This window comes from Petaurus breviceps, unplaced genomic scaffold (assembly GCF_028583685.1).
Source record: "Petaurus breviceps papuanus isolate PSGF00001 unplaced genomic scaffold, PetGlider_PUasm1.0 84, whole genome shotgun sequence".
NCBI classification, from domain to species: domain Eukaryota; kingdom Metazoa; phylum Chordata; class Mammalia; order Diprotodontia; family Petauridae; genus Petaurus; species Petaurus breviceps.
In genome coordinates, this window is record NW_027186645.1 from 15062858 (window position 1) to 15192508 (window position 129651).

General features: G+C 35.6%; 1 protein-coding gene across 1 annotated transcript; it reads right to left on the reverse strand.

Moving 5' to 3' along the window:
- Window positions 1–3417: 3417 nt before the first annotated feature.
- Window positions 3418–108920, reverse strand: ASZ1 (ankyrin repeat, SAM and basic leucine zipper domain containing 1). The gene is made up of 12 exons (XM_069106961.1): window positions 108697–108920; window positions 100228–100350; window positions 88786–88897; window positions 52929–53040; window positions 52365–52499; window positions 50405–50529; window positions 48465–48540; window positions 47704–47760; window positions 46192–46304; window positions 11401–11506; window positions 10115–10228; window positions 3418–3818 (listed from the first exon to the last, which is right to left on the reverse strand). Exons 1-12 carry the CDS (start codon window positions 108791–108793, stop codon window positions 3666–3668), a joined length of 1323 nt encoding a protein of 440 aa, XP_068963062.1. The 5' UTR covers window positions 108794–108920; the 3' UTR covers window positions 3418–3665.
- Window positions 108921–129651: the final 20731 nt, after the last annotated feature.

Genomic DNA, 129651 nt, shown 5'->3' on the forward strand with positions numbered 1-129651 from the left:
TGGATTGTATGAATTCTGATCCCTTGTTCAGGTGTTAATGAACTCTCTGCAGCACAGTCTCCTATTTCTCAGGTCACAGGAGCTTCCTGGAACTTTTATATTGTCTTAAGTCATCCTGTGCTAAGGAGCTCAAGTAATTTATACTCAAAATAATTTATCTAGTTCTGTGACTCTTATCTTCTTGAGTTATTTTTCTTATTAAATTCAAATTTAAATAATATTACACAAATTACTGAATTGAAATCTGACAAAATCTGAGGGCATGGAAAACCACACATTTTGCCAAATTACATAAAGTAATTTAATTATTAATTTAAAATATATTTCAGGTTGTCCACTCTATACATGATAATTGTAAGGCCATATGAATTGCCAACTCGAAGGCAAGCATTTAATGTCCAAGCCCTTCCGTCATAAGAACCCTTCTCATTTTTTTAACCTCTTTTGTTTAAAAGTTCCCTATCAGCTAGACATACCTTTTTTGCCTCTGGACAGTTTTCTTTGATAAAGTCTCCACAGTTCAAAATATTCTTGGAAATTCTGTCCTCTAATTGACTAATCACCCTCCTATCACCAGCTTCTAAGCCAACTTTCCCTTCCAGTGATCCATTTGAGGAAGGGACTAGTGTTATTAGGCTGCTTTGGGGTGGATACATAACAAAGCATGCTAGAAAGAACAATCCAGGATTAAGGTGGGGGGGAGGGGAAGATGCAAGAAGATGATGACAGGGATTAAGGGTTTTGAGAAAGTCAAAAGAGAAAACTTTTTATGTACTGAGAAAGACTTAAAAAGGAAAAAATTGTTTATGGTTAGAAATTATTAATTTTTGAGAAAATATTAGTTTCTAATAGATGTAACTTATTAAGGAAGTCAGTCACTAGTGATGAAAAAGGAAGCTAAGAGGTGTGTCAGGTAAGCTTTTTAAGTGGCTCAGAACACACAAGCTGTCCTATTTCTAGTGATAGTGGCATGGTAATATTTTTCGCAAGCTGCTGAACTATTTTTTTTATCAAGACACTTATTAAAAGCCAAAGTACATATGATGCTATAAGCCCTCCACCTTATAGATAAGGTAGTTCAGAAAGTACATCAACATTTCTCTAATCAAAGATAACAAGCAAAGACTTAAAAGTATGTATTATTGAATACTGTCAAAAAAACATTAGGTTTTATTTCTTTCAAGTACATAAAACTAACTTAAACTAGACTGATAAAATTCACTAAAATCTCTGCATTGGATAGGGCTTAAAGGGCCATGTTCTAATAAACTTATAACAACTGATATGTAGTAAATAATTTTTAAGCTTGTAGATGCTTTGAAATGAAATGAGACTTTTTTCTTAAGTGTTTTAATCAGATCAGATAATCACAGAGCCAGAAGGGAGGCAGTAGCTAGTGTAATTATTGTCTTATCTAATTTAACATAGATATTTGAGAAAAGACTTCACAATCACTTCAGAAGCATTATTATCCTGAAGTTTTCTTAACATTATTAATTTATCTTGGCCTATGAATAAATAATACATTAAAGAAAAATTAAATTTCAGCTCAATCCCTGTTCTATATTGATATTGAATGTAGCATTAGATGTGTCAGTAAGATTTTACTCTAATTTTTGTTGATGCTTAAAATACACAAGTGTTTCTTATTTACTGGGATAATTATGTTCCTGAAATGTTTTTAAGCAGAGATTAAGCATCTTAAGTAGAGATCCTTATCTAAAACTGCCTTATGGTGAATACATTTTTGTAAAGCAAATTACCACAGTTCTTGCTTATCTTAAAACAGAACTGCAGTTTTATTTTTCTTTGTTTTAAATTATAAACATAAGCACTATTGGTGTGTGTGAGAAACCTAATAAACTTAACTATTTGCATTTCTCCAAGTAGTTTTCTGATCTTTGTTAATATCCACACATTTTCAAATAGTTGTAATAATTAAGTTCATGCTATTTTAGTTTAATTTTTTTAAACCATAAGAAGAATGTAGGTAGTAAAAGAGATATCTATAAGACAGATCTATTGTATCTTATGGATACTGAAAAAGGAAAATTATTCTGAGTAATAGGAAAACTTGTTTTTTATTAATCCTCTTATACTTATTCTTAAAATTGAAAAAAAAAACTATACCCTGTATCTGTGTACACTTAAGATTAAGTAATATCCCCTTAAGTAATAGGACTGTCGTAGAGAAAAGAACTATGGATATGGAACCAGAGAACCTGGATTTTCTTTGGCTCTGCTACAAAGCCCAACTGTGATACCTTGGGCATGTCATTTAATGCTTCTGTGGATCAGATTTTTCCTCTGAAAAAATGAGGGAGTAGTATTAAATGATCTAAAAGGCTTCTCCCAGCTCTAAATCCTATCTGCAATTAATGAATGATGACGTTTTTAGTCTAAATTTTGTTTTTCTATCTTAAGTCCAATCTATTTTCCAAGCCATTGAAGTCTATTTCAGTTTAAGAGGAAGATGTACTTAATTTTGCTAAAGAGCAAATGAGAAACTGTTAAAAGCTCATCTCAGACGCTGATTCATGGTGTGATCATTTGCTTTCACATGGTTGAACACGTTCTCAGAAATAGAATGATTAATCTGGCTCTATTGTTTCTGTAGAACTGACAGACAGAAATCACTACTCATCATATCTTCTCACACTCTTATTCCTTGCTACAATTTCTTCCCCTCTCTTGTTTACCTTTCAAGCAGTTGCAGATCAACCACATCTGCTGTAAGCATGGCACTCAGCCAAGGAAAGAAAATTAACTCCTATATTCACTGTTAAGTTAGTCCTTTTCTTTTTCCTTTTTGTTTGCCCATATCTCCTCTCCCTATCTCTAGTCTTGAATAGGAAGGAAACCAAAATGGATACTGTATTACTTTTCAACAAACTGAAATATAGTAATTTCTCTTGAAAACAAGAGAAATATAATAGTAACACCTTAAAAAAAACCTTATTAAGCATAAAATCAGCTAATCAAATTTACACTTTGGCAAAAATTACTATTTTACTAGCTATTACTTAATTACCTAATTTTAAAAAACTTTTATATTTTCCTGTGTTTCATTTCATAATTCTAAAAATATTACATTTGGCTAGTACTTTTGCTAACACTGGTTATAGCACTTCAAAACCATTATATTTTGCAAATTTTACAAATGGGAACATTTTGTGTTAAGGCCCAATATAAAATTCCAAAGCAAAGTATTACAAATGGAAAGACAAATTATAGACTAAGAGAAAGCACTTTTATATTTCTCTGAGATATATCAACATAAACACCTTAGAGAATATTTTCCAAATTACAGGGAAAAAATGTATTCCACATGGGCTTAGTCTTTCATTGCTGTGCAACACACACACATTAATATGCCAGATCAAAGACCAACTAGGTAAAACTTTATTTGAAGGTAATCAGTAGTTATATAAGATATTCAAATGAATATTTTTTTTTAAATTGCAGAATTACCTTTTATATCTTGATCAAAATTAACAAATTAGATTTATAAATCTGACAGAAAAAAAATCTGTAAAGAAACATGAGCAACCTTGTTTCCAAAATGTTTCTAGAAAGCATTTGAGAATACAGAACAACATAAATGGTAGTTTTCAACTCTCTTCCAAAGGCTTGACTACACACATTGCTCAAAATAAGAATCAACATCAGCTTTTCTGGAAAGTTAGCTTGAAAATGAAGAGCAGAAACCCAAATCCACATACTGTAAATGTTGCCCTCTTCAAAAATCTGCTATTCCAGGTAGAATATGCTTCCATAGGCAGCACACGACAGGGATCATTTTTCCGGTCATTTTGCAACTAATATTTGATATGAGAAAAGAAACAGAAATTGGTGGACTAAAATACAGAAATTTTTAAAACAAGACATTTGATATTAGATACCCCAAGGTTGAGTACAGCTTATCTACCTCAAAGGCTTCTTCAAAAGGTGCTGTTGTTTTTTGTTTCTTATTTGACTAAAAGTGGCAAGTCTTCTACATAAATACAAATAACAAGGAAAGCTTTGCTACTATTAATTAAGGAAGACTTCAAATGAAGATAAATTCCTTTAAAAACCTTCTAAAATGACTAACTTTTAATAATATCCCATTATAAAAATGCATCAGTATTACATTAGAGACAAATAATTGTATACATAAATGTATCCTAAGGTATGGCTTGAAAAAGTTACCTATTAGAAATGCTGATAGACACTATTTTGTTCTTATTATTTCCTTGAATTAAAATGTCAATGATATACAGAACAATATATAATCATAAAATATTCCTACAGAAAATTTGTACTCTGAAATTTATCCCAGAGTTATTGAAATTATATATCTAAGCCCTGTAATGGCTGCTTTAACACCTCTTTGGAAAAAATTTATTTTGCCCAACTTTGACAAACCCCCTCAAACAAATTCCATCTTGAGGATCCCACATTAACAAACAAAATATAAAATTAAAGATCTTTAAAAGACAAAAAATATTCAGGCATTTTTATAGAGTGATATTTCCTGGAAACATCCTGTGCTGGATTGGTGCTATAAATACTTTCAACTTAGCAGAAATAACTAGTTCTAAAATCTACAATGTAAATATTTAAGGAAAGAAGTCTGCAAAATTAATTTTAAGCTACGGTTGAATAAAGGACTTCAATGCCAATCTCATTAATACTATATTCTTAGCTTAACTTCCACATGGCTTCATTCAGTAACAGATTCCTTTTTGACACTGATGCTCCATTTACTGAATCCTGGGATGGTCATTCCTTTTACTAACCAATTACTTAAAATGACCCTTTCTGACAAGAGCTTGTCATTGTGTTGGTTTGAAAGTGAGTGATGTGGTGTTAAAGTTTAGCCTTGACCTCTCCCCTACCCTCTTTCTTTGTCCTCTGTACACTTATCTCTGATAACTCATGCCTTCCTGAAAAAAAGTATTCACTAGTCATTATTAGTATCTTTTGCACTATAACAGGAACAGTGGAACAGTCCACCAAATCAAAATTCATCATGACTACTTGTTTTGAGAAAGGGACAGATATGCTTCTAGGCAATGACCCAAGAGATTGGCTCTTTAATTTACTTTAAATGTTTTTACCCCCCTGGTATCATACAAATCCACAATATATGTGCTCATTTCATGAACATAAATGTATTAAAATCAGACTTTATGAAAAAAAAAAATAGGACCCTGACCAAACCAGGGCAAGCAGAATATTTCTAAGAGTGACTCAGAATTTTAATTAAAGGCCCTGATTATTTAATTTAAATTTAATTAAAAATTAAAGGCCCTGATTGTATTATAATTGCTGTGTTTTAGAGTCTTAGTTTCTTAAGTAATGGTTCAAAATGCTTTTCATCTACTAATCACATTCTCCTCACTCCAAAGAGTCAAAATCCTCCAAGAGGGAAAAAAAATCGGCTTTCATTTCATTTGGAGGGGCTGCTGCCAAATAAATTAGGAGCTCTACAATTTTGATCTTTTCATGGCAATTACTTGAAGTCGATATTACAGAAAAGGAAGTACGGAGTATATGAACTTAAAGAGATTTAAGAATCAAAAGATGGTGGTTACATACACATATGGTCTCTGAGGCCCCTTCCACCTTTAGTTCTATGATCTATATATAGTTTACAATTAAAAAATGACACCACTAATCAGGTGTTTAGTGGTTTACATGAACAGGTTCTACTAATCACTCTAAATTTTTTTTAGACCCCAAGTATGAAAAATAGAGCTTTAAAATAATTGCAACTCTAGAAGCTATTCTCCTTTGCTTCTATGTACCTGACGTGGTGTGACTAGTTCTATAAATCTTGATTTATGGTGACATCAAGCTTAAGCTCTGTCCATGAATAAATGGAAGATATTTCCTCTCTTAAGGTGTTCCCTGTCTCTGCTTCCTAGGAAAGTAAAGTTTTTGTATGGAATTTGTAGCATATGGATCTACTAGTCTTTTTTTTTTTTTGAGAAGAGTTGTTTTGCACAAAATTTATTGGCATTTACTTACATAGAGAAGTTATTAATATGCATGCTTATAGGGTCCTACTTCCAAATCTTTCTCAAGTACTGAGGTAAACTTGAGTTTTCAAAATCTATGTCAGTGCAGTGCTTGCTTTATCAGGTTTTACTATGCTGGAAAACTTTTGGTAAGGTCTTGAGAACAGATTAATAAGAGATAAATATCTAATTTGGAGGACAGGCCTACCCCAAGTTTGGATAAGCTTATTATAACGAATCCATAAAATTCAGGAATTAGAGAAAAATACAAAGTAGCCTTCAGTTTTATATGGGAACTCTTTTACTTCTGCTATGAAGATAAAAAAGTGATAGGAAAGTAGACAATGGGTTCTATGAATCATGATTTCTGAATCTTTTATAGATACTAACTGCTGCTGGTACTATAAATGTGAGATATTTGTCCAATGAAAAAGGAGGACCTCAATCACAGCAATATTTAGATACTTGCTAAGAATACCACCTAATTCTCCAGGTTTTGTGAAGACAAAATGAGATAACATATTTTAAATCCTCTGTAAACATTAAAATGGTCTACAAATGCTAGCCATTATTAAGATTAGTGCTATAAATTAAATAAGAGAAAGTTAGAGCTAATTAGAAAATAGATTGTGATCCCTCAAAGAGGAAAAAAAAGGAGTCAGTGGAATTGGTTGTTTCTAAAAGCAGAAAGAAGCATCATTTTGTGGGATAGTTAGATGTTTTATTCTGCAGTGCTCAAGATGAATATTTATGAAACAGACAAACTTTGTCACCCCAAACCATCATGAAGAGAACTAACTTATGGGGAAAAGCTTGTAGGTGATGAGGAGGTAGAGAAATTCTATGAAGGTTATAATAAGACAATCTAAATTAAATTGACATGTACTTTAATGCTTGGTGATGTAAATGCAAAGGTGAGCATAGGGTATGACAGTGAAAATTATATTGGAAAATATGCAGAAAGAAATGAGAGGCTAGAAATTTGTACACTATGCAACAGCTTCTTGCCTCTAATAATGAATACTGTCTTAATAAATAAACTCTAATAAAAACAAAAAAACTCTAATAAAGAATACTGTCTAAATCAGGCATAATGAACACCAAATAATACTTCCCCCAAATTAAAGTAATTGCATTCTAATACACAAGAAATGACTGGTTACAGATGTAGGAGTAATTTTTACATCATCTGTCTATGCATAGTCTGATTCTGACATTGTTCTATGCAAACAATAAGTTAACATAAAATTTAAAAAAGAATTAAAAATAAGTAGATATGGCATTCAATTCAGGCAACTCCAATCTAACCTATTTTTTTTTTTAAATCAACAGATATTGTCATTTCCCAAAGAAGCTTAAAGTATATAAAGCAATTGCTCCAGAAAGGAGATCAAAAAAGATTAGAACCCAACTCAATGTGACCTTCTTGCCAGGAGAAGAAAGATAGAAGACATGGGTAATACTAGTGTAGAATATAAACTTGTTTGTCAAAATCTTATGGAGCATGGTGGAAGATAATGAGCAGAGTCATCTTATAAAACAGAAACAGTCAAAGGAAAAACAAGTTTATAGGAAGCTTGTTAAGAGACTCAAAAAGCAGAATCAATTTGAGTACATTTAAGGATGAAATTAGAAGGGCAAGAAACTGATGAAAAATTTAAAATATCTGTAAAGATTCTTAAAACAAACCCTTTATTAGCAATACAATGGTTCCATTATATTTGAACTCAACTTAAAAGACTTGGATTTCAAGTATAAGAAAAGAGATATGGCACTGAGGGAAAAAATAAAAGATAAGATGGGTAGCTGGATTAACAAATGTATAAAAAGAAATCTGTGCTAGCGGTGATCCAAATAAGTTTATGAAATCAATTCTCAAGACATAGGAAAGAAGCTTTAAAAATCTCCAAATAACCAAAAAAGAGTGACCAAGAATATATCAATAACCACCAACACACAGGCCTAGTTCTCCCTCTCTATAATACCTAGGAGGGTTCTGAGGACCAACTGATGATAGTGTGGGAAGATAATGGGCAAACTTTTGCAAACAATATTCCAAAGCAGAACATAATTACACTCACATGCCTGACAGGTGAAGTGAGTATGATTCTATTGTGCTCATTATTTGTTCACTATAAAAATGCATTTGATTTGGTAGAGCAAAATGCCACTTTACCAACAAAATATCTCTCATACATGTCATCTGTTGTTACTTCTTTTAATTAATCTCGATAAAGTGGTATTTTGCTCTACTAAATTGAATCTGTTTTTATGGTTAACAAAGAATAAGCATAATAGAATCGTGTATTCATTTCATTTTTGTCAATTGTTTGAGAGTAGCTCTGATGTTAAATATAAAATTCCTCAAAAGAAGTAACAGCAGAGGTAAATTTGATGATCACCTGTTTACCAAAGATGGTATAAAATAAACAGATAGATTCTCCCAAAGATGGCTGCCCACTTTCACAAATAATATACAATTCTCAGTTCAAGTAGAAGAGAGGTTTTCTATAGATGGTGAGTTCCATCAGATGCTCCAGTTTTCAGGACATTATACTGTATAGATTAAGCTCCAGAAAATTATAGCCTTCTAAATGAGATTACTTATTATTCAAAAAAAAAAATCTCACAATCATATAGGAAAAAAAAGAAATGGACGAATGTGAGTGAATGTTTCCTAAACTATGATAGGTAAACAGATACACAACTCATAGTCCATAAGTACATATATCTTATGCCAACAATGTGGTTATGAACTAGTCCCAGAACTGAACAGGAAAAAGAAAAAGGGCTGTGTTGTGTTTGGAAAACTGGACAGTGCTTTTAATGACCTCGAGCTGCTGCTCCCTGAAATGGAGGCTCATAACATCAAAATTCTCCCTGTGATGGTGTATGGCAATCATGGAGGAACAATCTCAGAAGAATTCATGATGAGGGTCACCCAAAGGGCAAACTAGAGGGAATGAGGATGAAACATACTATTGTTGAGGAGTTGGGGAAATACGGAAGTGAAATACAGGATGCCCTCAGAGAGATCTATGACTTGAAAATGAGGTGAACTAATTATGTAACAAGTGCAAGAGATAATCTAAGGAAAGCCTTTCTATACCTTTCCTATATCAAAAGATCTAGACAAAGGTTCTTTAACTAGTGAATGGATTGTAAAGAATTTATAGGATGACAAGAACAAGAGTCACAAAAAAGGAGATGGTGTGAATGGATTTAAATATTCCTTATAAGAGGAAGTAACTACATGAATGAGATGACATATGCATCGAGGTATTACTATGTATCATTATTTTGCTCCCTAAGTTGCACTTTGGAATTTCTCTACCACACAGCAGAAACATTTTCCTGAATGCTTAAATTCACTGAAAATTCACTTAAAAGCACTGAAATTCACACATTAGAAGTAACTTTCATCCAGCAGCCTTTCTCTCTGACTGGATGGATCCTATCATATACTTCATTTAAGGAAGGTGCCAGGGCCTCATTCCTTTCCAGGATGCACCCTAGATTTTCTCCACTACGCCTCTGCATTTGGTACCTTATTTCCCTCTCTGTTTTGCTTCCTCTTATGGGGTTGGCTTCCCCCATTAGAATGGAAGGTCCTTCAAGGAAAATTGTCTTTCTGCTTGCGTTTTTATCCCTGGGGCTTAGCACAGCACCTGGCACACAGTAAGCACTTTAATAAAGGCTTGCTGACTGACTGATTTGGGTTGACTGCAAACTAAGAAGTGATAAAGTGTTTTGGAGTTGCTGTGGGTTAGCAAATACTTTAGGGCAATTAACTTTTTGGAACCTATATTAAAAGTTACCTTAGATTATTTTTGTCTTATATGAAATAAAGGTATATTTTACTTTATTCAACAAATGTACTCCTAAAATGTTTATGTGTATCAAATTTATATAAGAATCATTAAAAAGTTGATGGTTTATCCTTATAATGAGCTAAGGGAAAAATTCTTTAATGATACAGATTGTCATTTACTCAATTTGTTCTTTTCCAAAAAACTAAATTTTCATATATCCATTTTTCTTAAAGCAAAAAACACATACACTTGTACTCGGGGCAATCTAAACTGTCATTTTACAAAGCAAATACATACCTTCTGGATTAAGTCTTTTAGTTTACAGACTTCTTCACCCAGATCTTCAACACTACAAACCAAATTTTCACAAACCGATGTATACCTTTGGGAGGATCCCCATTCTAGTACTATCTGTTAAGATGGCCAAAATGTATATTTTAGAGAATGGAAAACAATTGCTGCCAACTATACACGTATAAATAAACACATTTCTTAAAATAAACAATACATATTTTAGGAGTAAGGATGAACTAGCCCTGTGATTTCACTGATATAGGGAACTGCCGGATGAAGACTCTCCATAAGTATTGGCCAGTACCTTCTTTGCAACTTAATCTTAGAGAGCTGTCTAGGACAGACTACCAAACTCTGCAAAACAGTGCTATCTGAATCAGATTAAAATGTAACTGGGAAATGCTTTACAAAATAAATAAAAATACAACAAAACATAGATAATGTTATTTTCTGGTTTTCTAAGTCAATATATAGCCTTTAGGGATACAGCATATTTGAGTTTGACACTATTGGTCTAGAACACTGAGAGGACAGGTGACTAGTCCAGTGTCACAAAGACAGTTATTTTGTTCATAACGAACAGTGACAATGAAACTTTCAAGCATAGAAAATGAAATTAACTTTCAAATACACAATTAAAGTAGCTTTTAGAATTTAATATGTTCATATTATGTGTAGGCATATAAAGCACATCTATATAGAGATGCATATTTTCATCAAACCATCTTATGAAAACAAAAAAATAACTAATTTTTTACATGTAGTTATGTAAAAAATATTTATTACATAAATATCCTAGAGAAGCCACATTTTAAATTGCAAACAAAAACTGATGGAACCAATGAATAGACAAACTATAAGATATTCACTGTCACAGGTTTCCACTAAATGGTTTCCTATTTTAAAATTGTGATAATTTCTAAATATAGTTTTTTTTTCAAAATTTCTAATGAAAGATTGTTTGTAATACTAAACTCAATGTTTTGTTTCAACTTTCACTTGGACTTTGTTTTAAACAATTAAATTCTCAATCAGGAAAAAAAAGTTTTACTCAATCATTTTGTTTAAAATTTAGTCTAGGTAATTATCTTTTTTAAAAGTTGGAACATATGGGTATTTTAAGTTGGTTAGTAGGAACAGAATATGAAATTTTAGCAGGTTACTGAGCATATCTCATATAATAGGGATATACATAACTTCATCAAATCACTGTTTTTTCATTTATAATTAAGTTATTTTAAATAATGTTGACCATTTGTTTTCATTTAATGAAATCTATTGCTGATTACCTTATGAAAATTTACTGGTAACTGGTTAATTATGTTCTGCACTGCTGTAGATAAATGACTACACTGTTTGTTTAATTTCAGCAGAAAATTGAGAAACTCATCACCACTAAAGGGGAAAAAGAGAGAACAAAATAAAAATTACTTGAAAAACTAAGTTGTTTTATTTGTCAGTTCAACAATTTGATTCAATACATTATTACTGCCATTGTGTGGGAATAACAAATAATAAGATGACTTCCTCTGTAAAACATAATAGGGGAATACTGACATATGCAAAAATAACTATAATACAAAACAAAACAATAAATATTGTTATTAAAGATACAGAATAAGAAATGGTGACAATATTACCTTATGGCAAGAGGGCTTCAAGAAAAAGGGGACATATGATTGGGGCTTTCAAGGACAGGTTCAATTTGAATAGCTGGAGGTGAAAAGAGATTACAATCCAGGCACAAGGACAACACAAGTAAAGTTATAAGAACTGGAAAATGGGAAAGGGGAATAATGAATGCGAAGCCTAGGAGATATACACCACGCACACACACATACATGAGATATATTACAAAAGCTGGAGAGGCAGGGTGGTACCATATGCAGAGGCTAGAATGTCAGAAAGACCTTTGTATTTTATTTGAAAGACAGCAAGAATCATTCAAGAACTTTGGACAAAGCAGTGATATGACAGACTTATGGAAAATTAGATTAATCTAGCAGTGAAATGAGCAGGTTGTAATGAGAACCTGTGCCTGTGTAATAACAGAGAGAACACCAAAAATAAACAAGAATATTGATGAAGTAGAATTGATAGTAGTCACTTATATGGAGAAACTGAGAGAAAAGGAAGACTCAGAAATAAGACCAAGAATTTAAACATGGGAGATTGGGTGATCGGAATGACACTTACAGAAATGTATATATTAGAAAGTGAAAGATTTTGGGAGAAATATAAAAAAGTGAGCTATTGATATGCTGGATATGAAATTATGGAAAGTATTCAAGATGGAGCTGTCAAGTAGTTGGTAAAAAGGGCCTGCATTTTGGGAGGTCAAGGCCAAAAACAGATATATATGATTGTTATGGGCAGAGTTAAAATTGAAGTCATGGAAGTGACTGTGGTTAAAGGAAAAAATAAAAAGGACTAGGAACCTTGGGGATTCTCAATTTAACAGGTTGGGAAGGAAAGCCAACATAAGAGTCAATAAAGAATCAGTTAAAGGAAAATTAAGAGATTAATGTGGAAAGTCAAGGAAGGAGAGATTATCCAGGAAGAAGGGGTGGTCAATAGCATCAAATATTATAGAGAGGTCATTAAAGATGAGGGCTGAGGAAGGGTCATTGTTCTTGATCATAAACATGTAACTGGTGACCTCTGAAACGTATAGTTTTAAAAACTTTTAGTTATACTAAAACTACAAGAGTGAGAATGGAAGACAGGTTACAGGGATTAAAGAAATGAAACTATCAGGTATAAAATACTTTTTATAAGTCTGGCTGGCCCTGAATGGGAAAAGAAAGCTACATATATAGGTACCTAGATATAACAGAAAAAATCAAGGAGAGATTTTAGAGGACTGGGAATATCTGATAGTATTTACAGTTATATTGAAAGGAGCCAGTGATGACAAAGTAGTTCAACATGTATGAGAGAGTAAAGAGATAACTGATTGTTGGGGTAAAGTTATATGGGAGGTGGGAATGAGATAAAGAAAACAAAAAGAGAATATTAGCCTTAGTAAGGAGAAGAGCTACCTTTTCCTTAGACAGGAGGAAAGGAAAAATCAGTAACGAAGTTTTAAGGAAGAGTACAGGAAACCTGAAGAAATCCTGTTGGAGGCTTCAATCTTCTCAGTTTAGTAGCAAGCTAAGTCATTTGTTTGTTTTGGGGAGTGGAAGTTTAGAGAGACTGAGAGGCTTGAGAAAAGGGAAAAGTCTGGAATAGTTTGTGTGAAAAATGAGCTGGGTGGGGTGGAGTCTAGATGGCATCAGAGAAGCAGGAAGACTCCCTGCACTCCCCCCATAACCAACTCAAATACCTATCAAAATGACTCTAAACAAATTTTAGGGCTACAGAACCCACAAAGTGACAGAAACAAACCTACCGCTGAAGACAGTCCAGCAGACCAGCAGGAAGGGTCGATCGCAGCACGCTGGGAGCAGAGCCCTGGCCCATATGAGTCTGTGGTTTTAGTCCCCGGGCTGCCACGACCAGCCATGACTGGAGCTGACATCTGGAGAGTAGATCACCAGCAGCTGTGGCGGTTTCCAGAATTATCAACCCATAGATGCCAAAGACGAAGTGAGAGGTCAGTGTAGACTTTATGGGAACAGGGAGTTCGGGAGTGAGGTCCAAACTTTGACCCTGGGGGGAGAAGTGGCTGAGGTGCCAACCTGTGCAGCCGCCCACCTTGTTGCTGCTTTAGAGCAGGAATCTTGGCCTGCAGACTGTAGGGGGACCAAGCAACCAGTCTCAGGGGTAATCGCATTTGCTTTAAACTGCTTGGATTTGGATCGCTATCTAGGGTGGAGGACCTAGGGGTGCATGACCAGTTTGCCAGAGCCTGTGGAGGCTTCTGAGAAGGCACCCAACTAATAGCTCTGGCAGCTGAGAAAATCCCAGCAATTTAGAACAAAGCTCTCCTCTCTGGAAGCAGAGTTCTACTGTGGCAAAAAGCTCAAAAGTCAAGTAACTGAATGGCAACATGAGAAAGCAAAGGAAGCAAAGCAATCTGACTTTGGACTCCTTTTTTGGGGACAAAAAGGATCAAAGCATGGAATAGGAGGAAGACAACAAAGTCAGAACTCCTATACCAAAAGCTTCCAAGAAAAATATGAACTGGTTACAAGGCCATAGAGGAGCTTAAGAAGGATTTTGAAAACCAAATAAGAGAAATGGAGGAAAAATTGGGAAGAGAAATGAGAATGATGCAAGAAAATAATGAAATGAGAGTCAACAACCTGACTGAAGAAAATACTTTTAAAAATAGACTAACTCAAATGGCAAAAGAGACTCAAAAAGCCAATGAGGAGAAGAACGCCTTAAAAAATTGAATTTGCCAGATGGAAAAAAAATCTCAAAAGCTCACTGAAGAGAATAATTCCTTCAGAATTAGATTGAAGCAAATGGAAGCTAGTGACTTTATGAGAAATCAAGATACTATTAAACAGATCCAAACAAATGAAAAAATAGAAGGCAATATGAAATATCTCATTGAAAAAAGCACTGACCTGGAAAATAGATCCAGGAGAGATAATTTAAAAATTATCAGACTACCGGAAAGCCATGATCAAAAAAAGAACCTAGAAATCATCCTTCAAGAAATTCTCAAGGAAAATTGCTCTGTTTTAGAACCAGAGGGCAAAATAGAGGTTGAAAGAATCCACTGATCACCTCCTGACAAAGATCCCCAAAAGAAAACTCTTTGAATATTACAGCCAGGTTCCAGAGTTCCCAGATCAAGGAGAAAATGTTACAAGCAGTCAAGAAGAAACAATTTGAATATTGTGGAAATACAATCAGGATAACACAGGATCTGGCAGCTTCTACACTGAGGGATCGAAGGTCTTGGAATAGGATATTCTGGAAGTCAAAGGAGGTGGGATTAAAACCAAGAATCACCTAGTCAGAAAAACTGAGTATCATATTTCAGGGGAAAATATGGTAATTCAATGGAACAGAGGACTTTCAAGCATTCTTGATGAAAAAAAAAAACAGCTGAATAGAAAATTTGACATTCTGATACAAGAAGCAAGAGAAGCATGAGAAGGTAAACAGGGAAAAGAAATCATAAAGAACTTATCAAAGTCATCAGTTACAAAGTTACATTCTTACATGGAAAAACAATAATTGTTACTTATAAAACTCTCAGTATCAAAATAATTGAAGGGAATATAAAGGTATACACACATATATACATATATATGTATACATACATACATATGTCTATATAGGAGGGTATATGGGTATATGAATACTGAATGTGTCTATCTATGTGTACAGGTACACATAGACAGAGGGCACAGGACCAGTTGAATAGGAAGGAATGATACTTAAAAGCTGAAATTGAGAGGTGAGAGAAGAATATGATGAGAGGAGATGGGGAGAATCAAAATGAGGTAAATTATCTCACATAGAAGAGACAAGGGAAAACTGTTACAATGAAGGGGAAGAACAGGAAGGCAAAAGGGAATGGGCTAACCTTATTCTCATTGAATTTGGCTTAGAAAGGGAATGACATATACACTAAATTGGGTATCTCGCCCTACAGGAGAGTAGGGGGGAAAGGGATAAGATGGGGGATGATGGAGGGGAGGGCAGGTTGGGGGGGAGGGAAGTTGGAAGCACACACTTTAGAAAAGGGTCAGGGTCAAAGCAGAGAACAGAACAAATGGGGCACAGGATAGGATGGAGGGAAATATATTCATTCTTATAAAATATACCCACGATGGAAACATTTTGTGTAGCTACACATGTACAACCTATATTGAATTACTTACCTTCCCAGTAAGGGTGGGTGATGAGGTAGGAAGGGAAAGAATCTGGAATCCAAAGTTTTAAAATCAAATATTTAATATATATATATATATGTATACACACATATATACACATATACATATATAATAATAATAATTATTATTTTTACATGCAACTGGGAAATAAGATATACAGGCACTGGTGTATGGAGATCCATCTTGCCCTACTGGAAGGTTGGAGGGGGGTAGAGGAGGATATAGGAGAGAGCACATTGGGGGAGGGGGTATATAGCGGGATTGCTGTTTTGAGGTGGTGGGTAGGGGGAAGATGGGGAGAAAATTGGAACTCGAAATGTTGTGGAAATGAATGATATAAACTAAAAATAAACACAAAATTTAACTAATAAAGAAAAATGACCTGGGGAATTAATATAGTAGCCAAGAACTCTGTGTGTGTGTGTGTGTGTGTGTGTGTGTGTGTGTGTGTGTATAGTATAATAGTATAGAATGGCCTTGAGCAGCAGATAATACGATATAGCTAAGGTATTATGTAGCATAAATTTATAGTTAAGTTAAAGTGTGATTTCACAACTTTTTTGGGGAAAACTCAATACCCTGGGAGCAGAACAGGAACAAGTACATTGTGGATGCTACTGAGGGGATACATCTCTTACACATTTTGCATTCTAGTCAAACTATATGACACATAACACTAAAATTGCAAATAAGATTGATTACTGGGTAAACAGTGGCACTACTGATAGAAACAGTGAAGTTAGAAGTGGCATTATTTCGGGGGCAAATTTTGCAAGTTTGATTTTGGACATGGTGAAAATGAGTTACCAGAAGGATATACAGAAAGACAGGGTCATCCAGGTGGTCAAGAGATGGGTATGGAAATGAGAAAAAAGCTCAGGTTGAAGATAATAGATTTGGGAATCATTTTCAGAAAGTGATAGTTGAAGCTATGGGAATGAAGAAAATTGCCAAAGGGGAGAGTCAAGAGAGAAGGAATCATGGGGAACAACTACATTTAAGGAGTTGAGAAAGGTCACTGAAAGAGTCATAGAAGCAATGATTAGAGATGTATAGTAGGAAACAAGGAGAAGGTACTGGCAAATGAAGGAAATGAGGAATTTGGTCACAAAAAATGAGTACCCCATAAGCATCAAAAATTCTTGTGGAAAAGTCGGAAAACATCACTATAAAACAGATGAGAGAATTGATGTTTTTTGAGAAAAAAATTTCAGAGTTCAGTGAGAACAATAAAAGTTAGATAATAGCTCCTAGCTAACATTTATAGCACTTGCTATTTGCCAGGCACTGTGTTAAAAGCACTTTACAATTATTATTTTATTTAATTCTCACAATTACCCTTGGAGGTAGTCACTATCATTACCCTCATGTTACAGATGAAAGTGAGGCAAACAGAGGTTAAGTAACTTGCCCAGGGTGAGACCAGCTTTGAATTCAGTTATTCCTAACTCTAGGCCCTGTACCAGTTAGCTGCCCTAGATCCTACAGGAAGGTAGGTTGTGTAAATAAGTAATAAGGAAGATGATGCAATTAGGTCTGATAACATTTCCTTTTCTTTTCCTTCCTTTTTTTAGGCAATTATAGTTAAGTGACTTGTCTGGGATCACACAGCTAATAAGTGTCTGAGGTCACATTTGAGTTTAAGTCCTCCAGATTCCAGGGCCAGTGATTTATCTACTTGCCACCTAGCTGCCCCATCTGATTATACTTTCAAGAGATCTGTTAGTGAAAGAGAGATGAAATGATAATTGAACAGGGTAGAAGGATTGAGAAAATGCCAGGCCTTAACTTTTTGCCATTTTTGCTTTTACCTCTGTCCCAATCCCACAATTCAAAACTCCATTTTGCTTACATGTAAAGAAAGAGGAAGAGAGGAAAGGTGGGGGGGGGGGGAGAGTGAGAGGAGGAGAGAGGGAAGGAGGGACAGAGAGAGGCAGAGAGAAAGAGTGTGTGTGTGTGTGTGTGTATGTGTGTGTGCAGCCTGATTAAAGTCTTAATCCAGTGCCTTATTATGTGTGGTTTGTAGCATGGAGGTAATGCTGCCTTTTTGAAGGCTATGCCAGCAGAGTGCAGTCAATAAATCAACAAATATTTATTAAGCATTTGCTTAATAAAGTCAGGCAGATACAAAACAAAATGGAACAGTTCCTACCCTCAGTGAGTCTATATTCTATGAAGGCAGACAATTTGTACCATAAGTATATACTGAGGAAATACAAAATAAATATAAAATGGATTAGGGAAGTTGAGAACTAGCCACTGGGGTATCAAAAAAAGCTTCCTGTAGAGTAGAACTTGAGTTGAGTTTTGAAAAAAGCAACAGATTTTCAAGGTAGAGCATAAGAGGTAATACATCTCAGGTATTGTTGGAGACAGCCGGTGCAAAGGCAAGGAGACAGTATATTTATGTGGGTCTTATATGAGAAACATGAAGGCCAGTTTACCCAGACCATAGAGTATAGAAAGGAAGAATATTGACTGAGATTATGGTCAGATTATAAAAGGGTTTTGTTCTTTTTTTCTTTGGAGGGGGGAAGGCAGGGAAATGGGGTTGAGTGACTTGCTCAAGGTCACACGGCTAGTGTTGTGTCTGAGGCTGGATTTGAACTCAGACCCTCCTGACTCCAGGGCCAGTGCTCAATTCACTGTGCCACCTAGCTGACCCAAAGGAGTTTTTTCAAAAGCCAAATAGAGGATTTTATATTTAATACTAGAAACAGTAGAGAATCACTGGAGTTTATTGAGTAGAGGAATGAAGTGGTCAAACCTGCTCTTGAGGAAAACCCCTTTGGCAGTTGTATTGAGGATGGATTGGAGTAGGAAGTGACTGAAGGCACAGTGGATGATGAGGACCTAATATGAGATAATGATTTATATAGTAGATAAGAGTGTTGCTTTTGGAGTTAGAAAGACAAGTTCAAATCACACTGACACTGTGTAATAATGGACAGATCACTTAGTATATCTAAACTGCAGTTTCCTCATCTGTTAAATGGGATTACTATATTAATAATAACTGGCATTCATAAAACACTTTAAAATCTGAAGAGCCATATAGCATACCTGGTTCACAGGGGTATTAAGTGTTTCATAGGAGACAATGTGTGCAAATGCTTTGTTAACTTTATTATTTTTTTGTCTATTTTTTTTTTAAAGCAATTGGGGTTAAGTAACTTGCCCAAGGTTACACAGCTAGTTATTTTGTGTGGGTATTAAGTATCTGAGGCCAGAACCGATCCTGGGTCCTCCTGACTCTGGGGCCAGTGCTCTTACTCACTGCGCCACCTAGCCGCCTCTTTGTCTATTTTTTTAAAATTAAATTTTATGTTTATTTTTAGTTCACATCATTCATTTCCACAAGATATTGCGTTACAAATTTTCTCCGTCTTTCCCTTACCCACCACCCCAAAACAGCGATTGCACTGTATATCCCCTCCCACAATCTGATCTTTCCTATATCCTCCCCCATCCCCGCTCAGACTTTCTGTTAGGGCAAGATGGATCTGTATACCTCAGTGCCTATATATCTTATTTCCCAGTTGCGTGAAAAAAATAATCTTTTTTAAACATTTGATTTTAAAACTTTGAATTCCAGATTCTTTCCCTTCCTCCCTCATCACCCACCCTTACTGGGAAGATAGGCAATTCAATATAGGTTGTACATGTGCAGCTTTGCAAAACATTTTCATAGTGGATATATTGTGAAAGACTGACTATATTTCCCTCCATCCTATCCCAACCCACACTTGTTCTGTTCTCTGCTTTGACCCTGTCTCTTTTCAAAAGTGTGTGCTTCTAACTATCCTACCCCCTTTCTATTATCTCCCCTCTTATCCCCTTCCCCCCTACTCTCTTGTAGGGTGAGATACCCTATTTAGTGTGTATGTCATTCCCTCCCTAAGCCAAATTCAATGAGAGTAAGGTTGACTCATACCCTTTTGCTTTCCTGTTCTTCCCCTCCATTGTAACCATTTCCCCTTGCCTCTTCTACATGAGATAATTTACCGCATTCTGTCTTTCCCTATCTCATCTCATTATATTTCTCTCTCACCTCTCAAATTCACCTTTTAAGTATCATCCCTTCCTATTCAATTGGTCCTGTGCCCTCTATGTATACCTGTACACATATATACATACACTCACATATGTATTCGTATGCCATATACCCTCCTCTATAGACATATATATGTATGTATACATACACACACATTTATATTCCCTTCAACTATTCTCATACTGAGAAAAGTTTTCATAAGTTACAATTATTGTATTCCATATAGGAATGTAGATGGTTCAACTTTGATAAGTTCCTTATGATTTCTTTTCCCTGTTTACCTTCTCATGCTTCACGTATCTGAATGTCAAATTTTCTATTCAACTCTTTTTTTTTCATCAATAATACTTGAATCAAGTCCTCTATTTCACTGAATGACCATATTTTCCCCTGAAACATGATACTCAGTTTTGCTGGGTAGGTGACTCTTGGTTTTAATCCCACCTCCTTTGACTTCCAGAACATCATATTCCAAGACCTTCAATCCCTCAATGTAGAAGCTGCCAGATCCTGTGTTATCCTGATTGTATTTCCACAATATTCAAATTGTTTTTTCTTGACTGCTTGTAACATTTTCTCCTTGATCTGGAAACTCAATTGGTCCTGTGCCCTCTATGTATACCTGTACACATATATACATACACTCACATATGTATTCATATGCCCATATACCCTCCTCTATAGACATATATATGTATGTATACACACACACATTTATATTCCCTTCAACTATTCTCATACTGAGAAAAGTTTTCATAAGTTACAATTATTGTATTCCATGTAGGAATGTAGATGGTTCAACTTTGATAAGTTGGAACCTGGCTGTAATATTCAAAGAGTTTTCTTTTGGGGATCTTTTTCAGGAGGTGATCAGTGGATTCTTTCAACCTCTACTTTGCCCTCTGGTTCTAAAGCATCAGAGCAATTTTCCTTGAGAATTTCTTGAAGGATGATTTCTAGGTTCTTTTTTTGATCATGGCTTTCAGGTAGTCCGATAATTTTTAAATGATCTCTCCTGGATCTATTTTCCAGGTCAGTGCTTTTTTCAATGAGATATTTCACATTGCCTTCTATTTTTTTCATTCTTTTGGATATGTTTAATAGTATTTTGATTTCTCATGAAGTCACTAGCTTCTACTTGCTCTAATCTAATTCTGAAGGAATTATTCTCTTCAGTGAGCTTTTGAGATTCTTTTTCCATCTGGCAAATTTAGCTTTTTAAGGCATTCTTCTCATTGGCTTTTTGGGTCTCTTTTGCCATTTGAGTTAGTCTATTTTTGAAGGTGTTATTTTCTTCAGTCAGGTTGCTGACTCTCTTTTCATTATTTTCTTGCATCATTCTCATTTCTCTTCCCAATTTTTCCTCCACTTATCTTATTTGGTTTTCAAAATCCTTCTTAAGCTCCTCTATGGCCTTGTAACCAGTTCATATTTTTCTTGGAAGCTTTTGGTATAGGAGTTCTGACTTTGTTCCTTTTTTCCCCCAAAATAGGAATCTAAGGTTTGACTGCTATGCTTGCTTTGCTTCCTTTGCTTGCTCATGTTGCCACTCAATTACTTGACTTTTGAGCTTTTTGCCACAGTAGAACTCTGCTTCCAGAGAGGAGAACTTTGTCCCAAATCACTGGGGTTATCTCAGCTGCCGGAGCTATTACGTGGGTGCCCTCTCTGAAGCTTCCACTGGCTCTGGCACCTAGTCACACACCCCAGGATCTCCACCCTAGAGAGTGATCCAGATCCAAGCAGGTTAAAGCAATTGTGATTACCCTTCAGTATGGTCACTCAGTCCCCCTATAATCTGCAGGCTAGGGGCTCTGAAGCAGCCATGCTGCAGTGGCCACTGTACCTCAGGCACTTTTCTCTTTGGGGGTAGAGGCTTGACTGTACTCCCGGACCCCCTGTTCCCAAAGTCCACACTGACTTCTTACTTTGTCTTTGGCATTTATGGACTGATAATTCTGGAAACCATCACAGCTGCTGGTGATCCACTCTCCTGAAGTCTCTCCAGCCGTGGCTGGTCAGGGCCACCTTGATGCTAAAACCATGGGCTCACGTGGGGCTGGGCTTGACCCTTCCTGCTGGACTGCCTTCACTGGCAGATTTGTTTCTCTGTATCACTTTGTGGGTTTTGTAGCTCTAAAGTTTGTTTAGTCATCTTTTATAGGTATTTGAAGTGGTTATGGGGGGAGTGCACAGAGTTTTCCTGTTTCTAAGCTGCCATCTTGGCCCTGCCCTTTGTTAATTTTAAATAGCCAGATAAACAAATGTAGTATGTCAATAAATCAAGAGAGCAGAACTGAGTGATAGATTTCACAATAATCAACAAAGGCATTATGATATGTATTATAAAATAAAATATGCACATATGTATATATACACACACATTGTATATACATGTGTCAATAAATTTACAGAAGTTAAATTTTTAGACACTTTGATATAACTCTCCTGTTATTTATAATATTAATACTGTATAAGTTTTCTTTTTCATTTCATTCAACTTACATTTCTGTTATATCAGACTTTAACTGTGCTGGCACATATTAGGCACACTACTGTTAGTTACGTTGGTCCTCAGTCAGATATGCCATCATTAGTCCATACCTAAAGCCTCCTACTTTGGTAAGACTAAAAGAACTTATAGTTGTCTGGCATTGTCTTTGATAACTTAAGAGTCATTTCTGTATCATGATGAAGCATAAGAAGAAGACTTTAAGTGGAAAAGCATACATGTATCTATATCTATACACACATGTATATGTGTATACATTATATATCTATGTATATGTATACACACACCACACACATATTTTTTAAACCACTGAATTTTTAGCTGCTAATACTTTGTAGCATTATACTGAATCACTGTACCTTTCTTTCCTTTATTAGAGGTCTAATACAGTCTAGAGTAGTTTGTATCATTAGTTACAAATCTATTAATTTTCCTTGTGTCTCTTCTTCTCATGGTTATCCTTGTTTGGGATTGCACTGAATAAACAGGGATCCTTTCAAATCAATCAATCAACAATCAAAAGCACTGGGGCAGCTAGGTGATGCAGCACCAGCCCTGAAGTCAGGAGGACCAAGTTCAACTCTGGGCTGACACTTGGCACACTTACTAGCCATGTGACTTTGGGCAAGTCACTTAACCCCAACTGTCCTCCAAAAAGCAAAAAACAAACAAAACAACAACAACAAAAAACAATCACAAGCATTTATTAACCACCTACTATGTTCCAGGTACTGTGCTAAGTTCTGGGGATACAAAGACAAAAGGAGAATCTCTGACTTTAAGGAGCTTGAATTTTATTGGGGGAAGCCAACACATATACAAGTACACACATTACATAAAGAAAGCAAATAAAGGCAACCTTGGGAATGAAGGCAATCACAAAAGGTTTCAGGTAGAACACAGTGGATGAAATGAGTTTTGAAAAAAACAAACCATTCTGAGAAGTGTATGTGAGGAGGGAAGGCATTCCAGGCACAGAAAATAGCTAATATAAAGACATGGAACTACATATATTTTATAGGTCTCTACTTGATTAACCAGGTCTTATCTTTTTGAAGAACAAAGTGAGTTCTTCCAAAGTGGGAAAGTTTTTTGAATTTTTTATTTTGGTAAATTTGAGGAATACTGATAGTAAGTACAATATTGAGTATTTTTCCTTGTGATACCTATGGATTTAATACAAAGTTAATATTCAATCATATGAGGATTCTACAGAAGATTCAATAGAATATTATAATTCTACTTTACAAAGCCAAAGACACTTAAAAATAAGAAAGCATTTACCCTCAACATATACATTTTAAGCCCTCAAATAAAAGAAGATGAGTATGATAGAATATAGTTTGACATTTACATATATATCCTCTACAAAATTATGTTGGAGTAGAATGGAGGTGATGATATAAGTTCTCAAAGGCTATGCCAATGGAGTTCAAGCTCTGACAGGCTTTGAGGGCAGTAATTGGCAAAAGATTATTTCTGTGTTCTAAAGACCAACCAAGCCAACTATGAAAAAGCAAGAAAAATACCAGGAGATTGTCAACTAGAGGATAAACTTTTTTGGGGGGTAGAGGGGTGGGACTGGGGTGAGTCACTGTAATTTGTAAAATTCATTACAATATAAAACAGTTCTAAGCCCTATCAGTTCACTTCTGAAGTGATTATGGAAGAAAACGGGGGTAAAATAATCACAACATTCTTACCTAAAAAATAATTTAATTGTTGAATTTCCATTTTGCAATCTTTCTACAATGACTATGGAAGAATAAAAATACTTAAAGCAGTAGAGTATGTTCATACTGGCATTTTCTACTTATTTCCACTAAAAGACAAAAAGAATATGGAACTAAATGAAAAGACAACTCAAAGGTGTTCCTGAGAGAGGTGAATAAAGGAAATACTGGAATTAGTTTTGCCGTACTATTGAAACTAACAACAGCAATATCATTTTATAGGATACTCCAAATCTCACCTTGCAAGACAAGCGTATCATCAACAATGAAAGCTTATGTGCCAACATCTTGCAGAAGATGAAGAAACAGAGAAATTGAGTAGATAGACAAAATCCTTTAAACTTAATGTTTTACTCAGTTACTTCAAAGTAAATGTTACTATGGAAAGAAAGGGTAAAAATTAAGTTGGAAAAAAGTTCTAGATAAAGAAATATCAGTACCAAAGATCTGAGACTAATCCAATGCATCATGAGTTCTTTATTCACATACAAATCACAATTCATGGAATTTATTATATCTTAATGCAGGAAATAAGCAGTTACTGACAAAGAAATAATTTTAGGATCAGCTGGAAGTAGACACTTGAAAAGGTCAAAATCAGATTTACAGATTTAGAATGAGAAAAGACCTTAGAAATCATCTAGTCAATTCCCCTAATTCTACAAATGTACTAGAATCCAGAGAGGTGATCTAATTTCCTCAAGGTCATGCAGCTGGCAAATGATATATTTCATATATAATAACATTTTTATTTAGTATTTAAGTAACACTTTATATGTTTTGTGTAAAATATATAAATGGCAGAGTTCCTCTGACTCCCAATTCAGCACTCTTCATTACATCATGTTTCTCAATACTAAATTAGAAGCAAGGATAAGGATGGGAAGCAATGTGAAATTAGAATGGCTAGAATCTTTTAAACAAGTCACTAAATATTAAAAAATGGTTAATAGATTAAAGATAATGTTTCTACCAACATTACTTAGATAATTTTTATCTGGGTACACAATGGCTCATCACACGTAGGAAGATAAAAGCCCAGAAACCACCTCTACTAGCAAAAACTAGATTTCCTTACCAAAGGTAACACTAATTTAGATAAGTTCATTTAGAAAATGTTACAAGAGGACCAAAAAAGTATAGAAGAAATATTGATTGACCAAGAGAAACATTGCCCCACCAACAAAGCAAATGTGGGGAATATTAATCTTTTTATCAGAGATTACCCTAAGACCCTGGCTAAGCCAAATCATCTTATGAACATTTGTACACAAAACTGGAAAGGTAACAAACATAGGTAAAAAGAAAAAAAAGTACCAGTATTTCTATGGCCTATTCTTATCAGTAACAAAAAAGCAAGACCACATTTAGATTCCAAAGTCTCTATACCCAATATACTATGTGATGAAATGCCATTATCCTTATGAAGATAAAGCTGGGATGAACAGCTGGGCCTTCCAAACACATATGGAAGAAATCTGTGTTGGAAATGACATAGTATCAAAGGCCTTCAGTGATTGATTTTTTGAGAAATTTCAAAGAGGGGAAGGCCCCAAAAGAATGGAAAGGATCACTGACAGTACTTAAAAAAATGTGAACAGAAAATAGCAACTACTGATCCAAAGGGCTTCCTCACGTAGGCAGCAAGGGTATCATTCATAAAAATGTAAAATGGGAAACAGGAAAGCTTTGGCAGATTATTTTCTGCAACACCACATTTTAAAATTCTTATTATCAATGAAGAAGTAAACAAAATACAAAATATTGCTGCCTCTATTGTTGGTTGAAAACACCTTAAGGGCTCATCTTAAACAAGGTGCCTTTTACACATATATGCTAAAATCACATAGGATTCTATGAAAGATGTGATTACAGAAGTAACTTTGTGCGAATATTGGCATCAAATTTGGCAAAAATAGACATCTGTGCTTATTACTGGCATTTGCCAGTGTCATTCTTCAACTACAGTGATGTTCTCTAAATAGTCCTATACACAGATGCCATTTTGTTTATCGGATTAAGCCATGAACACTACACAGTCTCCTCAATGAATCAACTGAAAGAGAATGGTCAGATCATCTATACTAGATAGATACTGTTTCAGGTATGAGGGACAGTTATTGCAAAGGCACAGAGAGAGAAATAAGATGGAATGCCACATATAAGCAAGAAGACTAGTACGGATAGAATACAGAACGTGTCAAGAAAAATAATTTGCAATAATAAGCATAAGGTAAGCTGCAACCAGATTGTGAAGGGATTTAAATGACAAATTTTCTACTTCATTATGGAGGGGACAGGGAGGAGATGGAGATTCTTGAAAGTGATACAGTCAAACCTTTACTTTTAGAATATCAATTTGGCAACTGTGTAAAATATGGATGAGAGAGGGGAGAGACTGGAGGCTAGAGGCTAACTAGGACATTATTTTAATAGTCTAGATGAGCAGTCATAAGGGCCTGGTAACAGCCTCACGAATATTGAGAAAGGAGATAGGAGAGCTATTGTAGAGGGTGAATCAACAAGACTAACCGGAAAAGTGATATGCAGTGAGGCAAAGACTAAAGTATTATTCTGAGTGACTGGAAAAGGAAGGTGGTTCTATTAACCAACATAGGTGGCTTTCAGGTGTGTATGAGAGGATAATGCATTCTATTTTGGCTATGCTGAGTCTGAGATGCTTTCCAGGACATCCAGTTCAAAATGTCCAAAAGGCAGATGATATACAACTGGAGCTTAGGAGAGATAACTAGGCCTGGACAAAGAGACTTAAGGTGTTATCTTTGTTTTTCCTCACAAGAAGCTTATTCTTTATTAGGGATATGCAGTGTGTACTTACATAAGTAAATAATAAGGTTTTGTTTTAGTTCGGACCTGAGGTTTATTTTGTGTAAGAAATTCCTGTTGAATCTTTTTTTTAAACTTAAATTCATTTATTTTTACTTTACAACATTCAGTTCCACAAGCTTTTGAGTTTCAAATTTTCTCCCCCTCACTTCTCCCCTCTCCCCAAGGCAGCATGCAATATGATACAGGCTCTACATATACATTCACATTAAACATATTTTCACATTAGTCTTGTTGCAAAGAAGAATTACAACCAATGGAATGAACCACAAGAAAGAACAAAACAAAACAAAAAAAGAGAGAGCAAATAGTATGCTTTAATCTGCATTAAGACTGTAATTCTTTCTCTGAATACAGATAGCATTTTCCATCATAAGCCTTTTGGAGCTGTCTCAGATCCTTGCACTGCTGAGAAGAACCAAGTATATGAAAGTTAGTCATAGCACAATGTGGCTATAACTGTGTAGGATGTTCTCCTGGTTCTGCTCCCCTTGCGCAGTATCAGTTCATATAAGTCTTTCCAGGTTTTTCTGAAGTCTGTCTGCTCTTCATTTCTTATAGTACAATAATATTCCATTCTCAATTGATAAGCATCCCATCAACTTCAATTCTTTGCCACCACAAAAAGAGCTGCTATATTTTTATACATGTGGGTCCTTTTTCCTATTTGTATGATCTTTTTGGGATACAGTCCTATGTATCTTTACAGAGATTATAATTGAACACACAGGAGTGGATGAGAAAGCCAAGAGAGAAATTGTAAAGAAGAGTGCCCAGGACACAACTTTGGGTTCACCAAAACTTTAAGGGCAGGACACAGATGACAATGTAAGTGGGGGTAGCCAGACAGGGAACCAATGTTATGAAAAATCCAAGTATTTGAGAGGGTCCAGGAAGGGGAAGGGGAGTGAACAGTGGCAAATGTTGCAGAGCAACTGAAGCTAAAGATTTGAGAAGGCGTAATTAGATTAAACAGTAACAGGCTAATTAGAAACCTTGAAGTGAATGAACAGACTTGATGGAGTTTGAAGCCAGACTGCAAGAGGATAAAAATTGAGTAAGAAGACAGGAAATAGAGGCTGGGGGAAGGGCTGGATAAGGAGGAGGAGAGTCAGAACAATACCTTGATGGATGGTAAGGTCAAATGAAGTTGTTTTTTTTTAAGGGTAGAAAAGACCTGGATATATATTTTAAGGTACCAGGGAAAGACCCAGGAAATAGGGAGAAATCAAAGATCAGAGAGTGAAATGGAAAAGCTATTGGGACAATCTTTTAAAAGAGACTGGTGGGGAGGGATGAGAGTAAAAGCACTAGAGAGGAGTTAAGATAAGGAAAAATAAAGTATTATAAATAATAATAACAGGATTTTGAGATAACAAGAGGGTAGAAGAGAGAGCTAACCCAGTGGCAACTGGACTCTATTTTTCTCAAATAAAATCTGAAAGCAATCATCTGTTGAGGAGCAAGAAGGCTCCAAGACAAAAAGGTTTGCAACAGCCTCCGTGAGTTGAGTATGTCATAAGGAAAAGTAAAAGGATTGCCTTGCTGCAATTAGAGCCCAGCCGAGAATAAATAACAAATTTGCAATTGGCTCTATCAATAATTTATAACTTTCAGCAGCATATGAATAACAGAGGAGGAATGGTAGAGGTAAACCACAGTTTATAGTTTGTCAAAGCACGAGTAACTTATTCCAGTGGGGCAAGGGATTCAAATGTAGAAGAGAGCAAAGAGTTTAACTGGTAGACCATACGGTCAAGGCATAAGGAAATAAAGTGAAGTGACCAGAGTAACAGAACTATGACCCGCTAGCTCCCTTGTCCTAGACATTATAATCCCCAAACATAGCTTAAGATGACATTAGATTTTTTTGGTTGCCATATTACACCATTGGCTTTAATTTAACAAACATTTATTAAGTACCTACTTTGTGCTAATAAGCAACATGCTGGTGCTAGAAATATGACGACAAAAGTAAAACAGCTGGTGCCTTCTGGAATATTTAATGAATTGACTAAATTTACTAAAAAAGATTTTTAAAATGACAGAATTTTAGTTTCCTTCTCATTCTGCTTCATTATCATTTTATTATACATAAGTACTAGATTTTTTTTTACAATGAAATAGTCATTTGACAATTAGAATAACTAACTTTTAAAAAATTAACATACCTATGGAAGCAGCAGAGAGTTCACTTCCAGGGGATAGCTGACTGCCACAGAAAGATGAAAAAGATGAGCTAAATCTCAAGCTAAATTGAACTTGTTATAATAACACTTCCAAAGCCATAACAGAATGCTCAAAAATTTTATAATGCACTTCAGAATTCTAAAAATGATTCTAAGACTAACGCAGAGTAGTAAATGCATTGTACAATGATGCTGTGTCCACTTGAGAAATTTCCATACCTGAAACACTACAATACTGAATACAACCATAAATTTAACTAGAAAAAATTATACTAAAATAATTGATTTAATTGTTCAAGTAACATCACTAGCAGTTTATAATCAGTTAAAATTTTCTCTGTTAGTTTTTATAAGAGAATGACTAATTTTCTTCCCTAAATGACTTTGAACAAGTGAGAAGTAAAACCTTCTCCATAACAGCATGTTAACATAACCTGTGACTTAATAACAAGGTCAAATTCTTGGAATATATATGTCTAAGTTTTATTTTAAAAAATCAAACACTTCCAGTAATCGAAACATTTAGGGTTCTTCACATTCTTGAACAATTGTTTTTTTAACAAAATTTATTTTATAGGAGAAGTTCCACAAATGACCACAAGGATTTAAGTTTTTTAAATTTTAAGCCAATTATTTGGCACTTGACATACTTATTCTGTAAAATGGGACAACAGCAAGGAAAATATAAACAAGAGAATCAGATTTAAAAATTCTTGCTTTGGAAGCATACTCATGCTTTCTCCTCTTAACGAAAATATTAAGAATTATTTCTTTAACCATAAGTTCTTCCAAACTTTATTGAAAAACCTTATCAGTACTTAATCAAACTTTTAAGAAAACAATGATCTGGGGGCAGCCAGGTAGCACAGAGAGTAAGAACGCTGGCCCCAGTGTTGGGATGACCTGGGGGATCGAATTCGGGCTCAGATTAGCACCACACCCAGAAATAACTGGCTGTGTAACCTTGAGCAAGTTACTTAACCCCAATTGCTTAAAAAAAAAAAAAAAGAAAACAATGATCTGTACTTCATTCTTTTTTCCTTTCCAAAGGCCTAACCCTTTTCAATGTTTAAAAAAGGTCCTTGAAGGACTAGGGTGGTAACTAGACTTAATGAGGCAAACACTTTAACCTAACCAGTCTATCTCTACCCTAAAATGAAAAAGGACAGGGGGAGAGAGGAGACTGCCTCAGGCCTAGGCAAAATATTAACCTTTACATATGAGTTTGCTCATCTATAAAATGGGGATAATAGTGGCACCTTGTCTCTCCAAACACTTCCTAACTTCCCCTGTTACTGTTGAGGGCACCACCATCCTCCCAGTCACCTAGGATTGCAACATAGGTGTCATTTTTGACTCCTCACTCTCTCAACCCCATATTCAATCTGTGTCAAGTCTTGTTGATTCTACCTTCAAAACATCTCTTAACATCTGCTTCTCATCTCTGACAGAGCCACCAAACTGGTTCAGGCCTTCATCATCCCATATCTCTACTACTGCAGCAACCTTCTGATTGGCCTCCCTAGCTTAAATCTTTCCCCATTCCAGTCCATCCTCCACTCAGCTGTGATCTACCTAAAGCACAAGTCTGACCATCCTCAGAGAGATGGAGTTTCAGATCATCTTACTTCTCTTCTTAGGAACCTGTATGTGTGCCAAGAAGGAATAGGTAGAACTGAACATGGAACAAATGATTAGCTTAATATTGGGAAAGGAGTAAGATAAGGCTGTATACTGTCACCTTATTTATTTAACTTCTATGCAGAGTACATCATGTGAAATGGAGAGTTATATGAATCAAAAGCTGGAATTAATGTTGCTGGGAGAAATAATCTCAGATATACAGACAATACCACTTTGATGGCAGAAAGTAAAGAGGAATTAAGAAGTCTCTTGATGAGAGTGAAAGAGGAGAACGTAAAAGCTGGTTTGAAGCTTAACATCAAAAAAAACTAAGATAATGGCAATTGGTTCCATAACTTCCTGGCAAAGAGGGGGAGAAGTAATGGAAGCTATGTCAGATTTTATATTCTTGGGCTCAAAAATGACTGTGCATGCTGACTGCAGCCATGAACTTAAAAGATGCTTGTTCCTTGGAAGGAAAGCTATGGCAAATCTGGACAGCATACTAAAATGTAGACACATCACCTTGCTGACAAAGGTCCACATAGTGAAAATTATGGGTTTTCCAGTACCAGTGTATGGTTGTGAGAGTTAGACTACAAAGAAAGCTGGGCACCACAGAGTCAATGCTTTTAATTGTGTTGCTGGAGAATTTTCAGAATTCTTTTGGAGAGCAAAGAGATTAAATCAGCCAATTAATTCTGACTATTCATTGGAAGGTCAAATAATGAAGCTGAAGCTTAAATACTTTGGCTATATAATGAGAAGACAGGACTCACTGGAAAAGACCCTGATATTGGGAGAGACTGAAGGCAAAAGTTAAAGTGGTTGGCAAAGGATGAGATGGATAAATGAATATTATGGATGAGGGAATGAGGAGGATAGATGGAGAGATGAACATAAACTTGGACAGACTTTGAGAGACAGTGAAGGATAGAAGGCCCTGGCATGTTACATTATAAGAGCTGGACAGGACCAAAAGACAAACAATAACAAACCACAATACCTTCTTAGTCAACAAACTCTAGTAGTTCTCCATTAATTTCAAAATAAAATGTAAAATCCAGTTGACTTTTAAATTCCTATGTATCTTTATGCTAACCGGGGCTGAAAAAAAATGACTGTTTTAGAGGAGGTGAGATTTTAGTTGAGACTCAAAGGAAGCTAGGGGAGCCAGGAGGCCCAGATGAGGAAGGACAACATTCTGGGCATGGGTCACAGTCACTGTAAAAGAACGAGGAGAGATCATTTAAAAATCATTCTAGGTTACAACAAAAAAAGGAATCTATACATCATGTTTAAAGAAATAATGAAGGAAACTGTCTAAACCTCTGAAAACTAGAGGACGCAGTGAAAAAAAAAAAACAACATAAAGAATCCACAAAGAATACCCCAAATAAAAATTTCCAGGTAAAACAGAGCCAAAACCAAAGCTTCAAATAAAAACAATCTATAATCAGCCAGAAGGATCTCAAATACAAAGAAGTCACATCAGATTAGCAACTACCATTATAAAAGAAAGAAGTGGCTGAAATATGCAATTTCAGAAGGAAAGTTATATACTATATGCTGACAACCAAGAATAACATACTTGGCAAAACTAAGCATAATTCTACAGGGAAAAATAGACATTTAATGAAATAAAGGACTGTTCTCAGCCCAGTTAATTTCCAGAGCTGCATAGAAACTCTGAAATACAAACACATAAATCAAGAGAAATATAAAAGGATAAAAGTAAATGAACTCTCATAAGAGGTTAAACAAGGTTCAAATGTTCTTTCAATTTCTATTTTGTCCTCTGGTTCTAGAATATCAGGGCAATTTTGATTGATAATTTCTTGAAAGATGGTGTCTAGGCTCTTTTTTTGATCATGGCTTTCAGATAGTCCAATAATTTTAAAATTATCTCTCCTGAATCTATTTTGCAGGTCAGTGGTTTTTCCAATGAGATATTTCACATTGCCTTCTATGTTTCCATTTGTTTGGATCTGTTTTATAGTATCTTGATTTCTCATAAAGTCATTAGATTCCAGTTGCTCCAATCTAATTTTGAAGGAGTTATTCTCTTCAGTGAGTTTTTGAAATTCCTTTTCCTTCTGGCAAATTCAGCTTTTTAAGGTATTCGTCTCCTCACTGGCTTTTTGGGCCTCTTTTGCCATTTGGGTTAGTCTATTTTTTAAAGTGTTATTTTCTTCAGTATTTTGGGGGGTCTCCTTTAGCAAGCTGTTGACTCACTTTTCATAATTTTCTTGCATCATTCTCATTTCTCTTCCCAATTTTTCCTCCACTTCTTTTATTTGATTTTCAAAATCCTTCTTGAGCTCCTCCATGGTCTGTAACCAATTCATATTTTTCTTGGGGGCTTTTGACGCAAGAGTTCTGATTTCATTGTCTTCCTCTCATTCCATGCTTTGATCCTTTTTTGTCCCCCCAAAATGAATCTATAGTCTGATTGCATTTCCTCTACTTTTTCATACTTCCAGTCAATTACTTGGCTTTTGAGCTCTTTGCCACTGTACCGTGTTTCCCCGATAATAAGACACTGTCTTATTAACTTTTTTGGACAGAAAAACACCAGAGGGCTTATTTTCAGGGGTGGGCTTATTTTAATGAACATTGACAGCAATGACATGTGACTCCTCTACAATTGCTTTCTTATACTCAACAGTATACTCTTATACTCTTCCTTATACTTCCTTATCCTCTTTCTTATACTCTTCCTTTTTGTACTCATGTCTGGGGGTCAAAACAGACAGAATAATAAAATTATGACCATCAGTCCTTCTTTTCACTCCATCATGCCCCCTGAGTTCTTCTTTTTTCCTCCATCATGCCCTTTTTATCCTCCATCATGCCCCTTCACTCCCGCTGACATACTGGGTTTTCATGTTGTCCTGCCTCAGCTCTCCTCCGCGGCACTGCTCTCAATGGCGCCAGCAAGCAAATCACTGGGGAAGAACAGGATGACGCGCTTACTGCTGCAGCTCTGATTGGATGCAGCTCGGAGTGCAGAGTGCGTTTCACCCGGGGGCGGGGATGGTGCATACAGAGGGTACCATAATGTAGCGTGTAGCGCAGGGGATCACCTTCACTACAGTAGCAATCTCAATAGGGCTTATTTTCGGGGGAGGGCTTATTTTAGAGGAATCTTACATAGTAAGGGGAGGGCTTATTTTCGGGATAGGTCTTATTATAGGGGAAACACGGTAGAACCCTGCTTCCAGAATGGAGAGAGCTTTGTCCCAAATCGCTGGGGTTTTTGCAGATGCTGGAGCTATTAGGAGAGTACCCTCTCTACAACTCCCACAAGCTCTGGCACACTGGCCACACAGCCCAGGACCACCACTCATGACCGTGATCCAGATCCAAGCAGGTTAAAGCAAGAGCAATTACCCTCTGAATGGTTGCCTGGTCTCCTACAAACTGCAGGCCAAGAGCTCTGGAGGCAGCCACACTCTGCAGCCACCACGGCTACACCACTTCTTGCCCAGAAGACAGGGGCGGGATCTTGCTCTTCCATCCACCCCTCTTCCAACAGAGTTCCACACTAACCTTTTACTTTGGCATTTATGGGTTGAGAAATCTGAAAACCACCACTGCTGCTGGTGATTCACTCTCCTGAAGTCTTCTCTGGTTGCCAGTGGTGGGGGTAGGGGGAGGGGGGCCCACTGTGGGGCCAGAACTGATGAGGTACTCTGGGAACCCCCTTGAGCTCTCTTTTGCCTGAGGCCATAAGCCTTTCATTGTGGCTCTGCCCAAATCTTTGTTACTGGGCCCTCCTTTGTCCAGCAACTTCCCACCCTTGCTACTCCCAAAATATCTATACCCAAATCTGTTACACCCTTGAACTGGCCTAGCCCACCACTGTCTATCTTCTCTAGGTAGCCTCCAGCAACTCCCTACCCTTAATCAGTCATTACTGGAGTCTGACCTCATCTGACTCCTCCTGAAGACCCTCCCTAAACTCCTCTTCTAGACCACCCCTGTATATCAGACTCATCTTGCCTCCATGAAAGGAGGAAGGCCAGAGAATGATCTAGCACAGACTCATTCTGTGTCAGATGACTGTGACCCGCTTGTCCAGCACAAGCGTCATATATACTGAGACTCCTTAAGATTCTACCCAAAATGGCGAATCTTTAATAAACTGCTTTTCTTTGGCAGAGAGAAGACTGGAGTCGCAGGACCTGGTGTGTTCCACTTGGGTCCTGTGGGACTGCGCTTGGCTCCCAGCCTGCTGCGATGGACCTTTCCTGCTGGCCTGCCTTCAGCGGCAGATTTGTTTCTCTCTGACCCTTTTTGGGTTCTGTAGCTCTAAAATTTGTTTAGAGTCATTTTTTACAGGTATTAGAAGTGGTTAGAGCCAAAGCCTACACCAAATTTGAGCTGCTACTCTGCCATCTTTGCTCCACCCAAGGATCAAATGTTTACAGTATAATATAGGGAGATAATATATTTATCCCCTCAGAACAGCATCATCATCAGGAGCCACGGAAGGAATTTACTAAGAAAAAAGGCTTGGAAGTGATTTTTTTGTTCTGAAGATCTTGCAAGAAGAAAGGAAGGAGAAAATAGAGGAGGGAAGAAGAAAGATGGGGTAAATTATCTCACGTAACTGGAGTGTACAAGTAGAACACTATACACAAGGAGGAAGGTGTGGGGGTTTGTGAGCAACACTTGAACATAACTAATCTAAATTGGTAAAAGGAGGGAAGAATTTACTCACAAGAATTGGTTACAGAAATACATTTCACTCAACAGTTAAACAAGAGTGAAAGGGGAGAAGGGACATAAGGGAATAAGGAGAGTAGATTGATGGAGGAATCAAACACTAAGCAAAACATAGTCTAACAATGGAGGGAGAATTATGAAGAGAGATTTAAAAGATAAGAAAGAAAAGATAAGAACCTGTGATTGGGCTCAGAGAGAGGGAGAGAGAAAAGGGGTGGAGGAACAGAAGCATATAGTATCAAACCTAGAGAACCATATATGAACAAAAATCTCTCATGATGACTTTATAAAAAAGAGGTGAAAAACAAATAAATGGATAAGTAAAAGAAACTAGGATGGATGGATTCCACCAGAAACATTATTATCCTGCAAGATCAGTCTTAGTACTCATACCTCATCAATATCCTCTATCCTTGGCACCCCTGTGATTGGAGGGAAGAACAGAGAGGTCCTGCTTAGACCTCCATTTAAGAAGGGTGCTTTGAACAGCCACCTCTTCATCTACCATCTGGCTGCACTCCTTTAGACTTCTCCATAATGACCCCAGCCTGCCACTTTACTTCCTTTCCCTACCTCCCTTTTTTGTGTATTGTCTTCCTTTATTAGATTTCAAGCTCCTTGAGGGCAGGGACTTGTCTTTCTTTTTTTATATTTGTATCCCCAGTGCTTAGCACAGTGCCTGGAACATTGATGTTTAATAAATGTTCACTGACTCACAGATCTTTATAAAAATTAAGCTTATATTATGCAGAAAAAAAACAATTTCTCAAAAATGTTGAAAAGTAGAAATTTTAAACACACCTCTTTCAGACCACAATGAAATATAAATTATATGAAATAAAGAATTGCTGAAAATGATTAAAAATTAATTGGAGACTTAACATAAATTAACATAATCCAAACAAATAGATGAATCAAAAAATAAACCACAGAAACAACAGATAACTATTTAAGATGAGGACAACAGTGAGGCAATGCAAAAAAAAAGACAAACATCCCCAAATTTTTGGGATGAAGTCATAATGGTCTTTGGGAGAAAATTTATATCTTTTAAACATTTTCATCAATAAGATAAGGGTATAGCAGTGAACTGATTATGGAACAAAACAATTTTGAAAACAAATTAAAAACCTCCAATTAAACATGAAAAAAAAATTCTGAAAAATCAAAGAGATCAACAAAGCTGGATGCAAAAAATTAAATTAATAAAGTTAAGAGTCTTTTTTGGTAAAATGAATAAAGCAAACAAACCATCAGTTAATTTAATTAAAAAAGAGAAAAGCCAAATTATTAAAAATGAAAAAGACTGATTTATAATAAATTAAGAAGTAAAGTAAATTAGAAACTACATGCTAATAAAACTGACACCCAAAATGGATGAAATATTTACAAAAATATAAAATGTCTACATTAACAGAACAACAAATAGAAGACTTAACTCAATCTCAGAGAAAGAAACAGAAAAATCTATAAATGCGTTCCTAAAGGAAAAAAAAGCCCAGGAAAAGAAGGATTTACAAGAGAATTCTATAAAACATTTAAGAAAATTAATTCCTATGCTTTAAAACTGAAAAAATAGGAAAACCAAGAGTCCTACCAAATTCCTCCTATGATATAAATAAGGGTTGATACCAAACCTGGGGAGAGTTAAAATAGAGGGGGAAGAAACTATAGATTAATTTGCCTAATAAATACTGATGTAAAATTTTAAATAAAATATTAGCAAGAAGACTACAACAACATATCAGAAAAATTATACATCATGACCAGATTGGATTTGTACCAGATATATGATACTGGTTCATTATTAGGAAAACAAGAAAAAGTATTGACCATAATTATTTTTAAAAATCATATGATTATATCAAGGTACAGAAAAATTTTTTAATAAGATATAGTACCCATTTCTGTTAAAAAAGTATCAGGAAGCATTAGAATAAATGGATTGTCCCTTTGTATAATTAATATCTCTCTAAAACCAAGAGTTAGTGTTCTATGTAAGGGAATAAACTGAAGGCCTGTTAGATAAAATTAAGGGTGAAGCAATGATGCCTACTATGACCATTACTATTAAAAAAAAGTGCTAGAAATGCTACCTATAGTATTAAGAGAAGAAAATGAAATCGAGGGAACAGAGACAAAAAAGAAACAAAATTATTGCTGCTTGCAGATGGTTTACTTTGAGAACATTTGATATTCAACTAAAAAGTTAACTTTTTAGAAATTAGAAACTTCAGCAAAACTGAAGGATGTGAAAAGAATAGTCAAATCATTAGCTTCTCTGCATATTACCAACAAAACAGTAGGAAGGATAGAAAATGAAATTACACTTAAAATAACAATTTGAGGAATCTAGCTGCTAAGATAAACAGATATGTGAATTTAACTACAAAATACTCTTTACACAAATGCAGATCTAAATAAATGGAGAAACATTAACTGCTCATAGGAAGGCTGAATCAATATAATAAAAGTAACAATACTACTTAAATTAATGTACTTTTAAAAAAAGAAAGGTTCTTGTTTATGTCAGTTGTTTTATTTTCTTGTTTTTCAGTCATGTCCAACTCTTCGTGACCCTATTTGGGGTTTTCTTAGCAAGGAAACTAGAGTGGTTTACCATTTTCTTCTCCAGGTCATTTTAAAGATAAGGAAATGGGGCAGCCAGGTAGCACAGTGAGTAAGAACACCAGCTCCAGTGTCGGGATGACCTGGGGATTTAATCCGGGCTCTGATACTCAGCACCACACCCAAAAATAACTGGCCATGTAACCTTGAGCAAGTTACTTAACCCCAATTGCTTTAAAAAGAAAAAAGATAAGGAAATGGAGATAAACAGTTAAATGACTTGCCCTGGTCACACTAGTAAATGTCTGAGGCTATATTCAAACTCAGGAAGATGAGCCTTCTAACTCCAAGCCCTACACTCTATTTATTAATTATGCCAAGTAACTGCTCAATTGTTTTATTTATATCAATAGAATTTCCCCTACTTTCCTTCCTACTCCTCCCTCTAGAGAGCCATCTCATTTAACAAATAATATTTTTCAAGATTAAGAGGAAAAAAAAGCATAAATGATTAATATATTTTAAAAATTTGAATGTGCAACATAACATGCTCATGGACTTTATACCTCTGCAAATGGAGTGGGGTAGGGAAATCTATAGCTCTGAGATATGCTTGTTCTTTGATATTTTGCAACACTCACTTCTGAATTATTTTGTGTGTGTGATTGCTCTTTCCATTTATGAGGCTGTAATCATGGTATATATTGGGCTCTTGGTTCTGCTTACTCATTCTATATTAGTTCACATAGATCTTTACATGATTCTTTGCATTCATCATTTCTAACAGCACAGTAATCTCCCATTACATCATATACCAAATGTAACCATTATCTGATCAATGGACATCTGTTTTCAAATCTTTACTATCACAAGTGCTACTTATAAACATTTTAGTGTGTATGGGGATTTTCTTATGAATGTCCTCCCTCACTGGGGTATTAAAAGCTAGTAATGAAAGCTCTAGATCCAAAGTTGTAAACATTATAGTAATTTAAAATAATTCCAAAAGGTTTTCAACAAAGATTTTGATTCACAGTTCTAATAACAATGCACTCTTAGTGTGCTTATCTTCCCATAAATCCTTTAACACTAACTGCTACTATCTATTATCTATGTGAGTTTGCAAGGTATGAAGTAAAATCTCAGGGTTGTTTTAATTTACATTTCTATAATTATTAATTATTTGGATGACTCCTTCATATAGTTGTTGGTACTTTTGTAATTCCCCCTTTGAGAACTGTTAGTTCATGTATTTGACCACTTATTTATTAGGAAATGGCTTCTGGTCTTATAAATATATTTATTTATTTAGATAACAAACCTGTATATGAGAAAATTTCTAAAAAGACTTAATGCCCATTCAGCCATTTCATTTTTTAATCCTACTTATATTACCTTTCTTAAGAAGCTTTTCTGAGTTTAATGTAATCAAAGCTATCTATTTTATTTTTTGTCATTGCTTCTAACATTGTTGGCTAAGAATTATTGTTGTTGTTTTTGTTCAGTCATTTCTTTATTTGAATTTATGATTACGTATAATCCCATTGGGGGTTTCCTGACCAAGATACTGGAGTGTCTTGCTATTTCCTTTTCTGGCTCATTTTATATATGAGGAGTTGAAGGGAAACAGAGTGATGTGACTTGCCCTGGGACACATAGCTAATAAGTGTCTAAAGTCAGATTTGAACTCAGGAAGAGCATTCATCCTGACTTCAGGCCTAGCACTATATCCACATTGTACTAAGCTGCCCTTTGGTTAAAAATACATCTATCTATATCTGTTTAAAGTATATGATCTGCCCCTCTCAAGTTTTTTTTATTTTATGGTTTTTGATTTTAAGGTCACATTCATTTACAATGTATTCTGGAATACAATTTAAGCTCTTGGTCTAGAGCTTAAATGTCTGCTGGACCAATTTGCGGGGGGGAGGGGGTTTCCAGCAGTTTTTAACAAATATGGAATTCTTTCCTTAGCAATTTATGTTTTCTAGTTTATTAAACACTGGGTTACTGAATACCAGTGTTTCCAATTTTCCCTTGTCTAGAATCATCCCTTCTTAAAACAATAACAAATGATGTGGGTGATTTTTGCTTTGTAATACAGTTTGAGGTCTAGAAGTGAGATGTCCCCTCCATTCCTATCTCTTTTCATTATTTTCCTTGATATTCCAGATTGCTTGCTTTTCCAAATGAATTATATTATCAAATTCTGTAAAGGTTACCTTTGATAATTTGATTGATAGAACATAAAAAATGTAAATTAACTCTGGCAGTAATAATTTTTATTTTATTGGCTTGGCACAGTCCAACCACAAGCACCAAGTAGTTCTCTAGATATTTAAGTTGTTCTTTGTTTAAGTAACAAAAGTACAAAAAGATTTTTACAGAGCCAGGAAAAAAATTAAAATGAAATTCATTCTGGAACAACAGTGGCCAAAAATCTTAATGGAAGTAATGGCAAAGTGTGGAATGGAAGGAAACCTGGCAGTACCAAATCTCAAACTATAGGTAAATTAATCTATACAAGTACTTAGTGTGCTTTGGTAGACTGATCCTCAAATATTTATGCACTTCAATTATTTGTAATGGGCTCCTTTTCTCTTGCTGTCTCTTATATTTTATTATTAATATTATTTAGAAATACTAATGATTTTTTAGTTTATTTTGTATCTAGCAACTTGGCTATTTGCTGATTCTCTAGGATTTTCAAAGTAAACAATTGTAGCAGTAGAAAATTCAGTTAAGTTTCTCTATTCAACCATAATTATGACTTTCACTTCTTTCTTTTCTCTTACTGCTTGTATTTCCAGAAGTATAGCAAATAATTGTGGGGAGAGAATTTGTTGGGCTTCTCTCATTTTTCCAACAATTTTTTCAATTCTAGTTTCTTTTTTAACTTTCTGATAGATGTCAAGAACTGAGACATTACAATCTCCTGCCATTATTGTATTGTTGGCTACGTCTTCTTGAAATTTATTATATTTTTGATGTTGGTTTCTTTTCTATGGTTCCTTTTGCCATAACAGTTTTTCCTTTTTTTTAAATCCCTTTTTATATTCTGAATATTTGTTTGTGCTTTGTCTGATTCTATGACAGCAACTCCAACCTTTCTGGATTAACCTGATGGAAAACAAATTTTATTCTACTCTTCATTTTTGTTCTACTTAGTCTTTATCTTTGAAGTCTATTTCTTGTAAGCAACAGATTTTACTATTCTATTTTCTTATTCAGTCTAATCACTCATTTTGATGAATTAAAAAAAATAGATGTCACCTTTAAATTATTCTGGGATTTTCTCCTTTCTTCCTCTCTAAAGACATACTTTTCCTCTAAGTCAACCATATTCCCACAGGTTCTCTTCCCCTAAACCTCAAGCTCCTGCCCCTTCTCTCCTTATTCCCATTTTGCAGTATCTATTCAGAGATGTCTGGACTTATTTAGCTAATTTGGGACCATATTCCCTTCTGTTACTAATACCTTCCTGTTGGTTTATCTGTTTATTCTCATGGTTACATGCTGAGTTTTCATCCTTCTAAAATATTTGTTAATTATTTTTTCTTATTTTCCCATATCAATCACTTTCTGACTTCTTCCTTTCTGAAGGTGATTACTCTAAGAGTAAAGCTATCTCAGACTCCTCCCATGTAGGGGAATTCATGGTTTAAGGAACTCATTCTCTATCCCAACTCGATTTGGGGGTGGGGAGAAAAAATTAGTTCCAGCTAGATGCTGATCACTCTGGCTTAATCAAGCTTCACACAGCCAAACAAACTGCCATTCAGCCACAATTCCCTCTATTTCTCAGTTTTCTAGCTCAGCTCTGTTGCAAAGCTACACTGCAATGCCAGTTAAAGTAAGTTTGTGCCTTTTTTCTTCTGAGGCACAAGGAAGAAAGGGGAAACAGGTGAGTTTTGCTGTAAGCCCTTGAGTCAGTTGGTGAAGCTCTCTCAAACAGCAGGAGCAAGGTATGAGTTTAAGGATTAGTCTTTTTTGCTGTTAGTTCATTAGGTTTTTACCTTGTTAAGATTTTTAATGTCTTAGACTATGAAGACAGCTAAAATTGTTTTTCTCTTGCTCATAATTCCTATTTTGATGAAGCTTGAGAGGTCATATGGATGAGAAAAAGTGTCTAGTTCTCCATCTCGTTGATTATGTGAGTTGAAAGTTTAAATTAATTTATTTATTCAGTGCTGTATCAAAGTACAAGAGGATTCCTTTACAAAGCTAGGAAAAAAATTAAATTAAATTCATTCAGGAACAACAACGGCCAAGAATCTTAAAGGAAGTAATGGCAAAATATGGGACGGAAGGAAACCTGGCAGTACCAAATATCAAACTATACTATAATTTAGTAATCCCTTAAAAATGAACTGATACTGGTTAAGAAAGAAAGAGGCTGATCAGTGGAACAGATTAGGTACACAATATACAGAAACAAATGAACACATTAACCTATGTTTGATAAACACAAAGATTTCATCAATTGAGAAAAAAACTATTTGACAAAGTCTACTGGGAAAATTCTAAAGCAGTCTAGCAGAAGCTACAGATCAACATCTCATACTTAATACCAAAATAGGCCAAAATGGTCACATGACTTAAGACACAAAGGGGGACATCATAAACAAATTAGAGGAATAAGTAAAAGAATTACTTATTAGAATTATGGATAAAGAATGGTAGTGAGGATCATAGAAGGCAAAATGGACAGATATGACTACATCAAATTTAAGCTTTCACATAAATAAAACCAATGCAGCTAAAATTAGAAGAAAAGCACTAAAATGGTTTAAAAAAATCTTTCTAGTAAGTTTCTCTGATAAAAGTTTTATTCTTAAGATATATAGGGAACTAATTCAAACTTCTAAGAATGGGAGACATTCTACAATCAAAGAATATTTGTAGGCAGTTTGCTGAGTTAGATATCCAAGCTATTAAGAGACACATGAAATAATGCTCTGTATCACTAATAATCAGATAAATGCAAATTAGAGCAACTCTAGGGATCCACCTTTTATTTATCAGTCTAGTAACTATGACAAAAAGGGAAAATGGCAAATGTTGGAGGGGCTATGAAAAAAATAGGTACATTAATGTACTGTTGGTATAACTGGAAGCTAGTCAAGCCATTCTGGAAAGTAATCTGGAACTATGACCTAATTATGAAACTGCACATACCTTTTGACGAAGCAATACTACTACTAGGTCTATATTAGAAAGAGATCAAAGAAAGAGGAAAAGGACCTCATGTACAAAAGTATTTGCAACAGCTATTTTTGTGATGGCAAAGAAATGTTAACTTAAGGAGGTACCCAACAATGGCAGAATGGCTGAAAAAGTTATGATCTCAATATAACTGGAATAATACTGTACTCTAAGAAATGGAGAAGAGTATGGTTTCAGAGAAAATTGAATGAACTGATACAGAGTGAAGTGAAAACTAGGAGAAAAAATTTATTGCAATAACAAGTGTTGGAAAGACAAACAACTTTGAAAGACTTAAGAACTCTGATCAACACAAAGACCAACCATGATTCTAGAGGATTCATGCTATCCACCTCCTGATAGAGAAGTGACTGAAGACTGAAACATGGCTAATGTGAGATTTAGTTTTGCTTGACTATGAACAGGGCAGGGAGGGGTGACAGAGAAATGATTTTTATTTATTGAAAAAAAAAAAGTAAAAATAAAATTAAACCTAGAAAGGTAAATTTGTTTGAACTAGATGGACCCTATGATGATGGAATGCTACCATTCTAATAGTGGGAAAACAAACAAGTATTCTTTCTGAACCTTAAAGTCTTCAAAGGGTATTAAGAGAGTTAAATAAGACAATGCAGCACTTGGGGGTATATTGTTTCAGTTATCAATTAGGGTTTTAATGTGGAAGGAGAAGAGGAAGAAAAAGTTAGAATATATTATTGTACAAAAGAGTAAGAAGGGAATGGAACTTGCTATCTCTTGTGACTGGGGTACATGTGAAGAAGAAAATATAAAATGGAAGAAGTGATGGCTAAGATGGCTTATCTGAAATGGGCAAAGTAAAGCTGAACACACAGAATTTGAGGTAGAAATATATTAAACTCAAGAGGGAAACAAGTAGGTATAAGGGATGGGTTTAAGAGGTAGGATAATACCCAGATGGCTATCACATTAAGCAAAATAAACTTCATAATCCTAAGGAGAGAATTAAAAGTAGAAAAAAAAGGAAAGTAAAAAAACCTGGAACCTAATGAGCTGGCCATGAATTGAGAAATGGTTGAATAAATAAATTATAGCATACAGATGTAATAGATTATAAAAAAATGGATTACATATTAGTTCACAGTAAGAAATAATAAAAAAACACTTGCAGAGAATCCTGAATAGTATGAACTAGTATTAAGTAAGTAGAATCAAGAGAATAATTTATACAAGAACAAGATTATAAAAAAAAATAACTTTAAAAGACATAAGGACTCTGATTGATGCTATTACCAAGTATGTCTCCAGAGGATAGGTTATCTACTTCCAGACAGAGAAGTGACAGATATGAGATACAGAAAAAGACATTTTTTGACATGATCACTGTATGAACTCAATTTGTTTGACTATGCTTATTTAACAGTTTTTCCCCTTCCCCTTTCTTTCAATTTTTAATGGGGGCATAAGCAATGCTGGGGGAGAGATGAGAGGCTGGTAGTGATTACAAAAAAAGGCAGCCATTGAAAAATTTAAAAATGCACAGAAGACAACAGAATGAAGTACAATCAAATAGAACAGTTCTGAAAGTAAAAAATGAAATTTATTATATACCTTTTAAAAGCAACAAAAAGTATGGAAAGGAAATTCATATACATACACATATACCACTTTTTTGTGTTCTTTGTATGCTTTTTTTGGATGCTGGAGTTAATAAGAAAAAACAACAACAGTAACACCAACAGGACTAATTCATGTAGATGAATCCCTGGTAAGGGATTCAAGTTCCTAAGACATAATGAGGGAACAGGAATAGATACCACTTTATATGGAAGCTATGTTCAGTCCTTGACTCCATTCCAGTTCTTAAATTTAATCATAATGAAATCAATTCTCTGAATTTTAGATGATCAGAGATAAGTAAAGAATAAATTTGTGGATCTAAATATTGCCATTGCTCAAGGGAAGTACTATTCATGAGCAGCATTAAATGAGTATTTTCCAGGGTGTACTGCTAGTACTGGTATATTCTGAATGTCATTTACTCATGAAACTCCCATTAGTGACTGAATAGGTTCCTAGCTAACAGCAAAGGAATTCTTTGCTGATACAAGTCTGAACCAAGATTAAGGCAGAAAAGTAGATGCTTTATTTTTATATGGTCTTAGGGTATTTATGGTCTACACAGCATTTCAATCACTTATATTTAGAACCTGACAGACTATAATTTTGAACATGAATTTTCTTGATATGTTGACTCTTACAAATTTTTGCTATAAAAATACTTGAATGAGAAAGAGTATTACATGAAGAGAAAGTCAGTGGCTTTAGGGCTGTCAATATTAAAGGAACATACATTGTTTTCTAACATTCCAAGCAAAGTCAAGTAAATGAGCATTTATTAATCAAAACAATGAACTTTGAAGATGAATCTTAGATTGATCAAAACAAACAGGAGCCAAACTAACTGAGCAATCATTTGTGTACTTGCCTCTAACAAGATGCCACAAGAAAATAAAGTAAGATAGAATATATTTGAATTTGTAAGACTATGTATTATTTCACTTGTTTACAGCATGCTTTTAAAAATAGATGTTAAAAAAACAAAATTCATAGAAACAGAGAATTTTAGAGTTAGAAGTCACATAATCTTACCTAATGCATGAATCTTCTCTACAAAATTCTTTGAAGAAAATTTTTTTACAATAGTATTTGCCTAGCAAAATTTTTAAGATTATTCAACAATCAGAATCATCAGCAGCAAATTAAAAATAACATTTAGTTTTGAAAAAAAAATACACCTCTGTTCTAATCAACAATTTGGCCAAAATACATTTATCTTACCTGATTTCCAAGTTTATCACTTCAGTCAATTCTCCAAATTTTATTTCCTCTACCTGTACTTCTTTAACAGCATCCAGTATTTTTTGTTGATCTCTGATATTAGTAATTCCATTCTAAATTTAAAAACAAATTTGAGATACAATGATTAGGAGAGTTATACACAAGATTTCCAAGAAAACAAGTTACTTGATGAATAACATTAAAATAAATAGGGGTAGTAATTGGACCTGTGGTCTCACTCACACAGGAAACTCCTGAATGAAGAAAATTCTTCTACTAATTCAGGTCAGTACCTTCTTTACAATATATGTTCTTGAAGAGTTGTCTAGAGCATTGATAGTTATTTGATTTGCCTTTCCTCCCTTAATTATCTCCGACTTACCATGTAGATAGCTTTATAGTCATTCTCATGTTGTCTCCTTGATTAGACTGTGAACTCCTTGAGGATAAGGAATGTCTTTTGCCTCTCTCTATCCTCATTCCTTAGCATGGTGCTTAGCACTTAGTAGGTGCTTAAATAAATACTTATTGACTATACTGACTTACATACAGCCATTATGTGTCAGAAGTAGAACTTAACTGAAGACTGGGGTCCATGTCCAGCTCTCTCTCTTTATTCATTGTAACATTGAAAAAATGAGTAAGTTTCTAATTTGAGATGAGTTAATTTTTAGTATCTAACTATATTTTCATCTTAGGAACTTATTTATTTTACTATATTTGTTATTATTTATTGACATAATTACTTATTTATATTGTGATATACAATCTAAAAATAGTAAGCAATACTGAGATTTCAATATACAAATATACTAAACATTACAATAGGATTTCATTAAAAAAAATAGAGGAGTCTGTGGTATGTTTGAATGATGACAGTCCTCCTCTCCTTAATCAGATTTCTTCTATTTTTCATTCAATCAGGTAACTAGAATTTGTTTACTACATGCCACACATTGTGCTAGAAGCTAGGGATATAGGAACACAAACAAAACTACAAAAACCTTAAATTATTCTCTTAAATGCAGTAACTTTTATAGGTTTCTTCTCTGTAAAACTTCACTAGGGTATTTAATCTTTGTATGTTTTACAAGTAGTAGTTGCTCATTAAAACCGCTAGATGGCAAGACAATCATACTGTTTTCTCAAAGATCCTATAGAGTCAATGCAGTCTGGGAGATATATTGAGAGTCAAACTCAATAATAGCCTACTGGTTTATAAATGGTTTTAGTATTTAGAATGCAAACACTATTTTACCCTGATTGAGACATCTTTCGAATCCAAATACAAAAACAAATTAACAGTAGAATTATGCCTTTTAATTTTTTGTTAAAGCAAATTATGATGCTAAGAAAGTATATGAAACTGGTGACTTAAAATGAAGGAAATGGTAAAAACTCTATCAATGACTGAAACCCTATTCTATAATTTACAATTAAAAATAATAATGTCAAAACAAATTATGGCAACACAAAAACAAAATACAATTCAATGTTGTCAGAAATACTAGCCTCCGTGAAGTCTTCCTTTCTCATGGTCAGAAGCTGCCGTAAGGTTATCTCTCTTTCCTGAGGAGAAAAAAAGTGTTAACTTGGTGGAAGGAAAAAAATTGTTTCCATTTATATTTTCCACCCCTCCTCAAGTAGGCAAAAGACCACTTTCTAAAATTTACATGAATTAAAATATAACAAATATACAATTTAAACATCATAGACTATAAAACTTAAAATAAACTGTTTTTTTAACTTTAGTTTCCTCCTTCAAAAATAAATAATCTTATTAAATTGTAGAGAAGTTTTATTTCAAGAATACAAATAATTTCTAATGTTATAGCAAACTAAAATGTCCTTTAATTTGTTTAACTCAGTATTTCTTTAGTTGATGAGGTTTCTAGATGAAGATTCAAGGTCAAGTGGAATAAAAATTTCCATATAAATATTTGAATTATATGAAAAAAATGAATTTACAGAATAGTGGAATACATGAAGAAAATGAATATTCTTTAGGAACTAATGTTTTTCTAAAAGGGAAAATAGCTGTGGAGTTAACTGTCATGTCAGGCAGTAGTAACTGCTAAAACTCTTGATATTATATGTGAGGAAGATGGTACTTAAAAGTTACTAAAGCAAACTTTCAGGTCCATTATAAAAAGAAAGAAAAGTTGCAAACACTAAAAAAACCCCAACATTATAAAATTCTTTGATATTGTAAGTCTTGCTAAATGTAATTTCAGATTAAAATACACTAAAAAATTTTACAAATGAAAACTTACTTTCAGTAATTCTGTTATATGCTCAAGTCCAAGTCCATGTAAAAATACTTCCAGAACCCCAAAAGCTGTATATGAACTGTTATTCATAACAATTTGAGAAGAGAGAAGAAAAGTACATAAACCAAATATTTATCAAATATAAGTTAAAGATATGTCTGTAGATATAAACAGGCACTGAATTACTAAAGCAAGTATCAAGACTTCTTAAGTGTGGAAGGTGTGAGGGGTATTAAAAATTGTGATGATCAAATATGGAACTCTGTGCCAATAACTTCCTAGTTTAGAACTACCTTTTCATATTGAGGTATAACATTATTGTTAGCTATTCATTCACCTGAATTCCTTAATTTAATTGTAATATCCATAAACTCTAGGGCATTTTTTTATTTGTAGAAATTTCTACCTTGTTAAAAAGGTGAAGAACTAGAAAATAAAGCACAATATTCCTTGAACATCATCTTGGACCTATGGTCAGGAAGGTCCAAGTTCAAATTCAGTCTCAGAGACTTCCTAGTTATTTTGAGCCTGGGCAAGTCACTTTACCTGTTTCAATTTCCTAAGCTGTAAAATGAGGATAACACATAGTCCCCAAGGTTGTTGTGAAGATCAAATGAGATAATACTGTAAAGCATTTTTCAAACTTTAAAGTAAGTGCTATATAATCAGTCAGTCAGTAAATATTTATTAAGAGTATACTATGGGTTAGGTAGGGCAGCTAGGTAATACAGTGGCTAGAGCTCTAGGTTTGGAGTCAGGAAGATCCAAATTTAACTGTGAGCCCAGACATTTACTAGCTATCTGACCCTGGGCAAGTCACTTAACTCTAGTTTCCCCCATCTGTAAAATGAGCCAGAGAAGGAAATATCAAACCACTCTAGTATCTTTACCAAGAAAACCCTAACTGCGGTCATAAAGACTTGGACACAGATGAAACAACTTAACAACAAAAGGTGCCAGGCCACTATGCTATGCCCTGGGGATACAAAAAGAGGCAAAAGACAGTCTCTGCCCTCAAGAAGTTTACAATCTAATGGGGGAGACAACATGCAAACAAATATATACAAAGCAAGCTATATAGAAGATGAATGGGAAATACTTAACAGAGGAAAGACACAGTAATTAACAGAGGTTGGGGAAAGCTTCCTGTAGGAGGTAAAGCATTTCTGGCAAGGGGGAGACAGAAAGAATGGCTGTAGCTGAGAGATGGAGTGTCCTATTTGTGGAACAGCCAGGAGGCCAGTGTCACTGGCTCAAAGAGTATGTTTTGGAGAGTAAGATGTAAGAAGACTGGAAAGAAAGGAAGGGGTTAGGTTATGAAGGGCTTTGAATGTGAATCATAACATTTTGTATTTGTTCCTAGAGGCAATAAGAAGCCTGTAACAGGAAGCCACTGGATATTAAGTAGGGAGGTTATATAATAAGTCTTGAGTTTTATGAAAATCACTTTGGTGACTGAATGGAGGATGGATTGGAGTGGGGAAGAGACCTGAGGTGGGCAGACTCACCCACAGGCTATTGAAATAATCAAAGTATCTGGTGATAAGAGACTGTACTAGAGTGACAGCAATGTCAGAGAGAAGAAGGGAATATATTCGGGAGTTGTTACAAAGTTAAAATCAGCATGTCTTGGCAACAGTTTGGATATGGGGGTGGGGTGAGGAATCTAGGATGATCCCCAGGCAATAAGACTGAAGGAATGGAAGGATGCCCTCTACAGTCATAGGGAAGGTAGGAAGTACTGGGTGGAGGGAGATTTTTATATTTTTGTGAACTTTTAAAAGGCAATTTATCCTAAGTGAATCATCCTATTTTCTTACAATATTATGTCAACAACTTATAATATTCATATTATTCAATGATTACTCATAGTCATTCAATTTCTAACAATTCACTTAATACTGATTTAAAATTTATTTAAAATTTCAGTGATGTAACTTTACCTAAATTTGTGTTCTTTTCCTGTATCACCATCTGTTGTCAAAAGTCTACATATAGCTTCCTCTTTAGTTAAGTGTTGGAGCTTTCCTTGCAATGGATTCACATTCAAAGAAAGTAAAGTGAAGAGCTGAAAATTTTAACAAACTCATTTAAATTTAGTTAACATTAACAGCGTCTACCATGTTAACTTTAAATTAACTGAAGCACACGTTCACTCATATTCTTACTGGCAATTTTAGTAAGATGAAGGAGACAAAAAGCATTTTCTCAAAATAATTACTTGATGAAAACAATTGGAGGATCAAGTATGTTTTAAAATTGAAATAAGAGAGGAAAGAGACTTCAAAAAATATCTCAAATTAGAAAATGAAAGCTCTCTTTAAAAACATAACTAAAGATATATAATATCAATGTGGAAATGTATTTTCATACCTCAAAGGTATACAACTCAAAATGTGAATGTCAAAAGTTTTAAATAGAAAGCTATTTAAATCTAAATGGCCGATGCTTAAAGTGTATTTTACACAAATTCTAATTAATCACATCAAAACATTTCACACAAACAAAAAAATCCTACTAACCATTGGAAGATAATTTAACAAGTAAATTGTGTATAGTAATGTAATTATTATTGTATGAAATCAAATATAGTCTACGTGTAAATAAATCTAGCAGTAAGCTAGCTAAAGACTGCTTTATCCAAATTTAAGAAATATGACATAAATGTTTAAAATTTATTTTGGGGATTATTATTTTTTTTTTAAAGCAATTGCGGTTAAGTCACTTGCTCAAGGTTACACGGCCAGTTATTTCTGGGTGTGGTGCTAAGTATCTGAGCTAGGATTTGATCCCCAGGTCGTCCCGACACTGGGGCCAGTGCTCTTACTAGCTGGGCTACCTGGCTGCCCCATATTTTGGGGATTATTTTAAAAGACTTAGTAGCATGGATGATGTTAGTAACTCTAAGTCTCTTCTTGTATTTCGCGTTCAAAAATTATAACAAAAGCTGTTTTTGATATGGCAGTTAATTACCATGATGATCCTTTTGTCTCATTCAACAAGGAGTGATTAAGTGCTTACATTGTGAAAGGCACTTATGACGACATATTGAGAAATCAAATTTAATATTTACATGCTGTCATGGTTTAAAAAGTTAACCCTTAATGTTTTATTTAGAACTTTATAATTTATTCTCAAGACAAATATTCTATATCACTTTTTGTACTTGAAATATTACACAAGAGCTTTTAGTGAAAACATTCAAATTCTGACCTGATATTGATGTCTACCCAGTAATTTACTATTATGCCTGTCATACTCTGCCAAACAACATTTTATGTAAGGCATATGATTAAGTATATGTGCCATGATTATATAGATACTCTTGTTCCATATTTATTTAGGTGGAAAGTAAAACAATGGAATGTTACATTCTGAATTCATTTCTTTGAATTAAGATTGTGAAACTTAATGTTACTTCCATATGCTCAATTTTTGAATACTCAGCTGGCTTTCTTTACAGGAAAATTAATTTTAAGCCCTCAACATTCATATTCAGTATGTTCAAATAAACATATCTTAATATAATTTCATTTATAAAGCTAAAAGATTTTGCCAAGCTTTAATAAAACTTTAAATTTAGCAACTCAGACAATTAAACATCATATTCATGTAGTGTTAAATGAAATTTTAGTAATTATGTTCTGGGGAAAAAAAGACTCACCATAATTAAACCTTTTACTGCTTGTCAGATTCATTATTAGGATTTTTTAAAAGGGCAAAACATTTTACCTCTGACAAAGCTTCAGGTTGTCTTCCTCTTCCCCTTCCACTACCTTCTCTATCTCTGCAAGTTATATTTATATATATGTTTTATATATTTACATTATTATACATAATCTAGGTTATAGATTTATATTATATACACACACACACACATACACACACACGTATATTACATACCTCTGGATGTTTATTTCGTTTAGCAATCTCTCCTGCCGTCTTTCCATCTTTGGTCTGTATTGTTTTATTAGCTCCCAGTTCAAGCAACTTCAAAACTACACTTCTATGACCCCTACGTGCTGCCCATATTAAGGCCTAAAAGGGGGGGGGGGGAGGAAGAGCATTCATTTCATCCTATATCTGTTTACTCCTAAAGTTAATTCCAAACTCTATCACATCACAATTTTAATAAATTAAAGTAATAAACATGACCAAAGTTTTGTAGTTCCATGGAATAAAAAGATCTATCCAGTTAGTGAATTAACAGTGAGTTTAATTAACAGTTAATTAGTGCAAAATTTTTCTCCTATAAAATATTTCCATTTGAAGGGCCAAGCTTAAGTCTTTGTAGATTAGTAGAGGTTCTATTTTGTCAGAGGTGTATGCCATTTTTCTGATATCAGCAAAGAACATGTCCAATAAGTCTATTACCTCCTAACTTTTCCTACTGCCTGAAGGAATTTTCTACATGTTAACAATGTTGTAGAAACATGAGCCCTTAACAATAAAGATAAGAAATCATACTGTATAGCCATTTTCATCTTGGGCATTTATTTCTGCTCCATAAGCAACAAGGAGAGCAACAACCTGAGCATGGCCTTCTTGAGCTGCATACATGATTGGAGTCATACATTTCCTAGGGAGGAAACAAAACAAAATACTCAATATTTAAATGAGAACAACTTGTTAATACTATTACTAGCAGCTACTTTTTTCAATTATTCAAACTTCTATGTTGGTATTATAGTACAGAATATGAAATGAAGATTTGTGACAAGTCAATATATTTAAAAATGGGTAAACCATACCAATAATAGAACCAATAAAAGGAAAGAGACTTTCTTCATATTCTATGATAAATGTTTACACAGCACCCTCTAGTGAAATTCTGTGTAATATTTACTGAATGTTATAATTTCCATCACAAAACTTTAAATCTTTTTCACTCATGTAAAAGGACTGATCAGGCTTGAACAAAACTGCATTTGAAGATTCTACTCAGAAAATTTTAATTATTATAACCAGGTATACAATAAGGTTTTTTTTGCTTTTTGGAGGGGGAAAGGCAGGGCAATTGGGATTAAGTGATATACAATAATTTTAAACACTGAAAATCTCACTATAAAAATTCATTTTTGCTTATGGCCTAATTTTATTATCATGGTAGAATCTACTCCTGAGCTTATATTTTACTCATTTTAGAACTGTCACCTCCATGCTACAAAGAGGCAATGGAACAGAGTTTGTGCAAGTATGAGTAGTGATCTCAAAACAGACTATATCTACTTTCCAAGGACCAGCCTAGCTAAGTATGAAGAGGCTTATCATAATAGCATGGGCATTTGATAATGAACTCTTTGGTCATGGTAATCCATGAAGCAGAGAAAAACACAAAACTGTCTTTTAGTTCAGGGTAGCCTCTATATATTTCTGTAATAATAATGGAGTAGAGTGATAGAAAAGGGAGAAGTTACTAAGAATGTTATTCTTAACTATTAACTTACCTGTTAGCACTTATCTTCTAGGTAAATAGAGGGATATGGCAGCCAAACATTCCACATACTAGTAAGTTACAATATAAACTCAATTAGGAAATATTATAGAAGAATAGCAAAATATTTTTATGAGATTTCCCTCCCCCCCTTCCTAAATCATGGGATGAAGGAGCAAAAAAACCTGGGCAAGACAGCAAATACAACAGTGGGACTCTTGCTAAGGAGGATGATGAAAGGTCACAAACAATTTCAATACAGAAAATACTGAAAAGCAGTAAAGAGAAAAAAATAAGTATACAAAAAATTTCGTGAGAGATCAAATTAAACTAAATCGTCAGAAGAGTATTTAAAGATGAAGCTGTAAGGATAATAAAACGAGATAAAAAATGGAAAAGTTCAGTTTGTCAAAAATCATTTAACAGGCACCTATTATGTGTCTTGTCAGGGACTATGTGTTTAGGAGGACACAAAGAAAGACAAAAAAAAAAACCAGTCCCTACTCTCAAGAGACTTCACAGTCTAAAGGAAGGAGACAATATGTAAATAACTATGCACAAAACCAAGATTTATATAGAATAAATTGGAAATAATCTCAGAGGGCAGACACTAATATTAAGGACTAGAAAAGGCTCTTAAAAAAGGCAGAAGTCTATCCAATTTGGATGAAAGAGTGAACAAAGAGGAAAATGCATAAAATTTCTAGAAAGGTAGGCTAGAGTCAAGCTTTGAAGGGCACTGTACACCAAAGAAAGGTTTTTATTTTATCCTTGAACCAAGAGGGAGCTACTGGAACTTCTTGAATAGGGTAATGATATGGTCAGAACTGTCCTCTAGGAATATCACTTTGACAGCTAAGTGGAAGATTCATTGGAAAATTAAGAAAACGAATTAACACATTATGAGACTAATTATGAGACTATTGTAATACTTCAAGTGAGAGGTGAAGAGAACCTGACATAGGGTAGTAGGTTAGAGCAGAAGCAGAAGGACAGATGTTACGGAGGGAAATAAACTTGGCAAGTGACAAAGGACTTAATTAAAGATTACTCCTATATTGAGTACCTGGGGGACTGGAAGGCTAGTGGTGCCCTTGACAAAAGTAAAATAAGATTGATGGGTGGAGAAAGGTAATGAATTCTGTTCTGGACATGACAAGTTTAGGATGCCTAACATCCAACTGGAGAGATCCAATAGGCAGTTGGTGATATAGTTCAGGAAGGAGACTTAGGCCATAGATCTGTAAGTTACTTGATAATTGAGAGCTGATAAAACCACTATGAAAGAGGATGTTGAGAGGGAAAAGAAAGGGAGTCCACAGCATACACCTATAATAATGAGCAGAACATAGATACAAAAAAAAAAGTTTTTGAAAAAAAGGAGTTGCTAAAAAGGTAGGACAACCAAGAGAGAAAAAGAGAGCAGTGTCACAAGAACCCAGGGAAAAACAGTATTCAAAAGACAGTAGTTAATAGTGTCAAATACTTTTATGATTGTTTAGTTGGGTTTCCTTACCAAAAAGAAGGAAGACAATTTGAAAAGATTGTTAGATTTGGTAACTGAGAGATGATTTAATAATTTACAGAGATTTCTGTGAAAACGATAAGGTCACAAGCCAGATCATACAGTGTTGAGAAGAGGAAAGAAGTGGAGACTGCTTGTTCTAGGAGTATGGATGTAAAATATACAGTGATAACTTACGTTGTGCTGCTGAGCAGTACTGAAGATTTCACAAAACTATTAACTGGGCCAACTACAAATTTGTTATTTAATCTCAACAAGATCCTCACTGCTAAAAGGCAAAATTTTTGCTCCTCCCCAAGTGATGACTACATTCCCTCAAGTGTAGTTCCCAATCTTTCCTTTACTCTTCAAACCTACCTCCAAGTCCTTCTCAGCATAGGACTTTCTCATACTTTATTGTGAATAAAAGGCCATTTGCCATTCAGATCACTTCCCTTCCCTATTCTATATTTCAACATCCCCTAGAAATCATTCAGCACCCTCTCCTCCTTAGTTTCAGCCTCAAATGAATAAGTGGTCTTTCCCCTTGCCAAAGACACACACATTCAATCTCATCCTCTTGGTTCTCTTCCAGCAAATTACTCCTACAGTCATACTGACTTCTTTCTTGCTGTGTAAGACACAGTTCTCCTTAAAAACAAAAACAATCAAAACATTAAACTCCTATGTTTCTATATACCCAAGAGGATGAAACTGGTGACTAGAATTTGACCCTGTATGTGTATATTTTATTCAAGAGAAATGAGATAGATAAAAGGAATTGGAATGGGAGCATTCAAAAATCAAAGTTATCCATTTTGCTTCAGAAGGCTCTCTTGCTTATTTGTAAATTGTTCTATCCTGATAGGTAACACGTTCCTTGTTCTTCTAATTTTCTTGTGATCATCTCCTTTTATATCTAGGTCACATACTCGTTTTGATCCTATCTTGGTATATGGTTTAAGAAACTGGTTCATGCCCAATTTCTGCCAGACTGCTTTCAAATTTCTGGGGGTTTTTTCCACCAGATAATGAATTCTTATCCCCCAAATTTAAATCTTTACATTATAGTAACCTTTACACAAGGTTACTATAATCCTTCACTAATCAACCTGTTTCTTAGCTAGTACTGAATAGCTTTGCTATTACTGCCTTATAGTACAGTTTGAGGTCTGGTACTATTGGATGAAATTTTATTTTCTTTGAAATTCTTGACTTTTTGTTCTTCTAAATGAATTTTGTTATTTTTCTAACTCAGTAAATCTTTTTTAGAAATTTAATTGGGATGGCATTAAATAGATTAGTCAGGCAAAATTGTTATTTTTATTATTTTGGCTTAGCCTACCCACAAACAATTAATATTTCTCCAATTTTAAATCTGACTTTATTTGTAAAAAAGAATGTTTTATAATTTTGTTCATATAGTTCCTGGGTCTGTTTTGACAGGTATACTCTTGGGTAGTTTATACTGAATATAATTATTTTATATGGGGTGTCTCTTGCTATCTCTTCTTGCAGGGTTTTGTTGGTGATGCATAAAAATGCTAACAGTTTATGTGGGTTTAGTTTACATTCTACTACCTTGCTAAAATTATTAATTTCAACTAATTTTTATTTGAATCTTGAGGATTTTCAAATATATCATCATATCATCTGCAAAAAGAGATAATTCCTTCTCTTACCCTCTCCCTCCCCCAATTCTTAATCTATACAACCTCTTAAAAGCCCCTCCCATCTCCTTATCCCCTCACCTTCTCATTCTAAACATAAAAGATTTCTATACCCTTCTAGATGTATATATTGTTCCCTCTTTAACCCAGTTCCAATGATTAAGGCTCCAGCACTACCAGCTCTCCACCTCCACTTGCTTCTTCTATACCAGCTCTTCGTTTCATGTCTCATTTGTATGACACAACTGCTCCTTTTTACCTCTTCCTACCCAGTTTTATTTTTCAGAATCAACCCAACATTAGCAGCTCAGCCCATGACTTTCTTTCAAACTACCTAAGGAATGATGGTAGCCTTAAGAGTACTAATAACATTTTCACATATAAGAAGTAAACAGTTTAAGCCAGGGGTGGGGAACCTGGGACACAAAATACATCCTTTTATTAAGGAGATTTGTTCGGTGAAGTTTGAATTCCCCTAGAGGGCCATATGGTCACAGATTCCCCATCCCTGAACCTAATTTAGTCCCTTACAATTGCTCTTTAATGTTTCCCTTATGTTTCTCCTGAATCTTATATATCCAATTTTCCATTGAGTTCTAGACTTTTTGTCATAAATATCTAAAAATCTTTCAGTTCATAGAATGTCCTTTCCCCCTCCCCCCCTAGAATTATACTCAACTTTGTTGGGTAAGTTATTTTTGGTTGCAATACCAGCTCTTTAGCTCTTCAAAATAGTATGGTCCAAGACCTGTTGTTGTTGTTGTTTTTTTTTTTTTTTAACGCAGAACCTTCTAGGTCTTGTGTGATCCTAATTGTAGCTCCATGGTATTTAAATTCTTTTGCTGCTTGTAATATTTTCTCCTTTCCTGGGTGCTTTGAAACTTGCAGGTTTTCATACTGGGATCTCTTTCAAGTGGTAATCAGTAGATTTTTAAAAATTTCTACCTTAGTCTCTCGTTCTAAAATTTTAGGGCCATTTTCCTTAACAATTTCTTGTAATACTGTATCAAGACTTTTTTTTGATTGTAAACTTTCAGGTAGTCCAATAATCCTTATACTGTCTCTCCTTGATCTGTCCTCTGTATCAGTTGTTTTTCTAATAAGATTTTTTTTTCTGGTTTTCAAGGAGTTATTTTCTTCCATAAGTTTTTGGATTTCTTTTTTTAATTGGTTGACTTTCTTCTCTTAATTTTCTTGGATCGATATTTTTTCCTCCTGGTTTTTCCTCATTTTCTCATTTGACGTTTTATGTTTCTATTTTGAATTAGGAGTGTCTTTTTAAATTTCAAAATCTTACTCTGAATATGAACCCAGATCTTCTCTATCCCCATATTAGCTGTTTATGGTCAAGTTCTTTCTTCTTTGCTTATTCATTTTAATCATTTTATTTTTGGCAGCTTATTATTGTATTCGATTCTAGTCCAGAGGTGTGGGGGAACAGTGCCCCAAGCTTGAGGTCCTTTTACTATTTTTTTTTTTGAGCTATGTCTGAAGGCTTAACTGTGGGCACTGCTCTCCATCCTTAAGCCATGGCTAGGGACCCCAGTCAGCTCTCCCCTCTGCCCTGGAGCTGAAACCAGGGATTCTGCTCTCCTGTAAGTGCCCACAGCTAGCAACCTGTCCCTCTGTAACTACTCTCACTAGGTGTGTACTCATCCTTTTCACCCACAGCTGAAGCCTTGGACCACATCTGGTCCACACAGCTGGGATTGGAATCACAAGACAGCAGAGAGTCCTTCAATTTTCTCTACTCAGACAGTTCCTGAAGCTGAGGCTGCCTCCCAATCCAGCTACCCCCAGGGTTTACTATTTGTTGAATCCACAGTCTGTTTGAAGGTGTTTGCATTTCACTTGGGCTGAACTTCCCTCTCTGGAAGTCATGTCTTTCCTAAGGTCCTCTCCAGTGGTCTGAGGAGGACAACTGCTTTACCCCACTTTTATTTATTTCTGCTCCTCCACATTCATTTTGAGGTGATGTTCTGTCTTTTTTGTGGGGGAAATTTGGAGATCCTAGAATTTTTTTACCTACCCTGCCATCTTTCCAGAATCCTCTGCTGCACTTATTTCTACTATGTCAATTTTTTTTTAAAAAGCCAAAAACTAGAAACCAGAAAATAAGGTTTTAAACTCAGTCAGTTGTTTGACTGTAAAGCTGTAATCAACACTAGAAATATGCTATAGCCTACTTATATCCACCATGCAGTTTTCAATTGCCCTTTGGGTTACTTATAATTTTGATTCTACCAAAATCAGTGAGTTCCATGATTCAAAACCATATTCATCAGGAAAACAATGGTATTCAAGAGATGAATTTTTGTGACTAGTTAAAAAAAAATCTGGGATCAATGAAAATTTGTACAATTTTTTCAAATTTGATTCACTCCAAAATTTTCCTCCTACTCAATTCTAGAACCAATTTACTACCCATTCTCAGTACCAGCTAAATGTGTTATATACTGGTGGATGAAACAGGATGTAATAGTAATTTGGAGGCAGGTACATGGCGTATTGGATAGAGGGTAGGGCCTGGAGTCAGGAAGACCTTAGTTCAAATATGGCCTCAGACACTTACTAGACTATGGGCAAGTCACTTAACCCTGTTAGCTTCAATTTCCTCATCTGTAACAAGACCTGGACCAGGAAATTGCAAACCATTCCAGTATCTTTGCCAAGAAAACCCCAAATGGGGCCATGAAGAATCAGATGTGACTGAAATGAATCAACAACAATAATCTATTAACACTGTCTATGATTTAGCATTAATAATAGTCAGAACAACATACACTTCTCATCTGCTCTCTTTTCAAAAGTAGAGTTAAGTCAGCTGTAAATACATAAAAATATCCATGAGGGCTTGAACTGAAGATTACGCAATTAAAATTATAACCTGCTTGGCAAAAAGAAATACATCTTAAAGTACTTCTCTCTTCCAGAGCTGAACAAAATATCCCGTAATAAAGCAGATACTTCAAAATATTTCTTATAGCACAAAATATAAGGAGGAATTGGTCATGGAGTAAGAGTGAGAAAAAATGGAAGAATGGTCTGAATGCTATATTGGTACCACAGAGATATAATAAGAAAAACCAGCATAGTGGACTCTTTGGGGACAATTTGTAAAGAAACATGGATAAGAAATGCATAAGAGAAAAGGTGGAAAGCTATCATCTATACCAGAGGAAGAAGTACTCACAGAAATCCAAGTATAATTCTACTTCATAATAGTCCCTTTTTGCACTTCAGAAAAGAGGAATTCTATTTTTCTCTATATCCTTTTAAGAGCTGAATCTATGTTTAGCTCAGCTAGAGGGAGCTATAAGTAAAATGGCTGTAAATGTTCATTACTGTCAAAGCAATTCCCACTGCAATAGGAAAAAAAAAATCTGGAGATGACAGGATTAATTCAGGACTTTTCACTTTGAAATAGTCATCGAAACTTGTAACTGTGAAATTCTAGATCTCACACGCTCAGTTGATACCTGTGGTATGGAGAAATTTTTGTTGTCTATAAGTACATGGAGACAATGATGCTATATCCAATATATTTGCCTATAAGGGCTTCCAAAAGGGCTTTCTAATATCTATTTTAGAAAATATTACTATCCTTAGCAGACTGTCCCAGAACTTTATCTAACCACCAAACCACCAGTATATGGAATCTTCAAGGGGTTTCTATTGCTTATTAGTAAATAAACTCAAGTTACTGACATGCACGATGAATCAACAAGCACTTATTAAACATTTATCATTTGCCAGGCATTGTGCTAAGGTGCTGAGGATCTGAAGACATGTCCCATCCCATCCCATTCCAACCTCCCTCCCCCGCCAAAATAGGAAAAACAAACAAAAAAACTCCTCCAGGAGTTTATATCTTAATAGGAGAAGCAAAACATGCCATATATAAGTATATAAAATATTTTTAAAAAACAGTTCTACTACAATGGGCATAAGTGTTTCTAAAAATCACTATGCTATGCAAAATGGAACAATAAAAACCACAGGACTTTTGTGCAAAATGGGGTCTGGGGCATCACACTCTAAAAATTTCATCACTGACACATAAAAAGATAACCTTATAAAAATGGTGGCATAGTTAAATGGTTAAGAAATACACAAATATTACATTAAAGGTATTTATGGCATTAGGTTGCACATAGGCCTGCGCCTCAGTTCTGACAGAGCCAAGGTTGGCAAAGTCAAGTGGCTAGGCAGGAAAGAGCAGCCTTACTGCGCTGAAACTGGAGGGGGGAGATGAATAAAGGGTACCAGTCATGGTACTTCAAAGGTCATAGGGGGCAGACTAGACCTCTTCAGGTCACAGCTCCTAATGTAATCAGAAGATATACAATATATCACTTTACTTTGAAAAAGAAAAATTCTGTGTGGAAGTAGGCTCCAGGTTTGCATCTTGTGAATTATTGTAAAGGGGTATAGTTCTTGCTGTTTTGTGCATGAACAAATATAAAATCTACACCATGCTGAAACCATTCCCTAATTCTATAATGCTCAATCCCAAATTTGAGTTTTCGGAATAAGCATTATAGGTAGAACTGACTATAAAAGATAATTTTTCGAGGGCAGCTGGGGAAAGAAGGAAACAAGTATTTTATTAATCATCTACTATGTGCCAGGTATTGTGCACTACAGAACACTGAGTTGAGGGGCAAGGTATAGTACAATAAAGGGAATATAGGTATCTTTTTGGAATGCAGAATTTTCGTATCTAACTTTTCTAAGATTCTATTCATCTCCTTTAATGGCTTTCTTATTTATTTTGTGGTAAGATTTATCTGTCTCTGAGATGGAAAAGTTAAAGTCCCCCATTAGTACAATTTTACTATTTCTTTTTGTAATTCATTTAACTCTTCCTTTAAGATTTTGTATGCAATGCCATTTGTGTGTATATGTGTAGTATTGATATTACTTCATCTATAGTTACTTTGAACAAAATACAGTTTCCCTGTTTATCCCTTTTAATTGAGTCTATTTTTACTTTTGTTATGTCTAGGATCATGATTGCTCCCCTGCCTTTTTTTTCCATATTTTTTTTAAATTTTAAACTTAAATGCAAAATAAGAAAAGAAAAAAGAAACAAATACTAAAACTAAAATAATACAAAATAAGAAAAAAAGCATTGCTATGCACACAGCATAACATGAGGATTCAAAATACACAGCAATAAATTTCCAGTTCAAGAAAATCTATATAATAAATACTACGTATTGTGTTGAGAGACATCCATATTTGCTTCCTTGTCGATTTTTTTTTTGTTTTCTGCTGTGCGCTTTTTACTTTGTTCTTTTCCCTCCCTTTCCCCTCCCCCACCCCAGAAGGCTACAAGTGTGGAAAAAATATATATGTGTGTATATATATACATATGTGTGTGATATATACATACTTATATAGACACACAAACATATACATATATAAACACAAAAACCTATAATATATACACTTACACATACATGTACTTAGATCTCTATAACCATAGTTACACATATACACATTCATATGCATCTATGTAAGACCATATTATAATTTTATCCTGTTTCTCTGAAGGTCGGTAACCTCTTCTTTCATAAATTAAATCTTTCCATATTTTCCCAAGTCAACCAACTCATCATTTCCTACACCACAGCAATATTCCCACCTTATACTGCCTAGTTATTTTAAATACTCCAAAATAACACGATAAATATGGCCAACACACGGTGTAGTTTCCCTATTTTTCTCTTTTGATTAAATCTACTTTAACCTTACTTTTGTCCAAGATCATGATTAACGCCCCTGCTCCTTTTTCTCTAACCAATTCTCCTCCTGATCTTTACTTTTGTGCTTATCCTCCTATCCCTCTACTTTACTTCTACCCACTATCTTGCCCTCCTGTTACTTAACCTGTACCCACCCACCCAAGCATCCCTCCCTTATCATCCCATCCCATTAATCTAAATACCTTTCTATACCCCCATTTAACCTATCCCTGCCTTTCTTACTTCATCTGAAGGACAGATTTTGCCACAGCCCCTTTTAAAAATTCTACATGTGTCTGTTTCAAATGTTTTCTGTAAACAACATATTGCCGGATTCTGGTTTCAAATCTATTTTTGTTTTAATTTAAGGGGTGAGTTCATGCCATTCACATTCATAGTATGATTACTAACTGCATTTCCCTCTAACTTATTTTCTTTGGTTTCTGACCACTGCCTTTTTTTAACCTGCCCTCCTTTTTATACCCCCTCCCTTCCCCATTTATTTCCCAGTTGAGTAAGACAAATTTCCATTACCAACTGCTCATGTTCACACACACACATGCATATTTATAAATACATATATTTCCTTTTTTGAATCAATTTAGATGTAAGTGAAGTTCAAACACTGCCTCTCCCTGCTTCTTTATAATTTCCCCCATTTTTTCCCTATTCTTCCTTTCTCCCTGGGCATCCCTCTTTCTCACCTATCCATTTTAAAAAATATCATGCCATCATAACAGACTCACTTTTGCACACTCTATGTAGAATCCTTCTAACTGCGCTAATAATGATAAAGTTCTTAGAAGCTACATGTACCACCTTTCCCATATAGAAAAGTAAAAAATTTATCAAATTTACACTTTCATCTTTACCTTTAACCTCGTATTTGAAAATCATGTTTCCTTTTCAGCTCTGTTCTTTTCATAAGAATTGCTTGAAAGTCCTTTATTTAATTAAATTTCCAGTTTTTCTCTGAAGGATTATACTTAATTTTACTGGGTAGGTTAGCTTAGTTTTAATTCCAGCTCTTTTGTCTTCTGGAACTTTATATTCCAAGCCCTCCAATCCTTCAGTGTGGTAGCTGCTTGATCTTGTGTGATCCTGACTGGGATTCCATGGTATCTGAATGGTTGCTTTCTGGCTGCTTGATGTATTTTCTCTTTGACCTGGGGGTTGGGGAAGGTTCTAGACTTTAGATAAAATATTCCTGGGAATTTTCAATTTGAGATTGCTTTCAGCTGGTGATTGGCAGATTCTTTCAATTCCTATTTTACTCTCTTATTCTAGGATGCTAACAGGAGAGTTTTCTGTGATAATTTCTTGAAATGAGTTGTCTAGGTTTTTTCTTTGATAACTGCTTTCAAGTACTCTAAAAATTCTTAAATCATCTCTACTCAATCTACTTTCCAGGTCATTTATTTCTTCTATTTTTTATTGTTTTCTTGATACCTAAAGGATTCATTAGCTTCCACTTTCCCAATTCTAACTTTTAAGGAATTGTTTACATCAGGGAGCTTTTTGTACCTCCTTTTCCATTTGGCCAATTCTATTTTTTAAGGTATCTTCTTCTTTGTGAGTGTGTGTGTGTGTGTGTGTGCTCGCACACCTCATTTACCAGACTGTAAATTATCTTTTTCACAAATTTCTTTGTTTTCATTTATTTACCCAATTTTTTCTCTACCACTCTTATTTGATTTTGAAAGTAATTTTTTAACTCTTCCAAAAATTCTTTTGGGCTTCTGTCCAATTACCATTGTTCTTTGAGGCTGTTTGTAAATGGCTTTGACTTCATTGTTTTCTGAGATTCTGTCTAGATCTTGCCTATCACCACAGCAGCTTTTTATTGGTCATTTTTTCACCATTTCTTGATTTATAACTTTAATATGTTGGACTCTGTTCCTAGTGTGCATGTTGGGTGGGGGGCAGCAAGGGGGAGCCTCTGTCTCAAGCTTCAGATTGTTAGCATTGCTATTTTCAGAGGTAGTTCTAGGAGTCTGAAGGTTTTAGGTTCTTCCAAGGTGATGTGATCTGTGGATAGGTGTGGTCACTTCATCTTCAACCTGGTCCTTATTCAGGAAGGGCTTCTGATTCCTTGGGACTGCAAATGATACTACTCTTTAAAGGTTCCTTCCTTCTTTGGGACTGGAAACATACTGTTCCTCAGGGTCTCTGATCACTTTGGGACCAAAGTGATACTGCCACCCAGGTCTTCCACTCCTTGATAAAAAGTGTTCCTCTGTATCCTTGAACTATGACCCCAAAGTGGGTATAGACAATGGAGCTGCCAAACACTTTCTCATCCTATGTTTAGTGCTAACATACAGGTATCCTGTAATCTCTTTTTGACCAGCTGCCAGTTCCCCTTACTGTTTCTGACTTGAGAACTCCTGAAACTGCTGCTGTTTCTGTTACCACCACTTAGTCCTACCACTGGTGTTTCATTTACATGGGTTCCGAGCAAGTTTCCTTTCCTGTGCCACAATCTCTTTCTGATCTATGTTGTCCTGATCTGGAAGAATGTCTTACTCTGACCATTTGCTGACTCTATCACTCCAGAATTTAATTTTAAGCATTATTGTAAAACTGTTTGGAGGGGGGTGGGAGGGGTAGTCAAGATGGCAGAATAGAAGCAGGACCTCCCTGCTGCTCCTGCCTCCACCTTCCCCAATCCATGTAAAAAGGGGACTCTAAACAAACTTTGGAGCTGCAGAACCCACAAAATGACACAGAGAAGTTAACCTCCCACTGAGGACAGCCCGGCAGGCCGCAGGAAGCAGGAATCGGCCAGCACAGCGCTCTGGGAGCCGAGCCCAGCCCCACACCGAGGCTTTAGCCCCAGGGTGGGCCTGACCAGCCGCTGACTGGAGGGACTCCAGATCAGCAGCAGCTATAGCCCTTTCCAGATTTATCAACACATAGATGCAAAGGACAAAGTGAGAGGTCAGTGCAGTCTGGACTTTGGGACTAGTAAGTGGGAGTGCATGGCTTTTGCCCCCTGAGGCGAGAGGTCGCTGAGACACTGGCACAGCCAGCCAGCGCCACATGGCGGCTTCAGCTCTTAGCCTGCAGAGTGTAGAGGGAACAAGCACCAGTCTGAGGGGTAATCGCTCTTGCTTTAACCTGCTTGGATCTGGATTGCAGTCTAGGGTGGACGTCCTGGGGTGTATGTCCAGCTTGCCAGAGCATGTGGAGACCTCCGAGAGGGTAGCCATCTAATACCTCTGGCAACTGAGAAAACCCCAGCGTTTGGGACGAAAGCTCCCCTGTCTGGTGGCAGAGTCCAACTGTGGCAAAAAGCCCAGGGGTCAAGTGACTGAGGGCAACATGACCAGGCAAAAAAAAACAAAGCAGACAGAAGATTCCAACATTAGACTCCTATTTTGGGGACAAAAAGGAGCAAAGCATGGAACAGGAGGAAGACAGTGAAGTCAGAACTCCTGCACCAAAAGCTTCCAAGAAAAATACGAACCGGTTACAGGCCATAGAGGACCTTAAGAAGCAGATAAGAGAAGTGGAGGAAAAATTGGGAAGAGAAATGAGAATGATGCAAGAAAATTATGAAATGAGAGTCAACAGCCTGACTGAGGAAAATAACACTTTAAAAAAACAGACTGACTCAAATGGCAAAAGAGGCTCAAAAACGCAATGAGGATAAGAATGCCTTAAAAAGTCAAATTTCCCAGATGGAAAAAGAATCTCAAAAGCTCAATGAGAAGAATCATTGCTTCAGAATTAGACTGGAGCAAATGGAAGCTAATGACTTTATGAGAAATCAAGATTCTGTTAAACAGATCCAAACAAATGAAAGAATAGAAGGCAATGTGAAATATCTCATGGGAAAAACCACTGACCTGGAAAATAGATCCAGGAGAGATAATTTTAAAATTATTGGACTGCCTGAAAGCCATGATCAAAGTAAGAACCTAGAAATCATCCTCCAGGAAGTTCTCAAAGAAAACTGCCCTGATGTTTTAGAATCAGAGGGCAAAGTAGAGGTTGAAAGAATCCACCAATCACCTCCTGAAAAAGATCCCAAAAAGAAAACTCCTAGGAATATTATAGCCAGGTTCTGGAATTCCCAGGTCAAGGAAAAAATATTACAAGCAGCCAGGAAGAAACAATTTGAATATTGTGGAAACACAATCAGGATAACCCAGGATCTGGCAGCTTCTACACTGAGGGATCGAAGGGCTTGGAATATGATATTCCAGAGGGCAAAGGAGCTGGGATTAAAACCAAGAGTCACCTACCCAGCAAAACTGAGTATCATGTTTTAGGGGAAAATATGGTCATTCAGTGGAATAGAGCACTTTCAAGCATTCTTGCTGAAAAAACCAGAGTTGAACAGAAAATCTGACATTCAGATACAAGAAGCAAGAGAAGCATGAGAAGGTAAACAGGGAAAAGAAATCATAAGGAACTTATCAAAGTTGAACTATTAACATTCCTACATGGAAAAACAATAATTGTAACTTATGAAACTTTTCTCAGTAGTTGAAGGGATAGAAATGTATGTGAGGGTATATGGGCATATGAATACATATGTGAATGTGTGTATATGTGTTTACAGGTATACATAGAGGGCACAGGACCAATTTAACAGGAAGGGATGATACTTAAAAGGTGAAATTAAGAGGTGAGAGAGGAATATAATGAGAGGAGATGGGGAGAGATAGAATGGGGTAAACTATTTCATACAGAAGAGGTAAGGGGAAATGGTTACAATGGAGGAGAAGAATAGGAAGGCAAAAGAGAATGGGTCAACCTTATTCCCATTGAATCTGGCTTGAGGAGGGAGTGAAATACACACTAAATACGGTATCTCACCCTAAAAACGGGGAGAAAATTTGTAACTCAAAAGCTAGCGGAAATGAATGATGTAAATCAGAAGTTAATAAAGCATCTAAAAAAACTCTATTCTGCAATCTTGGCCCCACCCTGAGTCTTGAAGAAAGTAAGGGACTTTGTTAAGGTCTTCATAGAGCCTCTCTACTTTATTCTCTTTAACTAGTGCGTTGCTACATAAAAGACAATTTTTATAATGGGTTCTTTTTTCAAATGAAACAATGTTCCAACACCTATTAAAAACCAACCTCAGTAACTTTTATTTGCCTTTGGAAAGAGAACCTGTAAACCATCCCTCTAATTAGCTACAAACTTCTTTTGTCTTCTGGTTTAATTTACTGTGAGAATGTCAAGATTGCTAAGATTCAGTTCCTCTATGACTACTATTCAGTGGTCATTGGATGAGGAAATCACATTTAAAGTACAAAAATTTAAAGTACAAAAATGTAATTAAAATTTATAGATAGTAGTACAACTTTATAAATCTTGTATTCTTTCCCCTTTTCTACAGAAGATAAGGAAAGCTGCAAAACTGATGGCTGCTTTGTAATTTAGTACCATAGGTTGCTATGACCAAAGAATTCATCACCAAGTGGCAAGCATACTAGTATTAAACCTCTCCATTTACTTAGCTAGGATGCCCAGTCTTTAGAAAGAACAGTCTCTTGCTGGAACATGGCTCAATCCTTCCCAGCATGAGAACCAGCTGGAGATCACTATCTCCTGGCATAACATTCAAGAACTCAGGGTTATCTCCATTCCATGAGGATGAGTCATTAAAGGAAGGGTTTCATGGAGGTTTAACAATGCATAATTCAGGAAGCAAATGTCTGGCTCTGGCCATTTTATGAAATTTCTGTTTACTGTGGCCTAACAGAGAATCTCCTTACTCTTTTTTATTAAAAGAATTTTTTATTGACATATTTTGTTTTATATTCCTTATTAATTCTTTTTAAATTTTTGTCCTTATTAATTTGCATTCAAACTCTGTTCTTTCTAGTTCTTTCTCTGAATGTAGACATCTCTTTCCATCAAGAGTCTTTTGGTGTTGTCCTATAACCTTGCATTGCTGAGAAGAGTCCAGTCTATCAAAGCTGGTCGTTACACATATGTTGTATCTATGTACAAATTTCTCCTGGTTCTGCTCTTCTCACTCAGCATCAGTTTGTATAAGCCTCTCCAGGTATATATGAAGTCCATCATAACTAATTATAATAACAAGACTAAGAATCAGTTGTTAATAAAATAACTCTAATACTATTCTTGAGTCTATTCTAAACAATGTAATATTTAGAGTGGAAAAAGCATTAGATATGGAATCATAGGACCTGAATTTGAAAACTCTTAGTTATTTAACTTAATGATCTGAAACAATTTGAACTATCTTGGCCTTAATTTCCTCATCTGGAGAGCTGATGTCTAAGGTCTCTTGTAGGTCCAAATACTATAATTCTAAGAGTACATTTAATCAAGAAGCATTTACTATGTGCCTATAAGCCATGCACTGTACTAGGTTCTAAGGATACAAGGATAACTATGAATTGGTCCCTGATATCGGGGAGTTTATATACTATCAAGGGAGACAATACGTATACACAAAATCAAAACAAGGTAAGGGAGAGACTAGCATTTGGGAACAGATGAGGAAAAGCTTCATGCAGAAGATGCTTCTTGAGCAGAGTTTCGAAAGAAATAAGGGATCCCAAGAGGGAGAGAGGTAAGGTAAAAGTACATTCCAGGCATTAGAAGACAGCCTATATAAACGGTATAAAAATAGGAGATATATGGCCCTAGGTGAGGAACAGAAATAAGTTCAGTTTAACTAGACCATGGAGTGTTACAGAGAGAACAATGTAACATCTAAAAGGTAGGTTGGGCCAGGTTGCAAAGAGCTTTCAAAGCTAAACTTTAATTGTGTTATTATTAATTTCTGAAATTAGGATAGTGGGATATTTGTTCATTATTTAGAAATTATGTGAAATGAATTTTGACCAACAGGCAACAGAGAACCTTTGGAATTTACAGAGAAGGAGAGAGACATGTTCAGACTTGTATTTCAAGAAAATCAATTTGGGAGCAGTTAGAGTGGCACAGTGGACAGAACACTGACTCTGGAGCCAGAAGGACCTGAGTTCAAATTTGGCCTTAAGATATTTACTGTGTGACCCTGGGCAAGTCACTTAATCGCAACTGCTGTCCCCCTCCCCCCAAAAAAATAATTTTGGTAACTGTGTAGAGGATGGAAAAGTTTTAGCCTTGTGGCCAGGGAGACCAACGAGGAGTTTATTGCAACTTTCTAGAGTAGTAGTGGTAAGAGTAGAAAGAAAGGGATAGAAACACAAGAGACACCACATAAGTAGAAATAATATTTAGCAACTGACTGAATATAAGGGGTTAAGGATAAGGAAGAGTCAAGGTTAAAAACCAAGTTGCAAACCTGAGTGACTGGGAAAGACGGTGGTTTTCAAGAGAAACATAGATTCAGAAGGAAGATGGGTTTGGGGGAAAAGATAATTAGGTTAGTTTCAAATCTGTTGAGTTATAATATCCAACAGGCACTCAACTAAATTTAAAAAGAAGCAAATAATAAAAATTTCTGTTTTGTACATGCAATCTGCTAGTTATTTGTGATTTATGGCAATTTATGCCTAAGATTGCCCCTTCATTTACCTAAATGATCAAGAAGGGTTTTTTTGTGTTGTATTTTATAATTAGCAGTATTTCATATTTTATTGTAGGATTGAGATCCAAGGAAAGTGTCTTCATTCCTGACCCAATTAAGCTCTTGATTCACAAAATGATATGAAAAGAATTAAGTTTTATTAAATAATAGATATCATCACAAACAGCATCAGTATATTCTAACAGCAGCTTGAAAAATCCTATTATTGGCAAGAGGAAATATTGTTTTAATTAAAGTATTATGCTACTACCCTTCCTAGCCTATGACTAATGCACAAATAAGGTGGAAGAAAGAATGGGTGTACAGAAAATAACCTGGGGAAGATCTGTGTTCTATGTCACGGGCATCACTTACCATATAATAAAAGAACAGAAATAAGTCGCCCAAACTAGAACTTTTGACACTATATTGTAATTTAATGATAGGTACTAGAATTAAGAGGGGCTGGGAAAAGCTTGCAGTAGAAGGTGGGGTTTTAGCTTAGATTTGAAGGAAGCCAGAGTAGGAGGAAGTGATGAGGAGGGACAACATTCCAGTCATGGGGGACAGCCAGTGAAAGTGAGGAGTTACAAAATAATGTTTTTAAGGAATGGCAAGGAGGTCAGGGTCACTGGATCACAGAGTACTTTGGGGGTACAGAGCAGTATAATAAAACTGGAAAGGTGTGGGGTGGGCGAGGTTGTAAAGAGCTTAAATGCCAGAGGATTTTATTTTTGATCCTGGAGATGACAGGGAGCTATTGGAGTTTATAGTTTACTGAATAGGAGTGTGACAAGGTCAAACCTGCACTAATGAAGATCACATTGACCATTGAGTGGTATATCTACTGGAGTAGGAAGACACTTGTGGCAGGCATACCAACCATTAGGTCATTGAAATTGTCCAAGTCTGAGATGATGAGGGTCTGTACCAAGGTGATGGCAGTATCAGAGGAGAGAAGGGAGTGCAGGCAAGAGGTAAAATTGACCAACTTTGACAAAAGACTGGATATCAAAAGTGAGAGTGCAGCACCAAAAATAGTTGTAAAATTCGAGCCTTTGTGATAAGGGTAGTTGTATACTCCACAGTAAAAGGAAAATTTGGAAAGCAGAAGGGGAAAAAGATTATTAAGTTCAGTTAAGAATGAGTTCAGAAACTTAAAGTTCTCAGAAAATATAAAGCATTACAAAGCTAATCTATTACTATCATTACTAAGATTTGAAAGAGAATTCAAAGAAAATACTTCTAACTAATCTGAACCACTGGGAATAAAGAATCAATACAACTTAATATCTGTGTGAGAGAACTTTCAAATGTGAAGATTAATTATGAGAACTTCCATGGCTTCATACCACACCTGTTAGTCATGATTAAGTGATGGAAAAAGGCAAATTTGGGGGGAGGCTTTGACAAACGTGAAAATGAGTAGGCTGAATACACTGTGAGGACTCTTTAAAAGTGAATTTGCATGCAAGACAGTCCAATTAGACTGAAAAATAAATTTTCAACTCTTTCTGGGACAAGATATACAATTTTCTCTCCAGGAAAGGAGAACAAAAAATCATTAAAAAAAAGACAAACTCTTCACTTACATTACCTTTTTGATCCTCACCATAATACTCCTTTGAGTACTCACTGTAAGTTTTATCCTACTCATTTGGCAGATGAAGAAACTGAGGTTCAAAGAGGCTGAATAATATGCTGAAAGTCACATAGACAATAAATGATAAAGCTGGGACTTGATTCTGAGGCTTCCAACTAGCTCCAATGCTACCAAATTTATACTCTTGATGGTCTGCTGGATATCCCTTCCACTGGGGCAGATGGAAATACTTTTATACTTTTCCATCCTAGTCTATATTTTCTTGTAAATCCTTCAACAACATAATGAAGGTATTTCTCAGGTTCAACTATACCATGCTGCCTCTCACAATTAAGGAGTATCGGGTGAACAAACTTATTCACGATCTGTACTCCATCCTGGACTGTCTTTTGAAGGTGCATGTCTTCATTCATCAAAACCTCTTCAGGTTTTGGAAAGAGTAACCCCTACTTTTAAAGACCAATTAGTTGATTTTGAACTACGCAAGTTATCTATTGTTTTTAATTATCAATATCACTCTACTCCTCATCCTTTTGTAGCTGTCATACGCAAATGATATGAAGTGATAATTTTTTGACAAAGGCCATTTTCAAAGAGAAATATTTATACAAAACAGTAATACCTGACAACTTCAATACTCGAGAACAGGGCATACAATATACAGCCCGTAGGCCATATGATGTGCAGGCCTATTTTACATCCTCTACATTTTCTGTGGGCCACCCAAAATCCTTTTGTGGGCCACAAGCAGCATGCAGGCCATAAGTGGCTCACAGGCTGAATGTTATGCAGGCCGGCTTCAGAATAATATTGAAATCTGGAAATAAAAGGAAAAAGCATCTGAAATATCTATCACAAAGCTCATGAAGATTAATCAATACAAAGAAAAGCACTCAGGACTAGAGAAAAAAAACTGCTATATTCTATACAAAAATCTAAGAAGCATGGTTATATATGGTTACCCAAGTGTAGAAGAAGAAGAAGAAAATGAGAGCAGGAAGAAACCACAAATGACACTGGAAAGGTTAAAAAAGAAATAAAACTGGACACTAATTAAAACCATAGCAATTTAACACAGATAAATAGTCCTATATACCTCAATAACTAATGAAGACATAACAAATCTATACTTTGAAAAATTTTTGAACTTGACACTTACTACACAAGGGAAGACTGTAAAACCACCACACTTTTCAACCTCTAATACTGTCTAATTTATATACCTTTCTATACTTTCTCTAAGGTGGAGCCAAGATGGCAGAGTAGAGAAGCACTCAGCCAAGTTCTCTCAAATTCCCTTCCAAAAAATCATAAAGTAATACCTCAAATCAAATTATGGTATGGCAGAACCAACAAAAGATTGGGTTAAACAATTTTCTAGTCCAAGACAACTTGGGACATCAGCAGGAAAGGTCTATCTCATATTAAAAGATTAGGGGGCTTGGAATATGTCATTCTGGAAGGCAAAGAAACTGGGATTACAATCAAAACTAACCTATTGTAAAGCCATGCACAAGCAGCTTTCCAGAGGACTGTTGCTGTGAACAGCTTTCAAGGTTCTGATTATATAGCATAGTGAACCCTCTATTCAATAACAAATCAGAGCAAAACATTTACAGAAAATCAAGGTACAGCATTCAGAATGCTACAATTTATCACAGAAAATCAAAATACAGCATTCACCATGTCACAGCTCAACAACTTATCACCAAAATGGCCACAGAGTTTTTACCAAAGTGGCCACATAATTTTCAACAAAGTACAATTATTCAATCATCCTTAAGGAGGCCTCCTTAAGGGTCACAAAGTATAAAAGTCAAAGTTTTTCACCCATGGGGTGCAATTAAGTTACAACTTCAACAGTCACTACTTGTGTGGAAAGTACAAAAGCCATCCACCCCTAGGTCACAAGTAAATTATAATTTCTTCATTCACTACTCATTCAATTTTATCAGTCACTACTCAGTACCCAGAGAGGTCTTTTCATCTTGACTCAGGGAAGGCTTTCAGCTTCCATGGTTCCTCTTCCATAGTCCCAGCTCCCGTCCGAATCTAACCAAGTGCCACCTGAGTTCAAAGGCAGATAGCTCCCAGCAATTTTTCCAGCTTTCTGTGCAGTTCCTGCTCCATATTGGAGCTCACAGTGTCCAGTACATCTCAAATCCTTCACCATCTCTGTTCCTGGGAAGACAAGGCTTAACAAAACCACAACAACATTTGTACAAAATACCAGCACCACAGTTATGCTTCCTCAGTCTTTGGCAGCTCCAGCTGGTCCTTGAAAGTCTTGCCACCACAAGTCTGAGTTCTGTGTCAGTTCTCAGTTCTCAATTTAGTCTTCAGCAGTAGCAGCCCAGACTCCAGGTGTTCGCTAACAGAAATTCTCTCTCTTTCCCTCCAGCAGCAGCTGCCCTGCCTCCACAATGCTTACCCCAGGAAATTCTGTCTGTCCAGCTTGTGTTCTTCCTTATATATGGTATAGCTCTTCTCTGTTCTGCCCTTTTCTGTCACATCAGCAACTTCCTCCCAAGGTGTTAACTACTTCTGTATTAATAGCTTACATAAGGTGATAACTTGAAACAAGGTGCTATAAGTACCTGCTTACTTGCCACTACAAAGGGGCATGGAAGATCTTTAGATTGCATTATTATTTTTCCAACTCAATAAAATAATTTTTTTGTAATTTAACTGGGATGGCATTAAATAAGTAGATTAGATAGAATTGTCATTTTTATTATATTGGCTCTGCCTACTCATGAACAAGTATTATTTCTCTAGTTATTTAAATCTGACTTATATAAAGTGTTTTGTAATTTTGTTGCTGTAGTTCCTCAGTTTGTCTTGGCAGGTATATTCCCAGGTTCTTATATACTCTACAGTTATTTTAAATGAGATATCTCTTACTATTTCTTCTTGCAGAGTTTTGTTGGTGATATATAGAAATGTTGATGTTTTATGTGAATTTATTTTACTTTCTGCTACTCTTCTAAAATTATTGTTTCAGATAACTTTTGGTTGACTCAAGGATTTTCCAAGTATATTATCATGTTGTTTATAAAAAGAGATACTTTTATTACAACATTCACTATTCTGATTCCTTCTATTTCTTTTTCTTCTGTTATTGCTGTTGATAGCATTTCTAATACAATATTGAGTAATATTGGTGAAATTGGCCTCCTTATTTCACTTCTGATGTTATTGGGAAATCTAGATTATCACTGTTACAGATAAAGCTGACAAGTGGTTTTAGGTAGATGCTTTTTATCCTTTTAAGGAAAAATTCATTTATACCTATACTTTCTAGTGTTTTAAATAGGACTGAGTATTGTATTTGGTCAAAAATATTTTTCTGTATCTGTTGATATAATCATATGATTTTGGTTATTGTTATGATAATTATAGTCATAGTCTTTTATGTTAAACCATCCTTGGATTCCTGATAAAAACCCCACTCAGTCACTATATATAATCTTTGCAATACATTGTTGTAGTCTCCTGGCTAGTATTTTACTTAGAATTTTTGTATACATATTCATTAATGAAACTGGTATATAATTTTCTTTCTCTGTATTTGCTCTTCTTGGCTTAGGTATCAGCACCATATTTGTTTCATAAAAGGAGTTTGGTAGGACTTCTTCTTTGAATATTATTCCAAATAATTTTGGAATTAGTTGGTCTTTAAATGTTTGGTAGAATGCACTTGTAAATTAATCTGGTCCTGATGCTTTTTTCTTAAGAAACTCATTTATGGCCTGTTCAGTTTCTTTTTATAAAATAATTTTATTTAGAAATTTTATTTCCTCATCTGTTAATATAGGCAGTTTATAGTTTTAAAATATTCTTCCCTTTCACTTAAATTGTTACTCATTTGCATATAACTGGGCAGAATAACTCCTAATAATTGCTTTGATTTTTATCTTCGTTAATGATATATTACACCTATCTAGCAAAACAGCATAATCCTTCAGGGGAAAAATGGATATTTAATGAAACAGAAGAGTTTCAAGCATTCCTGATGAAAAGACAAGAGCTAAATAAAAAAATCTGACTTGGAGAAGCATAAAAAGGTAAACATGAAAGAGAAATGGGAAAAGAAAAAAGGGAATCACTAAGATTAAAATGTTTACTTTTCTATATGAGAAGTGACTTTAACTTCTAAAAATTATCATCATTTGGACCATTAGAAGGAGTATATATACACAGAGGTGGCTATTGGGGGTGTTTTCAAAAAATAAAATTAAGGCTATGCATTGGGAGAAAGGGGAAGGGAGAGGAAGAATGGGGAAAATTATCTCAAAATAGGTGTGAAAGAGCAAGCCTATACAATGGAGAAGATGGGGAGGGGCTGGTAATGCTTGAAACTTACTCTCATCTGAATTGGCTCAAAGAGGAAATAATATTCAGCTGAGCATAGAAATCTCTTATCCTATAGGGAAGTAGCAGGGGAAAGGGATAAAAAAAGGGAAAGGAGGCTGATAAAAGGGAGGGAAGCTGAAGGGAGGTATTGATCAGAAGCAAAACAAATTTTTGAGGAGTGACAGGGTAAAAAAGGGTAGGGTTAAAAAAATACCAAGTAAAAAAGTACACAGCAGAGAATAAAAGAAAACTTGAAAGGAAGTAAAGAAAAGATGGACAATTCTCAACACAACACGTATTATTTATCATACAGTCTTTCTTTTATTTAAGTTCCAATATCTGAGTTTATGATATGGTTTTTGTTTCTTTTCTCCATACTGCATTTGTGTTCTGTCCCTTGAGTCTAAAATAAAATTTTTTAAAAATTAAAAAATATTTAAAAACAGGATGGAGAGAAATACAGTTAATAATCCAAACTAAATGTGAATGGGATGAAGTCATCCATAAAATGTAAACAGACAAAAGAATTAATTAAAAACCAAAACCAGACTATATCTTATTTATAAGAAACACATTTTAAAATGAGAGATACAGAGTAAAAATAAAGGGCTGGAGTAGAAGTTATTATGCTTCAGCTGATATATATATATGGAAGGGGTAGCAATCATGATCTCAGACAAATTTAAAGTTAAAACAGGTTTAATTAAAAGAGATGATGAGGGAAATTACATTATGATAAAAGGTACCATGGATAATGAAGTAATATCACTAGTAAACTTATGTGCACCAAATGCTATAGCATCCACATTTTTAAAGGAAAAGCTAAATGAATTACATTTGGAAATAAATAGCAAAACCATAATGGGTGGGGGCTTCTATCCTTCTCTCTCAGAACTAGATAAATATAACCAAAACAACAAGAAAGAAAATCAAAGAGATGAAGAGAATCTTACTGGATATGATAGATATCTGGGGAGAACTGAATGGGAGAAGAAAGGAATACCCCTTTTTTTCAGTGGTACATAGTGCCTTCACAAAAACGGACCCATATATTAGGGCATAAAAACTTTATAATTAAAGGCAAAAAAGCAGAAATTTTAAATACCTCTTTTTCAGGTCATAATACAATGAATATTAATATGAAATGAAAACACACATTAAAAATTAAATGGAGATTAAATAACCTAATCTTAAAGACTGAGCGGGTTAAAGAATAAATCATAGAAACACCAAACAATTTTATTACAGAGAATGATAATAAACAACATATCAAAACCTAAGGGATGCAGCAAAAAACAGTAACCAGAAGAAAATTTACATCACTAAATACCTACATAAAAAAACAAACCACCAGAGAATGAACACAATGATGAATCAGCTATGCAAGTAAAAAAACAAAAACTAGAAAAAGAACAAATTAAAAATCTCCAATTAAACACCAAATTAGAAATCCTAAAGATTAGGTGAGATTAATAAAACTAAATGTAAAAATACCATCAAATTAATAAATAAAACCAGAAGCTGGTTTTAGGGGGGAAAAAACACAAAATACAAGAGCCATTAGTTAGTATGATCAAAAAAATAGAAGAAAACCAAATTACTACTATCAAAAATGAAAAGGGTAAATATAGGGGTGGCCAGGTAACACAGCGAGTAAGAGCACCAGCTCCAGTGTCGGGATGACATGTGGATCGAATCCGGGCTCAGACACTTATTACCCACCCAGAAACACCTGGCGATGTAACCTTGAGCAAGTTACTTAACCCCAATTGCTTTAAAAAAAAAAAAAAAGGGTAAATATATCATTAACGAAGATAAAAATCAAAGCAATTATTAGGAGTTATTCTGCCCAGTTATATGCAAATGAGTAACAATTTAAGTGAAAGGGAAGAATATTTTAAAACTATAAACTGCCTATATTAACAGATGAGGAAATAAAATTTCTAAATAAAATTATTTTATAAAAAGAAACTGAACAGGCCATAAATGAGTTTCTTAAGAAAAAAGCATCAGGACCAGATTAATTTACAAGTGCATTCTACCAAACATTTAAAGACCAACTAATTCCAAAATTATTTGGAATAATATTCAAAGAAGAAGTCCTACCAAACTCCTTTTATGAAACAAATATGGTGCTGATACCTAAGCCAAGAAGAGCAAATACAGAGAAAGAAAATTATATACCAGTTTCATTAATGAATATGTATACAAAAATTCTAAGTAAAATACTAGCCAGGAGACTACAACAATGTATTGCAAAGATTATATATAGTGACTGAGTGGGGTTTTTATCAGGAATCCAAGGATGGTTTAACATAAAAGACTATGACTATAATTATCATAACAATAACCAAAATCATATGATTATATCAACAGATACAGAAAAATATTTTTGACCAAATACAATACTCAGTCCTATTTAAAACACTAGAAAGTATAGGTATAAATGAATTTTTCCTTAAAAGGATAAAAAGCATCTACCTAAAACCACTTGTCAGCTTTATCTGTAACAGTGATAATCTAGATTTCCCAATAACATCAGAAGTGAAATAAGGAGGCCAATTTCACCAATATTACTCAATATTGTATTAGAAATGCTATCAACAGCAATAACAGAAGAAAAAGAAATAGAAGGAATCAGAATAGTGAATGTTGTAATAAAAGTATCTCTTTTTATAAACAACATGATAATATACTTGGAAAATCCTTGAGTCAACCAAAAGTTATCTGAAACAATAATTTTAGAAGAGTAGCAGAAAGTAAAATAAATTCACATAAAACATCAACATTTCTATATATCACCAACAAAACTCTGCAAGAAGAAATAGTAAGAGATATCTCATTTAAAATAACTGTAGAGTATATAAGAACCTGGGAATATACCTGCCAAGACAAACTGAGGAACTACAGCAACAAAATTACAAAACACTTTATATAAGTCAGATTTAAATAACTAGAGAAATAATACTTGTTCATGAGTAGGCAGAGCCAATATAATAAAAATGACAATTCTATCTAATCTACTTATTTAATGCCATCCCAGTTAAATTACAAAAAAATTATTTTATTGAGTTGGAAAAATAATAAAATTTATTTGGAAGAACAAAAGGTCAAGAATATCAAAGTAATTAATAAAAATGTAAATGAAATAAGTTTAGCAATACCTTATCTTAAACTGTATCATAAGCCAATAATTATCAACTGGCTAAGAAACAGGAAGGTTAATCAGTGGAACAGAGTAAACATGTAATCCACAATAGTAAATAATTATAGTAATCTTGTGTTTGAGAAATGTAAAGTTTTAAGCTTTGGGGATAACAGTACACTATTTGGTAAAAATTTCTGGGAAAACTGGAAAGCAATCTGGCAGAGACGGGGTACACAGATCAGTACTATACCATTTACCAAGATAAGGTCAAAATGGATACATGACCTAGATACAAAAGGAACTATCAGAAGAAAACTAGAAGAACATGGAAACATTAACCATCAGTCTTATCAATAGAAGAATTTATGATTAAACAAGAGATAGCGAGCATTGTGAGATGTAAAATGGATAGTTTTGATTACATTAAATTAAAAAGTTTTGTTCAAATTAAACTAATGTAGCCAAGATCAAAAGAAAAGCAGAAAATTGGGGGGGGAGAGGGCATTTTTATAGGTAGTATCTTGGATAAAGGTCTCATATCTCAAATAATAGAGAACTCTGTCAATCTCAGAAGAATATGAATCTTTCCCCAAATGATAACTGGTAAAAGGATATGAACAGGCAGTTTTTTGATGAAGAAATCCAAACTACATATAGTCATACAAAAAATGCCCTAAATCATTATTGATAAGAGAAATGCAAAGTAAAACAACTGTGAGATATAATCTTACACCTATCAGATTAGCTGAAACAATAGGAGAAAATGAAAAATACTGGAGGGGATATGGGAAAAAATTGGTACATTAATACACTGTTGGTGGAAATGTGAACTGATCCAACCACTTTGGAGAGTAATCTGGAATTATGTCTAAAGAGTTATAAAATTATGTATACTTTTTGATCCAGCACTATTAGGTCTATTTCCCAAAGTGATCAGGGGGGGAAAAGAAGAGCCTTTACAATTCTAAAATATAGAATACAGTAGCTCTGTTTGTGGTGGCAAAGAAATGGACATGGAGAGGATGCCCATGAATTGGGGAATGGTGTGGCACATGATCATGATGGAATATTATTGTGCTATAAGAAATGACAAGAAGGATGCTTTCAGAAAAAAACTTGGTAAGACTAATATGAAAGTGAAATTAGCAGATCTAGGAGAAATTGTACACAATAATAGCAATATTGTACAAAGATCAACTGTCTTAGCAATAGTATAGGATGATCAAGTGACTTAATTAGTCTTAGCAATGCAATGATACAAAGGACTTATAATGAACAATGTTATCCACCTCCAGAGAAATAACTGATGGAGTCTGGATGCAGACTGAAACATACACCTTTAACTTTTTTTGGGTGGGGGAGGGGTGTCTTGTTTTCTTTTGTAACATGGCTAATATGGAAATGTCTTACATGACTGCACATGTATAATTTATAGCAAACTGCATTCCTTTTCAAGGAGAGCAGAGGGAAAGGAGTGAGGGAATGAATTCGGGAATCAAACTTTTTAAAAAACAAATATTAAAAAAATTTTATTTACATGTAATTGAGATAAAAAATAAATGTAAACAACACATATACTAAATAAAAGGGATCTAATTAGTAAAATGGAACTTTTTCTCTGGTATTTCACAAGAAGAAATCCAGGACCTCAGGTATTTGTTATCCTTTACCTTAATAATAAACAATCTCTTTTTTTATTTATGTCTACAGTGATGCCTTTTCTACTAATTCTTGTATGTAAATTGATATAACCTATCACAGCATATTTGCAGCCAATAAAATCTTTCCATTGCCATTTGAATCATCTACAATTTTGGTTTTTCTGAGATCATGGAGTTTCCATTATTCACAAACCTATATAGTACCACTACTCCAATAAAGATCTAAAAAAAGCACTAGACCAAGTAGTGATTTGGAACTCTATAGAGAAACCCCAGTGGATCATCTTTTCCAGTCCAAGATCACAGATTCATCCCATAGGCAAGTGGCCAGCAAGGGAATTATGAAACAGATGTTTCAAACCCCAGGTATAGAATAGGTCCATAGCAATATCATGATTGCAGAAAGGGGATTAGGATTTAACAGCCTCAGGTCACAGGGGTCAAAGAATTGATACTGTAATCCAGAAGTGAAACAAGGCTGCAAAGTAGTTGCCCTGATCCAGAGAGAGGATCCCAGACTTAGTCCTGGGAGGAGAAAAGGGGTAAGCATGCAGTATTGTCACACATTCTTTGATTCTTCATCATGAAATGTCACTTTCATCACATTGGATATTAAATATACCTTTGAATAAGTCTATTTTTCCCATGTCTAACATTGAACATATGCTATATGTTTTCAATGAGATTTAAATGATGTGAGTAACATGTAATAAGCCTGGAAAAGAAAGATGAATTAATTAAGAAAGCTACAATGAACAATGGGCTAAAGCTTTCTGTGAATTAAATTCAAAAAGGATAGTTTACTAAATACTAAGATACTCTTTAACCTTAGTAAATCTGTCAGATTCTAAAAAAATACAACTTCCTTTCATCAATAGATAAGGTCCAAAGTTCATCCTATGTAATACATTTTAAATTCTAAGAATGGAAATGAAAGAAGGTCATATGAAGCCAAAAGGCTATTATGAAATCTACTCTATTAATAAAAATTTGAGAATGATTTCAATTGGGAAGGAAAATATAAAACAAATTCTCCAAAGAACTGGAGGAAATTCAATTACCTAACTTATTTTTCTTCTGATAATAAAATATTTTCTTTCTGGCTTTTTAAAAAGACCATGTATTTACTTCCAGAAGAGGCGTGACAAAAATGAACCAAGAAACTACAACACTATTTCATCATTTGCTTATATAAACAAATTTTAAAATCTATGTTGGTTTACTTTTCTCAAGAGCATGTTCTTCTCGTCAATGTTTAAAATACATGATAAATATAACTCATACTTAATGTTTATATACACATATGTACACACATATACATATATGTATGTGTATGTATACACACATATCTATTACAAAGTGTTTTCCCAAATATCATTGCCAGTAGTAATAGTACTATGATGATACTAATTTTATAGAAGAAGTTCTGAGAAATGAAGTTACTATTCAAACTTACCAAACCTCAGTTCCTCACCTGTGAAATGGGAGGACTGGGACCAATTCTAAATTCCCTTCAAATGTTAATATTTCATGAGATTTATGCTGAAAAATAATTACAAATTCCTCTAAGAAAATGGCCAAAGGAGTTAACAGGTAGTTCTCAAAGGAGGAAATATAAGCTGTCATGAATCATAGGAATAAATGCTCCAAATTACTAATAATAAGAGAAATGCAAATTAAAACAACTCTAAAGTGCAGCCTCACATCCATTAGATTAGTAAAGATGATCCCCCCTCCCCCAAAATGACAATTTTTAGACATGGGAGGACAGACACATTAATTGCACTGTTGGGTGGAGACATGAACTGGTATAGTTACTATAGAGAGCAATTTAGAACAATACTAAAAAAAAAATGCATACCATTTAGCCAAAAGATACCCCTGATAGGCAATCAAATGCAAAGGGAAAGAACTCTTACATACAAAAATATTTATCCCAACATTTCCTATTGTAGCAAAAACTGCAAATTCTGTATTAAATGGATAATGCATAAACAAAATATAGCATATTAAGCAAAACACACTTATTAGAGGTCTACCATGTGCCAGGTACTCTGTTAAGTGCTGGGGATACAAAAAAAAAAGGCAAAAGACAGTTCTTTCCCTCAAAGAGCTCACAATCTAATGATGGAAAACATGTAAACATATATACAAAGTAAACTATATAGAAGATGAATAGGAAATAATTAACAGAGAGAAGGCACTAAAATTAAGAGGGGGTGGAGACAACTTCTATAAAATGTGGGATTTTAGTTGGGACTTACAAGAAATCTGTGAGGTCAGTAGGCAGAGTGGGAAGAGAGAGCATTCCAGGTATGGAGGATAGACAGAGAAAATGCCCAGAGCTGAGAGGGAATGTGTCTTCTTTGTAGAACAGCTGAGAGCCCCCTGTCACTGGATTGAAGAAGTGTCAGGGAGTAAGGCGCAAGAAGACTAGAAAAGTTGGCAGGGATTTAGGTTATGAAGGGCTTTGAATGTCAATAGAGCATTTCAAATTTTATCCTGGAGGCAAGAGGAAGTCCCTGGAGTGTACTGTACGAGTAGCAGAGTAACATGGTTGGACCTGAGCTTAGAAAAATCATTTTCTTGGCTTAATAAAGGAGGTATTGGAGTTAGGCAAGAGTTGAGGCAGGCAGATCCACCAGCAGGCTATTACAATAATCAAGATATGAGTCACTAGAGTTGTATCTGTGTCAGAGGAGAGAAAGGGGGCATATTATGAGAGATTCTGCAGAGCCGAAATTGACAAGTCTTAGCAACTACTGAAGATGGCAGGTAAGGGATCCTGACGAATTAAGGATGATTCCTAGGTTGTGAACTTGAGGGGAATGGAAGAAGGGTATTGCTCTCTACAGTAACAGGGAGGGTGGCCAGGGTAGAGGGGGGGGGGGGGGGCCGGTGGCAGAGGGGAAAACAAGAATTTCAGGGGAAATATAATGCGTTCTGCTTTAGATATCTTTAGTTTAAGATGTCTACTGGTCATACAGTTTGAGATGTATGAAAAAGGCAACTGGAGATATAAGACTGGAAGTCAGCAGTTTTGGCAGGACAGGTAGATTTAAGAATCATCAGCAAAGACATAGTAAATAAGTTCATGGTAACTGATAAGATCACTAAGTGAAGCAGTATAAAGGGAAAAGAAAAGAGGGCCCAGGAAAGAATCCTAAGGGCATGAAATAGAAGAGGATCTAGCAAAATGAGACTTAAAGAGTAGTTAGACAGATAAGAAAGAACCAGGAGAGAGTGGTGCCCCAAAAATCTAGATTATCAAGAATATCAAGGAGAGGGAAACCAGTTGTGTCAAAGCTGGCAGGGATCAAGGACAACGAGGACTGAGAAAAGATCACTAGATGTGACAGCTAAGAGATCACCAGAAACTTCAGGGAGTAATTTCAACGGAATAAGATTAGAAGCAGTATTGTAAACAGTTAAGAAGAAAAGTGGCAAGGAAAGAAAGCATGGGTACCCATTGTTGATGAACTTTTTCAGGAATTTAACTACAAAGGGAAGAAGAGATGTAGGACAATAGCACGAATGGAAGAAGTGCAGGGTTTTTTTTTTTTTAAAGGATGAGGGAGATGTTTATATTATTATTATATTTAAAGGATGAGGGCATGTTTATATTCAGGAGAGAATGAGCCAATAGAGAGAGAATGAAAATAAGTGACAGAGTGGGAATGACAGGAGGCAATCTTTTGGAGAAGGTGGAATAAGATGGAATTACTTGAGCAAGTGTGGGGATGTTAGCCTTGGTAAGGAGTAAGACCACTTCATCACATGAGAAAAGTAAAGGAACAGAGTGTGGCAGAAGGAATCTGAGAGATAAGAGATAAGGAATGGGAGAGAAAAGGGAGGTCACAGCAAATGGCTTTGTACATAATGCAATAAAAATATACTCAGTAAAGGGCCTCTGAAACAAATATGAAAAGTAATCAAGTAACTTAATCTTGAAGAATGAATGGATTAAATAACAAATCATAAAAACAATCAATAATTTCCTTAAAGATAATGATAATGAGAAAATATACCAAATTTTTTTTGGATGCAGCCAAAGAGATAAAAAAAATTTCTCTCTCTAACCATTTTCATCAGTAAAAGAGACAAGGAGCAGATCAATGAATTGGGTATGCAACTAAAAAAAGAAACACACAATTCAAAAACCAAGAAATTAAAAATCTCAAATCAAGTACCAAAGTAGAAATCCTGAAAAATTTAAGAAATTAACAAAATTAAAAGCAAATGTGCTATGTATAGCAATAAGACAAAATTAAAGAATAAGCATGGCAAAGAGGGAATAAAATTATTGCTTTGAGTAGATAATATGATAGTAAACTTCAAGAATCCTAGAGAGCAAACTAAAAAATTAATTGAAAAAATTCACTTCAGCAAAGTTGAAGGATATAAAACAAAATCAAAAAAAATCACCAGCATTTCATGGGAAAAAGAGCCTTGGTCCTTATACCCCTCCATTAGAGTTAAACATGACCCAGCTCATGAAGGAGAAAACTAACCAGAGTGATCTATATGGAGATAGATTCCCCTGTTCAGATTGCTGGAGGCAGCAGTCTCATGATCAAGCTGCATTCTCAGCAGGAGGAACTAAAGACTTCTAGCTCACTTCCTCACTAAATGTCTACCAATCAAGATTGATTTTCACAATTTATCAAGAGCATTCTCTTTCAAAAAAAATTTAAGGCTCTCCATGGGTTTATCTTTGGTGACTGAGAGAAACCACTGACCATCAATTTACTGATTGCTGGCTAGCCTAATTAATAAACTGATTATTAATTACACAGAAATTCTGTCTCCCAGGGTTTTTTCATTTGCAATACCAAGCTACTAAAGGATTACTTGATACAACTAGAAAAAATAACAAAGTTAATAAGTACAAAAAATCAAGAATATCAATGATATTAATGGAAAAAAAGAAGGAAAGAAAGGGGGCCTGCTAGTACCAGCATTCAAACTATACATAATACAAAACTATAATCACGAAAACAATTTAATATCATATGAGAACAGAAACCAGAATGCAAGAAATTATAGAGTAAGTAGATGGATAAGTAGACAAAGGAAATGAAGATGTAGTTTTCAAAAGAAGAAATATAAGCTATCAATAACCATAAGACCGACCACTGTGAAACTACTACTAAGAACAAGACAAATTAAAACAACTCTGAAGTTTCAGAACATACTGAGTGGCAAAAGTAAGAAAGGTGAAAGTGGCAAATTTCAGAGATGCTGTGGAAGGACAGGAACACTAATGCACTGTTGGTAGAACTGTGAATTGATACAAACATTCTAAAAACAATTATAATTTAAACCCTAAAAGTCAATAAGCTGTCTATATCCTTCAATCCAGCAATATTACTGTTAGGCATGCACTCCAAAGAAATCAAAGACAGGAAAGGTTCTAGGTATATGAAAGTATTTACAGCAGCACTTTTTATTGTATCAAAGAACTTGCAACAAAGTGGGTGTGGTTGTCCATTAGTTGAGGAACGGATAAACAAATTATGGTATGTGAACATAATGAAATATTATACCATGAGAAATGATAAATCTAAAGAATTCAGAGAAACTTGGATAGAATCATATGAATTGGTACAGAGTGAAATACAAGAAGAATCACAACAGTGAACATAGTGACCACAAAAACATAAAACAATTTTAAAAGATTTCAGAACTTTGATGAATCCGGTGATGAATTACTTCAAAGGAGTAATGGTGAAACTTGCTTCCTGCATCTTAGCAGAGATAATGGAATAGAGATGCAGAATATAAAAAACATTTCCAGTTACAGTAAATGTATTGATTCATATTACTTAATTACATATTTGTTACAAGAGATGGTTCCATGGGGGGTCAAAAGGATGAGTTGGTGTAAACTGACAGATGTTCAGTTTCACATCCTTTTTACTTTATTTATTTTTGTTTCTCCAACACCAGCAGCACCTAACAAATTGCACTTATTAATTGTATTTGATATCTTTGTTAAGTTAATAATAAAAAAAGATAATTTATTTTTAAAAAATGACTAGAAAGTGGAAGCAATGACTATAGACTGCTTTTTCCAAGAAAAAAGCTGTGGGGAAAAAAGTAGTGATATAGGTAGTTAAGGGGATGGTGGGGCCAAGAGAAGGGTTTTTTTTATTAAGGCTGGGAATGATAAGGATATGTGTAAAAGCAGGAGGAAAATAACCAGTAGACAGAGGTTCAAAATTAGGCAAAGAGAGATCATTTGAAGAAGCAATCTGCTAGAGGTAATGGGAAGGACTGGGATGAAACTTGGGTAAGAGGTTGGTGTTCTTTGGATTCTGAAGCAAAAAAAAAAGGAGATGGGGGATGATTAGGTTTTGAAGTGTGTAAATGCAGAGAGAGAGTTCAAGATATCTATCTTGAGCTTCAATTATATTTTGGAAAGTGAGATCTTTTAGAGTGAGAAAATAAAAGTGGGAGTACAAGTGTTTTGAGAGGAAAAAAACACTGCTCAGTGAGTGTGTGGAATGCAATAGAATTGATTAGGAAAAAGTAAAATGATTTGTATAAAATACATAGGATCCAGAAAAATTGAGTTCAGGGCACAGGTGAGGGCTTGGAAAAGCAAGGAGCAGTAGAGAAATTAGAGGCTGTGGTGAATAAAGAGAGCAGGATTAAGAGACACAAGGAACAGTGAGAGTTGGAAGGAAAGGAGGTTTATGGTTAGGAATTTCAGAGCTATGAACTGTGGAACTAGAACATTTGCTGCTGATTATGAAAACAAGGATATGAATATATTTGTATGACTAAGGAGAAATAAAAGTTCAGATCATAAAAACCAAAGATAATAACTTATCAACCTGCATGGGGAAGTAAGGATATTTAATGGTATTAATCTCAAAGGATTATAGAAAATAAGCCAAATCAGTTCTACTAGAGATAAACATTGGGGTCTAGAATAGATTTTTCCAAAGAGAATTGCCTAGGGTACTTAGTAATACTACATCAGACCCTGGGACCTCCCAAACTCAAAGCAAGCTCTAGAGATGGTAAACATAAAACCTAACCAGGGTCTTAATAAAATATATACTGAGTGAATGTATTTAGTTCTGTGAATGGCTGTCAGACTGACAGACATTATCCTCTGGGGTTGGGTACTGCTATCACCCTTCACGACAATGACTAAAAGAGTGAAGAAACATATATGATGCAAAAGGCATGAGCAGAGGGTTTTAGAATGAATAAATTAAATCAATTTTCATTATGACTGACATGTAATTGCTTGATAAAGGTTCATGACTGAATTTGGGACTTTTGTGCAACTTGCTTAGCTGATAAACGTTATGGAATTTGAACTAGCTGAGGCTGAAAGACACATAAAAGGCTTTGCCACAGTTGAGTTATGTTATCTCTTCAAGTATGTGGCTCATAAAATACATGGGCAGCTTTTTCTCCTCATCAGTCTCACTTCTTTAAGAGTTTTCTCTGAATAAAAACAACAAAAAAAAACAAAAAAGCAAAATACTACCACGATGTGTTACTTTTGATACCAGCATTAGGACATCTAAAAATCTTAATTTTAGTGACCAAGAAAACATGCATTTATTTATTCATGATAAAGAGCAGAAGCTAGATTGGCAAATGTTCAAAAGATCAATAAAAGTGAATAAAAAATAGCTTAGTTTTTACTAATAGTTCAAAAATTCCCTTACCTGCAAGCAACATTTGGGTCAGCATTTCTTGAAAGTAGCAGTTCTACACTCTTTAAAACCTGACCCTCTGAAGCACGTGCAGCACATGCAGCCATCAAAATAGTATATCGATCTATAGTAAAATAGAGAAAATATATATTATTAAGAAAAAAATACTAGTTATTGTAATAGTACATAACAAAGATAGTTAGCATGGTGCAGTGGGATGTAGAACTAGCTTTACAGTTAGGAATTTCAGAGTCCTGCCTGATATATACTACTAAATAACCATGGATACATCATTTAACCTCTTAGTGCTGACTCTTTAGAGCTACATATTACAGACAAATTACTTAACTGCATCAGGAAAGGAAGTTTCCACAATAAAAGTCAACCCCGCCAGATGAAATCACAGGTCTGAACCCATTCTCCTCGATAAAAACCTACAACACATTACAGAGACTTACCTGGCAAGTGTAATACATTCCAAAAGTTGGTTTGTCCATCAATTTTTTAAATTCAGAATTCAAAACATTTTTCTCTTAAAAACAATGCTAATTCTGGATTTTGTAATAAAAAGACCTGTGTTTGATTTCTGATTCTCTTGTTACTGTATAATACTGATCAAGCCATTTATCTATAGAATGAGGGTGCTGGACTAGATTGTTCAAGAGGTCCTTTACAGCTTTAAATCCTAAGAATATTTGAAATTGGTGTCAATTTCCTAGGATACTCCATAAAAAACCATTTAGCTTAAAATATGGCCAGCATTACTAATAGTAGCATCAAAGGACTTATCTTATTTTAAAAAACATCATTTCTATATAAAAACTCAATTGAACTTCTTATTCTGGAAGGTTTCCTAGAATCAACTTGGGCAATGGGTGTGAGAAACACATTCCTCCTCATTTCTGAACTAGGACCCAATACACTAGTTAGAAATACTGAGGTTTCAGAAGAGATGAAAAATTGAAAAGTATAGGGATCTTAGAAATCTCCAAGAGTAGAAAGGATGACAATTATGGCAGCTTATGTGACAGGGGTGGGTCCCTTACCAGGATGATGGTTCACCTATGAGGATTTACATAATCTGAGCAAACACAATTATAGACTTCTTGTAATAAACTTTCTCCTGACACATGCTGGCTGTCCTTTATTTTCCTACATGGTTCTTGGCTTCAAAGTACAAAGGGAAGAATCTAAAATGCAGCTCTTTCTTTATTACTAACAAAAGAGGATAGTAGCATTTATAGTTTAATTGGTATTTCTTCTACTCACCCCTGTAAGAAAGGTGCGAAAGAAACGTATTAGGAGTTGTCATTAAATTATAAAGCTGCAGCTTATTTTTAAAAGGTATGGACAATGATCTTAAATTCAGATTTTTTAAGCCAGAAGAGATGTCTAGACAATCTAGAACTCAAGTGCCTTGACTCAAAGCTCTCAGTGCTCCTTCCATTATACCACGTTACTGATATGTCAAAGTTTTATCTTAATTCAAGCCCTTTAAGAAATAAATTTAAATTCCAAAGACAGCTCTTCAAATAATTACCTTTCATTTATTTAAACATATAATAATCACTTTATGTGTTTAAGGCACTATGATGGATGTTGCAGATAAACAGAATAAAAAAAATAACAAAAGGTCTTCTCTTCAAGTCGGTCAATTAACGAGCATTTTAAAGTACCCACTATGTGCCAGGTAATGTGATAAGTCCTAAGCATGGAGAGAAAGGCAAAAGATAGCCCCTCCCTTCAAGGAGCTGACAATCTAATTATTGAGGCAATATGCAAAACAGTATGTACAAACTAGATACAGACAGGAAAGACAGGGGAAAACCTCAGAGGGACAGCACTAAGATTAAGGAAGACTAGGACTTTATCTGAGACTTGAAGGAAGCCAGGGAAGTTAGGATTTAAGAGATGAGGAGAGAGAGTTCTAGTAAGGGGGACCACCAGTAAAAATGTCTGGAATTGGGAGATGGGAGTGTCTACCTCAAAGTTGGTCAGTGTCACTGGATTTGTAATAAAACTGGAAAGGTAGAAAGTGACCAGGTTATGGCAGGGTTTAAAAGCCAGAGGATTTTATATTTAATACTAGAGGTAAAAGAAAGCCACTAGAGTTGATTGAATTGGGGTGGGGGTGACATGGTAGGACTTGGGCTTTACAAGTTTAATTTGAGAACTGACTAGAGGACAGACTGCAGGAGATAAAGACTTGAGAAAGTGTTATTGTCACAGCTGAAGTGATGAGGGCTTGCTTGTACCAAGGTGTCAGTAGCAGAAGAGAAAAAGGCACACTGTGAGAGATTTTGTTGTACAGCCCGTGACTTCATTTGGGGTTTATTTGCTAAAGATAATGGAGTGGTTTGCTATTTCCTTCTCCAACTCATTTTACAGATGAGGAACTGAGGCTAAACAGGGTTAAGTGACTTGCCTAGGCTTACACAGCTACCAAGTGTCTGAGTCCAGATTTGAACTCAGGAAGATGAATCCAAGCCCCATACTCTATCTACTGCATCACCTAGCTGCCTAGCTAAAACATGAAGTCTGAGTGTGTCTAATGGTAGCCATTTCTAGGATTGGGGGTGGGAATGGGAGTGGGGGGGAGAAAAAGGAAAAAAAATAAAAAGAAATGATAACTATTATATATTTAAAAGGAGTAGAAAGTTTTGCATAATAGATTTGCAGTTTTGTGTGCAATTATCTTTTTTATTATACAATTTATTCCACAATTTTTTTTAAAAAAAGGCAAAGTGGAGAAAGCTGTTCTAAGGCTAAAAGGAAAGCAACAGGTGAAGACATTGAAAGAAGGCATTTAAGGCCCAGGGACCAAGGAAGCACAGGCAGGAGTGGGAGGCAGACAGCACATAATAAGACACTCTCAAATGCTTTAAGGTTAACAACGCCATCTGATACTAAGCCCTCAGCACACCTAAAAAGGGTGTTTTAGATTACAATCCTGATTAATGTGAGTCTAAAGATAGCCTCAGGAACACAGTCACTCTATCTAGTTTCTTGAACCACTTACATGACCTGATCAAAGATTGGATATGGGGTGGGGGGGAGTGAGAGTAAGGAGTCAAGGATGACATCCAGATTTTGAGCCTGGGCATGTAGGAGGATGTTAGCACCCTCCACAGGAATGGAGAATAGCTGGATGCAGGGGAGGCCAGGAAGCAGAGATAATGAGTTCAGTTTTGAACATGTTGAGATGAAATTGTCCAATAAGCAGTTGGAGATTTGAAAATGGAGTCAGCAGAGAAGTCAGGACTGAACACATATATCTGAGAATGTCTATATAGCAATGATAACTAAATTCATGGTAGCTGAGAGAACATTACCAAGTGATATTGTATAAAGCAAGAAGAGAAGACAGACCAGAACAAAGATATTCAGGACACACACAATTTTTAATGGGTATGACCAGGATGAAGATCCAGCAAAGGAGACTGAGAAGGAATAATTTGACAGGTAGAAGAACTGAAAGAGCACTGTTATGAAAACCTAGAGACAAGAACATATCAGGAAGAGGGTGACTGACAGTGTCAAAGGCTGGAGAGAAGTTAGAAGGATGAAAATTGAGAAAGGCTCACTAAATTTGGCAATTAAGAGATCATTGGTAACTTTGGAAAGAGTAGTTTCAGTTGAATGATAAAGTTAGAAGCAAGACTGCAAAGAGTTTTAATAAGAGAGTGAGAAGAAATGTAGAGGCACTGATCATAGACAGCCTTCTCAAGGCTGGCCAGAGAAGAGATATAGAAGAATAATGGAACAGGAATGACTGTATCAAGTGAGGGTTTTTGAGGATGGGGAGATATTGGCATGCTTATATACACTAGGGAAGCATCCAGAAGAAAGAGACTGAAGAAAAGAAAGTGAAGACGACAAAGGGGGCAATCTGCTAGGCAAGGAGAATGATCATCTCTTCATGTGAGAGCAGGGTAATGGAAGAGATCATGGCAGAAGGCATCTCCAGTGATGTGAGATAAGGAGGAATGCAGAAGAGGAAATGGGAAGAGATCATGGCAGAAGGCATCTCCAGTGATGTGAGATAAGGAGAAATGCAGAAGAGGAAATGTGAATGGCCCTAATTTTTTCAGTGACCTATGAGGCAAGTTCTCAGCTGAGGATAGTAGTGGTAGGAGTCACTGAAGGCTTGAGGCTGGCTTAGAAAAGCTTTTTTTTTAAAGTGCAATAGTGAGTCAATTAAGGAGGTATAAAAGGATTTCTTTGCTGCAGTGAGGATCCAATTGAGATTATGCTAAATAAATCTGTAGTAGACCCAGTTAACATGTCCCATGATTTTCCCCATCTCTGTTAAGCAATAAGCAAGTAAGAATAATCCAGGGCTGAAGCTTGGCAGGGCAATAATTCTGACAGGATAAAGAGCTATGGGACTTTAGAGAAGAGGATAGCATATAGTTGAACTGGTTGACCAACTTACTACTGGGGAGAAAATAAGGTGTAGGTTAGCGCAGAAGTGATGGCCTGGGAAAGAACTAAGACATAGAGGGAAGGGAGATGACAGTGAAGATGAAGACTAGGTTTTGGGGGTTGCAGGGCAGAAGGAGAGGAATAATGACAAGAGAACATGTGTGGATAAAGGAATTTCAGAGTATATAAACACGAAAGCATGGAAATGGTGCATTTGTTGGTGACAGAACAATCAAGCATATGACCATCTCTGTATGTAGCTGAGATTAAGGTTGAAGAACATATGACAGAAAATAAGGTGAGGAAGTGAGAGGTTAGGGTGCTTGAGGGAGTATCCTAGTATAGGTCAGTAAATTTAAGAGGAAAGCCAGTTTGTTACTTATGGAATAGGCATTTCAGAGAGAGAGAAAAAGGTGGGGAGCTTTAGGATGGGAGATTGCTAGGGCCATATTGAAGGAAGTGAGAATGAGGAAGTTGGAGGAGACAGTGGTGGGGAAGGAACAAGTAGGAGCAATGAATAGCAGCTGGGGGAGGTGGAGGGTGGGAGGCAGTTAAGAGTCACTGAGGTGGAGAGGGTATGACTGACCAGAGAGTATATTAATCATTAGGGAATGAGTTCAGGTAGCTTATCATTTTCCACAGAAGCTTCACTTTTGGGGGCATGAAGAGCAATTGTTCCAGGGCATTCGGGGGAATGGGGATACTGGATATACTGGAATACTGGAAAGGGGAGATAGAATTGCTTAGGCTTTGACAATCTGATTGGGTTGCTTAAGAGAGTGCCTGAGGTTGGTTTCAATGGGAGACCAGGAAGCCCTTGTGAACAGGTACAGGGAAGCCAACTGCTGTGGGATTTGGGTGGTGAGGGAGAGAGGGGAGAGGAGAAAGGGGAGAGGAAGAGAGAGAGAGAACGAATTAGAGAGCAAGGAATTTATACTCTTTGGTGGTGGCTGGAGGAATAAATACAAGAAGTACACAAATAAGTACAAGACAAGGTAGGAAGTCATAGCAGAAAAGGAGATATCAAGGGTCAGTGCTTTAGGAGGAATAGCCCTTTTTCATCTGAGGGAACCAGGAAAGAACACATGAAAGAGATGAAAACCAAGCTCAATATTAAAGTGAAAGGATTTTGAAGGAAAGAAAGGACTACATTTCAGGCACAAAAGATGGTCAGTGTGAATATAGGGGAGTGGGAGGCTGAGATAATTTATGAATAAATTGTGGTCTACTTTCAAGAGAGTGGAAAAGGAAATTAGGTGAAAAAAGGCCAGAAACATATACGGAAGCTGCAATGTGAAAGGTTTTAAATGTAAGGTTTTTAATGTTAATCTAGATGTGAGAGAACCACTGAACGTTTTTGAGCAAGAATGTGATGTGGTCAGCTCTGTGTCTTAGTAAGATTATTTTTGCATTTGGGTAAAAGACAGACTGTAGGTGGGAAGACCAGTTGTGAAATTATTACAAAAGTCTAGGCAAAAAGGAATTAAAGCTTTAACTAGAGTGACTGAGTATAAAGAAAATGGGCCAGATGAGAGAGATGTTTTGAAGTTGAGTCAATAGTTGACAACAGGATGAAGTTAATTTATAGGCTAATACTATATTGGGACAGCTAGGTAGTACCATGAATAGAGCCTTGGGCCTGGAGTCAGTAACAGCTGAGTTCAGACCCAACCTCAGACATAAATTAGCTGTGTGACCCCGGGTAAATCATTTAACCCTCTTTACCCCAGTTTCCTGATTTATAAAATGGAGATAATAATAGCACGTACTTTAGTTTTCTCTTAAGGATAAAATGAAGTGGTAATAATAATAAAGCAGTTAGCAAAGTGTCTGGCACATGGTAAACACTATACATATGTTGGCTATTATTGTTACTATTATTATTGTTAGGGAAAGAAGAGTCAAAGGACTCCAAAGTGTTAATTCTATAATTGTGAATTCAACAAAAAGAGGAAAGCAAGAATGAAAGGGGGAGGATGACAAATTTGGTTCTGAGCATTCTAAGGTTAAACTATCAGGTGAAAAGTTACCTGGTAGTTAGAATTGCAGGACTAGATTTCAGAGAATTGATTTAGGTCAGAACCAAAGATCTGGGAGACATCTTCTAAGACACAGAAATAAAAACAATGGAAGATAATGCTTCCAAAGGGATGTAGAGAGAAAATAAAAGGATATAGTGATAACATCAATGCATAAGGTTCAGACAGGCAAAAGATGATCTGGGCAAGTACAGTATAACAGAAATTAAGATGAAAGTGAGTATCCAGGAGCTCAAGTAAAGGAAAATGAAAACTGAGAAAAAGTTATTAGTTTTCAAAATTAATTCATGGAGGGCTTATAAAAAACAGTTTCAATACTTTGGGACAAGGAACCCAAAATCAAATACAAAGGGATAAAAAATATGAATGGTAAGAAAGTTAACATTGCAAGTATAGACTATTCTTTCGAGTAGTTTAGCAGTGAACAGAACAGAATACATAAAACCCAAGCTTGAGGGATGGCAAGGTCAAAGGAAGTCTTTTGCTTTGTTGTTGTTTTTAATTTTTAAAAATTTTCTCCCAATTACATGTAAAAACAATTTTCAACATTCCTTTTAAAATCTGAGTTCCAAATTTCCTCCCTCTCTCCTCACCCCCTCATTGAGAAGGCAAGCAATTTGATATAGGTTATACTTGTGTAGTCATGCTAAACATATTTCTATATTAGTCATGTTGTAAAAGAAAACATAGACCAAAATGAAAACCCAATAAAAATAAAGAAAGTTTTAAAAATGTATGCTTCAATCTGTATTCAGATTCCATCAGTTCTTTCTCTGGGAATGGAGAGCATTTTTCATCCTAAGTCCTTCAGAGTTGTCCTGGATTATTGTATTGCTGAGAATAGCCAAGTCATTCACAATTGATCATCTTACAATATTGCTGTTACTGTATACAATGTTCTCTTGGTTCTACTCAGTTCACTTTGCATCAGTTCCAGGTTTTTCTGAGAGCATCTCGTGCTTCATTTCTTACAGCACAATAGTATTCTATCACAATCATATATCAGAACTCATTCAGCCATTTCCTAATTGATGGGCATCCCTTCAATTTCAAATTCTGTTACCAGAAAAGAGCTGCTATAAATATTTTTGTATATATAGGCCCTTTTCTTTTTTGTTTTTAATCTCTTCTGGGCTACAGACCTGGCAGTGGTATCGCTAAGTCAAAGAGTATGCATGGTTTTATAGGTCTTTAGGCATAGTTCCAAATTGCTCTACATAATGGTTGAATCAGTTCACAACTCCACCAAGAGTATATTAGTGTCTCAATTTTGCTACATCCCCTCCAACATTTGTCATTTTCCTTTTCTGTCCTATTAGCCAATCTAATAGGTGTGAGGTAGTACCTCAGGACTGTTTTAATTTGCACTTCTCCAATCAGTAGTGATTTAGAGCATTTTTTCATATGGCTATAGCTAGTTTTGCTTACTTCATCTAAAAGCTGACTTCGTATTTTTTGATCATTTATCAATTGGGAAATGGCTCTTATTTTTTTTTAATTTGACTCACTTCTTTATATGAGAGATGCGGCTTTTATCAGAGAAACTTGTTTCAAAATTTTTTTCACAGTTATGACAGATAACTGTATTCCCCTCCATCCTATTTCCCCCATTTATTTTATTTTCTATGTTTTGTTTATAAGGATAAAGGATATCTTAATATTGCCACAGGCAGTGGAAAAGCAGTAAATAAGGAGAAATTATAGATGTGCTAGCTTCTAAAGAAGATAAGAGGGGGTAAAGTCAAGGATGCAAGTGGAGAGCATCATTATCCTGGCAAAGAAAAAGGCTACCTTCTTCTCTGAAGACCAAAGAAAAGGAGGAGAGAATGGGTGGGGATTTATGAATATTTTACACGGCAGAGACAACAGACAGCAGGAAAGATATAAAATGAAGTAGGAGATGAGGTCATCAACCAAGACAGAGGTTTGGGGGTAGAGTTGGGAAATTGAGGAGTACAAAGTTTAGGAAAGCAACTATGAGGAGTGATAAAGTCAATAAAAGATGAATAAAATCATTAAGTATATACTATGTAGGTACCATGTATGCTGAGTTCCAAGAACAAAAAGGCAGAAATATGGGGAGGCTAGGTGGCGCAGTGAGTAATGTGCTGGCCCTGGAGTCAGAAAGCCCCGAGTTTGGTTCCAGCCTCAGACACTTAGCACACGAGGAGAAAAAAACCACTAGCTGTGTAACCTTGGGCAAGTTACTTAACCCCAATTGCCCTCCAAAAAGGCAAAAAAAAAAAAAACCAGAAATATTCCAGTCCCTGCCCTCAAGAGGCTAACTTTCAAGTGGATCAAGTGGATGGAAACCACATACACCCAAAGGTAAGAAGATAAAAATTGTACACAAAATAAATATAGAGTAGTTTGTTAGTTTTTGCAGGAAGAGGAGGGAGGACACTAACAACTGGGAGGAATCAAGAAAAACCTCTTAAGAGGTAAAAGCACTGGAGTTGTACCTTTGAAGTAAGGTAGAGTTCAAAGAGGCAGTGGTAAACGTAGAGAACAATCTAGGCATTACAGACCCAAAAGGAGAAATAGGACTGAAACTTGTGATCAGGTGAAATCTTAGAGTTTAAAATACTGAAGGTTGAACAGTTTTAGGTGATAATGGGGTCTCATTTATAATCACTCATGGGAGTGGTTTGAGAATGAAACTAAAGATTCCTTGGAGTAAAGAAGGTTTGTGAACTGGGAGATAAAAGGGCCACTAAGTCACTACGGTTAAAAACAGAGGTTCAAATGGAGGGGAAGACTGAACCAGGTAGATAACTCAACTTACTGAGGAAAAGTAAAATGGAGCTTCATTTAAAACACACACACACACACACACACATGTATTTATAATCATTGATATAAACAAATGGAGTGAACCTCAAAGGAGGAAAGGTTAGTGAATAAAGGTGACTTAGAAATATGGGCATATAGCTGATTTTTCTTGGCTCTATCTAAGGAATAGGCTCAACTAGAAATTGTAAGAAAGTCAAATTATGAAATTTAAAATTTAGTAGGAACTTCAAGAATAAAATCCTTTGAAAGAAAGAGGACGAAAGTAATTCATACAAATGGAAGTTTAAAGTTTAAACAAGATAAACTAGTCCTAAGTTGTGAGGTTTTCTCATAAACCTGTACCCAATTCTGCCCACTAGTTTTCTTTGTACATTTACAGGTATGTAGAAGAAATTTACATTGCTGTGTGATCCTTTTATGATTTTTAGACTCCACTTCATAATCTCTTATAAAGCTGATTTGTGATGCGGTTTTAATTTGCTGTGGAAACTTACTAGTTGGCTTGTTAACCTCCATGACTTGATCTCCTCCGACAATCTTGATAAGTGACCATTTTCTATCCTATTTCCAGGTACATGGCTATCACTGTCTAGATGGTCTATTGGATGGTCCTTTGCTTACCTTGCACCTTGAGAAAAGCTCACCACTACACAGATGGGCATGGGGAAGAAAAATATAAAAAAAAAATTGAAGAACCCTATCAAAATCCACTCATATCCCAATAATTGCCACTGCCTTGATAGCATAGCTGTCTCCTACTCTCAGCTTATGACCAGGTATCAGCTCTTCTTTTCCACATATATTACCTACTTCCCTGCAGGGGACTCTGACTTTTCCATATCCTACCCCCCTCTTATTTTCTTCATACAGGTTTCATTGCTGTACCTTGCTCACGTCCACCACTGGCCTCAGGTTGCAGTGAAAGTTAATGCACTACTATTACAGTCTCCTGTAATGACTCTGAGAGTCATCACTTCCTGTCAGAATCTAAACAAACCACTCAGATAGGTCAAGCCTGGACCACTAGTATATACCTTCATCTAAAAAGTCACTAACTTGGGCTGGAGCTAGGACTCTAGTCATCCGTATCTTCACAACCAAAGAGAGCAAGGTCTGAGACGGCATCCTTTAGGTCCATAGGTCAATGACCAGGGCTAAGAACAGGACTTCTGAGAGTAGTTCTGCTAACATAATCAAGACAAGGCACATTTCCCTATAAATGTGAGATGTTAAGAGCTGGTAACAGTGGAAGCAACAACTTTACCTACTAATTTCTTTAGTTTGAAGCTTTTTAAAAAAAATTACTACTCTTGTTTTTAAATTAGTTTAATTTCCATCTATTTCCTTTCCCCATAACCCCTACTGAAAAGAATTAAAGAGAAAACAAGACAGTTCAGCATAATTAACCAAAATATCAATGAAGACTCACAATATATGCAATATAATAAATGTAATATAATCTCCCTAAGGTAGGGGTCTGTCATTTTTGTCTCTGTGTCTCCAGTGCTTGGCTCACAGCAGATGCTTCATGCCTGTTGCTTGACTGATCTGTACCTACTGTCTCCCATCTCTGCAAAGGAGATTTGAGTTTTCTTAACTCTTCTTATGGAACAAAACTGGTCATCATAATTTACACAGCATTAACTTTAGGAGTTTTTTTGCTGTTTTTCTTTCCCCTTACATTATTTAGTTATAATTTCTAGTATTCTTGATTCCTTTTACTTCACTTTGCATCAGTTCACTGAAATCTTCCCATGCTTCAATATATTCTTCATTTTCATCATCTGTTATAATGTAATAGCATTCCATTACATTTTTGTATGACAATTTGTTTAGACATTCCAAGATCAATTGGCATTTACTTTGTTTCCAACTCTCTGTAGCTACAAAAAGTGCTGCTATGAATATTTTAGTGTATGTGAGGTCTTTCCTTGGATCAAAGGACATAGACATTTTTAGTCATTTTCAATAAAGGAACAAGAGAAGTGGGGTGGTAAAAGGATCGATCCCACTTCCCTGTTAACAGAAAGATTCAAAATGTCTATTATTTCAAATTTAATTTTGAATGTAAATTTTGGTACTTAAAACACTACCCAGATGAAATTATTTTGTTCATAACAGTGTACCACTTGGAATTCATCAAGATAATATAAATAAATAATCAAATTTATCATGTGTTAATTCTTAAATATCTTACCTTTATCAAAGCTTGCATTAGCCCCTCTGTCCAACAAGACACGAACCAGCTCCACGTTAGCAATATTAGCAGCACACATAAGAGGAGTCCATCCAAATTGAAAACTGGATTCCACACTCATTCCTGTAAACATAAAAATAAGTCCTGGGATTAGAAAGAACCTTGTAAAGGTTCCTCCAATAAAAACTTCCAGAGGCTGTGAAATGCACTTTTATTTTGAGTGAGAAAATAAAACACTGCTTTCTCACTATTGTGACTTCAAACAATGTACAAATTTTGAGAGCTTCAGTTTAAATTATGGATTAGATGACTTTTCAGGCTTCTGTCAGCTCTAAAACTCAGTGGTTCTATCACTATAGCTAAAATACATTCTAACCAAAACATATTTAGACTTAAGGAATGTATATAAAGTGAAGACATGTATTTCTTATTATAGTAGAAGCCCTCAGTGATAATGACTATCCATGTTAAGGGTTACTTTATATGACCCTTAGAAAAATATATGAAAATTTATTTTATAAATTTTATTTTATAAATTTTAATGGTAAGTGGCATATGAAAATAACTAAATTACGTAAAGAAACTTCATAGTATATAAATACCCAACTTTTCATTCTGTTATTATTATTCTATTACACAAAGAGATATAAGGCAAGACTGAGGATTTAAATTTAGGAGACTTGGATTCAAATTCTAGTTATTCCTTTGACTCTGAGCATTTTACTCATTTAAGTTTTCTGGGCCTCATTTTTCTCAGCTATAAAATAAGGGGGTTGAATTAACTCAAAGGTCTCTTCCAGCTCTATATCTATTACCCATGATCTAGCTGGAGTGAAGTTTCTTCCTCTACTTTGAGGCAGTTCTGCCCTCTCTTGCCCCCATCCCCCCTGTTTAAAACACATCCAAACTTTGGGGCCCAAGGCATCAACATATGGCTATCACAGGTGAGTATCTGATCCAACACAATTCCCTACCACCTCTGCTTTTAATTTGGGAAATTAATGCTTATACCTGACCTGCTCCTTCCCTTCTTTCTCTCACACCTCATATCCAAGTTATTTACACTTCAATCATCAGTTATGTTTATGCTTCACACATTACTCAATACTCCAATTTTATGATCTCACTGATGTGACTTCTTCCAGAGGTACTGACTGCAATCTAATTAAGCCTATGCAACGTTTGTCCATGTCTTCCCATAAATTCTCCACAGAGGGTCCTGCCTATTGTTCAGGGGACCTTCCTCTAAATATCTTTATATGCTAGATAGGGTACTCCGATTCTCTCACTTGCTGTAAGATTGGCCCAATTCCTTTTCCACCTATAGATTTAACAACATATTTTATATAATTTTCCTACAGTTCTTCATTGGAAATATGCCACACTCTACCTATATCCACCATGCATGCATCTCTGCACTGCCCTTTGGGAAAATCTACAGAAACCAAAAATTTTCCAAAAATGTTTATGCTTACTGATCTTCATTAAAGATTTTTTTCAAACAAATCCTGATAGGATTCAGGTCACCAAATGTGCTATTTGTTTACAACCATACAACCCAAAAGACCCCAAGGTAAAGACAGCAGTTTCTGGGGATGATGGGCCATTCTTGTGAAGCAGGACACCTGAAAGCACTGTGAGAACTATTGGGCCTTACCAATGATCTCTGTAGCTAAAATCTTAGGAACAACTGCCTTTTCTATTCACACTGCAGTAGAAATCTTCTACTTGTAATATCTTCTTCAGAGTTCAAGTTCATTGAGGACAAGGACTATATTCTTTTCTATTTGTATCCCCAGTATTTAACACAGTACTTGTCTTTTTTGTTGTTGTTGTTTTTTGGAGGGGGGAAGGCAGGGAAATTGGTGTTAAGTGACTTGCCTAGGTCACATGGCTAGTAAATGTGTCAAGTGTCTGAGGCTGGACTGAACTCAGGTCCTTCTGACTCCAGGACTGGTGCTCTATTCACTTCGCCACCTAGTCCCCCCACAGTACTTGTTTTTAACTAAGCACTTAAATAGTTTTTTTTAATGCCTATTTATTAAAAAAAAAAAAAGACAGCTGTATGGGGTCTTTGAGGAACACTTTATAAATGTTTTATAAGGAAACTAAAAAAAAAACCACAGGTATGATAAAGGCATACATAGGAAACTCTCCTCAACTTGCTATGGATTCTTAATACAGAAACTGCAAAGGATTAAGTCAGCATTTGCAATAGCAGATAATAGACATTATATCTCCAACTTGTATGCCTTTGGACAAGTCTCCCATGCCTGGAATATCCTCTCTTCTCATCCATGCCTACTGGCTCAGCTAAAGTGCCCTCTCTTCTGAGAGGCCTTTCTTGATCTTCACAACCTCCAGTTCTTTTCCTTCTTACCATCACCTACCTCCTGTCATTTTGCACTTACTTCATACATATTCATATATGTAATCAGGTAACCACTATTACTCTGAACGAGAATGTTAGCAAGCTTCTTGAGGTACTATTTTGTCTTTGTACACCCAGTGTCTAGCACAACGCCTGGCACATGTTTGGCACTTATATACTTGTTGAATTGAATTAGTCTGCCATGTTCACACCACATAAGGAAAATCACATATAATTCTGGGTGCCACAGTTCAGAAAGCATATGAAAAGCTAGAAGTTTGTACAAACAAGGCTAAACAGGATGACAAAGGATTAATTGTTATACCACACAAAGCCTGATTCAAGGAATTGGGCATGGTCAAACTGAAGAAGAGACTTGTGGGTGGGAGAAGTGAGAGAGAGACATGATATATCTTCAAGAACTATCATGTGGACAAGAAAATCAAACCTGTTCTATTTGGCTCCAGAAGGCAGTACTAGGAACAATGGATGGAAGTTATAAATTGGCATATTTTGACTTGATAGAAGGTAAAACATCCTGTCAATTACAGCTCCCCAAAAGCTCAGTGAGGCTCAGTAGTTAATTCCTTGGTATTGAACTTTTTAAATACAAGACTAAGTGACCATCAATAATGATGTTATTAAGGAGATTCCCATACAGGCACAGACTGAGCAGGATGTCTTCCCTTCTAACTCTCAGAGTCTATGATTAAATGCTAACTAAAATATTTTAGAATATGTAAAATATATATTTGGGAGTTTTGAAGCAGAAAGAGGAAAGGGTTGGATAAAAGTTAAATGAGAGAAGACCTTTAGATAAGAACAAGATTTGAAGGGAAAATACTCGCAGAAATGGATTTACTTTTTGATACTGCACTAAATGACATTATTTTGAACTGCTTTTATATAGGGCAGAGGTTCCCACCACTACATGACAAAATAGCTGTAAAACACTAAGAACACAAACTGCTTTGCCCTCACAGCTCCTGGAGCTAGACCTATCAACCATATTATAAGGGATCATAGACTTAGACCTGTAACTGATCTTTTAAGTCACCTAGTTCAATTCTCTCATTTTACAGTTGAGGAACTAAGGCTTTGAGAGGTGACATGGCCAAGGTCACACAGAAACTAACAAAGCCAATATTTTTAAGCCAGGTCCTCTCCAAACCCAACATATCTTCTACCATGCCACACTAGCTCTGAGGAATTAGAAGAGGTTAGGGAAATAAAATTTAAGAGTTCCAGGACTTTGGCACTATTCAAAACTCTTAATAGCTAGTAAAGTCTCAGATTAAAAGAAAGGATTATATCTGTTTTATTGGTATAAACAAATCTTGGATAAGGAAAACTCTCTCTACTAATATAGGCTGGCATCTCATCAGTAATCTGTAAGGGACACACACAGACCATGCATACATGATAGGACCTGAATGCAGATTCTCTATGCACTACACTATTTTACTCCTCTGTTTTACCTATGATAGATCTATATTTCTTTAATAAGACTAATCTGTCTACTTAAGATCCAACATCTGGCATAGTAAAGTTCGACTGCTTATACATTCCTCAACGGAGTATCAATTTCAAAAAATAAGTGGAAGCATGTGCATGCATTATATGAGTTACATTACACTTTTAAAAACCATTATTATTAGTTTAGCATATTTACATTATGTTATACATATGTATAGATGTAGTGTATTTATTTGCCCTTAAATTTGGAAAAGATGGCCCAACTATTTTATTTCTAAGGTTTCAACTGGCCAGTCTGGTGTAAGATCTTACAGTTGACTGTTAGGTATGCCATCATTAAAAGGAAGTTTCACAAAGTAATACTGCTACTAATAACACCAGTAATACCACTAATAAAAAATACTATTTTTCCAATAGGAAAAATACAAGATGCTGAAAAATTAATTACAATTAACTCCCAAATGTCAACCCGCACTAACATATATTACCTCATTTGGGAGTTCTCTATACCAATAAAACCAGATTTCAACCCTCTTTCTCCCTATCCAAATTTTCTACAGTCATTTATATAGTAAGTGATAATCACTGAGAAAACAAGTTTTTTCCTACAAGCTTTCTGCTAAAGTTTCCAATAATGCTGAGAATAGGCAGCTAGTGATACAAGGGTAGTGAAATGTTATTTCTACTTTTATCCTTAGTTCATAAAAATGGGGTAAAATGTGAAACGTAAGAACAATATATAAAATATCAATATGAAAAATGCCTTTTTAAGAGAAATGCAAATTAAAACAACTATGATGTTTCACTTCAGATGTATTGGATTGTTAAAGTTGACAAAGAAGGAAAATGGCAAATACTTGAGGGGTTGAGGATATTAATGCACTTTTGGTGAACCATATGATCTTATCCAGCCATTCTGAAAAACAATTTAGAAGTATGCCTCAAAAGTTATTAAACTGTGCATATTCTGAACCAGTGATAAAGGTCTATACCCAAAACAAATCAGGAAAAGAGGAAAAGCAGGCCCATCTGAACAAGATATTTATAATATTTCTGCTTGTGGTAGCAAAGAATCAAAAATTGAGGGGTGTCAATCAGGAAATGGCTGAACAAGTTATCATATATGACGAAAATACCATTATGTTCTAAGAAATGACAGAGTGGTTTCAGAAATACCTGGGAAGACTTGTAGACACTGACACAGAAAGAAATTGAACCAGGAGCATTATTTACAGGATAACAATATCATATAGACAATCAACTTTGAAAGGCTTGGAAATTCTGATCAACACAATGACCAACCCATAATTTCATAGGCTTAAGAAGGATATCTATATCCTGAGAGGTGAGATTGAGAATTTTTTTTATATATGGCCAATGGGGAAATGTTTTGCATGACCAAGTTTGTGACAAAAATTATGTTTTTCACGCTTTCTCAATAGTATGGTGGAGAAGTGTGGAGGGAAAGGAGGATTTTATCTGTAAAGTAAAATTACTATCAATCTTATCTCCAATATTAAGAAAATAAAAGCTGTTCTACTAGTCTTGCTTTTATTCATTTATTAATCACTTGACTAATATTTATTGAGTGGCTACTATGGATTCAACATTGAGGGAGACACTTTGAGATGATGTAAAACAATTATCCTCCCAGTTCTCCAAGCTCAAAACCTTGAAATCATCTTTAATTCCTTATTCTCATCAAAGCAGCAAGCTTACATTTATGTTTTACTTGAAGGCTTGCAAAGTTACATACATGTTACATACGTGATCCCATCTGATTCTATTAATAAGCCTGTGAAATACATATTATTATCCCCATTTTACAAATGACTATACAGATACAGAGCTAGTGTCAGAAGTGTAATGAAGATCCAGCTTTTTTACTTCAAGACTCGTGCAATGCTGCCTCAGTCAAGTTTCTGTCAAATGTTTCCAAAGCTGATCTTTTCCTCTCTATTGCCATCACCCTTGTTCATCACTTCACATCTAATTACTGTGATACTCTCCAGGTTAGTCTCCCTGACACCTATTCCTAATCTCCCCATTCCCCATCTCCATCTTGAATACTGCTGCTAAACTCTCAACTCTGGAAAAGACAGGAGAGATGGATGGATTGGACCCTGAGCTGAACAAGGACAGCTGGATACACTGCTTTCAAGAAATTGCAAAGCTCCATTAATGATCTCAAGCTTCCTATGAAAACAACAGCCCATCTTTTAATATCAAAATTCTCCTGGTATTGCTTCTGGCTGAAACTATGTCCAAATAATTAGAGGGAAATAGTGAATAATAGGTGTGAGGAGGCAGCAAATATGATCAAGGAAGAACACCAAAGAACAGGAGTAAAAGACATCATAAAGAAATTATGTGATAAAAGAAAATGGGCTAGTCACATATAACAGTGAGGAAACATATATGAACAGCCAATGCTCCATGAGTCCACCTCTCCCACTGTCAGGAGAAAACAAAAAGCAGCTTCCAAGAAATTGAAGAGACTTCCTATGGGAAACTTATGGGAGGACATGGATATGTGTTGGCAAGATAAGCAAGCACAGATGCATTTTTATCTGCATTGCAGAGTGCATATCTAAACTGATGAGCTCAAATATCCATTTGAATATTTAAATGTCACTGCCCTCTAAAACAAAAGAAAAAGTAATCCAGCTTCAGATTTTCATGCAGGTATTCAGGGCCCTCCATAATTCAGTCCCTCCCCTACTCCCCCACCTCCAACAATCCAAACTCAATTTATCATCAGTCCTTTGCATAGGAAATTATAACAATACAGTATTGGATAAGCATAAGATGATTGGTATTGCTTATTAAGTAGCTAAGGAAGTTGAGTAGGACTCATCACAGGTTTGAAAAAGAGGAGGAAATATGAACTAGAGCAGCTAAGTGATGCAGTAGATAGAGTGCAAAGCCTGGTGTCAGGAAGTTTCATCTTCCTGAGTTCAAATCAGGCCTCTGACCCTGGCTGTGTGACCCTGGGCAAGTGACTTAACCATCTGCCTCAGTTTCCTCATCTGTAAAATGGGTTGGAGAAGAAAATAGCAAACCACTCCAGTATCTTTGCTAAGAAAATCCTAAATGGGCTGACAAAGTGTCTGACACACTGAAAAATGACTGAACAACAACAGGGATATGAGATAGGTCTCTGTACACAGATCCAGACTTTCATTTCTAAGGAAGAAAAGCTTGACTTGGATTTAAAGTGTCTAAGGATTACCTAACCCTTTTATTGAGAAGTAATGTAAGAGGATTTTTAAATGAAAACCAATGCTTGTTTACTGGTCTCAAAATTCTCACCCTGAGAAGCTATGACCATCAATCACTTCCAACTCTTTGACAGTCAAATAAGAAAACATAGATGACAGCTGTTTTTCAGGTTTTCAGGTTACTTGAGCCCACAAGTTGAAAAATATTACAAGGATGACAATATCACATTTAAAATATTCCTGATTTTAGATAATGCCCCCAGGCTATCCAACTGTACTTGGTTCATTCTGTGAAAATGTAAGCTTATAAATCCTTAGATATGAATGAAGCTCTCTGCACTACCAGCATATGTATGAAGATAGAAAGAAAAGAGTTCAATCTACACTGCTAAAATATTTTAAACAATAATGATCTTGTCTTCATATCATCAATGTAGACTTATCTTTAGGTGCATTGTTCAAAATTTTTTAAATTTTCCTTTTCATGACTATTCTCTTACTTTGTAGCAAAATTTAAATCAAAAATACATTTTCCTTATCCTTTGCTGTTATATTGTGTTAATAAATTTTAAAAATAGCTATCTTTCTTTTAAAGCAACTGGGGTTAAGTAACTTGCCCAAGGTTACACGGCCAATTTTTCTGTGTGGGTGTTAAGTATCTGAGGCCGGAACCGATCCCAGGTGATCCCGGGTCATCCCAGGTCCTCCCGGGTCATCCCAGGTCCTCCCAACTCTGGGGCTGGTGCTCTTACTCACTGTGCCACCTAACCGCCCCAAAAATCCTTATTTTTAAAAAGTGTTCACTGAATATTTCCACTGGACTGGAATCAATGACCACATTTTACATAAAATTGTAACTTCCAATGGGAATTGGAATATCATAGGATTCATTATTTGAACTAATTGGGACCTAATTATACAGAGAAAATGGAAGCTACTCTGAGAAAGTAGCTTTGTTCTTCCAGTAGTTGGGAGGACAAAGAAATGTTTCTTGGAATAGGTGGAATTTGAAATGGGTCTTGAAAGGAAACGAAGAGGCCAGCATCAGGGGGCATAACATTCCAGACCTGAGGTATACCCAGTGTAAAAGAAGCTAGAAACAAGATGGGGTGTAGAAAACATTTGTAGAACTTATTATTTAGCAATATTTTAACTTTCAACATTAGATATTTATGTGTGTATATCCAGAAACTATTGATCAGAAATACTAAATGTGAAAAGATTATGCAAAAAGAGAAAAAAAACTTAGGGGAACCAATGAAACAAATCCCTTTGTACTCTGGTTCATAGCATGGCATTTTATAGGGGGTGGGGTGAGGGGGAAGAAAAACTTTGAATTATTTTGAGTTGTCACAATTTTGTCAAGGGAAAATTAGCTTGAGTTCATAACTATTCTCTCACCAGAATTCAGAAGCTCTTCAACCAATGAAACATCTCCTGAAGTCAAAGCATTCTTAAAGGTTTCATCTTTTTCTTCAGTCACTAATGACCCTTTCATTGTCTAAAGAAGCAGAAAAAGAATAACAGTTGGAAGGGACCCTCAGTAGCTATTTTCTCCAATTGTTAGCAAAAAAAAATAAGTATATAAAACATGCTTCTTACTCATCTTGCCATTGTGTGCGGCTTTAGGACACAACACTAAGCATCCTCTTTGGTTTAATACTTTAAAAAAAGGTAATCTTTTATGACAAAAATATCACAAATGATATGTTTATCACACTTTTTGATAATCATAAGAGAATCCTTAGCTGAGTTATCTTTAAACATAACGGTCAAGATGAAAATAAGGTGTTTAGAAACGGCAAAATTAAACAGAACCATGCTGCGGATTCAGGTTCACGGTAAAAACAGCTAAACATGGAATAAACATGGAAGTCTGGGGGGGGGAGGGGAGGATGGTACTTTTTCGTACGAATAACAACAACAAACTTGGGGGGACTTCCAGAACCACGTAGCCGAAGTCCCATTATCGGAAACACGCACTGGAGCACGCGGTGCGGGCCCGGGCCGCCCCCGCCCCGTGTGTTTTCATCCCGGGCCACAGGGGCGGGCGGCGCATTGCCCTGATTTCACTGGACCTCGGGCTCCAAGGGCCCGGATCTGGGCCGGGCCTCATCCTCACCCTGGGGGTGGGGGTGGGGCTGGCGACTGCAGCGACAAAACAGGGGCCTTTCCCGCTACCTGAGGCGCACGATCCATATACCCGATATCCCAGTAGTCCTCTTCGCTGTCGCTGCTCTCGCCTCCACCTGCCACGGCCAGGCAGCCCAAAGAGCCCGCCATCTTTGGCCAAGCCCGACCGACTTCCAAGGCCAAACTCTACAGGAGGACACCACTGCCTCTCCTGCCCCGCTCCCGCCCAGCGTAGCCTTGAGTCCGCCGCACCTGCGCAGTAGAGAGGCGCGTGGGTGAGGCCTAGGACGGTGACTACCAGTGGCGCTGGAAGCACGTGCGGTGCGTGCTTTTTACGTCCCTTTCCCCCCCCCCTCTCCTTACCCAGAGTGCTTCCCAGCAAGGAACCAGGCACTTGGTGTATTGCACGCTTGTAGTGTTGTGTTGGAGGGGGAAAGGTTGGCTGTCTTGCCTAGCAACAGTTTGCCCTTCTTATCCGGGAACCCTAGGTTGGCAGAATTCCCCAGAGTTCTTTGAGCCATTCCCTAGCTAAGCCCGCTACTTTGCAGAGCAGTGAAATGACTTGCACGGAAGTTCTATAGCTGTTAAATAGCAGTGGCAGGGTTTGGACCATTGCCTTCTTGACTACGAAGTCAGTTTTTTTTTTCTACAACCGTTTTGTAAATTGTTCTGCTTAATAATAATTATAGCTAATATGTAGATGGCTCTTACCACATGTCAGGCACTATGCTAAGCACTTTACAATTACTATCTCAGGACAACTCAGGAAGGTAGATTCTGTTATTATTCTTATTTTATAGATAAGGAAACTAAGGCAAACAAAGGTTAAGTGACTTGCCTAGGGTCACATCTCTGGGAAGTCTTTAAAACTCCAGTGTCAGTGTTCTATCACTCTACCAACTGGAATGAATGAATTTAATAACTTATGTATTAATGCACTTAGTAATGGAAAGCACCATGCCAAGAATTGGAAATACAAATAGAAAATCAGGACCGTAGTCCGTGCCCTGAAGGAACTCACATTCTGAAAAAGGAGAGACAACAAACAGCTGGTTTTCTTTAGAGCTAGGTTCCAATTAGTTGAATAGTGAAATGAGAACATTTCTTGCTTATTTGCATCAGGCTGGAACCAATTACCATATTTTTACATAATTATAACTTTAATTAGTGTTTGTCACTGTGCATCAGTTCATATGAGTCCTTCCAAGTTCTGGTGGAGGGTCTACAAGCAAAGGCTTTTGACCATTTATCTGGTATTTTGTAGTGGTGAAATTATTTTCAGGCATAGGTTGGTTTAGAAGGCCATTGTACTTTGACATTTTGTGATGCTATTAATTCTTGTTGGACTAAGAAAAGGCCTATAAATTGTGTAGTGGCTATAGCTTCTCTTAGATGATGAGTCCTCTCGTCAGTCTTTCTGTCCTGAAAGGGACTCAAGAATTCCTGAATTTAAATCATTCTTTGCTTCAGTCTTTCAGACTAATTTCCTTAGCATCCTTCACCTCGATGATTACCTGATTGTTAGACTCATGTACCTATCTTAAGAACTCAAAAATAACATGAATGAAAGAATCATTGGATAAAATTGGTTCTTTTCTTGCTAAAATCATCATTCTCTCTATATACTTTAAACTTTTTTTCATATAACAAAAAATCTAATTTGATACACTTTTTTTGACACAGGTGTGCTGCTTTAATTTTAAAAATAGAAACTAATGTTATTCACTGTATTTGAAATGAGATTTGTTGTCTTTTGCTTTGTCTTAATTTATGTGGTGGGTATATAGTTCTTTTGTCTTTTCAGGGAATAAGAGAAGGGCAACATAGTGAAAAATGGGATAATTTGATTGTAGTATGGTGATAGTGATGGGAATGAAACTAGAGAAGTAAGCTGAGATAATATTTTCCTGAAGCTATTTGTCTACAGAGGCCTCTTCAAATTTATGGACTGTTACAACTGGAAGAAGCCTTTCTCTGTATGAATAAGGAGCCATTGGAGTTTATTAAATAGGGAAGGGGCATAGTAAGAATGAAATGTTAAGTAAAACTCTTTGGTAGGCAATATTCATAGCACCAATGGCAACTATGACTATGCTGGTATAGTTCTGAATTGCAAAATATAACAGACTTTTTTTTTTTTAAAGCAATCGGGGTTAAGTAACTTGCTCAAGGTTACACGGCCAGTTATTTCTGGATGTGGTGCTAAGTATCAGAGCCTGGATTTGATCCCAGGTTTCTCTACTCTGGGGCCGGTGCTCTTACTCACTGTGCCACCTGGCCACCCCTAAGCAATTGAGGTTAAGTAACTTGTTCAAGGTTACATGGCCAGGTGTTTCTGGGTGGGTGCTAAGTGTCTGAGCCCAGATTCGATCCCAGGTTATCCTGACTCTGGGCTGGTGCTCTTACTTGCTGTGCTACCTGGCCACCTCTACAGACTTTCCACATAGAAGACAGAAGCAAAACATTTATTCAGACACCAGAAAGCCAAATCCCAACACCAGAAAACCGAATCTATCATAGCAACAAAGAAGTTAATATACCTTATCACCACCGGGAGCAACACCATCCCAAAGCCTTCCCCCTGCTCGGCCCTTCCCACAAACAAACACTCACAATCCTAGCTGTTTGCCTGCCTGAGTCCTCTCTTTCTCTCTCTCTCTGTCTCCCTCCATACTAACTGCTCTGACTAATTTCCTGCTCCACCAGTTCAGCAAACTCCTCCCACCACTGACTCTGTGTGATTATATTCGGCCTACTAAGGGGTAGGGAAGATCTTCAAATTCCCATTCCCATTACATATGGTTAGAACTAAACATTAAGTAAAACTCTTAGGTAATGTGTGTGAAAATATTTGAGGGTAGGAGGCCATTTAGGAGCTGTGTTAAACACTGCACTGAGTGAGAAGGGATACAAATAAAAAATTTTCAAGGAGCTTACATTCTCTTAGGATGAGACAACAAAGTGAGGGGGAATGGTAAGTGGAGCCCTAGAGGAGTTGATTGACATGCCATTATCAGCACTAAAGACAATATTGTTTTGATTTTGGTTTCCAGAGGAAGTGATGGAAAATAGGGGCCCAGTCTTATGATATCAGGGCTGATGACAAGATGTCTAGGTATGACCTTAGATATATTACTTAAATGTCCTGTAACAATTTCTTCATCTATAAAATAAGAAAGTTAGGCTAGATAACTTTTGAGGTCCCTTGCAGCTCAAAATCTATGATTCTATGAATGTGAAAAATGCTTGAGGTGAGCTTGATATAGTGGGCCATGTAAGTTTGTATTCACCAGCCAGGGCAGTGCCAGCCCCAGAGCAGGGATTTCAAAGCTGAATGGCTATAATATTTGACCCAGAGGACACTCTTCCCTCTCTTCTCCCATGAATTTTGTGACAGTACACTTTCCTGGTTTCACACCTATTTTTTGCTGATTTGTCATTTTAATATGTTATTGCAGTAAAGTTCTGTCTTTGACTCTCTTCTCATCTTTCCATAGTGATATCATTCATTATTGTATAACTCAAAAACTCTAGCTCCAGCCCCAACTTCTCTCCTGAGTTCCAGAACTGTATCTCCAACTGTATTCAGTATAACTCTCTTCCCAGATGTCCCACCAGCTCTTCATCATCATTATATCCAAAACTTAAACCCTCCCCCGACACACACACAAATTGTTCTGGCATATGGCATCACTGTTTCTGTCAGTATCACTGCTATTCAATTCATGTTCCATGTTTATCAATAATCTCCTAATTGATAATTTGGTGACCTCTCAAACCTCATCCCTCTTGACCCCCATATAGCATTTGCCACTGTTGACCACACTCCTCCCAGATACTCTCACTTCTCTGGTTTTTTGGTTTTAGGGTAGGGTTTGGAGAAGGCTTTTTACAGGTTTTCAGTGACACTGCTCTCTATTGAACTTCCTTCTACCTATATGATTACTTAGTCTTAGGCTCCTCTGATGAACCACCTTTAGTAGTATCACACATCCTTCTATGTGGGTATACTTCAAGGATCTATCTCAGGCCCTCTTTCCCTATACTCTCTTGATAGACTCATCAGCTTACATATGATTCATTTTTATCTCTATGCTGATGATTCGCAGTCTACATATTTAGTCCTCATATCTCTCCTGAGTTCTAGACAGACAACATCAACTACCTATTGGATGTTTCAAATTGGATGCTATATAAACATTTCAAATTCAACATGTTCAAAATAGAAATCATGTTTCTCCAAAACTTCTCTCTCTTCTGAGCTTCCCAGTTTCTGCCAAGGGCACCAGCATACTAGAAAGTCACCCAAGTCAATATCCTCTACTTTTTCAATTCCAAATGTTCACGCACCCCACATATCCAATCAGTTGCTAAATTTGATCTTTTCTTCCTTAAATGTTATCTCTCCCATTCTGTTCCCTCCTGTCCACTCATGTAGCCACCAACCTAGTTCCCCTAAGAACTACTCACCTCTTGCCTAGACTAGTACAATAGCGTTCTAATTGCTTTTTTCCATCTCATTTCTCCCTGACCCAATCCATCCTTCATACAACTACCATAGTGATTTTCCTAAAGTACAAATCTGACTCTACTCAAAAAGCTCCAGAGGCTTCCTGTTATTTCTGGGATTTGGCATTTAAAATTCTTCACATCCTGACTCCAACTGGTCCTTCCAGCTTTATTTTACATTACTCCCATTTATGTTCCCTACTGTCCAGCCAAACTACTGTCCTTTTCCTTATACAGGGCACTTTATCTCTCTTTTCCATCTCCATGCTTTTACATTGGCTGTCCCTGAGGTCTGGAATGCATTTGCATCTCAAGTTTGATCTTTAGAATCCCTTGTTTCTTTCAAAGCCCTGCTCTAGCACTACCTCCTATATGAATCCTTTCCTGGTTCCCTACTCACTAGTACCTTTTCTTCCAAGATTACTTTGTATCTATTTTGTGTGTATGTTTTATATATCTATATATGTACACATTGTCTTCACTTCTGTCTTTGTTTCCTCAGTACTTACCACAGAAATTGAGATTAACTTTGATACTTTCCTTTCTCTCACCCCTTATATCCAGGTAGTTGCCAAGTCCAGTGCCCTTCATCTCATCCATATCTCTCCCATTTGTTCCCCCTTCTTTGTTCCTACAGTCACCATGAAAAAACACGTCCTTATTACAACCTCCTGGAATTTTATAGTATCCTCCTCTATTAGGAACTTCCCTCCACTCATTCTCCCCTCCAAATCATACTTTACTGGATTCAGGCTTTTTTTTTTTAATGCATATTTCTGGTTACTCACTCCTCTGTTGTTAGAAAACCTTTAGCAGTTCCCCATTGACAATGAAAGTCAATGTCTTTTTCCTGGTATTGAAGCTCTTTCCCAATTTGGTACTACTCTAACTTTCCAGCCTTTTGTCCTATTATATTCTCCCTTCTACAAACTGTCATAAAGCCAAACTGCACTAGTGACCACCCCCTATTCATGCTGCAATGTTTCCTAGCTCTGTGACTGCCTGTTATAACCTTCTGAACTGCTGAATTACTAACCATCTTTTAAGGATCTTCTTAAATATCATCTTACCCTTAACCTTTAGGGTTTTACACTTTATTTACTTTAACCCAGTTAAAGGGTTAATGCCCTTTATTCCTTGGGCCTCAAGTTGAACTTCATTTGTACTTTTCAGGTACTCATGCATTTATGATCTATTATGCTAATCATTGCAAATATCTCACATAGGATCATAGATTTAGAATTGGAAGGAAACTTAGAGGCTACCAAGTCCAATCCCCTCATTATACAGATGAAGAAACTGAAGCACAGTTTCTGTGACTCATCCAGAGCCACCCAGTTAATATGGTTAAGTGTATAGGGTAGGTTTTGAACTCATATCTTCTTGAATACAAGTCCATCTGGCCTTCCTAGATTGTAAGCCCCATGAGGACAGGACCACAATGTTTGAAATTTTATTTCACCCAGTATCTAGCAAAGCACTTTCAATGGTGTTAGAATCCCCATTTTACAGATAAGGAAATCAAGACTCTGAAACATCATCTATTTGCCAAGGTCACATAGCTAGTAACTCTCTGAGGTAAGGTTCAAACCCAGGTCTCTTGGTTCATATCTCAGTAGAGTTAGTTATTCCCTGCAGCCCCAGGGACATGCCATATCTATCTTCCACTCAGCTGTCTCCCAACCCTCCCTCATTCAGTAAACTCCAGGTAATAGTGGTGTTACCTCCAGGATCAAATGAAAAATCTTCTGTTTGACTTGTAAAGCCCTTTGTAATCTGATTTCTTCCTACCTTTCCAGTCTTAATTTCCCTTTATTCTAAGATCTAGTAACAACTGGCCTCCTTACTCAACCTTCCATAGGACTTTCCATCTCCTGACTGCATTTTCACTGGTTCTTTCCCATGCTTCCTTCTGCAAGAAACCTTTTCTGGTCTGTGTGTGTGTGTGTGTGTGTTTGTACATAGTATTAAATGGTGTCTCTCTCATTAGATTGCCAACTCCTCGAAGGAAGAGACTATTTTTACCGTGTTTCCCCGATAATAAGACCTATCCCGAAAATAAGCCCTCCCCTTACTGTATAAGATTCCTCTAAAATAAGCCCTACCCCGAAAATAAGCCCTATTGAGATTGCTACTGTAGTGAAGGTGATCCCCTGCACTACACGCTACATTACGGTACCCTCTGTATGCACCGTCCCCCCCCCCCCCGTGAAACGCACGCCGCGCTCCGAGCTGTATCCAATCAGAGCTGCAGCAGTGAGCGGGTCATCCTGTTCTTCCCCAGGGATTTGCTTATTGAATAAAGGTACATTTTTTTGTTCACATTTACCTGTTTATTAAAATTGCTGTCAATGTTCATTAAAATAAGCCCTCCCCTGAAAATAAGCCCTCTGGTGTTTTTCTGTCCAAAAAATTTAATAAGACAGTGTCTTATTATCGGGGAAACACGGTATCTTCCCTTGAAGTCCCAGTGCTGAGCACAATACCTGGCACATGATAGATGCTTAGGCTTTTGAACTATGTACTTCATGAGGTGTCATATGTGCATTCTTCTTTGTGTCCTGTGGCACCACATTCTCTTTCATACATTGATAGCCTTCTTAAATCCTCTGTAGTCAGGAGTGACAGAATCAGCTGGCATATGTAGCTGAGAAGGAACTAAGGGATGCTTTTTTTTCGTTTTTTTCTTTTCCTTTTTAAAAAAAAGTTTTATTGATGCTTTGTTTTATATTTCACTTTTACAGATTACTCTCACCTAATGAGATCTTTTGTAACAAAGTAAAACAATTAAATAAAAATAATAAAATGGTGACATCATCTGAAAAAATACAAAAATACAAAACATTACACATTTGTAGCATCTTTTAAGTTAACTTTAATCCATTTTCTCTCCCTTTCACTCTCCACACTTTTTTTAAAAAGGAAAGAAAAACAGGTGTCTTTTAACAAATTTTCATAGTCAAGCAAAACAAATTCCCAGTGGTTGTACACAGAAATAGATATATATTATTTTGTACCCTAAATCCTTCACCTCTCTGTAATGGATGTGTCATCATAGGTGTTCTGAAACCATGAATGGTAATTGTATTGATCAAAAGTTTTTACAGATTTCAAAGTGGCTTTTTTTTTGTTTGTTTTTACAGTGTTGTTATTGTATAAATTGTTCTGGTTCTTCTCATTTCATTCTTCATTAGTTTATCTGTTGTTGTTGTTAGTGATTTCAGTTGTGTCCAACTCTGTGAATCTGTAGTTTTTTGATACTGAAGTGATTTGCCATTTCCTTCTCCAACTTATTTTACAGATGATGAAACTGAGGCAAAGAGGATTAAGTGACATACCCAGGATCACACAGCTAGTAAGTGTCTGAAACCAAATTTGATCTTATGAAGATGAGTCTTCCCAACTCTAGGCCTGGCACTTTATCCACTATGCCCCTTCATTAATTTATAAAAGTCCTCAAAATTATTCACATCTGTAATATTGATTTTATACTATAAATTGTTCTTACGGTTTTGTTTACTTCATTCTTCATCAGTTCACATAAACCTTTCCATACCTTTTTGATATTATCTGTTTCCTTTTTTCTCACATCATAATAGTACTCCATCACATTCATATACCACAATTTAGCCATTCCTCAATTGATAGACATCCCTTTAGTTTCAGTGTTTTTTTTTTTTTTTTCGGGTTATAAAGAAGGATTGTATCAGATGGAATGAACAATGGGAAAGAGGAAACAAAACTAAACAAGAAAAAAGAAAAAGATCAGGTAGTTTGCTTCAATCTGGATTTAAACTCAGTTCTTTCTAGTTCTTTCTCTGGATGTAGACATCTCTCTCTTCCATCATGAGTCTTTTGGGGTTGACTTATAACCCAGCATTGCTGAGAAGAGTCCAGTCTATCAAAGCTGGTCATCAAACATACGTTGTGTCTGTAATTGTGTACAAATTTCTTCTGGTTATACTCTTCTCACTCAGCATCTTGGTTCCAGTTTTTTGCCACCACAAAAGAGCTGCTATAAATATTAGCCTGACTATAAATGATCATATCATAGACAAACTAATGAAACATGGGGGGAAATTACCTATATTATCTATGGATTGCAGAAAAATTAATAGCCGGGAAATAATAGAGAGATTCACAGAAAGTTGAATGGGCAATTTTCATTACATAAAGATTAAAGGTTTCCTTACAAATAAATTAAATAATGCTAAAATTAAAAGAGGAACAATTAACTGGGAGGGGGGAAATCTTGTTAAATGTAATGTTATATAAGACTTTACACATGGTCAGAGGTAGGATTTGAACCCAGGTGTTCCTATCTGAGGCCAGATCACTAAGCCATGCTGTCCATTTAGATATTATTTCTAGTAAAGTAGTCACAGTTTAGTCCTGGGAAGTTTGAACATGTACAAACAGCACTCTCTTGCTATAAGGATTATTTCTTGCATAATAGAAAATATATCTTCTTAAATTCTTTACTGATTTTTTATGGCTTCTGCTAACTATTAGCAAGGGTTCTTAACCTGAGGTCCATGAATTAAAAAAAAAAGTTTTGATAACTATTTCAACAAAAATTGATTTCCTTTTTATATTTTTTACATTTATAATTAATATTTTGAAAAGAATGCCATGCCACATAAAAGGCTAAAGAATTCCTAGACTAAGACCTAAAGGGCTTATAATAAAGTCAGTGGAGGTAGGAGCAGCTGATGAAATTATGGATCTTCTGAAATGTGAAAGTAATAATATAGTTTTCAGTGCATTTTTACATCTAATATGATATTTGGTTCTTACAAAAATTCTGGGAGATAGGTGGAGAAAATATTCCTTTTCTGGTTTTACTGATGAGGAAACTTAGGAAATATGTTCTTGCCTTTCCGCTAAGAGATATATATCAAAAGCATAGCCATCTTTCCTGTATTAGAATAAACCATGATTCATTAAGTGTCGATCACAGGCTTTAGTCATAGCAAGTAAAAGAATAGGTAACCAAGAGATGCTGGAATTCCCCATGGCTTCCTGGAGTAGTCTGTGTAATGTACAACCACCCACTCACTGTGTTATGAAGTCCTCATTATCCTATGTGGTTCACTGATGACCTGAGACAACTGAAACAAAGAAAGAACAAGGATGGTTCTGAGAAGAAGTGTAGTATTGCTCAAATCTAGACTGTTTCTGTTCCTGGTTTTGGAGAAATCTTATTTGTGCTTTGGATAAGTTGTTATAAGTGATTAGAAAATCAGCTTTATCTCTTCATTCCCTGAATGGTCAGTCAGTAAGTCAAAATTCATTTATCAAGTTCTTACTAGGTGTCAGGTACTGTGCAAAGTACTGGGGATTCAAAGAAAAGCAAAAATACAGTCCATAATAGACAATAGGCAAATCACTATGCACATATAAGGTATATACAGTGTAAATGAAAGAAAATCTCAGAGGGAAGACACTGGAATGGAGGAGGGGACAGGAAAAGCATCCTACAGAAGGTAGAATTTTACCTGAGTCATGAATAGAACCCAGGAAGCTATGAAACAGGTGATTTATGGGGGGTAGTAAAGTGTAAGATGCTTGAAAAGGTAGGTTTGATTCTGGACCAGGTAATACATAGTAGATGGAGTTCATTGAGTGAGGTGGTAACATGTTTATACTTGAATTCTAGGAAAATCACTTTGGCAGTTGAGTGGAAGATAGATTGGACTGAGGAGAGGCTTGAGGCAGGGAGACCAAATAAAAGGCTATTTCAATAGTCCATGCAAGAGGTGATGAGGGTGTATACTTGGGTGGTTGATTTGCCAGTGGAGATAAGAGGACTAGAGATAAAAAGGTAGAAATGACAAGATTTGGCAATAGACTGAATATAGGGCTAAATGTGAATGAGGAACTAAGGATGATAACAAGTATGCAAGATTGGATAACTTGATCATGGTAATGTACTGGACAGTAATAGGAAAACTGGGAAGAGAAGAGAGTATGGGTAGAAAGATAACGGTCCTTTTTTGGGACATGTTGAGTTTGACATTCAATTTGAAATGTTTAAAAGTCAGTCAGTGGGGTGGCTAGGTGGCTCAGTGAATAGACCACTGGCCCTGGAGTTAGGAGGACCTGAGTGCAAATCCGACCTCACATACTTAACACTTACTAGTCCTGTGATCTTGGGCAAGTCACTTAACCCCAATTGCCCTACCTTCCCCTCTCCAAAAAGCAAAAAAAAAAGTCAGTGATGTATAACTGAAACTCAGGAAATATATCCAGCCCTAATACCATACAGAATGGTGATGCTTACGTCTGCTTATAAGCTAGGTCTAATGTTACCAGAAATATTGAAATCACAGAATCTCAGAATTGGAAGGGACCTCAAAGACCATCTAGTTCAATCCATGCCTGAGCAAATATCCCCTGTACAACATACATAACAGGTTGATTCAAGCTTTTGTTTGAATATGTCCATTGATAAGAAAGCTGCTACTTCCTAAGATATGGGGAAAATATAAATACTCTAAGTATATATAAAGTATAAGTATTTATATCATACCTACTATGTACCAGGCACTATGCTGAACATTTTCCAGATATCTCATTTGAACCTCACAACCACCATTCAAGGTAGGTTCTGTTATTACCCTCATTTTATAATTGAGGAAACTGAAGAAGACCTGTTAAGTGACTTGCCCAAGGTCACACAGCTAAACATGTCTTAGGCCAGATTTGAAATCAGGTCTTCCTCCAGAAACATGGTTCAGCCCTTGACCTCACACCTCAGAAGCATCCTCTGTTGCTGGGGCCCTTCCTTATGATTGAAGGTTGGAGGGCTTCTCCCAGAAACTTTATTTAAGGAGGGTGCCCAGGCCAACGATTTCTTCATTTCCCACTAGACTTCTACATTATGCCCCTGTTGCAAGAACCTTCTCCTCATACCCCTTTTCAGCTAGCTTTTATGAATTATCTTCCCCATTAGAATCCCTATAAGCTCCTTGATGGCAGGGACAGTTTTTCTTTTTAGCTTATTTGTATTCTTATTGCTTAACTCAGTGCCTGATACATACTAAACTCTTAATAAATGCTTGTTGACTGATTGACTGACTGGATCTTCAGGTCTCTCTCCAGCATCTCAGAACAATATTAGGCTTCTCGAGAATCTCTAGGCCTATGCTATCAATGTATGAGCACAACATCATCATGCATCCCTGCTCATTATGACTTTCTAGGGTTTCCAAAAGCTTCATTCTAAGGTTTTCATAGAGGAGCACTCTACTTCTCCTGCCTCTGGACATAGAGCCTTACAGACTACATGTATTTCTCTCTGGTAATATTGATAGTTGCTGGTGGTATTTCTATGGGAGGTTGGTACTTTTCTGTTATCTATGGATTTCTGACTAATATTTTGCATAGATTTTGTGTGGAAGAAGTCACTTCCTATAGTTTCTTTTTTTTTAAAATAGCATTTTATTTTTTCCAATTATGTGTAAAGATAGTTTACAACCTTCATTTTTTTTTTTTTAAAGCAATCGGGGTTAAGTAACTTGCTCAAGGTTACACGGCCAGTTATTTCTGGGTGTGGTGCTAAGTATCAAAGCCCAGATTCGATCCCAGGTCATGCCAACTCTGGGGCCAGTACTCTTACCCACTGTGCCACCTGGCCACCCCAAAACAATTGGGGTTAAGTAACTTTCTCAAGGTTGCCACAAAAAGAGCAGCTATAAATATTTTTGTATATGTAGTTCCTTTCCCCTTTTATTATCTCTTTGGGATACAGACCTTGTAGTGATATTGCTGGATCAAAGGGTATGCACAGTTAGATTGCTCTTTGGACACAGTTCCAAATTACTCTCCAGAATAGTTGGATTAGTTCACAACTCTACCAGCAATGCGTTAGTGTCCTAATTTTCCCACATCTTCAGCATTTATCATTTTCCTTTTCTGTCATATTAGCTAATATGATAGGTATGAGATGGTTCCTCAGAGTTATTTTAATTTGCTTTTTCTATAATCAATAGTGATTTAGAGCATTTTTATATGACTATAGATAGCTTTAATTTCTTCATTTGAAAACTGCCTTTTCATATCCTTTGATCATTTATCAATTGGGCAATGACTTTTATTCTTAAAAATTTAACTCAGTTCTCTATCTATTTGAGAAATGAGGCCTTTCTCAGAAATACTGGCTATAAAAATTGAGTCCCATCTTTCTGCTTTCCTTTTAATCTTGGCTGTTTGTTTTGTTTATGCAAAGCCTTTTTAGTTTAACATAATCAAAATTATCTGTTTTGCATTTCATAATGTTCTCTTATCTCTCATTTGGTCAAATTCTTCCCTTCTCTATAGATCCGAGAGATAAATTATTCCTTGCTGACCTAATTTGCTTATAGTAGCACCTTTTTTGTCTAAATCTTATACCCATTTTGACCTTATCGTGGTATACAGTGTGAGATGTTGGTCTATGCCAAGTTTCTGCCATACTATTTTCAAGTTTTCCCAGCAGTTTTTGTCAGATAGTGAGTTCTATTCCAGAACTAGAGTCTTTGGGTGTATGGGACAGTAGTTACTTCTTATAGTAATTTACTACTGTCTTGTATTCCTAGTCTATTCCACTGATCCACAACTCTATTTCTTAGCCAGTACCAAATAGTTTTGATGATTGTCACTTTATAATATAGTTTTATATATGGTATGGCTCAGCCACCTTCCTTTACATTTTTTTCATTAATTCCTTTAATATTCTTGAACTTTTGCTCTTCCAGATGAATTTTGTTTTTTTTTCTAGCTCTATCAAATAATTTTTTGGTAGTCTGATTGGTGTGGTACTGAATAAGTAAATTAATTTAGGTAGAATTGTCATTTTTATTATATTATCTTGGTCTACCCATGAGCAGTTGATATTTTCCAATTGTTTAGATCTGACTTTATTTATGTGAAAGCTGTTTTGTTAATTATGTTCATATGGTTCCTGGGTTTGTCTGGGAAAATGGACTTCTAAATATTTTATATTGTCTACAGTTATTTTAAATGAAATTTCTCTTCCTATTTCTTGCTGATGAGCTTTGTTGGTAATATATAGAAATGCTGATGACTTATGTGAGTTTATTTTATATATCCTGCAACTTTGGTAAAATTGTTAATTATTTCAGGTAGTTTTTTAGTTGATTCTCTAGGATTTTCTAAGTGTATCATCATATCATCTGCAAAAGAGTGACAATTTTGTTTCCTTATTGCCCTATTCTAATTCCTTCAATTTCTTTTTCTTCTTTCATTGCTAAAGCTAACATTTCTAGTACAGTATTAATAATAGTGGTGATAATGGGGCTCCTTCTTTCACCCCAATCTTATTGGGGAGGCTTCTACCTTATCCCCATTACAGATTATGCTTGCTGATAGTTTTAGATAGATACTACATACCATTTTAAGGAAAACAGCACTTATTCCTATGTTCTCTAGTGTTTTTAATAGGAATGGGTGCTGTATTTTGTCAAAGGCTTTTTTCTGCATTTATTGAGATAATCATATTATTTCCATTGGTTTTGTTATTGATATGGTCAATTATGCTAATAGTTTTCCTAATATTGAACCAGCCCTACATTCCTAGTATAAATCCCATATGGTCATAGTATATTATCCTCATGATAAATTGCTGTAATCTCTTTGCTAATATTTTATTTAAATTTGTTGCATCAATATTCATTAAGGAAGTTGGTCTATAATTTCCTTTTTCTGTTTTGGTTCTTCCTGGTTTAGGTATCAATAGCATATTTGTGTCATAAAAAGGCATTTGGGAGGACTCCACCTATTTTCCCAAATAGTTTGTGTAGTATTGAAATTAGTTGTTCTTTAAATGTTTGATAGAATTCACTTGTAAATCCATCTGAACCTGTAGATTTTTTCTTAGGGAGTTCATGGGTGGTTCATTCAATTTCTTTTTTGAAATGGGTTTACTTAAGTATTTTATTTCCTCTTTTGTTAATCTGGGCAATTTGTATTTTTGTAAATATTCATCCATTTCACTTAGATTGTCAGTTTTATTGGCATACAGTTGGGCAAAATAGCTCCTAACTATTGTTTTAATTTCTCTTTTTTATTATTATTATTTTTTTAATTTCTCTTTTCATTGGTGGTGAATTCACTCTTTTCATTTTTGATACTATAATTTGGTTTTTTCTTTCTTTTTTAGAAAATCAAATTAACCAAAGGTTCCCCCCCATAAAACCAGCTCTTAGTTTTATTTATCAGTTCAATAGTTTTCTTAATTTCAGTTTTATTTATCTCTCCTTTGATTTTCAGAATTTTTAATTTGATATTTAATTGGGGATTTTTAATTTGTTCCTTTTCTAGATTTTTAAATTGCACCTATAATTCATTGATCTGCTCTTTATTTTATTTATGTAAGTATTTAGAGATACAAAAATTTCCCTAAAAACTATTTTGGCTGCATCCCATAAATTTTGGTATGTTGTCTCATTTTTGTAATTTCTCTTTGATCTTATTTATGATTGTTTCTATGATTTGTTGCTTGACCCACTCATTCTTTTTTTTTTTTTTTGCTTTTTGGATAGCAATTGGGGTTAAGTGATTTGCCAAAAGTCACCCAGCTAGTAAGTGTGTCAAATGTCTGAGGCCGGATTTGAAGGTCCTCCTGATTGCAGGGCCGGTGCTCTATTCACTGTGCCACCTAGCCACCCCCTACTCATTCTTTAGAATTAGATTATTTAATTTCCAGTGAGTTTTTGCTCTATCTTTCCATGGCTCTTTACTACATATAATTTTTTTGCTGTATCATGATCTGAAAAGGATGCATTTAATATTTCTGCCTTTCTGCATTTGATTGTGAGGATTTATGCCTTAATACAAAGTTTGTACATTGTCAGTGTAGGTGCTATGTACCACTGAGAAAAAGGTATATTCCTTCTATCCCCATTCAGTTTTCTCCAGAGGTCTATCATGTCTAACTTTTCTAAAATTCTAGTCACCTACTTAACTTTTTTCTTGTTTATTTTTTGGTTAGATATATTTAGTTCTGAGAGGGAGAGTTTGACTTCTCCCCACTAGTGTAATTTTGCTGTCTATCTATTTCTGTAACTCACTTAATTTCTCCTCTAAGAATTTGGATGCTATACCACTTGGTGCATATTTGTTTAATATTGATATTACTTCATTCTTGATGGTATTTTTTAGCAAGATGTAGTTTCCTTTTTTTGTCTCTTTTGATTGGACCTATTTTTACTTTTGCTTTGTCTGAGATCGGGATTGGTACCCCTCCTTTTTCTTTTTACTTCAGTTAAAGCATCCTCTTACCTTTACTATGTGTGTGTGTCTCTGCATCAGATGTGTTTCATGTAAACAACATAATGTAGGATTATGGTTTTTAATCCACTCTGCTGTCTACTTCCATTTTATGGATGAGTTCATCCCATTCACATTTACAGTTATGATTACTAACTGTGTATTTCCCTCTATCCTATTTTCCCTGTTTATACTTTTTTCGCTCTCTCCTTTTGCCCTGTCCCTCTTTACCAGTGTTTTGCTTCACACCACCACCTCCCTCAATATACCCTCCCTTCTATTAGTCCCCCCCCCTTTCTTTTCCTCTTTTCCTCCTACTTCCCTATAGATTTCTTTACCCAACTGAATATGTATGCTATTCCATCTTTGAGCCAAACCTGATGAGAGTAAGGTTCAAACAATGCTCACCCCTCTCTTCTTTCTCTCTATTATAATAGGTTGTTCATGCCTTTACATATGATATAAGTTACCCCATTCTACCTCCCTTTTTCCTTTTCTCCCAATACAATCCTATTTTTCATTCCTTAATTAAATTTTTTATAATCACATCAAATCAACTTATACCTACACCCTCTAAGTATATTCCTTCTAACTCTCCTAATAGAGAGATATAGTTTCTAAGAATTACAAGTATCATCTTCCCATATAAAGATGTTAATAGTTTAACCTTATTGAATATCATGGGTTTTTTTTTTCTTTTCTCTTTCCTTTTTCATGTTTCTCTTGTGGCTTGTATTTGAAAATCAAATTTTCTGTTCTGTTCTGGTCTTTTCATCAGGAAATGTTTAACGTCCTGTATTTCATTGAATGCCCATCTTTTCCCCTGAAGGATAATACTTAACTTTGCTGAGTAATTAATTTTTGGTTGTAATTCAAGCTCCTTTGCCTTCCAGAATATCATATTCCAAGTCCTCTGATCCCTTAATGTAGAAACTACTAAGTTCTGTGTAATCCTTACTGTGGATTGTTTCCTTCTGGCTGCTTGCAGTATTTTTCTCCTTGGCCTCATAGTTCTGAAATTTGGCTACAGTATTCCTTGGAGTTTTCATTTTGGGATCTTTTTCAGTAGGTGATCTATGGATTGTTTCAATGACTATTAGTTCTAGGATAACAGGGCAGTTTTTCTTGATAATTTTTCTAAAGATGCTGTCCAGGTTCTCTTTTTTTGTTTATCATAGCTTCCAGGTAGTCCAGTAATTCTTAAATTATCTCTCCTGGATCTATATTCTAGGTCACTTGTTTTTTCAAAGAGATATTTTACATTTTCTTCTATTTTTTTCATTCTTCTGGTTTTGTTTGGCTGATTTTTGATGTCTCATGGAATCATTAGCTTTAACTTACCCAATTCTAATTTTCAAGAAATTATTTTCTTCAGTTAGTTTTTGTACCTCCTTTTCCATTTGGCCAATTCTTCTTTTAAAGGAGTTGTTTTATTCAGTCAATTTTTGTGCTTCCTTTTTCAAGTTGTTAACTCTTTTAAAATAATTCTCTTGCATAACTCTCATTTCTTTTCTTAATTTTTCTTCTACTTCTCTTACTTGAATTTTAAAACCCCTTTTGAGCTCTTCCAAGAGGACTTTTCAGGCTTGAGACCAATTCATATTCCCCTCTGAGTCTTTGAATGTAGGCATTTTTACATTGTTGTCCTTTTCTGAGTTTGTGTCTTGATTTTCCCTGATACCATAGTAGTTTTCTATGGTCAGGGTTCTTTTTCAATTTTTGCTTATTTTTAAAATTGAGCTCTGCTCCTGGGGTGTAGTAGACACCATCTCAAACTTCTTGCACTGAGGGTCAGGGATCTGGTCACTGGATTTTTGCACTGGGACTGTTGGGGTTGGTAGCTTGCCCATTGCACTAAGGTGACCCAGCCTAGTCTTGCCTATTGTGCTGTGGGTTCTAGGACTGGCAGTTTGCCTGATGTGCTGGGGTTGGAGGCCTCCTATCTGGACTGTTGTGCCACTGGCCTCCTGATCCAGGACTCTGGGGTCTCTGTTGCTGATCTGTGTGCTGTGGCCATGAGTCTTCCACTAGCTTACCCAGACACTACCTGTGCTGGGCTGAATACACCTTTTGCCCAAGTGAGACAGACCTTTCCTGAAGTCCTTCTAAGTTATCTTGGGCTAGAAAATTGTTTCACTTTGTCTTTTTTGTGGATTCTGTCACCACAGAATCCTTTTAGATGCTTGATTTGATGTTATTTCTGAGGGAAACTAGAGAACTCAGGCAACTTCCTGGCTTCTCTCTGCCAACTTGACTCTGCTTACTGTAGTTTCTTACTGAATTTCTTGATCATTATGCAGCCTACTATGACTTTCACAGTTCTGGTTGAGTAGGTATATGGGACCTGAAGGGTCCACCATTTCTTCATGCAGCCATTTTGGCTGGAAGGCCTTTATGATTATTTTTTGTATAGAGGATGTATGATGCTAAATAATAATTTTATCACTATTAAATAATCATTAAATGTCTTCCAAAGCTATTTTTTTTCTAAAATTCTATTCAGGAAAATTAATTCCTTAAAAAAAACTTTTCTGCTATATTTGTTGGCATTTGAAAGTACTTTATTGAAGTCACCTATTATCTTATTGTCTAGGATTTTTTACAATTTAGGTAACTTCTTTTTTTAGTATGGAGATACTAGTACAGTCTAGTTAGATCTCACAGGGAGTGCAAGGGAAATATGTAACTAGAAATAGATCATGGGATCACAATGATTTGTAGATAAAAGTAATCTGAGAGGTCATGCAATCCAGAGGTGTCAAACACATGACCTGAGAGTCAAGGATGATCTGAACCATATTAAAATGCCATTGGGAAACATTTAATAAAGTAAATAAAATACAATAGGACATAGATAATGTTAATATATGATTTTCTATGTCAGTATGCAACCTGCAGATTCTTATGTAAAGTCTAGTGGCCTCATTTCTATATCAGTTTGACATAACTGACCTAGACTACCTCCTTATTTTACAAATGAAGAATCTGAATCTTAGAAACATGACCTGACTTTCCTGAGGTCACATATGCAGTAAGTAGAAGATCCCCAGTGCTAGAATGACAAGTGAATCCATATAGATACCAAAGCAATGCTCATGCCTGGTGCATTCAGAGAGTTCTGTTTGTTCTTGATTGGTACATCCATAAAAGGTCCTAGCTCCTTTTGTCTACCTTGGAACTTAACAGTAGAGACCCCACCTTCTCCCGGGGTCAATCTAAATTGGTCTAACAAGAAAGAGTTGATATCCTATGTTGTGTTTACATGAGTGGCTGTTATTTCACAGAGTTAACTAACATATATCAGTGTCTCCTGTCCATTTGTGTGAGTAAGGTGCCATGGGTGACTTAGATGCTTTTAGTAAATTCTCTATTGAGTTTAAACTTGGCTGTGAATGTGTTTTATGTTCCTTCAGATCCAGAATCATGCTAAGACAAGTTCTATGCTATTTCATGTATGTATATTTCATATTCATCTTTTACTATTCTATTAGGCATAATTCAATTTACCCAATCTGGTTGGTTTGTTTGGGTTTTTTTTTTTCCATGTATGAAATCATAACTACTATCCCTTTTTTATTGTTACATTTTACAGTTTACATTTTAATCCAGTCCCTCATTTTGATTCTGTGAATATTATGTTTTAAGTATTTTTTATGTAGCAAATTGTCAGGTTCTGTTGTTTAATAAATTATGAAATTATGTTACATTTTATGACTGAGTTCAACCCAGTAGCATTGAAGTTTGCTCTGTTCTCTATCAAGTCTATTATATTACCTTTATTTTAACTTTTTAAATCCACATTGGGTACCTATAGCTGGTTATGCTTGAAATAATATGATTCCAGTCATTTTTCTTTTCCACAAATCCCTGCTATTTCTCTCTCAACACCAACCCAGTTGGCTAAATCTTTTTTTTTTTTGGCCAAAGTTTATTATTCTTAATTAATTAATTAATTAATTTACTTTTAGTTTATAAGATTCAGTTCCACAATCCCTTGAGTTTCAATTTTTTTCCCCCTCTTTCTCCTCCCCACCCCCCATGGTAGCGTGCAATCAAATATAGGATCTGCAAGCACTTTTTTTTATTAAGCAATTGGGGTTAAGTAACTTGCTAAAGGTTACATGGCCAGTTATTTCTGGGTGTGGTGCTAAGTATCTGAGCCCGGATTTGATCCCCAGGTCATCCCGACACTGGGGCCGGTGCTCTTACTTGCTGAGCCACCTGGCCACCCCATGCAAGCACTTTCACATTAGGCATTAGTCAGGTTGTAAAGAAGGATTGTAACCAATGGAATGAACAATGGAAAAGAGGAAACAAAACCAAAGAAGAAAAAGAAAGAGAGCAGGTAGTTTGCTTCAATCTGCATTCAAACCTGTCCTTTTGAGTTCTTTCTCTAAAGGAAGACATCTCTTTCCGTCATGAGTCTTTTGGAGTTGTCTTATA

What these genes read in the sequence shown, in the direction of transcription:
- ASZ1 (XM_069106961.1), bottom strand. Translation starts at nt 108,793, where the DNA reads ATGAAAGGGTCATTAGTGACTGAAGAAAAAGATGAAACCTTTAAGAAT. An exon ending in GACCCAAATGTTGCTTGCAG is followed by an intron (nt 53,041 to 88,785) that starts GTAAGGGAATTT and finishes TTTCCTCCCTAG; the next exon opens with GAAATGTATGACTCCAATCA. An exon ending in GTGATAAACTTGGAAATCAG is followed by an intron (nt 11,507 to 46,191) that starts GTAAGATAAATG and finishes TTTCCCCTTTAG; the next exon opens with TGGTGATGAGTTTCTCAATT.